Source organism: Mustela putorius, unplaced genomic scaffold (genome assembly GCF_011764305.1).
Source record: "Mustela putorius furo isolate JIRA1106 unplaced genomic scaffold, ASM1176430v1.1 tig00537227_pilon_pilon_pilon, whole genome shotgun sequence".
Lineage (NCBI taxonomy): Eukaryota > Metazoa > Chordata > Mammalia > Carnivora > Mustelidae > Mustela > Mustela putorius.
This window is the reverse complement of record NW_025422368.1, coordinates 26,967,641-27,089,536: the sequence shown is the minus strand read 5'-3', so window position 1 is coordinate 27,089,536 and position 121,896 is coordinate 26,967,641. Positions and strand designations below refer to the sequence as shown.

The 121,896-nt window shown below is 41.1% G+C and overlaps 2 protein-coding genes, 1 long non-coding RNA gene and 2 pseudogenes across 6 annotated transcripts; 1 reads left to right on the top strand and 4 right to left on the bottom strand.

Annotated features, from left to right (window-relative positions):
- Positions 1-969: 969 nt before the first annotated feature.
- LOC123389952 lies at positions 970-2,237 on the bottom strand. Its single transcript, XR_006604623.1, has 2 exons — positions 2,177-2,237; positions 970-1,140 (listed from the first exon to the last, which is right to left on the bottom strand). It is a non-coding gene; the product is annotated as an uncharacterized LOC123389952 (long non-coding RNA).
- A 17-nt stretch (positions 2,238-2,254) lies between these two features.
- LOC123390069 lies at positions 2,255-53,481 on the bottom strand. The gene is made up of 3 exons (XM_045073461.1): positions 53,176-53,481; positions 8,975-10,364; positions 2,255-2,314 (listed from the first exon to the last, which is right to left on the bottom strand). Exons 1-2 carry the CDS (start codon positions 53,479-53,481, stop codon positions 8,976-8,978), a joined length of 1,695 nt encoding a protein of 564 aa, XP_044929396.1. The 3' UTR covers positions 2,255-2,314; position 8,975.
- Positions 52,675-84,546, top strand: SINHCAF (SIN3-HDAC complex associated factor). Of its 4 annotated transcripts, none has more exons than XM_045072987.1 (6): positions 52,675-52,908; positions 67,018-67,165; positions 68,972-69,071; positions 70,781-70,907; positions 77,805-77,955; positions 82,462-84,546. In XM_045072987.1, exons 2-6 carry the CDS (start codon positions 67,038-67,040, stop codon positions 82,619-82,621), a joined length of 666 nt encoding a protein of 221 aa, XP_044928922.1. In that variant the 5' UTR covers positions 52,675-52,908; positions 67,018-67,037; the 3' UTR covers positions 82,622-84,546. The 4 variants fall into 4 exon arrangements, with proteins under 4 accessions (XP_044928922.1, XP_044928923.1, XP_044928925.1 ...); XM_045072988.1 differs by lacking the exon at positions 52,675-52,908 and adding an exon at positions 53,068-53,256; XM_045072990.1 differs by lacking the exon at positions 52,675-52,908 and adding an exon at positions 54,826-55,072.
- On the bottom strand, positions 53,251-54,693 carry LOC106006130 (annotated as a pseudogene).
- Positions 84,547-108,906: 24,360 nt separating the features above from the next.
- LOC106006129 lies at positions 108,907-114,055 on the bottom strand (annotated as a pseudogene).
- Positions 114,056-121,896: the final 7,841 nt, after the last annotated feature.

Here is a 121,896-nt window from a genome sequence, read left to right as displayed (position 1 = left end):
TAATAAAGATTAGAGCAGAAATCAATGAATTAGAAAACAGGAAAAGAAAAATCAATGAAGCCAGAAGGTGATTGAGAAAACAATAAAATTGATAAACCTGTAACCAGACTGAGTAGAGAAAAAAGAAAAAGAACACAAATTGCCAATATCAGGAATGATAGACTTGACATAAATACAGATCCTACAGATATTTTTTAAAAATCACAAGGGAAAAAAAATCATAAGGGATTAACATGAACAACTTTTGGGCTATAAATTCTACAATTTATATGAAATGGAAAAGTTTCTTAAAGACATCAACTACCAAAGCTCACTTGAGAAGAAATAGATAACCTGAATAGCCCATGTCTAATAAAGAAATTGAATTTGTTATTCCATTTGAATTGAATAGTTAGACTTCTCAACAAGACGATCCCAGGCCTAGATAACTTCAATGGTGAACTGTATTAAAAATTTAAGAAAGGGGCGCCTGGGTGGCTCAATGGGTTAAAGCCTCTGCCTTCGACTCAGGTCATGGTCCCAGGGTCCTGGAATTGAGCCCCGTATGAGGCTCTCTGCTCAGCAGGGAGCCTGCTTCCTCCTCTCTCTCTGCCTGCCTCTCTGCCTACTTGTGATCTCTCTCTCTGTGTCAAATAAATAAATAAAATCTTAAAAAAAAAAAAATTTAAGAAAAATGGGGTGCCTGGGTGGCTCAGTGGGTTAAAGCCTCTGCCTCCAGCTCGGGTCATGATCCTAGGGTTCTGGGATCGAGGCCCGCATTGGGCTCTCTGCTTAGCAGGGTGCCTGCTTCCCCTCCTCTCTCTGCCTGCCTCTCTGCCTACTTGTGATCTCTGTCTAATAAATAAATAAAATCTTTTAAAAAATGTTTTTAGAAAAAAATAATGAAAATACTACACAAACTCTTCCAGAAAATTGATGAAATATGTGTTAATTTGCTAAAGCTTCTGTAATAAAGTACGACAGACTAGGTGGCTTAAACAACAGAAATTTATTTTCTCACAATTCTGGAGGCTACAAATCTGAGATCAATGTGTTAGCAGTGGTTTCTCCTGAGGTCTCTCTCCTTAGCTTGTAGATGATCATCATCTGTGTCTTCACATTATCTTCTTTCTTCTGTGCATGTCTGTTACCTAATTTTCTCTTATAAAGACACCAGTTAATATTAGATTGAAGCCCACCCTAATGATCTCATTTTAACTTAATTACCTCTTTAAATACCTTATCTCCAAATATAATCACATTCCTAGGTACTAGGGGTCAGGGCTTCAATATATAAAATTTGAGAGGACACAATTCAACCCATAACTTCCCAACTAATCCCATGAGCCAGCATTATCCTAATACTTTTACCAACCAAAGAAATTACAAGAAAAGAAAAATATAGATCAACAACTGTCATGAACATAGATGTAAAAATTCTTTTTTTTTTTTTAAGATTTTTATTTATTTATTTGACAGAGAGAGATCACAAGTAGGCAGAGAGGCAGAGAGAGAGAGAGGAGGAAGCAGGCTCCCTGCCAAGCAGAGAGCCTGATGCGGGACTCGATCCTAGGACCCTGAGATCATGACCCGAGCCGAAGGCAGCGGCTTAACCCACTGAGCCACCCAGGCGCCCCAGATGTAAAAATTCTTAACAAAATGTTATCAATTCAAATCTGGTGATAAAAATGGGGCGCCTGGGTGGCTCAGTGGGTTAAAGCCTCTGCCTTCAGCTCAGGTCATGATCCCTGTGTCCTGAGATCGAGCCCCCGTCGGGCTCTCTGCTCAGCAGGGAGCCTGCTTCCTCCTTTCTGCCTGCCTCTCTGCCTACTTGTAATCTCTGTCTGTCAAATAAATAAATAAAATCTTTTAAAAAAAATCTGGTGATAAAAATATGTCTTAACTAATTGGGCTGTATCAAGGAAAGTAAGGTATTTGATATTCAAACATTAAAAATCAAGCAATGTAATTCACCACATTTACAGAGCAAAAAATAAAAGCAAATTATATGCACATCCCCACAGATATGAAAAAAATGTTTGACAAATTCTAGCATTTTTTTATGATTTAGGAAAAAAATAAACTCAGCAAATTTCTTCACCTTAGATATACTATGTTCATGGGTCAGAAAATGCTAATGGGCATCTATAAAACACCTATAGCTAAACACCTATAGCTAAAGGCAAAGATGGGGTACCTGGGTGGCTCAGTTGTTCAGTGTCTGCCTTCGGCTGGGGTCATGGTCCCCGGGTCTTGAGATCGAATCCCACATCGGCCTCTCTGCTCCGCGGGAAGCCTGCTTCTCCCTCTCCCACTTCCTCTGCTGTGTCTCTCTCTGTCAAATAAATAAATAAAATCTTTAAAAAAAAAAAAAAAAAAAAAACAAGGCAAAGATCTCCAGTCTTAACACTTCAACACTGTACTAGTTTCTAGCCAGTGCAATGAGAAAAAGAAAAAGCTTCAACTTTAGAAAGGAAGAAGTAAAACTGTCTATTTACAAATGACATGATTGCCCACGTAGAAAATCCTATGGATTTTACTAAAAAGTTACTAAAACTAAATGAATTCAGCAAGGTTGCAGGACACAACGTTAATGTACAAAAATCAGTTGTACTTCTATATGCAATAGTGTTACAAATCTGAAATACTTGGGAATAAGTCTGACCAAAAAATGTGTAAGATCTACTCACTGAAAACTACTGAGGGAAATTAAAGAGGCCCTAAATACATGGAAAGATATGGTGTGAAGGAAAAAAAAAAGATAATGGTGGGTTCATAGGTTAGAACAGTCAATATTATTAAGAAGTCAGTTCTCCTGAAATTGATCTATAGCGCCAAAGCAATCCCATCCAAAATCCTAAGTCTTTTTTGTGGAAATTAACAAATTAATTCTAAAATTTACTTTGAAGAAAAGAGACAAATTTGGAAGACTATATTAAACTGATTTCAATACTTATAATAAAACTACAGTAATTAATTCAGTGTGGGGGAAAATTGAGGTAGATGAATAGATCAATTGAACAGAATAGAAAGTTTGGTAACAGACCCACACATATATGGTCAATTGCTTCAGGGAAGTTGCAAGGGCAATTAAATGGCAAAAAGAATAGCCTTTTCAGTGAATGTTTACACGCAACAGAAATTAAGTTCAATCCACAATTACACCACATATAAAAATTAACTCAAATGCATCACAGAGGGTTCACAGCTCTTTGCTTTCCTGCTAGCGTGCCCCTTCAGAGTCATTGCTGATTCATAGAGCTTGAAGGGTACATTGGCTTTTTGTTTCAACAAAACTTAAAACTTAGAAACAAAACAATGTAACAGTATGGTTAAAGGTAATTTTGAAAAAGTTCTCAGCAAGGAGGTGACTAAGTTCAACCGGCCCCAGAACAAACAGAGATACTACTTTGTTAAACAGTTAGTGGGTCAGGTGCCTGGGTGGCTCTGTGGGTTAAGTCTCTGCCTGCAGCTCAGGTCATGATCTCAGGGTCCTGAGATCAAGTCCTGCATCAGGCTCTCTGCTCAGCAGGGGGCCTGCTTCTCCCCCATCTCTCTCTGCCTGCCTCTCTGTCTACTTCTGATCTCTGTCAAATAAATAAATAAAATCTTAAAAAATTAAAAAAAAAAAAGTTAGTTGGGGCACCTGGGTGGCTCAGTGGGTTAAGCCTCTGCCTTTGGCTCGGGTCATGATCTCAGGGTCCTGGGATCAAGCCCCACATCGGGCTCTCTGCTCAGCGGGGAGCCTGCTTCCCCTTCTCTCTCTACCTGCTTCTCTGCCTACTTGTGATCTCTGTCAAATAAATAAATAAAATCTTTAAGAAAAAAAAAAAGTTAGTGGATCAACATCAGCCTCAGAAGGTTGCAGATTTGGGCTTTAGGGTTTTAGTGATGCCACATTTAGATGGACACTAAAATTCCATTGTTGGATTGAACATGTTAGAGTTGATATTATTGCTGCCAATTCCCTACAAAGGGAAGGGACTAAATTGACTCCAACAATGGGGGAACAGTGGGGGATTATCTAGCTCCTCCAGACCTAGAGTTGACTATGATCGTGCATCGTTGCTCTGCTGTTCAGAAAGACTCGTTTGCTTAGATTTGACTTGATAACATATATTGAATTGATAGAACACTTAGATCCTGGATATCTGGCCAAGTTTCCTGAAGTCATATTTGGGTACTTTTCTCCAGGTATGGTTGTCAACAGCACACCAAACTCTGAATTCAATCCCATTTCCGCCTTCAACCTTTAGATATCCAGATGACAAATCTGAGTGGAACAGAATGCAGTTTCAGACATGGCCAGTCTCTACAGTGACTCTGTCAAGTTTACCAGTGTGGGCGCTCCACCAGCAAGAGCTGAGCATGCTGGATACTGTACCCAGTTAGGGGTCTTCCAGAAAAACAGCAAAGGCAACTGATTTGTGCATTTCAGAGCTCCAGGAACATGTTTATAAAGCTGTTTTTACAACCTCATACCCAAGTTTACAGCAAAAAGAGTACCTCCAGCTTGTTCTGAATGTTGACATGTTAAAAGAAGTCAACTTTATGAAACTCAGGTTTCTCCTGGATCCAAAGAAAAAGGAGAGTGGCCGAGTAGTACCAGAAAGCACAGATTAACCCTCACAGAAGCTCAAAGAGCCCATACAGAGCAGTCCCTCAAAACTTACAGTGTGGGAAAGAAGTTCTCTGTACCCCCTAAGAAAGACTCACTGGTTATCCAGAGGTGAACTGCCCAGTGGAAAGCATGGAAAAGCTGAGAACACTGCTTGCTGAAGCAATTCGACTGAATAGGTATCAGACCGCAGCACAGGCGGACTTGATTACCATACATGAAACCTCCTTGGGTCTTCATGATAGGCTCATGTAGACAACTTTGTGTAGTCTAAGTTAGGCAACTTAGTTTTGCACTTCTCTAACCTTGTTCTTATTTTTCATATGCTTTTGCGGGGTGATGGAGGGTTCATAATGTGCTTGTTCATGTTTCTGTTAGACCCATGTTGAATGTGACTTTAAAAAATTTTAAAGCAAATTGGACTATCAAAAATTGTTCCCAGGACGGGGGTGGGAGGGGAGTGAATAAAAGATATAAATGTAAATCTTATGTAAAATGTAAAACCTTAAAAGAAAACAAAGGTAAATGGCCTTGGGTAAGGCAAAGATTTCTTAGATATGACAATAAAAGATACAGTCCATAAAAGAAAAAACTGATAAACTGGACTTCATAAAAATTAATGTATGCTCTTCTTTTTTTCAAGTTTGAGATATTTTTTAAACAATGTAAAACTGCAACATAGCACATCAAGATGACTTTGAGCATTCAGACGGGAAATAGTTCTTGGTTAAGCAGGAAATTGTACAAATGACTTCTGGAAGACCTTCATTCTAAGCAGTTTTATAGTCAAACACTGCATTTAGAAGTCTGAACCCTTCTTTTTCAGTTTGCTGTAATTTACATTCACTGAGCAGAACTTGCATTGATCATTAGGACACACTTCATTCTGGGCTCTGGGTTACTATCTTCATTCCAACAGATACATGATTGAACAATGACAGACACAAGAGGTACACTGCTGCTCCAGTACCTCCAATAAATATGATGAGAGAAATCAAGCTTGAATGCCTTCTTGGCCTAATCAAGGACCTAGGACCTAGGGGAGCATATTTGTACCAAAGGCCTCAGGTGTGAAAGGAGAGGAAACTAAGGCCAGGCCTGGGACTAAGTAGTCTCTGTCAAAAAATAAACTCTTTGAAAGATACTATTAGGAGAATGCAAAGGTAAGTCACAGACTGGGAGAAAATACTAGCAAATCACATATCTGATGAAGAACTTGTATGCAGTGTACATAAAAAACCCTCAAAAAGCAGTAAGACAGGGATGCCTGGGTGGCTCAGTCAGTTAAGCATTTGCCTTTGGCTCAGGTCATGATCCCAGGGTCCCAGGATTGAGTCCCATGTCTTCAGTGGGGAGCCTGCTTTTCCCTCTGCCTGCCGCACCTGCTGCTTGTGTTCGCTCTCTGGCAAATAAATAAATAAAATCTTTAAAAAGAGAGAGAGAGAAGTCAATAAAATAAACAGTCCAACAACAACAAGAAGGGGAAAAGAATTTGAATGGACACTAACAAAGAAGATATGTGGATATCAAAAAGCACACAAAAAGATGCTTATCACCTTCAGTTATCTCAGAAATGCAAATTAAAACTAAAATGAGATACTAATATACACTTCTGAGAATGGCTAAAATTATAAAAGGTTGGTAAAGATGTAGAAAATTGAAAGGAGATTATACCAAAGATTGGTAAGTAAGGATGTAGAGCAGCTGGAATTCTCATATAATGCAGCTGGGAAGGTAAAATGGAACGACTTTGGAAAACAGTTTAGCAGTTTCTTAAAAAATGACATACACTTATCATATGACTAAGCCATTCTATTCCTAGGTAATTAATTAACAAAGAGAAGTAAAAGCATGTATCTGTATAAATATGTGTACATGAATGTTCATAACAGTCTTATTTGTAATAGACAAAAACTGGTATTAACCCAATCAGTATCAACAGATGAGTGGGTAAACAACCTATGATATATCCACACAATGGAATACTACTAGCAATAAAAAGGAAAAAAAACTACAGATACATGCAACACCAATGAATCTCAAAGTAATTATTCTGAGTAAAAAAGGCAAAAATGAATACATACTATAAGATTACATTTGTATAAAATCAAACAAAATGCAAAGAATCTGCAGTGACAGAAGACAAATGGGGTCGTTACTTGGAGATGGGGGCCACTGAGTGGTTGGGATGACAAAGAGGCACAATAATCTGGGGGTGACAGATATATTCATAATCCAGATTGTGGTGATAGTTTCACAGGTATATACATGTGTCAGAACTTACCAAAACTGCACACTTTTCAGTATGTGAAATTTGTTGAATGTCATTGATAGCTCAATAAAGTTCAATAAAGGCTTTTTAAATCTAAGTGAAAAGAATAGGGGTGCCCTTGTGGCTCTGTCTGCCTTTGGCTCAGGTCCTGGGATCTTTACTCTGTGGGAAGCCTGCTTCTTCCTCTCCCACTCCCCCAGCTTATGTTCCCTGTCAAATAAATAAGTAAAAAAATCAAGAAAGAAGAAAAGTAAGAGAGAGAGAAAGAAAGAGAGGGAGGGAGGTAGAGAGGGAAGAAGGGAGGAAGAGAAAAGAAAAGAAGGAAAAGGAAAGGGAGGGAAGAAATGAAGAAAGACTGATTGAAAACTCAGACATTGAAACTAAATTTAGAGGAAAAAAGAAAAGGTAGGGGGAACCCAGTAACTTGATTTATCCATCATTCCCTTCTACCTCATTCAGTGGGCTTCTTAGTTCGTCTCTTGTTTATTCACAAGCGCTTCAAACATCTTGAGATGTTGTACACTCTATGCCAAAGGCTGGAATCAGGTCAGGTTAAACCTGGACAAACCCAACAAGTGCCTAAAGAAACACACGTGAGGGGCGCCTGGGTGGCTCAGTGGGTTAAGCCTCTGCCTTCCGCTCAGGTCATGATCTCAGGGTCCTGGAAAGGAGTCCCTAGTCGAGCTCTCTGCTCAGTGGGGAGCCTGCTTCCCCCTTTCTCTCTCTGCCTGCCTCTCTGCCTACTTGTGATCTCTCTCTCTGTCAAATAAATAAATAGATGTCTTTAATAAATAAATAAATAAAATCTAAAAAAAAAAAAAAAGAAAGAAACACAGGTGACTGCAGTCACGGTCACACACTCCTTTAAAGAACGCCAAATGGCATTTTAGCTTCTAGGTTTCCACTTGTCATGCTGTTAGGACTCCTGAAACACCTCCCCTTTAACACCTCCCCTGCCCGGTTGTTCCTCAACTCTAAGGTATTTTATCAGGATCTCCCACCCCCACTGAAAGATCCACCTTAGACCAGGCTTCAAAAGCTCAGTAAATACCTAGACTTTGCCCTTTGCCCTCTGCCCTCTGATAGGCTGCGCAGGCTAGTCAAGGTAAGACTTCCTCACAGTGCAAGCAATAAACAGATTTTCTTAATGATAATTCAGGAAGCCAGGATTCACCATTATTGATCACTCATATTTTCTCTTCCAAATTATTTTAGTGATCTTTGCCCATTTCTTCCTTTTAAATGTAGACTTTCGGTTTCGATTTGTAGTTTGAAAACTATTTTCTCACTTTCCTTTTATCTTTTTGGTGGTTGGTTGTTGCTGTTGCACAGAAATTTTTAGTTTTCAAATGTTTAGAGTCATTATAAAAATAAATAAGTAAACAGCTTCCGGTGCTATACTGCCTAGGTTCAAATGTCTACCGCTTACTAGCTGAGGACCCTTGTGTAACTCTCTCTGAACCCAAGTTCCTCATCCGCCTCCCACCAGAATGTAAACTCTGAAAGGAGGTATTTTGGGCTGTTTTACTGCTGTTTCCCCACCTCTGGGGACAGTGCCTGATACATAATAAATGCTCAATAAGTGTTTACCGATGAGTGAATCTATGAAGTCAGAACAACATTATTTACCGCATGGGATTGTTACAAGAATTCATTCATTCTCATCAATTGTAGTCTAAAACAGTGCCCCGCACACAGTAAGAGTAGAGGGAATGTTCCCCTCCATCCCCCATCCCCCAAGTCCTGCCTCTCAGAGTAAGTTTCACCTGATCATCTTCCCTCCTGCCCCCCACCTGCCCCCAGTTAAGTCTCTCCCTTTCCTGCTCCCTCTCCTCCTCCCACAGGATTTGCACCATTGTCCCCCTTCAGTGTGGCTCACTTGTCACTGGAAGTTCTTAACCTCTGGGCAGCTGGGAGCCCCTTTGAGAAACCAAGGAAAGTTATGAACACTCTCCCTAGAAAAATGCACCTCTGCACATACACAGAGACCTCTCCGTACAATAGGACGGAGCTCACAGAATCCTGCCACTAAACTGCCATTTTAGATCCTCCGAATTCAGTGGACAGAAATGTCAAAGACTCCCTCCTGGGAGCGAGCAGCAAACCTTAACAGGTCACAGGAAATTCCCAAAGCAGATCTTTAGTACAGGGGTCAGAGTCCAAACCGGGAGTCCCGGCCTGAGCTCTACCGAGATGCAAATCGCTGTCCGCCTTTCGGGGGAGGGCGCCTATTGTTCCTCGCAGACTGCGCTTCAGAGCCGACCCCTCACCCTGGCGGGGGAGGGGCGCTGTGGGGCACCCGGGCGGGGAGAAAGGGAGTTTCTGAATGGAAGCAGGGGGGCTCCAGTAGAGTCTAAGGTCGCGTGTAAACTGCGGCGACCGTCCCCTAGTTGGGAGACAACAAACCCTCAGCACCATAACGACCCCGTTCCCGTGTTCCGCGATAGTGGGAGCCCGTCCCACTGCCTTTTCCGGAAGCGAGGAAGACGGTCCTGTGAGAAGGTGAAGAGCCGGGGCCCAGGGCGAGCCACGTGACTTCGTGTAACTGCCGTAACCGTCCCGAGCCCCAGCGGGCCGCCGCGCGGACCTGCTTTGCCCGCGGGAAAGGGAGCCGACTCGGTCGGTCGCCCGCACCGTGCGTGGCGCGGAGAAGCGCCCACAGTTGGGAGCGGTTATGCATGAATACTGAGGAGCACCACAGAGCGCGGGGGTCACGCGGGTCTGGCGTCGGCGGCGGGGGGGAGGGGAGAGCGGGGTGCGTGGAGCCGAGCCTCGACCCCCCGCGCCCCCCGCAGGCCCGGCTGTCTGCTCGCCGTCTGGGTGGTCCCTCGCCTTCTTTGTGTTCTGGAGCTCCCCCAAACAGACACGCACACACCCTCCGGGAGGCCACAGCCTCCCCTCCCCCCGCCCTCCCACGCGGGCTCGGCCTCCCTCACAGACGGAGGCCGCCGTCCCACATGGGAGTGCACGCCGAGAACCTGGAGGCTGCGTGCAGCCCTTCCTTTCACTCTTCTGATTAGAAACTGTCCCAGGGGCGATGGGATTTGCCCCAAGTCGGCAACTTCCTGGAACTGGAAACCAATCGGAAGACTTCCGCGTCGCGGCTCTTTCCGCGGTGATCAGGTTACTCAACGCCTCGGGACCCGCTTTTGAAAAAGGAAAGGAGAGGTCGACCCGGGAGCGCCCCTGAGGGGAATGCCCTTCGGACTCGGGAACTGCTCGTGGCAGGCGGTGAGAGAGTGGGGGCGACACATTGTGTAAGCTGCTTCCCCCCCAAAACAGAACGTCCGCAGTTTCAAATGGTTTTCCGAGATCCTGAGTTTTCGTGGGTACATCTAACAGGGGGCTGGGAGCCTCCGCGTCTAGTTTACCCGACCGAATGCCTGACGCAGAGTGGGCGCCTAATAAATATTTGCCGAGCGGAGGGAGGACCGCACGGCTGCAGGCGCCCGGTTGCTTCGGAGGGATGTGAGGGTTTGCGGAGCCCAGCCCCACCTGGGAGGCACGTCAGCCCTCGCCAGTTTTTCTCAATTATGGCTCTGCAACGAATATCCTCTGTGCGTAAATCCTTGACTGCATCTCTTGATTATTTCCTTAGGATATTTTCCTCGAAGAGGGATTACTGGGTTGAAGAGTAAGCGCATAGTTAAGTCCCTTGATTCAGAGTCCCTCCAGCAGCGCCAGAGTGACTCAGCTTACCAGCAAACTGGCCAAAACTCGGTATCACCAGGCTTCATTTTTATTTCTTGTTTGGTATTTTTTTGCCATCTTGATAGCCACGAAATGATAGCCCATTTTGTTTGCCTCTATTTGTGGGCTGATTAGGTGGAGATTGGGCTGATTTTAAAGACCTACTCTAAGGAGCCCAGAGAAATCCAGTGTGGTTTGAAAGGAGACCATTGACACCAGGCACACTGCCCAGCAAGGTGAAGCCAAAGGGCGCCGAATGTCTGGTATGATTTGACATGAAGATGTAAACATCTGAGCCTTCCTTGTTCCAGAGGCTTCCCCTGAGCAAGGGAGGGGGAGCTGAGACTTCCTTGCTTCCCTGTGGTTTTTATTTTCATTTCCTGAGAAGGAGAGAATGTTGTACAACAAATGAAAAAGCTGTATGCTTATCTTTAAGGACAGCAAGAAAAAGTAGAAATGGGTTAGCGATTTCAACTTAAGGTCATGGGAAGGCAGGGGTGAGTGGTGGAGTTTGAAGGCTGTGTGAAGGAGGTGGGAGGTTAAGTCCCTGAAGGTCTGAAGCCAGCCCGGTGGGGAGGGAGCGGGCAAGAGGCCTCGCAGGGCTCTGGAGACTCCCTGCTGGAAAGGCTGCTGTGTGTTTACCGCACTTACAAGGCCTGGGGTCTCTGGGGACCTGGAAGGGGCTTTTAATGCACTTGTGAGGATCAAACTTAAACTTCCAGGGACAAGGGAAAGTGGTGAGGAAGTGGAGGCTGAGGTGCAGCTCAGGCTGTGCTCTGGGAATGGGGAGGAGGTAACTGGCATTTTCCAAAGGGAGGTGGTGGTGGTGGTTCCAGAAGCTTTGGGGGCTAGGAAACCGTTGGGACTTCTAGCCCAGAGCCACACGCTGCTCCCCAGCCCTTCAGATAACCATTGGGTTCTTTTGCAAACCACACCCAAGAGGATAACCGACTTACCAGTGTTAACGGGCAGTTTCATTTACTAATCTAGCTCTCAGTTACTCTACTAAATTTATAGTCCTAATGACAGTCATCAGCATTTTCCTGATAATAAACAGAGGGATGTCTTTTATGGTTTGTTTTTTTAACTTTGTGGGGGAGTTTTTCTTGACTACTTTAAATTTCCTATTAAGAGTTCTGGGGTTGGGGCGCCTGGGTGGCTCAGTGGGTTAAAGCCTCTGCCTTCAGCTCGGGTCATGGCCCCAGGGTCCTGGGATCGAGCCCCGCGTCGTCGAGTCGGGCAGAGAGCCTGCTTCCTCCTCTCTCTCTGTCTGCTTCTCTGCCTGCCTCTCTGCCTACTTGTGATCTTTGTCTGTCAAATAAATAAATAAAATCTTTAAAAAAAAAAAAAAGAGTTCTCGGGTTTTTTGGTTGTTTTGTTTGTTTTAGAGGAGAGAGGTAGGAGGAGCAGAGGGGGAGAGAGAGACTCCTAAGTAGGCTCCACACACAGTGCAGAACCAGATGTGGGGCTCGAACTCATGACCCTGAGATGATGACCTGAGCTGAAATCAAGAATTAAGTTGCTTAACCAACTGACCACATAGGTACCCCCCTTTAATTTTTATATTTAAGGTCTTTTTTTTTTTTTTTTAAGATTTTATTTATTTATTTGAAAGAGATCACAAGCAGAGAGGCCGGCAGAGGGGGGGGTCAGCCGGCTCCCTGCTGAGCAGAGAGCCTGATGTGGGGGGCTCGGTCTCAGGACCCTGGGATCATGACCTCAGCCGAAGGCAGAGGCTTAACCCACTGAGCCACCCAGGTGCCCCTCTGAATTTTTCTTCCACTTGAATGTTTCTAAAAAGGCTCAAGCCAAATATGAACCAGGAATTCTTAGAGATTTCATTGAATGATTTCAAAACCTTGTCACACTTTAAAATTACTTGGTGGCTTTAAAAAAATTACACTTTTGGGGCACCTGGGTGACTCAGTGAGTTAAAGCCTCTGCCTTCGGCTCAGGTCATGATCCTGGTGGTGGTGTGGGATCAAGCTGCATCGGGCTCTCTGCTCAGCAGGGAGCCTACTTCCCCCTCTCTGCCTACTTGTGATCTCTGTCAAATAAATAAATAAAATCTTTATAAATAAATAAATTACACTTTTCCCTCTCTCCCTCTTAGGAGACTAATTTTTTAGGACTGGTATCTGAAGCTGGTCTTTTTGAAAAGCCTCCCTAGTGATTCTGAATCACTGCTATGAAGGGGACTGATGTTCAAATGCTTATCTATTTTGTTTGTCTTTTTTTTTTTGTCTTTTAATGAAATGATGAAATTTGGAAATGGCGGGGGGGGTTGTTTTTTGTTTTTTAAAGATTTTATTTATTTGACAGAGATAACAAAAGGGAATACAAGCAGGGGGAGTAGGAGAGGGAGAAGCAGGCTTCCCACTGAGGAGAGAGCTCGATGTGGGGCTCCATCCCAGGACCCTGGGACCATGACCCAAGCTGGAGGCAAATAACTGAGGAATGAGCCACCCAGGCACCCCTGGAAATGGCAGTTTTTTTTTTTTTTTAAAGATTTATTTATTTGACACAGATCACAAGTAGGCAGAGAGGCAGGAAGAGCGAGAGGGGGAAGCAGGCTCTGATGTGGGGCTCAATCCCAGGACCCCGAGATCATGACCTGAGCTGAAAGCAGAGGCTTAACCCACTGAGCCACCCAGGCGCCCCTATGGCAGTTTTAACTTCTAAAATGTTAAATAAAGCTTTGCATTTCTGGAAACATTCTTTTTGCCTTCCTCCCCACCCACTGGGGGCTTGAGCTTCCTTAGCTCTTCAGTCCTTCCTTACCTAATACTCCTGCTGGATGATGCCATTGCTGTCACCGCCCTGTGTCCTCTCTGGTTTTCCAAGATTCCTATTTTTATCCCTTAGGCAGCATGTTTTGAGCTTTCTTGCTATGCTGTCTTTCGAAACCCTCTGCTATATAGGGCCCTGGAAACTGGAGGTATCAGCCCCCAGGCCATACTGTCCACTCCCACAGCTCGCCTTAGGTGCTGTGACTTTCAGATCCTCAGCACTTACTGTTTTTCCAGGAAGCCTCCAGATGCCCACATTTCAACTGCCTACTGGACTTTTTTTTTTTTTTAAAGATTTATTTATTTATTTGACAGAGAGAGATCACAAGTAAGCAGAGAGGCAGGCAGAGAGAGAGAGAGGAGGAAGTAGGCTCCCCGCCGAGCAGAGAGCCCGATGTGGGACTCGATCCCAGGACCCTGAGATCATGACCTGAGCCGAAGGCAGCGGCTTAACCCACTGAGCCACCCAGGCGCCCCCCTACTGGACTTTTTTACTCTTAGGTATCCCATAAAGCACCTCAGACTCAGTGTTTCTCAAATATTACATTCCTAGCCGTGTTTGTTCTTTGTGGGTTTATCTTTTGTTTAGTTTTAGTAACCTCTACACTCAACGAAAACATGGGGCTCAAACCCACGACCCCAAGATCAAGAGTCACATGCTCTTCCTACTGAGCTGGCCAGGCATCCCTGTTCTTTGTGTTTTGTATCTCAGAGAAAGGCTCTACTATGTTAGTCAAGCCAGAAATGTGGGGATAACCCCATTCATTCATTTAAAGTCACTATTCTGGGAACTGGGAATACCAGAGACTACAAAAATCCCTGCCCTCTGACAACTGACATTCTAGAAGGGGAAGACAGACAATAATCAGTCCCTAGTTCTAATAGATCTCAACTTCTTCTTCTTCTTCTTCTTTTTTTTTTTTTTTTAATTTATTTATTCATGAGAGAATGAGTGAGAGAGAGCATGAGAGAGGAGAAAGTCAGAGGGAGAAGCTGACTCCCCAAAGAGCCGGAAGCCCGATGCAGGACTCGATCCTGGAAGTCCGGGATCATGACCTGAGCTGAAGGCAGTCGTTCAACCAACTGAGCCACCCAGGCACCCCCAGATCTCAACTTCTAATATCTCTAGGCAACACTTAGAATGTGGCAGAAGCTGCCATGTTGCACACTACGCTGTAAAGAGGTGAGGGCCATGTAACAAGGAACAGAGGGAGGCCTCCAGCCAAAAACCTGTGGGGAACTGAATCCTGTCAACAACCACATGAGTGAGCTTGGCATCTGCTCCTCCCCCAGCTGAGCCTTCAGATGAGCTGGTGGCCCAGGGGTCAGCGTTACCTGAGGAGTCCCCGAAGACCTTCTACCCTTGAGGCAGCCAGTTAAGCCACGCCTGGATTCCTGACCCAGAGAAACCATGAGATAATAAACGTTTGTTGTTTTAAGCAGCTACACTTTTGTTAATTTGTTACTCAGAAATAGATAACAAATACCATCTCTGGACCCCTGCCCCCCCCCCCAAATCCAGTGCCCTTCTGAGTTGTAAAGCCAATGGTATTTCCACCTGTCATCCCCAGTACTTAGCTCTTAGTATTGATTAATTGAGGATTTATCCACAGCTCTACCCCTAGATTAGGGGCTCAGTAAGGAAAAGGAGGAAGAGAGAGAAAAAAGTCATCATTTTCCTTCCAAGACTTGAATACCAGTTCTGCCTCGGCCCCACCATTTGTGCAGCCACAGTGTCCACAGTGATTGCCCCTGAGTGCAGCTGCAGCCACAGCCTGAGGAAGAGACTCCTGCCAGCTGTCTTCACCTTCCTGAGACACCCCCTCCAACACACATCCCCCCCCACACACACGTGCACCACATAGAAAGAAGAATGCACACTCAAACTTGGGCATGCTGCCCTTCACTCAGGAGGAGAGCAGGCGGAGTCTCTGCTTATTCCTTCCACACACACCCTGAGGCTGTACTTTGTGGGTTTTCTCAATGAAAGGTGGGAGGGAGAGCTGCCTTCTGCCTTTGAACTGCCCGGTTCCTCCACCTTTTTTGCAGCCAGCTGAACTGTTCCAGGAAGACTGTTGTGAGTCTCCTGAGGGAAACAAACAAACAAACAGAAAAAGAGCCCACATACTTGTTGCTGCTTTTATTTTCTGGTGTCTCAACCCACAGGCCACTCACTCTCTCTGACCTAACCCTGAGATCTGAACGAGGGGCCATCTCTCTGGGTTACCAGCGTCCTTGGTGGCACCTCCCTTGGGGCTGATAACAGCGCTGTCCTCTTGGCTCTGGTTCACTCTCCTGCCTTTTTTAGACAGAGGGCAGTGCCCTTGGCCTCCTGATGGCCCTCTGTTACCCAGTGCTGCCTTTACACCACAAGGGCGGCAACTTCCCCAGTCCCCCCGCAACCCCCCCCACTTCCTACTACCCTCCGCCACCCCCCCATCCCCTCAGCCAGTCTGCTGATGTGTCTGTTGTGTCCAAGCAGGATGAATGAATGAGTGGCATGCCTGGCTATGAACACACCTCTGTCTAGTTAAAAAAAGAAGCTTCTAATGACACTGCATCTATGACGTATGCATCTGTCCCATAGGCCCTACTCCTGCATTCAGGGGCAGACTTCCTCGTGGCCTTCCTTCTGTGATTGCCTTCTGCTCAGCTGCTCACTGTTGCTGAGAAGGTTATACCCATCAGCTGTGCTCTAGATGTGTTGTGGTGTGACAACAGGAAGGACATGGATTTGGGGGCGGCAGATCTGCCACTGACCGTATTTGATCCTGGCTGTGTCACCTGGCCCTCATCGGCCTCATCCAGTGGGGTCTGCTAATATGCTGTTTCCCCCATTCTGAGATTACATTAAATAAACTACATACATGACTGCTCATTGTGTAGTAGTAGAAGTGGTCAGTGTTCAGTAATTATTCTTGTGTGTTCTAAAAAACCCTTAACCATCTTTTAAGTTTTCCTCAGAAATGCAGAAAGCAAGAGATTGTTGACATCTAGTTGAGAAAGTGCCGCTTGGTTTTGTTTTTTTGGCAGGAAACTGAGTAGGGGAAGGTTGAGGGTGATGTTAGGGGACTGCTGATTTACTGGTTTTTAATCTCACTCTTTCATTTCTGCTGTTCCGGAGTCATGCTGTGGAAACCAACTGCTCAAATGCCCGAGGAAGGGATGTGCCTGGACCTGCCACTGACTCCCAGGTGGTAAGGTGTTTTTCATGCTCATATTCCAGTCTCTGGGCCTCTGCTCCGGCCCTGTCACAGTGGAGAGGGAAGCACCCTCGTTGCTAAGAGCCTGCCAGATGTAGCGGCCAATGTGCTGCCCAGTGTGGCCCCCCACATGCCACCCTATCAGTGCGGCTGACTCTTAGGACCCACAAATACCATTCAGTTTCCAGATCAACAAACACTTGTCTTCAAAATCAGATGTATCCAACTTTTCTTTCCATCACCCAGAGTACACAGTGGGTAGGATATCAAGTCATGCATTTCAGTGTTCTTTTCTTTCTTTCTTTTTTTTTTTTAAAGTAAATTAATGGATTTATTTATTTATTTATTTTTAAAGATTTATTTATTTATTTATTTGACAGCGAGAGACCACAAGTAGGCAGAGAGGCAGGCAGAGAGAGAGAGAGGGGAAAGCAGGCTCCCTGCCAAGCAGAGAGCCCAATGGAGGGCTCAAATCCCAGGACCCTGAGATCATGACCTGAGCCAGAGGCAGAGTCTTAACCCACTGAGCCACCAAGGCGCCCTCTTTTTCTTGTTTGTTTAAAGATTTTGTGTACTAATTTGAGAAAGAGAGAGCATGAAGCAGGAGTAGGGTGAGGGGCAACAGGAGAAGCAGACTCCCCGCTGAACAGAGAGCCTAGTTGGGGCTCTATCCCAGGACCCTGAGATCATGACCTGAACCAAACGCAGATGCCTAACCAACTGAGCCACCCAGGAACCATTCAGTGCTCTTTTCAAATCAATCATTTTATGATGTGGTGTGTACTAGACCTAGACTTTAAATGCTAATAAAAGAGGAGTCAAACACCTTGTTTTGAGATATTTCAATATTTAAGTCAACAATAGAAGGGTTTTTCTTTCTTTTAAAGATTTTATTTTTAATTAACCTCTACACCCAATATGAGGCTCAAACTCACAACCCTGAGATCAGGAGTCCCATGCCCAACTGACTGGCTCAGTCAGTTGGGCATGGGAAGGTGCCCCCCAAATAGAAGTTTCAATACCCACAGAATGTGCATCATTGTAACATTTCAACTTTTTCTCAAATGGAAAATTACCACAGTTTGGTAAACCAAGGTAGTCAAAAGCAGATCAAAATTTGAATTCTGAAGTGTACATCTATCTTCCTTGCTAAGATAAACAGAAGTATAAAAAGGTAGTTTGACAGTAGGAGTAATTTGGCATTTTGTATGACTAAAGTCAGTATTTCAAATACTACTCCAAAGGGACATTTACTTTCAACCAGTTTCTTCCAGCAACAATATCTGAACCTGCCCTCCACCAGAGCCGCTCAGAGTTGTTTGCTATTTTAAATAAGAAATACTACTCATCAAGTATGATAATTAAGGGCTTAAAGTAAAAATAGGGGCATCCAGGGGTGCCTGACTGGCTCAGTCAGAAGAGTGTGTCAGTCTGAGCCCCACACTGGGTATAGAGATTACTTAAAAATTAAAAAGGAAGGAAGGGAGGAAAGGGGGGGGGAGAAAGGGAGGGAGAGAAGGAGGAAGGAGGAAGGAAGGAAGGAAAGACGTAGGGAAAGAGGTTGACAGGGTTTGGTTGTTCAGATAGGACTGTGATATGTTATTAAGGTTATAATGCCCACGGTTCTCAGCTCTGAAGATCCCTAAGACCCCTATTTTGCTATTTTGGGGGTGACCACTCAGGCTCACAGTGGGAGCTACTGGTAACCAAACTCCTAAAAAACTGATGTGCCAACCAGCTGTCAATTTGTAGTTTCTCAGTAAGAAATACAATGCCAAGACCAGGTGGTCAGCAGAGTGTCCCTTAGGGGAAGAGCTATGAGGTGGTGGGAAGCACAAGTTAAACTAGGATAATAGAAGACAAGAGACCAAGAGTTCTGAGGTCAGAATCTTAGAAGTTGAGAAGCCCTTCATTATTATGATAAAGTGAAAATTCAGGTTATAAAACAGTGTGTACAATATAACCCCAGCTTTGTTTAAGGATCCAATTAAACCTGGAAAAACATATCATAATGGTGCCTGCAGTTATAATCTCTGGGTAATGGTATTATGATGAATTTTTATTTTTATTTCCACTTTAAAATTTTCCACAAAATAATTGTGAGTTACTTTTGAGGAAAGAAAATAAAGGATAAATTAATATCCACCATTAGAGACTTGGTTAAATAAATCATGGTAATCCATATGGAATGGTATGCACTCATTAAAACCATGTTACAGAAAAGTTTTCAATGCTTGGAGAAGGAATAGTTAATATTTATGAGGTACCTACTGTGTGTGAGGCACCATTTTAAGTGTTTTCTGTGTCTGAATTCATTTAATCTTGTACCAAGCCTGCAAGGTAGATGAGAAACCTGAGGTGGAGAAACGATAAGAAATTTGCCCAAGGTCACACAACTGATTCCAAGGTCAGTTTCATTTTCTGTAAAATGAGTTCCCTTCTTGACATATCATCAGGTTGATACGTGAATTAAAGGAGATAATGAATATAAAGAAAATTATCCAGTGTCCAGAACAGGGGTCAGCAAACTTCGTTTGGCCCCCATGCCAAATCCAGCCCTGCCACCTATTTTGTTTTGTTTTTAATTATTTCTCAATTGGAGTATAATTAACATACTGTGTTTTATTAGTTTCAGGTGATTCAACAATTCTGTCATTACTCAGTGCTCATGGCAGTATGTGTACTCTTAATTCTCTTTATCTATTTCACCCCTGCCCCCACCAGCCTCCCCTGCCAATTGTTTTTGTGTGATTCATGAGCTAAGAAATGTTTTCACATTTTTAGAAAGTTAAAAAATTTTGAAAGGAAGGGAGCCTGAGTATCTCAGTCTGTTAAGTGTTGGACTCTTGGTTTCCGCTCAGGTCATGATCTCAGGGTCAAGAGATTGAGCCCAAGTCAGGCTCTGTGGTCAGCTCCCCAGTCTGCTTGAGATTGTTTCCCGCTCCCCCCTGCTTCTCCTACCCCCCCCACTCCCATGTAAACTGTCTCTCTCTAAAATAATAAATAAAAATCTTTTAAAAATCTTTTTGACAGAATAATATTTCATGAATCATTGAAAATTATATGATATTCAAATGTAAGTGTCCAGAAAAAAGTTTTACTGGAACACTGTCAAGCCTATTTATTCACTGTCCGAATGCTTTTATGCTTTTCTGGGATGAGTAGTTGCAACAAGATATGAATTGTCAAGTTTAAAATATTTACTATCTGACCCTTTACAGAAAAAGTTTACCAAAAGCCCCAGTCAAGTTCCAGCAGTGATTATAACAGTTACATGAAGAAAGGCTTTTATTACTCAGTTCACATAGCAGTCTCCAAATTTGGCCACACCTCAGAACCTTCCTTAGGTGCCCCACTGCCCTTCCTAACAGTTCCCCTTCACACCTGCAGCTTAGCCTGTAGCAAAGCAGGTATGAGGTTTATATTTTCTAGTGCACACTGTGTCTCAAATCTTCCATTTTACATATATCTTATCTAATTTCCACTGCAGTCCAATGACGGTGGTATTATGACCCTCGTTTTACAGATGAGGAAACCAAGACCCATAAAATGTAGGTAATTTGTGGGGCACCTGGGTGGCTCAATGGGTTAGGCCTCTGCCTTTGGCTCGGGTCATGATCTCAGGGTCCTGGGATAGAGCCCCACGTTGGGCTCTCTGCTCAGCAGGGAGTCTGTTTCCTCCTCTCTCTGCCTGCCTCTCTGCCTACTTGTGATCTCTCTGTCAAATAAATAAATAAAATCTTTAAAAAAATAAAAAGGTAGGTAATTTGCTAAAAAATTATATAACTTAGGAAGCGGCAGTAATAACAGTTTTCTGAAGCAGACTCAATAAATAACCTCGCCATACATACTGCCTCTCTGTGACTCTCCTGCTTTGTTTATTCTACTCTATATGACTCTTGGTCACTTCCTGTTTGGGGTGTGCACCTCAGTCCCACATCTACCAAGATGAATGGCTAATTCTCTGGTCAACCGCAGTTCACCAAGCTCACCTCAGTGACTTCTTCCACTCCTTGGTAACATTTTAATCCCAGTATATTTCAACACCATTCTTCTGGAACCTACATTGCTATCTTTTGTGGAGAATCTCTGTTGGTGGACATTCTTTGTGGGAAGAGAGCACAATGGCAGGTTGATGGGAATTTCTATTTGGACAGGTGTGACTCCATCAGAATCACACTATGCAGACTTTCACATTTACACAGGGCCCTTGTGGTCATCGTGTGTGTTCATTTTTACGAAATAAAAAATGTTTCTTCCTTTGTACTTCTGCATTTGGGTGCCTCGTGCTGGCTGGTAATGCCAACTTATAGTGAGTGAAAGACCCATAGGTGATGTGAAATTCAATGGTACGGTGTTTACTTTACACCAAGCTTATTAGTAAACGTTGGTGCTATTTTTTTTTCTTTCTTCTAGCATCTAGACTTATTTTGTCTCTATTTTTGAAGTCCTTTTTTTTTTTTTAAGATTTTATTTATTTATTTATTTATTATTTTTTAAATTATTTTTTAAAAGATTTTTTTTATTTATCAGAGAGAGAGGGAGAGAGAGCGAGCACAGGCAGACAGAATGGCAGGCAGAGGCAGAGGGAGAAGCAGGCTCCCTGCCGAGCGAGGAGTCCCATGTGGGACTCGATCCCAGGACGCTGGGATCATGACCTGAGCCAAAGGCAGCTGCTTAACCAAGTGAGCCACCCAGGCGTCCCTTTTTAAAAAATTTTTTTTTAAGGATTTTATTTATTTATCAGAGAGAGAGGGAGAGAGAGCGAAGATTTTATTTATTTGACAGAGATCACAAGTAGGCAGAGAGGCAGGCAGAGAGAGAAGGAAGCAGGCTCCCTGCTGAGCAGAGAGCCTGATTGGGGGGGGGGGGGCTTGATCCCAGGACCCTGAGATCATGACCTGAGCCAAAAACAAGGCTTAACCCACTGAGCCACACAGGTGCCCCTTGAAATCCTTTTTAAACTATTACTTCAATTCTGTCTTTTCCCTTCTGGGCCCATTAATTTCTCCTCCATTGAGCCCATCCCTGTGTGGCCAGTCAGAAGCCAGGGCAGGCCAAGGGGAGAAGGGTCTTGGGCTCCTCTCTTGAACCAAAGACTTGCAGTGACTATAACTTTCAGGAAGGATGCTGTGATTCCTCAGGGTCCCAGATCTAGTCCAAGAGCCTGAGAGACCCAGTGGAAGGTGTCTTGCCAAGTTTCTGCTCTCCTGGAATAGCAAGTTTTAAATAGTAAATAATGTGAAAGAACCTCATTAGGCAAGGCGTATTTTACCTCCTTTTCTGTCATCGTTCTAATAGAGGATTCAATCAGGTTTAATTTATTCAGCCAGGTGCCTATGGAAGCTGCCTCGCTTGTTTGGCTTTGTTTTCACGAAATCCCTTGTCAGCTGTGTTCCCAGCATCAGCGAGCTAATCCTGCCCCTCTGTCAGATCCGAGGTAGACAAAGGCCACTAACACAAAGTCTCCACAATGAGAACGGCAGAGGATCTATTAATGTGTCAGTTGCCTGTGAATTATGGCCAAGATATTTGCCCAACATATGGCACAAGGTTATCACGTTGTAAAAGCAACTCATTTGAAGCCAAACATCCATGCATGCACACAGACGCTCACAACTACTTAGGGGTATAAAAACATTATGCTCAAGGACAAGTATTTGTAGGGATTTGAAGCAACCCCTGAATAACAGTGGAGTTGATCCATCGGGAGTATTTTATTTTCCATAGGATAAAAATAAAGTAGAGATAAAATAAAATCAGGGCAGCTTCTGGGGATAAAGTAGGAAAACCACCGCATTTAGTTCTAATCCTCAGGACTGAGGGGCGTGGCGCGTGGGCAGGAAAGAGTTCTTTATAACTGGAGTCCATTTTACCCATGAGGACACTTCAATGGAAAGGAACAATGTGAGGCCCTGGAGGAGTGTCACCTGGCCTTCTGTCAGACAGGGTCCAGGAAGTTTGGGTCTCACCTTTGCAGATTCAGAATCTTAAATTATTCAGTAGCCCGAACAGGACCCAAAAACTAACTCCCTAACAAAGCTCAAAGACAGGAATGTAAAAAACAGAATGCCAAATTGTTCGTTTCCCATGAAAAATAGAACGACCCAACGTCCAGGGTACTGAGACAGCCTAATCCAAGAGCTCCCGCCCCGCCCTCCGCCCCCCAGCCAGTAGAAGGAGCCCAGAGCTGTGAGCGAGGCTGGTGGAGCCGGAGCTCCCACTGCCCGAACCTGAGCCCCCCCCCCCCACCCCGAGCCTGAGGGGACCGTGGTTGCTGGGCAGAGGAGAGACGTGGGCACAGTGGAGCGGGTACAACGCCAATGGCGTCCGTGTCTCCTTCCGGACTTCTGGACTAGGTTTTGAAGGCCCACAGGGAGTCAGGTATGGTCCGAAGCCAGTCAAAAGGTATAGGGAGGTTTTGTGAGAAAGTCCATGTGATTCTGATGAAATCCTGTGTTAGTTCCCACGGCTGTTGTAACAAAGTCCCTCAAACTGGGTGGCTGACCGTAACAGAAAGTGATTCTCTCGGGATTCTGGAGGCCAAAACTTCCAACTCAAGGCCTCGGCGAGGTGGGTTCCTTCCCCGGACGCGGGGGAACAGTCTGTTCCGTGCCTCCGTCCTCGTCCTCGCTGCTGCGGACAACTGGCAATCCTTGGCGTCCCTCAGCCTACAGATATGACGCTCTCATCAATCTCCTTAGCGTGGTATCCTCCCTGGGAAAGATTCTCCCCTGACCACCTCCAGACTGGCTCTGAACTCTCCTCTCAACGAGGCCACGACGTTCCGAGTCCCGGGTACTTCTGTGCATCACCCAGTTTTAGCCACAGTCCCCCCATCCTCCATATCTGACTGGGTCCGTCATCCTCCACCACCCCCGGCTCACCCCGGCCTGCCTGTGGCAAGAATCTCCTTACCTGAGCCTGACAAAAAAATCCCTCCTTCCCTCTGATGTTCCCTCTGAGGAATTGGCCATCTCCTGACTCCCACCCTGCTTGCTCTGCTCCCTGGCTATACATTCTCAGTTTACCTTATTGTGTGTTTGACGTTCTGCTTAACCTCTCTCCCCCAACAATGCCATTGCAGTGGTCTCTACAGCTATTGCCATAGTACTCCTAAATGAAATCTGCCTTACTGTTGTTTAGCAAGTAGCACAAATAATATTTTCTTTTCTTTTTTAAAGATTTTATTTATTAGAGAGAGAGAGAATACAAGCAGGGGGAGACGTAGAGGGAGAAGCAGGCTTCCTGCTGAACAGGCAGCTGGATGCAGGGCTCCATCCCAGGACCCCAGGGAGCTGAAGGCAGACACTTACCCGACTGAGACACCCAAATAGCCCACAAATAATATTTCTTACAAAGTCAACAGGTTAGATTAGTGGTTCCTACTAGTCCACTGTGACCCCATCTTAACTAAGTACATCTGCAATGCTTTTATTCCCAAGTAAGATTGCATTCTGAGGTACTGGGGGATGAAGACGTCAATGTACCTTTTTCCTTTTCTTCCTTTTTTTTTTTTTTTAGGATTTTTATTTGACAGAGACAGTGAGAGGGGGAACACAAACAGGGGGAGTGGGAGAGGGAGAAGCAGGCTTCCCACCAAGCAGGGAGCCCAATGTGGGGCTCAATCCCAGGACCCTGGGACCATGACCTGAGCTGAAGGCAGATGCCCAATGACTGAGCCACCCAGGCGCCCCCTCTTTTCAATTCAACCCGTAACAAGCAGCCTCACTGCTACACATGAAACATAGTGTAGTAGACATTCTAATGTCACCTCATACACTTTTATCCCTTTTCTGGTAGTGCTCCTTGTTCTTTTCCTCCTATGGGAGAGTATTCCCCCACACTCCAAACCCAGGACTTCATACCTCTAAGCACACAGGACTTCGATGTCACTCAAGCAGGGCATATGGCTGGTCAACTGATATCCTTCATTCAGGTATTTCTAAGGAGAGCTAATAGCTAAAGAGAGCTAATAGGAGAAAGCTCTCCCTCTCTGGAATGGGGGGCCGGGGCACAGAACCCTGCACCTGCTACAGCTATTTCCCCAAATCCATAGAGAGAACTTGTCTGCATAAAGAGGAAATGAAGCCAGCAAGAGAGGAACTGAGATGAAAGGCAGAGAGCCAGAGCCAGATAGCTTAGGGGTTCCTGCTTCCAGCTCTTCCCTTCACTCAGCCCCGGCTCTTCCAGGCTCACAGAATGGATGAGGCCCCCTTTGTGCTTGGACTAGTTTGATTTCGGTTCTGTGACTTGGAAGGAAAGGAGTACTAGGAGATACATGCAGCATAGCACAAACAAAAGAGAAAGAGCATTATTAAGGTGACCCTTGAGGATTTTTACTGTGTGGGAACCTCCTGAGGAGAACTCCCAAGGAGGATGATGTCTTCCCAGAGGACTAGAGGGCCTGAGTGGAGAAGAGAGGTAGATTCTGAGAAATACTTGCTGGCACTTTGGGGGTGCTGAGGTGTGTGTCTCTACAGAGGAGACACCAAATCAGGAATTTTGGTGTTAAAGCTCAACTGACTTCATTATGCCCCCATGGGACCCCAAGATATTTGAATTAGAAATGAGAAGGACTACCAAAAGACTGGTTGGCGAGTCTAGAATCTTAGCCGGGGGGAATCTACACAAGCTGTATGATGTAAATATTTACTGATATCAGGCACTGATGTCTGTTTTCACAGTGTAACATGCCTGTCAGGAGGGTATTAATTTATTCATCATTCAACAAATATTTATTAAGGGCCTATTACATCTCAGGCGCACTGGTAAGGATGGGTCTACAGTGGTACACTGAAGACCCGTGGTTTCTGCTCCCATGGAGCTTTCAGTCCATGGGGGGAAAGATAGTCAACAAATAAATATACTAGTAAATATATAATTACAAGTTATAGTAAGTGTTATAAAGGAAAGTTATGAGAAGAAATTATGAGAGTCCTACTTTATTTTGTTAAGATTTTATTTATTTAGGGGCACCTGGGTAGCTCAGTGGGTTAAAGCCTCTACCTTCGGCCCAGGTCATGATCCTGGGGTCCTGGGATCGAGCCCCGCATCGGGCTCGCTGCTCAGCAGGGAGCCTGCTTCCTCCTCTGTCTCTGCCTGCCTCTCTGCCTACTTGGGATCTCTGTCTGTCAAATAAATAAATAAAATCTTATTTTATTTTATTTTAATTTATATTAAGCAGGCTCCCTGCTGAGCAGCGAGCCCGATGCGGGTCTCTATCCCAGGACCCTGGGATCATGACCTGAGTCGAAGGCAGAGGCTTAACTCACCAAGCCACCCTGGCGCCCCAAGATTTTATTTTTAAGTAACCTCTACACCCAACATGGGGCTCAAACTCACAACCCTAAGATGGAAAGTTGCATGCTCTACTGACTGAGCCAGCCAGACGCCCCCAGAAATCTATTTCAGATCAGAAGATTTAGAAAGGCCTCTCTGAGGAGGGAACATTGAGATTTGCAGGTGAGTAGAAATTAGTCAGGCAACAAATGTATGGGGGATAAATGAAAGTCATGGCAAGAGAAGGAAAAAGAATTCCATGCAAAGGAAATAGTGTATGCCAAGGTCCTATGGCTAGAAAGAGCTTGACTAGAAAGGAAGGTGAGGCAGGGCAGTAAGGGAGGGAAGAGAGAGGCTTGAAAAGAGCCCAGACAGATAGACAATGGCCCTATGTGAGGATTCCAGATTCTGTCCTAACTGCCACTACAGAACTTTCCATAATACAAAGCCACTGAATAATTTTTTTTAACAACTTTAATTAATGTTCCAAATTACCTCAAGAAGAAAAAGAATTAATTGAATCAGGACAAGAGAGAAAAGAGAGACCAGTTAGGAGGTGATTTGCAATAGTTCAGAGGAGAGAAGATGGAGCTTGGACTAGGTGGTGGCAGAGAAGCCTGGATTTGAGCTACATGTGGGAGGTATTGCTGACGGTGCCAGGCCTGGTATGGGTAAAGTAGGTGATGGAGAGGGAGCCATCAAGAATAACTTTCAGGTTACTGGCTTGAGCTTCTGGCAGTTGGGACTGCCATTAACTGAATTGAGAAATAATGAAGAAGAATGTTGCAAGGAGAAGGGCAAGGAAGATCAAAGAGTGATTTTGGTTTTAACATGTTAGGCAGAAGATGCCTGTAGCACTTCCAAGTGGAGATATTAAGTACCAGTTGGATATGTGAGTCTCTTATGTTCTATGAAAGATTTGAGCTGGTGATACAAATCTGTGAACCACCTGAAAAAAAAAAAAACAATAGGAATGTGTGAGACTGCCTAAGAAAGGGGCGTAGGGGCTGAGATCGGAGGAACTCGTTACACTTCGTTGCTGGTTACAAGTCAATGTGTTAACAATGGAAACTGAAAATGTACCACCAGGCAGTGGCAGAAAAAACAAGAGTGCGGTGTCACAGAGTCCAAAAAGAGAGTGTTAGAAGGAGCCACCCATCATATCTATCAGTGACTGAGAAGTCTAGTAGGATGAGGATGGAAATGTTTACTGGACTTAGCAAACAGAAGGGCTAATGATGACCTCATCGAGTTTCCCCAGTGGGACTTGAGGGCATCAGCTAGACTGGATGGGTTGAAGGGTGAATAGGAGGTGGCCATTGGAGACAGGATGGGCCCACAATGCTTTCAAAATCATATTTACAGGGCACCTGGGTGGTTCAGTTGGTTGGGTATCTGCCTTTGGCTCAGATCATGATCTCAGGGACCAGGGATTGACTCCCGAAACAAGCTCCCTGCTCAGCGGGGGTCTGTTTCTCCCTCTCCGTCTGCCCCCCTCCCTCCTACTTAATCACTTTCTCTCTCTCTCTCAGGTAAATAAATAAAATCTTAAAAGAAAAATCTGTATTTACTATGGGGAGCAGAGCAATGGGACAGTAACTCCAAAGGAAATGTGAGGTCGAGAAGGGCAGGATTTAAAGATGGGAGATACAGCCATATGTATGACTGCAAATGGGAATAATTCCAACTGAGCAAGGGGATAAAGATACGAGAGACCTAAGAGGACACACTCTCCTCTGCACAGGGCTCAGGTGAGCCACATCTGCCTCCAGTTTCACTCTGCTTTTCATTGCTGATCCACAACCTTCCCTCCTCACTGACTCCTTCAGCTTGACTTCAGAAAGCTTCACTCACATTAACATTTTTCATTTTCTTCATTTAAACTGTGAGCTGGGATCTTTATGGAGGGGAGCATATTTTGCGTTCATTCCACTGCATTTTGATTTCACACTTTAGCTCTTTGGAAAATATGTCCATCTTTTTTAGGCACTATACAGATGAGAAATCTTCTGTCCCAATGTACCAACTCTATTCCATAGGCAATTGCCTAAGTGGCATGATTGGAGTGACCTTGTAAAATTTATCCTTGCCCCAAAGTATCATTTAGTAAGAAATAATAATAATTAAAGTATAAGAGTTACCTTTAATATGCATCTTAAGTTCACAGTTTTTACCTCATTTAATCTTCCTAAGAGTTCTGTAAGGTAGGTTTTGTTATCTACATTTATTTTTTTATTTGAGAGAGAGAGAGAATGAGAGCATGAGCAGGGGAGCATATGGAGAGGGAGAGAGAACCCCAAGCCAACTCTCCCCTGAGCACAGAGCTGGATGCGGGGCTGATCTCATGACCCTGAAATGAGGACTCTAAGATCATGACCTGAGCTGAAACCAAGAGTTGGATGCTCAACCGACCGCACCGTCCAGGTGCCCCTTGTTACCTTGGTTTAGAAATGAAGAAACAGACACCAGGAGATGTTAAGTGATTCACAAGGTTTCATGGTTAATAAATGACAGATCTTGGGTAGTCTACATCCAAAGTTTTAAGAAAAGCTCTAGTTGGAGCTTTGTGTGTGTAGTTTCATGGACCTTGAGACTGATGTAGAAGATGAGATAATCACAGATGTTCTGGCCACATTCCTCAGCCCTGAGCCCTAGGAACAGGAATAGGGAGTGAGAGTGGAAGCAAAGAAGCACAAATACAAAGTACAGCTCCAGGAGCACCTGGCTGGCTCAGTCGGAAGAAGCAACACAACTCTTGATCTCGGGGTCATGAGTTCAAGCACCATGTAAGATGTAGATATTACTTAAGTAAAAATTAAAAGAAAAAAAAATAAAACAGCTCTGAAAGATACTCTCAAGGGCCCAGAATTAATCATTTGAGCATTTTTCATAGATTAATTGTCATTTCACATAATTCAGCTCATGTCCTCACAAGTCAAATGAGATTGAGAAACAACCTGTTTCCTGTGGACAATCAGACTGAAATCATGCATTTATTAACTGCAATTAACCAGGAACAGGCTAATGTTATTCCTCTTCTCGTTCCAGCACACAGACTGGAGGGTAGAATAAGAATTTCCTGCAACTTAATTTTCTGAGAATGGTGTTTGGAGTTGGGATGAGATCGTGAATATGAAATCCCCTTGAAAATGGCACTGCTGGGGCACCTGGCTGGCTCAGTGGGTTAATCCTCTGCCTTAGGCTCAGGTCATTATCTCAGGGTCCTGGGATAGAGCCCAAATGGGGCTCTCTGCTCAGTGGGGATCCTGCTTCCCCCTCCCCCTCTGCCTGCCTCTCTGCCTACTTGTGATCTCTCTCTCTCTCTTTCTCTGTGTGTGTGTGTGTGTCAAATAAATAAATAAAATCTTTAAAAAAAGAAAAAGAAAAAGAAAAAAATGGTACTGCTGGGGCACCTAGGTGGTTAAGCATCTGGCTTCGGCTCAGGTCATGAGCTCAGAGATCTGGGATCCAAGCCCTGCATGGGACTCCCTCCTCACCAGGGAGTCTGCTTGTCCCTCTCCCTCTGCCCCTCCTCCTCCCCCTGCTTATGATCTCTCTATCTCTCAAACAAATAAATAAAACCTTAAAAAAAATAAAGAAAGAAAGTGAAAACGGTACTGCCACTTTACTGTATGATGTATTCGTGGTTGTGTTGGAAGAGAACTGGCAGCTCATTCTATTATCTCAGAGCTCAGGACCTTGTGAGCCAGTGACTTGGACTCCTACAGAAGGTGATGGCTGCCTGGCTCCTGCGTCCCCCAGCTGTAGTGCCCCGCTTGCTGAATAGCCCCTTCCTCTTCTATCACACTAAGAAGATTCAAACAGAAGATGGACCATGTCCTTTGGAAGCGGTAAAAACAGTTCAGGGCCTAAATTGATTCTTCCTTGTTTGTACCAAGTAAACAGATGTTTGGGGGAATGTCTCCTGTAGGACTGTAGGACTACTCCACATCTATCACTTAGTGATAGATAAATGGAGAAGAGGCATCCCTTTCTCAGGAAATTATCCTGATAAACTGAGTAGGCAAAATGACAGTTTGTAATGCAGCTCGATCAAAGGATCAATATTTGGAATCAAAACGACCAGGGTAAAAATCCCATTTCCATTACTTATTAGCTGTGAGATTTCATTTCTCTCAAGTTCATTTTGCTCACTGATAAGATGGGTATGATAATAATAATGCTTAGCTCACAGGGTTAAGTAAAGAGATAAAGCAGATAAAATGGATAATGTAGATAAAAGGTATGTGGAGTCTTCCATCGCGGGGGCCCAAATCAAACCTTAATTCCCTCCCTCCTTGGCCTCTAGCTTAGACATTGGTCTACAGGTGCAATTTAGACATCCCCGAGGAAATGTGGAATCAGGCAAGGTGTTTAATAAATTTTTTTTTTTTAAAGATTTTTAATTTATTTATTTATTTGTCAGAGAGAGAGCGCGAGCGAAAGCTAGCACAGGCAGACAGAGTGGAAGGCAGAGTCAGAGGGAGAAGCAGGCTCCCTGCCGAGCAAGGAGCCCGATGTGGGACTCGATCCCAGGACGCTGGGATCATGACCTGAGCCGAAGGCAGCTGCTTAACCAACTGAGCCACCCAGGCGTCCCCAGGCAAGGTGTTTAAAACGTTTCTCCAGAGTGAATGAAGCACGATTCTGGAGAACTGAGGAGTTGTACATGTAGTGGAGAGGGGGACGGGGGGTGGGGGGTAGGCTTGGTGTCCTTGGGGCTGTAGAAAGCTGGCGTAGTAAGAATTTGGACTGGAGGCTATGAAGCTTGTGTCACCGATCATTTCCAACACATTAAATCAAGTCTGTCATACTGGCTTCTAAGTTCGAGGTTTTAATTCACCTTGGAAGGCAAAGCGTTTTGCAGCTAGATTCACTGCTTGGTTGTATTCTCTTTCGGGAGCTCCTATGCTTTTCACTTCTCAGAACCAGTTTATCAAGACTATAGACTGATGCCTGTGCTATTAGCTTGTCTGGAGAAAACAAAGCCATTAACGATACTTAACATATTAATTGCAGAAAGTGCTTCTTTAAGTTTCTGTTGGCAACAAGTTACCAGTCTAACAGAGTAAGTGAAGTGCATCCAAGGCTCACTTGAAAACCTGGCCAGGCAGGATTTTTAATCTTCATACTTCAGGTTTTCTTTATTACAGTTGCCAAAACGCCAAGCTTATAATTTACAAGTAGAACCCATGTGTCACTGGGAAAGAAACCCAAACCTAAAAATAGAAATGAAACTCAGGAAAACACCAACCCAGATAAATAAATCTTATGTCAAATGTAGAAAGCTCGTAAACCTGTGCTCAAGGTTACACCAATTGTTTAAATTTCAATGGCATTTACCAGTCAGCATGTCAATGCCCAGGGGAAAGTGACAGTTTTTTTCACATTTCAGAAAATCTTTTCACATCATTTCTTGCTCTTTTTTCTTCTGACTGATTATTCAATTCTTAGGTAACAGACTGCTTTTTCTGTAACGGTCAGGTTAGTATTTCCATTGGGATTACTTTTACCTAACGCATCACACCTATAGGGCCAAGGCCATTGGTCATTGCTATACAGACCTTTGTTACATTGCCCTGCACTGCATCCGGAACCCCATCCAGTCCTTGGAAACTTGTGTACCATTGTTAAGGATAGGACAGATGTAATATGGGTAGTTGCAAATCGTTGACTCCAAGCCTAAAACTGTGGACCTCCTTTTCACTTTTCCCCATACCCCAGCCAACCATCAAATCTTGCTAATATTTCCTTAATTTTTTTTCTTACATTATCCATCCTTTCTCTCTCTGGTATGATGTTTAGTTTTATGCGTGACCTGGGCTAGGCTATAGTATGCAGTTATTTAATCAAACAATCTGTGTTGCTGTGAAGATATTTCATAGATGTGGTTAGCATCTACAATCAGTAGACTTCAAGAAGATTATCTTTGATAATGTGGGTAGACTTCATCCAATCAGTTTAAGGTATAGCAGAGGAAAAATTTTTCCCTACCATCTGAAGTTAAGTGCACCGGAGCGGCAAATTAAACTGACAAAGGACAGATTAACAGGAGGGGGGAAAATGGAGTTTATTTACCCACACACTGTGCGTATAGTGGGAGACCCCAGTGATAAGTGTTTAGAATTGGGGGCTTATATACCATCTTAATGAATGAAGGAGATGGGGAGAAAGGCATTTATGGGAAACCAAAGACTTTTGGAAAGATAAATGAATTTTCAGGAGAATAAACAGCAGAGAAGAAAGTTTGTGATAATGTTTGTCTCTACAGGTAGGAGTAGTCTCTCTGTCTCCTTCAGAGCCATAGAAAACCTCCCTTGTACTAGAGATTTGGGGTAAGTTTTTAATTTACTTTCTCCCTTGTGGGAATAGAGCTGCCCTGAAGAGGAATTTATGGCAGCTTCATTTTCCCGGAAGTTGCTGTTCTTAGTCAGATAAGGGGAACTCTGAGAAAGCCTTTTTCTCTATCTGTTGAATCTCAAATATCTTCAGCTCATGATCACCTTTATACCAACTCTGGGGTTCCAAATGGGTCTCCACAGAAGACTGTTAGAGCAAAAACTCAAGTTTCCCAGAGAGGAAGTAATTCTCCCTCAAGACTGCAGAGTCAGTTTCTTAAGTTCTGAGTCTCCAACGTGCAGTACCAACTTTGAACCTGTCAGCCCCGGCAAGCATCTGAGCCAATTCCCTGAAATAAATCTCTGTCTGTCTCTGTCTTTCTCTATAGGTACATAGGTGATAGGTAGATTGATTGGTATATAGGTAGTTCTCTATCTCATCTATCTATCTATCATCTATCTTTTATTTCTTCTGTTTCTATGGAGAAGAACCTTGAAAGACGCACAGTGCCACTATCCTTAGTCAAAGATCATTGGAAACTTAACTAGTCTTTGTATTTGAAGTGTTTATCTGTTCCAAATCTTATAAATCAATTTTTTTAAAAAAGGGTTTCATTTATTTGTTTGACAGATAGAGAGACAGTGAGAGAGGGAACACAAGCAGGGGGAGTGAGAGAGGGAGAAGCAGGCTTCCTGCTAAGTGGGGACCCCAGTGACTTTGGGCTGGATCCCAGGACCCTGGGATCATTACCTGAGTCGAAGGCAGACGCTTAATGACTGAGCCACTCAGGCACTCCTTATAAATTAATTTTAAATTCATCTTCCTTCAGCTTCTCCACAAAGCCTGAAGCAGGACACAGCCTTAATCATTAAGGAGGCTATCCAGGTCCTCAGCATTTTGGCCCTCCCTACCAATCTAGCCTCGTTTCCCAGCATTATCTTGTGTTCTTGAAAGCAGGTTTCCTGGTTCCCGAGTATGCTGTGGACATTGTCATCTGCTGCCTATCTGCATTTTTCATTGCCCATTTTCTGATCCCCTCATCTGTGTTTATACATATCCTACCTTTCTTCCAAGGTCCAGATTTTCTGACAAGTCTTCTTTCACTCCTTATATTACTTTCCAATCTCTGCTGTAACAAATTACCACCAACAGAGCAGCTTAAAAGAACACAAATTTGTTCTGTTACAATTCTGGAAGTCAAAGTGAAAAAACCCATTTCACTGGGCTAGGATCCAGTTGTCAGGAAGGTATATTCTTTCTGGAGGCTGAAGGGGAATCTGTTAGCTTGTCTTTTTTCAGCTTTTAGTGACACCTATATTCCTTGGCTTGTGGCCCCTTTTTCCATCTCCAAAGTGCTTCACTCAGTGCTCTGCTTCTGTTATTGTCAAATGGCCTTCTCCATTGTCAAGAGGCCTTTTTCCCTCTCTATCCAAGAGTAAAATCTCCCTCTGCCTCCCTCTTGTAAGGACACGTGTGATATGGAGGGCCCACCAAGATAACCAGAATAATCTCTCTCTCTTTCTTTTTTAAGTAAACTCTATGCCTAATGTAGGGCTTGAACTCATGACCCCAAGATCAAGGGCCGCATGCTCTACAGACTGAACCAGTCAGGTGGCTAAACACCCCCCCACTCCCCCACCTCCCACCCCCCCACCCCGTCTTAAAGTCCTTAATGTAATCTCATCCATAAAGTCCCTTTTGTCCTGTAAGGGAACATTCACAGGTTCTGTGGATTAGGATATCTCTGAGGGCCATGATTCAGCCTATCATATTGCCTATCTTTTCTACCTCCTTAACTTCAACCAGCATAGTTGATTATTTAAATCACTCTCTCTGACATCCTCCCCACTTCTTTGTACCATGTCTTCTCTCTCCCACCTAGCCCAGTAACTTTTTATCTCTAGAACTCCTGATTCCTGCTAGGGAGGAAAAATTAGGCAACTACAGATCATCACCACTGCACATTTATGATGTCTAATCTCAGCTGAATCCCCAAACCCCTCAACAGTCCTTTGAAAGCCCTCTATCTCAGTCCACTCAGCAATGGTTCCTTCACAATTCTGCTCAATCTACTCAAGCACAGGACTTTGACTCTTAAACAGACTAACTGGCTTCCATTTCATAGAGAAAAATCAATGTCATTAAGCAACAGATAACTGATCTCTCCCATTCCTAAAAATGTGACTTTATTTTCTACCATGGCTACAACCTTCCCACAAATCTTAGAGGATGAGATAATCATTCTACTGTTTCAGACTCAGTCATCCACCTTTGCTCCTGATTCTCCTCTGTTGTTTCCCCCAGGACCTTATTTCATCAGACACGCTCTCTCTTTATCTCCAATTTCTTCCTCTCAACTCACTCATCCTTGGGCCTCAGCCTAGGAGCATGATCAAGTTATTCACACACCAATACAAGACAAAACAAAACAAAACAAAACAAAGCATATAAACAAAACACTTCCCTCAACCTTTCATTCCCTTCCAGCTTCTACTCTTTCTCCTTCCCCTTCTTAAATCAGATGGGATTATTTTCTGCTCTAGTTTTCTTAATCTCAGTTCTTGTGACCACCATCCAAATAAGAAACAAGGGGCTTATTCTAGACTCTGTGTTCTCCTTCATATACATCCAGTCAATAACAAAGTACTTGTTTTCCCTCCTTGAAATCTCCCAAATATGTCCTGTTTTGTTCATTGCCTTCCAGTTATGGTCCTTACTGATATTTTGCCTAAATTATAGCATCATAATCTTAAGTGATCAGCCTGCCTCTGGTCTTATTTCTCTTATTTCTTTTAATCCTTCTACCATACTACACCTAGAATTGGACACTTGAAAACATTAAATCTAATCATGTCACTCCCCTGTTTAAATGCTTTTAATGGCTCCCATTGCCTAGAGCCTAAGTCCAAACTCTTTATTAACAGGGCTCACAGGCCCTCAATAACCTGACCAGACTTATTCCCCATAAATCCCAATCATGCACTTGACACTGTAATAATTCTGCATGTTCCTTCACCATGGCATGCTTTTTCCCGCTTATGGGCTCTTGCTTGTGCTGTTTCTATGGGATGCAAAGCCCTGCCCATGTTTGCTCACCTGTCAACCTCATATCCATCCTCCCAGATCGACTCAAGCAACATTTTCTGCAAGCATTCTCTGAACACCAGATGGGACTAAATACTCCGACTTTGTGTGCCCTTAGTACCTTGCACATACTTTATTATGTTATGCTGAAATTATCTATTTACCTATCTGGTTTCCTTACAAACTCCTTAACTTCAGGGAACAGACCATCTGAACTCACATAGGAATAATGGTGAATTTATTTCATTTAATACAGAACTTGTTTTATTTTGAGTGTTTGGGTATTTAATTTTTATGTCACTATTATGTCTCCCTGATGGGTCTGGAAACCCATTAAGAGTAGGGAGTATAGGGTACCTGGGTGGCTCAGTTGGTTAAGCAACTGCCTTATGCTCAGGTCATGATCCTGGAGCCCCAGGACCAAGTCCCACATCGGGCTCCCTGCACAGCAGGGAGTCTGCTTCTCCCTCTGACCTTCTCCCCCTCATGCTCTCTCTCTCTCTCTCACATAAATAAATAAGATCTTTAAAGATAAAAAAAGAGCAGGGATTATATTTTATGACATATCCTTATCATATAGCAGGTTATGTACATAAAGATATTTATTAATGACTGTTATTGTGAACACTATGAAAAATAACTCGGGCATATACTTTACTAATAACTCTATATCATTCCTGTATGATAATAGCAGCCCATTTTTGGTCAAAGCTAATTACAACAAATTACAACAAGATCTCTAAATTCTTATACTGATAGTTAATATAATATGACACAGATTTTTTGTTGTTGTTTTTATTGTAAAAGTATCTGGCTAACAGGCAGATATATTAACAAAAATATTTTCCCTTAATAGGCAATACCTCAGGTAAGGAACAGTATATTTTATGAGGCATAGGTAGTCAGTCCTGTTTGACTACATTCCTGCTGTAGTCCCCTTAAGTCCTCTTTCCCATCCCAGATAAATGCATCCTTTTTCAAAGCACTTCCAGCACTAGCCAGTCCTCTTTTGCTATCTCATAAATTCAAGGGAATTTGGGGGGAGCCAAGGCAAACTCTTTTAATATTTCCACTATAGCACAGTCATTCTTATTCAAGTGTGATATGGATAAAATAAGGTTGGTTTTCAAAAGAAAAGAAAGAGCAGAGCCATCATTAAAGGCAGTGTATAACCTGAGGGAATGACCTAAACAGCCTGTTCTCCTCACTCCTTCTGGCTGTTTTTATGTTAACATCTGAGGTGTGTTTGAGTATACCTTTGTACCCCAATTGTTTTACCTGTTATCCACACAGCACACTACTTCCTTTGAGCTTGTGCCCCGCTGATCCTTACAGTGTTCCCCCCATCATCACCCAACCTCTCCGACTTTTCCTGTACAGGTAGCTCTGATTTACATTTGGATTTACAAAAATCATGAATGATTATTTGTACTTTGACAAATACTTATTGGACATCTGTTTTTCACATGAGGCACTATGAACACTCAAAGGTGAATCAGGTGTGGATAAGCTGAACAGTCCTCAACCCTTGGTGTGAACCAAAATGACCTCTGCAGGTTTTTAAATATTTGGTTAATCAGGCATTGACTGCAGAAATTCCAATTCCATCAGTTGAAGGTATGAACATTTTTTAAAAGTTCACAGGTATGTTGATACCAAAGTCAGGCAAAGGCACTATAAGTAAAGAAAACTATAGCACAGTATCCCTTATGAACATTGATGCAAAAATCCTCAACAAAATTATAGAAAACCGGGGCACCTGGGTGGCTCAGCGGGTTAAATCCTCTGCCTTCGGCTCAGGTAATGATCTCAGGGTGCTGGGATGGAGCCCTGCATCAGGCTTTCTGTTCAGCGGGGAGCCTGGTTCCCCCTCTCTCTCTGCCTGCCTCTCTGCCTACTTGTGATTTCTGTCTGTCAAATAAATAAATAAAATCTTTTTAAAAAATTATAGAAAACCAAATTCAGCAGCATATTAAAAAGTATTACACACCATGACCCAGGGGGAAGTTATTCCTGGAATTCAAAGATAGTTCAACATTTTAAAAAACAAAACAATATACATGATTATCTCAATTGATGCACCAAAAGCATCTGATAAAATTCAACACTTTTTTATGATAAAAACAATCAATTAACTAGGAATAGAAGGAAACTACCTCAACATAATAAAAGTCATATATGAAAAACCCACAGTAAACATCATACTCAATGGTGAAAGACCGAAAGTTTTTCTTCTAAGATCAGGAATAAGGCAAGGATGCCTACTTTGCAATTTCCATTCAACATAGCACTGGAAGGTCTAACCAGAACAAAGGGGCAAGAGAAAGCAATAAAAAGTATCCATACTGGAAAGGAAGAAGTACAATTATCTCTATCTGCAAGATACAGGGGAGAAAAAGATTTCCTTTTGGTCCTCTTAGGGTCCCTAGCGGCATCTGAAAATTAAAAGGACAAAGATTAAGGGGAGACAAATTTATTTAAGTCTTATGTAACATAAGAGTTTCATAAGAAGACTCAAACAGTTAAACCTGAGTATTTTTCTGCTAAAAAGTGTGAACAGTCTTGAAGATATAGGGTAGGTCAGAGAGTATGAAGTAAGTGTAATAAACTGAGGGAAACTTCTTATGGTCTGCTTGTTCAGATCCTTCTTAGCATCTCTTTATCTCTGAAAATAAGGGTGCTCCTTTCCTCTAGGTAAGGAAGGACATCTTTCACATGAGAGTTCTATGATCTGTTTCAGGGGAGAAGGATGAGAAGGTCAGAATAAACTTCCTGTTTCTGCCATTCTGTCAACCTCCTTTACCTTAAAATACTCAATATGCCAAAGTGCCATATTTGGGGTAGTATTCCTTAAATCTCATCATAGATGATATGAACTTTCAAGTAGAAAATTCTAAAGATTCCACGAAAAGAATTATTTGTTAGTTAGACTTAGGAAATGAACTTGGCAAAATAGCAGCATACAAAGTCAATGTGCAAAAATCAGTTGCATTTCTATACACTAACAATAAGCAATCTGAAAAGGAAATCATGAAAATAATTCTGTTTATAATAGCATCAAAAAGAATAAAATACTTATAAACTAAGTTAATCAGTGAAATGAAAAATCTGTACAATAAAAACTGTAGAATATTAGGGAAAAAAATTAAGGAAAATAAATAAATGGAAATACATCCCATGTACATGGATGTACGTTCATGGATATTCATGGATGGATAGTTGGTTGAGAGTCAAAGCCCTGGGTTTGGGCTCAGGTCATGATCTCATGGGCTGTGCGATCGAACCCCACCTCTGGCGCTCAGCAGGGAGATTGCTTGAGGATTCTATCCTTCTGCCACACCACCAACTCGTATGTGCATGTGTGTGCATGTGTGAGTGCACATTCTTTCTCTCTCTCAAATAAATCTTAAAAAAGATGCCAATACTATCCAAAGTGATCTACAAATTCAATAAATCCCTATTAAAATCCCAATTTTTCAGATATAGAAAACTTCATCCTAAAAATCATATGAAATCATAAAGGACACTGAATAGCTAAAATAATCTTGAAACAAAGCTGAAGGACTCATATTCCTTGATTCAAAAATTTACTACAAAACTCCAGTAATCAAAACAGTGCAACACTGGCATAAAAACAGACATATAGGGGCGCCTGGGTGGCTCAGTGGGTTAAGCCGCTGCCTTCGGCTCAGGTCATGATCTCAGGGTCCTGGGATCGAGTCCCGCATCGGGCTCTCTGCTCAGCAGGGAGCCTGTTTCCTCCTCTCTCTCTCTCTGCCTACTTGTGATCTCTCTCTGTTAAATAAATAAATAAAATCTTAAAAAAAAAAAAAAAAAAAACAGACATATAGACCAGTGAAATAGAACTGACAGCCCAGAAAATAAACCCTCACATATTTGGTCAAACGATTTTTGACAGCAGTGCCAAGACTATTCAAGGGAAAAGGACAATCTTTGTAACAAATGGTGCTTGGAAGACTCTGTATCCACATGCAAGAGAATGAAGTTGGTTCCTTTCCTAACAACATATGCAAAAAGTTAACTCAAAATGAATCAAGGACTTAAATGTAAGACTTAACACTTATAGAACTCTTGCAATAAAACCAAGGACAAATCTTCACGATATTTGGTTTAGTAGTGATTTCTTGGATATGACAACAAAGACATAGTTAATAGAAGAAGACAGGCAAATTGGACTTCATAAAAATTTAAACACTTTCTATATCAAAAGACAATTTTTTAAAAAAAGATTTTATTTATTTATTTGACAGACAGAGATCACAAGTAGGCAGAGAGGCAGGCAGTGAGAGAGGAGGAAGCAGGATCCCTGCCAAGCAGAGAGTCTGATGCAGGGCTCGATCCCAGGGCCCTGGGATCATGACAGGAGCTGAAGGCAGAGGCTTTAACCCACTGAGCCACCCAGGCGCCCCTCAAAAGACAATTTCAACAGCAAAAGGCAACCTAAAGAATGGGAGAAAATATTTGCAAATCATATATCTAATAAAGAGTAATATCTATAATATATTAAGAATTTCTAAAACTCAGTAACAAACACCAAACAACCTGATTCAAAAATGGGTAAAGAACTTAAACAGTTATTTTTCCAAAGAAGATACACAAATGGCCAATAAGCACATGAAAAGATGCTTAGTCTTACAATTTTCAGGGAAATGCAAATCAAAACTACAATGAGATACCAGTTCACACCCATTACAATGGCTACTATCAAAAGACAGAAAATAGGGTGCCTGGGTGGCTCAGTTCATTGCCTGCCTTGGGCTCAGGTCATGATCCCAGGGTCCTGGGATCCAGCCCCAGTTGGGCCCCTACTCAATAAGGAGCCCTCTTCTCCCTCTCCTCCTGGCTCATTCTCTCTGTGGCTATCTCTGTCTCTCTCAAATAAATAAATAAATAAATAAATAAATAAATAAAATCTTTAAAAATAAAAAAAATTTAAAAACTGGATAATTAAAAAAGAAAGACAGAAGACAACAAATGTTGGTGAGGATGTAGAGAAATTGGAACCCTTGTGCACTGTTGTTGAGAATGCAAAATAATATAGTTCCTGTGGCTAACAGTATGGTAGTTCCTCAAAAAAATTAAAAATAGAATTACCACATGATCTAGCAATTCTACTTTTGAGTATATACCCCCCCAAAATTGAAAACAGTTTTTTTTAAAGATAGATTTATTTATTTATTTGACATATATATAGAGAGAGAGACAGGGAAAGAGGGAACACAAGCAGGGGGAGTGGGAGAGGGAGAAGCAGGCTTTCTGCTGAGCAGGAAGTGGGATGTAGGGCTGGATCCTAGGACTCTGGGATCATCACCTGAGCCAAAGGCAGATGCTTAATGACTAAGCCACCCAGGCACCCCCAAAAACAGGTTCTTTTTTTTTTTAATTTATTTTTAAAGATTTTATTTATTTATTTGACAGAGAGAGATCACAAGTAGGCAGAGAGAGAGAGGAGGAAACAGGCTCCCTGCTGAGCAGAGAGCCCGATGCGGGACTCTATCCCAGGACCCTGAGATCATGACCTGAGCCGAAGGCAGCGGCTTAACCCACTGAGCCACGCAGGCGCCCCTGAAAACAGGTTCTTGAAGAGAGATTTGTATATCAGGCATCCATTATTCCCAATTACTAAAACATTGAAGTAATATGAATGTCAACTGATAAGCTAAATGTGGAATATACTACAATGGAATATTATTTGGCCTTAAAAAGGAAGAAAAACTTCATATATTCTATGACATGAATGAACCATGAGGATATTATGCATGTCAAATAAGCCAGCTGCAAAAAAAAAAAAAAACTTCATGATTCCACTTATATGAGGTGGTTAGAGTAGTCAATATAGTAGAAACAGAAAATAGAATGGTGGTTGCCACGGCTGGGAGGAGGGGAGAATAGAATGTTATTTTTTTAATGGGTAGAGTGTTAGTTTTACAAGATGAAAAGAATTATGGAGATACATGGTGATAATTTGCATAACATTATAAATGTATTTAACATCACTGAATTTTACACTTAAAATCATTAGGATGATAAATTTTTTATGTCATATGTATTTTACCACACTAAAAAAGGTTGGAAAAAAGAAGTTCACAGATGATTTTCATGTCCTTCAAGGATTGAAACTATTAGGTTCTCATTGTCATATAGAGATACAAGGCTGCATATGAATAATTGAAATAAACTGAAACAAAGCAGAAATTGATGGGTGTCTTAAGATACACTGACAACATGTTAGAAGGGTTTGAGGGGAAGGAAACACTACTTTCTGTTTGAGAAGTCAGTGCAAAGTCCGTGTAAGAGTAAGGAGAATGAATCTGGAATTTGAACTCAAGAGACCTGGTTTCCCTGCACCTCTACCACTTCCTATGATACTGATTAAGCCCCATTAGGGCTAAGGACTATTATTTCTTATGTAAATGAGAAGGACTCACATCTATGTCACAGGATTATCACTAGGATTTTAAACAATGAAGAGAAGAAATAAAACATGCACATAGCATAATGCTATATCCAGAGCTGGAAATCAATAAATGATAAATATGTCTAAATCTGAACTGGCATTTGAGTCAAGCCTTGAAGCATGAGTAGGATTTAAACATTCAGGGATGAAGGGAAAGAGAATTCAGGTAGAAGAAAGGAGTGTTTATAGGTTGTATGGTTTTATACCTATTTATATGCACACATCATACAAAGTATTTTGGAAACTTTAAAGCCAAATTGGATATAGATCTTGGGTTCAAGAAGCTAATAGTTACCTCAGTGATTTGTCAAACTAATACAGACACTTTTCTTTTTTGTATTCCTAATATGCTCCGTGTGTTTTATTTATTTATTTTTTTTTTAAAGATTTTATTCGGGGTGCCTGGGTGGCTCAGTGGGTTAAAGCCTCTGCCTTCGGCTCATGTCATGATCCCAGGGTCCTGGGATCGAGTCCCGCATCGGGCTCTCTGCTCAGCAGGGAGCCTGTTTCCTCCTCTCTCTCTCTCTGCCTGCCTCTCTGCCTGCCTCTCTGCCTACTTGTGATCTCTCTATCAAATAAATAAATAAAATCTTTTTTAAAAATTTAAAAAATAAAAAGATTTTATTCATTTATTCGACAGAGAGAGAGCGATCACAAATAGACAGAGAGGCAGGCAGAGAGAGAGGGGGAAGCAGGCTCCCTGCCGAGCAGAGAGCCCGATGTGAGGCTCAATCCCAGGACCCCGAGATCATGACCTGTGTGGAAGGTAGAGGCTTAAACCACTGAGCCACCCAGGCACCTCTTTCCATGTGTTTTATTTTTTATTTATTTTTTTAAGATTTTATTTATTTATTTGACAGAGAGATCACAGGTAGGTAGAGAGGCTGGCAGAGAGAGAGAGAGAGAGAGAGAGAGAGAAGCAGGCTTTCCGCCAAGCAGAGAGCCCGATGCGGGACTCGATCCCAGGACCCTGAGATCATGACCTGAGCCGAAGGCAGCGGCTTAACCCACTGAGCCACCCAGGCGCCCCCTTCCATGTGTTTTAATAGATGTTTTTCTACTTTAACCTTTTATATTATAAAACTAATTGATGCTCATAAAAGTTCAAAGAGGAAAAATTATATAAAAATTATTTAAGGGGCACCTGGGTGGTTCAGTGGGTTGAGCTGCTGCCTTCGGCTCAGGTCATGATCTCAGGGTCCTGGGATCGAGTCCCGCATCGGGCTCTCTGCTCAGCAGGGAGCATGCTTCCTCCTCTCTCTGCCTGCCTCTCTGCCTACTTGTGATCTCTCTCTGTCAAATAAATAAATAAAATCTTAATACAAAAACAAAAACACCTGTTAAAAAAAAATTATTTAAAATAAAAATCACTACTCCCACTTGCTTTCTGACTTCTATCCTCAGAGGTAATTGTGATTAACATAGTAGTAAGTCTCCTTGCAATCACTTTTTATGCACACACAAAAACATGTGAGATATATATATATACGTATATATATACATAAATATGTACACTTTCTCCATATATTTTTCTTTTCTCCTCAAATGAAATCATACTTTACCTACTATTTTGAAAAGTTTCTTTTTCTCCACAAACCTGTGTGTCCTGTGTGAATATGTCTTAGGGAAAGTTCCTAGGAATGGAACCAAACAAAAGGTTTTATGTTTCAATAGATAATGTTTAAACTGGTGTCTTATTTTTATTTTATTTATTTATTTATTTTCTTTAAACTGGTGTCTTAATGGAATGAATATTTTATAGTCCCAATAAAAGAGTATGAAATTATTTTTTCCTACACAGTCATCAACCCTGGATATTATCAAACAAATTTGTTTACAGTCAAATCTAGATAAAAAATGGTAGATTCCATTTACATTAAAATTATTAATAAAGTTTTTATTATAAAATTTATTTTTAAAATAGTTTATTTATCTGAGAGAGAGAGAGAGAGCATGCACCAGAATGAGGGAGAGGTAGACGGAGAAGGAGAAGCAGGCTCCCCGCTGAGCAGGGAGACCTATATGGGGCTTCTCCCTCTCCCTTTGTTCCTCCCTGCCCTGCTCTTTCTCTCTCTCAAATAAATAAATAAAATCCTCCTTTTTAAAAGATATTATTTATTTATTTGAGAGAGAGAAGGAAATAGTAAGAGAGAGCATGAGTTCATGGCCTGAGCCTAAGGCAGATGCTTAACCAACTGAGCCACCCAGGCGTTCCATTGATACAAATTTTTAATTCCATCTTTTATTTGCAATATTCTTTCTTTTCTTCTTTTCTTTTTCTTTCTTTTTTTTTTTTAGATTTTATTTAATTGATAGGGACACAGTAAGAGAGGGAACACAAGCAGCGTAAGTAGGAGAGGGAGAAGCAGGCTTCCTGCAGAGCAGGGAGCCTGATGCAGGGTTCAATCCCAGGACCCTGGGATCATGACCTGAGCTGAAGGCAGACACTTAACGACTAAGCCACCCAGGTGCCCTCCTCCTTTTTAAAGATTCTATTTATTAGCTTGAGAGAGAGACAGAGAGAATGAGCTGGGTGCAGGGGAGAAGGAGAAGCAGACTCCCCACAGAGCAAGGAGCCCGATGTGGAGCTTGATTCCAGGACCCCGAGATCATGACCCAAGCCGAAGGCAGATGCCCAACTGTCTGAGCCACCTGCAATATTCTTTTTTTTTTTTTTTTTTTTTCGTCAGAGAGAGAGGGAGAGAGGGCGAGCACAGGCAGACAGAATGGCAGGCAGAGGCAGAGGGAGAAGCAGGCTCCCTGCCGAGCAAGGAGCCCGATGTGGGACTCGATCCCAGGATGCTGGGATCATGACCTGAGCAGAAGGCAGCTGCTTAACCAACTGAGCCACCCAGACGTCCCTGCAATATCCTTTTAAAGTAATATTTATGACATGCCCAAAAGAGAAAAATGTTTATAAATTTTCTCTTTTGACATTATATCAGTGTAGAAGTTAATAGGAATACTTTTATTTTTAAGATTTTATTTACTCGACAGAGAGAGACCTAGCTAGGGAGGGAACACAGGAGGAGGGGTTGCGGAAGAGGGAGAAGCAGGCTTCCCAGTGTGGAGCAGGGAGTCCGATGCAGAGCTCAATTCCAGGACCCTGGGATCATGACCTGAGCTAAGGCAGATGCTTAAGGACTGAGCCACCCAGGGGCCCCACTGGATACTTGTGATGAGCACTGGGTGTGGCATGTAAATGATAAATCACAAAATTCTACTACTGAAACTAATATAACACTATTAGCTAATATAACACTGTTAGCTAACTGGAATTTAAATAAAAACTTAAAAAAGAAAAAAGTTCATAAGAATGTTTTGTTTATGTTCAGTTTTCCAAATCAAGAATTTGAATAAAAATTAATTAATTAATACCTGAAACTCATTCTAGCATAACTGGCCAATGTTCTGATTTGAAGAAATGAGAGGGGGCACTTGGGTGGCTTAGTCATTAAGTGTCTGCCTTCAGCTCAGGTCATGATCCCAGGGTCCTGGGATGGAGCCCTGCAAGGGGCTCCCTGCTCTGCAGGAAGCCTGCTTCTCCCTCTACCACTTCCCTTGCTTGTGTTCCCTCTCTCACCATGTCTCTGTCAAATAAATAAAATCTAAAAAAAAAAAAAAAAGAATATTGCAAATAAAAGATGGGATTAAAAATTTGTATCAATGGACCCCTGGGCTCCCTGCTCCGTGGGAAGCCTGCTCCCTCTCGTACTGTCCCTGCTTGTATTCCCTCTCTTGCTGTGTCTCTGACAAATGAACAAAATCTTAAAAAAAAAAAAAAAAAAAAAAGAGGAAGGAAAGAAAAGAAAGAAGGAATGAGAGAAGGTAAAATTTTTAAAAATGAATTTTTTCAGAAAAAAATTTTTTTTAAAGTGGGCTCCACATGGAGCCCAGCATGTGCTTGAACTCACAACCCTGAGATCAAGAACTGGGCTGAAATAAACAGCTGCCCACTTAACCAACTGAGCCACCCAGGTCCCCCCAGCAATTACTTTATTTTTTATTTTTTAAAGTGTGTGGGTTTTTTTTTTTTTTTTTTTTTTAGTCAGAGAGAGAGTGAGAGAGCACAGGCAGGGTGAGCTACAAGCTGAGGGAGAAGCATTCTCCCTGCTGAGCAAGGAGCCTGATCTGGGGACTGGACACCAGGACTCCAGGATCATGACATGAGCGAAGGCCAAAGCTTCACTGACTGAGCCACCCAGGTGTCCAAATGGCTTTAAATATCTTAGAATTCTCTATTCTCCTCCATAAAATCTTATTTTTGTAAATTATTAGTTTAAGTGTAAATTACATTATTGACATTATATTAGCACTTAAGTTTTCAACAAACTGAGTACCAGTACCCTTCCCTATTTTTAACACACCCAAGGATGTTTCCCAATTTTATTCCTTAAAAAAATTTAAATTATGTTCATATACTAAATTTTGCCTGCTAAGAAGATAGTATGCAGTATGTTTTACTCTCTGATGATGCCATCTTCTCTAATCACTGCCATAAGTGCAGTGTGGTACATTAATTACTTATTTCATCTGCTTTGTATTTCCATTTCTGGAACACTACAGCACTACTAAATTAACAATATATCTAGATAAACTATTTTTTAAGTTTGTTTTTTTTTTAGTAATCTCTATACCCAACATGGGGCTTGAACTCACAACCCTGAGATCAAGAGTGATATGCTCTCACCGCTGAGCCAGCCAGGAACCTCTAGATAAACTATTAATGTTTGTACCATCTAAGCTATGAGATTGCATTCTATTTTTTTAATTAATGTATAAGCATTCAAATTCTTAAAATATAGATTTATACATTTTTTAAAATAACTAGAAACAAAATATTAAATTCTTCTATATTCCTGGATATTTTATTCCCAAGGCTCTTAGAAATGGCAATCCAGCATGTTTCTTTGACTTTCTGCATCATGCGTCTGCTTGTTCACTTGTTTATCTGTTGATGGTGTGGAATGCTAACCTTCAGGAATGATTTGAATAATTAGAACAAGGATTCTTCCAGGAAATGGACTCTATGGGGGGGGATCAATATCTTATTGACATTTAGAAAAATAAATTTTCATAGAAGAAAAATACAGTGATTAAACCAACTGTAATCCAATCATACAGGGTTTGATTCTAGAATACTTTTGCACGTATCTACTTCTGACTCAATGTACATACTTCCAAATGCAGAGGGCTTAAATCCTGATTTCTCTGGGTCTGCAACACCTGACACCAATTTTTCCCTGAAACAGGATTCATATATGACTTTTATCAATCACAGACATGAGTCTTCTTCTAGTCATATCTTTCCCACCACCCCAAGTACCATGGCTAAGAATTTGTTCTTGATGTTGCCACTTCAAATTCTCCATCTGCTCCTGCTAATAATTCAACTTTACTTTCTCTAAGATGATTTTTCTTACTTCCAATTTAGATCAGATTCCCTTGCTATCCATAATTAGGCTCACAGTACTTTTTTCCCCTTCTATTCTCACAGTTCATAATTATATTTGCATGGTGATTTGGAATGCCTGCGTCCCACAGTCCATAAGAGACTGTTTCTGTATTTCATATCATTTTATTGTCAGAGACTGGCAATTAGTAGAAACTCAGGAAGTATTTATTTAATGAATTAGTGAATGAATGAATGAAGTTCAAGCTCAAATCCCATCCTCTCTAAAAAGACATTCCTAACCTCTTCAGCCACAGTGATAAATCCCTCTCTTGAACTTTAGGCACTTATTGATGGTACCACTCGTTTATCCCATGGAATCATAGATCCATAGACTTCTATAGGAGTTTAGAGATAGCAGGCTTTATTTTGTAAATAATGTATGTAATTCACTGAAATAAAATTTTTGCTTTTACTTCTGTGAATACTGTCATTAGTGCTGGGGAGTTAGCCTATGAAGTATTTTGAACAATCTTTGGACTATTTGTATGTGTGGAGATTTTTCTGATGTTTCATAGAAGTCTACATTCTTACGATTTTCAAAACAATTTGGTTCCTGGGCATAAAAGAATAAGCCTATTGGTTCTACTAATGATGGTCCCTCAGATTGTCAGATTATTCTCTTGCACAATCAAAACACAGTCCCTCCTTCAATTACTGCCTTTATGATGTGGTTTTCAGCTCTTTCATCATCCTGATTCATTCTCTTGTGAACTGACTCTAGTTTGCCAATGTTATTTTTAAAAAAATATTTTATTTATGTATTTGACAGAAAGAGAGAACACAAGCGGGGGGAGCTGGAGAGGGAGAAACAGGCTCCCCACTGAGCAGGGAGCCCCCCACTTGATCCCAGCATCCTGGGATCATGACCTGAGCCAAAGGCAGATGCTTACTGACTGAGCCACCCAGGCACCCCTGTCAATGTCCTTCTTAAAATAAAATTACTTTTGTAACCAGTAATTTTATTTTTTAAATTATGCTATTCAAATGTCACAAGATAGTATAAGACTTAAAATTTCTATAAATTTAGAGGTTCCTCTAAGAATAAATTTGTGACAATTCTTCAAATATTTAAGTTCAAAAAATTTAAAAAGCTAACTTTAAGTAATAGCTATCTTTTTCTGGTAGCTGTCTAACCGTTGTTGGAGGATTGCTTAGATTACAAAGCCAATTCTATTCATTATATCTTAAAATTTTCTGGCTTGCTCTGACCACTTGCTATTTGAACTTCAAAAGGATTTGAACAAATAAGTAACAAAATACCATGCTTGTTTTGGTGTGAGAAAAAATTTTAGTTCTATGGCTATTACCTGCTAGGAACTAAACCAAATGTTTAATAATAATAATCAGCCCTTTCCTGGGCTCAACAAATTGTTTTGATGTGGTTGGTACCAGCGTCTGATGAGAGTATTAGCCTTCATTTAAAAAATGATCACTGGGGCGCCTGGGTGGCTCAGATGGTTAAGCGTCTGCCTTGGACTCAGGTCATGATCCCAGGGTCCTAGGATTGAGCCCTGTGTTGGGCTCCCTGCTTAATAAAGAGGCTGCTTCTCCTTCTCCCTCTGCCATTCTTTCCACTTGGGCTCTCTGGCTCTATCTCTCTCTCGAATAAATAAATAAGATTTTAAGAAATAACAAAAATAGCGGCGCCTGGGTGGCTCAGTGGGTTAAAGCCTCTGCCTTCGGCTCAGGTCATGATCCCAGGGTCCTGGGATAGAGCCCAGGGTCCTGGGATCCAGCCCCGCATCAGGTTCTCTGCTCAGCAGGGAGCCTGCTTCCTCCTCTCTCTTCTCTGCCTGCCTCTCTGCCTACTTGTGATGTCTGTCAAATAAATAAATAAATAAATTGTAAAAAAAAAACCCCAATAATAAAATAAATAAAAAATGATCATTAGTTTGAGTTGATATTACAAACATTACTAAATTGCTAATAATATAATATCCTTCATTACCAGGCAAGAATTGTCCTTTTCAGTCCTCTATATATAATTTACCATCCATGCCAAGAATGTTATAAGAAATTGTAAAGTAGTTTAATCGTTCAGTCTTAAAAGAAGGCAATGAATGCTACAGAAGAAAAAGTTAACAAATAAAATAGAATTATATAGAAATAAGTTAGAAGATGTAAGGAGGGCTTGAGCTCCTCTACTTCTGAAATAGTTTTACTATCTGACACATAGTTATGACCATTAAACGTTTGCTAAATGAATAAAAATGTTTAAGCACTAGGGATAATTCTACAGTGGGGAAAACAAATTATAAGAAGGTAGTTGGCTTAACCAGAATATCTTGTAATTTATTTTCAATTTCAATTTCTGTATTTTTTATTTTTTGCTGTATTTTTACACTTTATCTTTAACTTCAATATTTTTGAGAACTCAGTATGAGTTCAACATAGTATTATAGTCATTAAAAATACTCAAATAGTTTTTTTTTTTTTAAGATTTTATTTATTTATTTGACAGAGAGAGACACAGAGAGGGAGCACAAGCAGGGAGAGTGGGAGAGGGAGAAGAAGGCTTCCCACCAAGCAGGGAGCCAGACGTGGGGCTCCATCCCAGGACCCTAGGATCATGACTGGAGCCTAAGGCAGATGCCTAATGACTGAGCCACCCAGGTGCCCCAAAATACTCAAATAGTTTAAACATTGTGTAATTCAATCTCCTATTATCCAAATTTATGTATTATAAATTACTTCTTTCTTTCCCTTTCTTTCTTTCTCTTTCCCTTTCCTTTTCTCTCTCTCCCTTTCTCTCTCCCTCTCTCTTTCTCTTCCTTCCTCCTTCCTTCCTTCCTTCCTTCCTTCCTTCCTTCCTCTCTCTCTCCCCTCCTCCCTTCTCCTTCCCTCCCTCCTTCCCTTCCTTCCTTCCATGAAAAATTCACTTGGGATATTTAGGTAATAGTATTTTAAAGTAGCCCGTAAATGAGCTATAGCACCTGAATAGAGACGGCCATACAACATGTTAAAGAAACAGAATAAACAAAAGAACCTTTGGCATGCATCTAGTTGTTCAAAACTAGGAGGGTTTTTTTTTTTGTTGTTGTTTTTTGCTGGTTTTTTTTTTTTTTAATGACTCTAAGAAACTCAAATTCCTCTTTAAGGATTTTGTTGCTACCTTTCCTACAAAAATTACCCAGATTACTTCTTGACTTCTACTTTGAGAGCACAGGAAGTCTTGCCATGCAATATTAGGTAACTCTAGCTCTGAAGCTTACAGGTACTTTTTTATCTGAACAGTATATCCTAAATACTATATGTAATTTCTACATAGCTTGTTCGTTGAACCTATTCCATCCTTGGATTACATTATATATATATTCTTTATATAAACTTTCTAGAGAAAAGGCATTCAAGGCACATTTTTATTTTTATATAATATATAATATGTAGATAGATAGATCCTGTAAGCAATAATTGAAGTTTGAAAAATATTATCACACTTGCAACTTTCATATTTGTAAAAGTATATGTCAATTTGAAATTATTTTTGGAAGATCTGTCATAAACCAAATAAGTACATGAGACAATCCAGGACAACTTATAAAAATTTTCTTCAAAAAGAAGGTAGGGGCGCCTGGGTGGCTCAGTGGGTTAAAGCCTCTGCTTTCCACTCAGGTCATGATCCCAGGGTCCTGGGATCTAGCCCCACATCGGGCTCTCTGCTTAGCAGGGAGCCTGCTTCCTCCTCTCTCTCTGCCTGCCTCTCTGCCTACTTGTGATTTCTGTCTGTCAAATAAATAAATAAAATCTTAAAAAAAAACCCCAAAAACCAAAAAGAAGGTAGGTGTTTGTTACCAATGAAAGTCCAGAAACAGCTAGGAAGCCTACTCCATCCACTTTATTATGCTAAGAACTGTTTGAGCATCATAGGCATCATATTAATTGAGGTGATCACTATAACTTCCAAAATCATTTTAGGTTACATACAAAAATTCTACACTAAAGTAAAGCTGCTGACTTGAGGTAAGTCTTATAAATAACTTTGAAAATGTCCATCAATTTATTATTTTACAAGCAATTTTTCAATTTTTCTGCTATGTACTATTTTAGGCACTGAAGTACAAAAATGAATACAATATAAAATTCTTGCCCTGAGGGAGTTCACATTTTAGTGAGAGGTGTCTTTTTTTTTCTCTTTTTTTGCGGGTATTTAATATGTGGTTTTCATATACAGTTAGGGAAACAGTATGTTATAGGATCCAAAGAAAAAAAGAAACATTACTTGAAAGAGGTTGGAAGTGGGTTTGTCTTGACTGTACTATGAATTGTTTGTTGAATTAAATTAGTGTTTCAGAAGTATCTATTTAATTCCATATTGTTGACATTACAGTGAAAGCAGTGAAACTTGTCAGCAGATGATTAAGTTTTATGGTTGATGTCCACACTTTTGTAGCTTGGGAACAATATCAAGTTTCTGGGAAAAACATCCTTCCTCTCTCCCCACCCTCCCTCTATCATTTCATCAGGGGCTCAATCTGCTGGTGTTAGGTGTGTTCTGCAAACAAAGGTGTATCACAGTTCTTCTTTTTTCATTTTTTACTTAACATGAGAAGAGTTACTGCAATTTTTCAGTTGTTTTTTTTCTTTCTTTCCTCCTGGGACAGGAAGCTTTTAAATTGTTGGTTTATTATACATTAGGGAAAGTCTGCACTTGATGGCTACTTTTTCCATTACCAGGACCACCAGTTAGTGGTATTAGTTCTGGGTGAGTCGAACACCATTTACAAGCAGCTGGAGGAGGTATGCATGTTTCTAGATTACTGACTTCCACCGACTAGTCGTTTAGGAAAGCTACACTGTTCCCACGGAAGTTAACTATTCAATCAGACAGGGTTGAAATCTTAAGGTCGAAGTGGGGGAAAAATTGGATAGTTATTGGTTGGGTTACTGCTTGAGGAAGGCGGGCGGGAGTTAATGAATGGATAGAGTGTCAAAATGGGACTTTATTAAACGACTCATTAAAACTGCACGAAAAACGAAAACGAATCTCTCCTGGTTCCAGAGGACTAAAAAAAACAAAACAAAACAAAAAACCTTCAAAAACCCAACTCCAAACAAAGTTTAGGAAATATAGGAGGGATAAGTCCAGTCTGGTTGTCTGGAAGACCACCCCTCCTGTCGCGTCCGGTCTGAACGTGGGCACAGGTGTGACAATTTTGCAAAAACATCTTCCAAAACTATCTTTCCACGAGAGAAGGTGCGCCCCAAGAACTTCAAGGTGGAAAGCACGTCACGCAGTCGAACGTCCGCCCTCCCTCGCTAACCTTTCCGCCTTTCCCACCCAGCCACTCCCTCTCCGCTGCAGCCTCCAGCCAGGGGGCGTTTGTTTACGTGACGTCAGCCGTAGTAAGCAGTCCCCGCCCCCGTTTCCCTCTGGCCGCCTCGTTTCCCGCGCCGCGGAGCTTCTCCCCTTAAAAGGACAATAGAGGCCTCGGGAGCGCGCGCGGCCGCCAGGCCTTCTCCCCTCCCAGCCCTCGACGCGCGCGCGCCCGTATGCAAATAAGTTCGATTCAGGAGAATTTTGTACCGGGAGACGCGCGTGCGCAGAGGGAAAGCGGAATCTACACCTTCCCGGCCAGCGGTAGCAACTGCAGAACTGCAGGAGACAATCTTTCTAGACAAGGCAGTTGAGGAGGAGGGAGCGATCGGAAGGGGGGGTTGCCTTGGCGTGCACTCCGCACCTCGGGAACGTTATTGCGCGTGGAACGGCTGCCTTTGGAAGGTGAGTGACTCTGACCATTACTCTGGTGCAAAACTCTCTCACGAGGCTTTGATTTCAGAGTGGGGTTTTTTTTTTTCCTCTTTTCACCTCCCCCACCTCCCCCGGTCCATCCACACAAATACGCACACACTGAAGCACGCACAGGAAGTTTTGTCTTGGAGATGGCATTGCTGGGAGCAGTGTTCTCGTAATCTTCAAGCCCCGGGCTCTTTTGTATACACATGTTTAGTGTGTCTTTTTTAATTGGGGAGGGTACTGGAGGCAAACCGAAAGTCTTGGGGTTGGGGGAAGTGAGTGGAGGCTGCAGACGACTGAGGAGTCGCCGGAGTTGAGGGATCCACGTTGAAGGTGACAATGACTTTTCTCAGCCGTAGTGTTGTGTGGCGGAAAGGAGCTGGTGGCTGGAAGGCCCGAGAGAAAAACGACTTGCTGGCAACTGCGGAGGGGCCCCGGGCTGGTGCATCCGCGTGGGCGCGCGCCCCGGGAGTGGTCGGGCGCCGCGGTTGAACCTCGTGGTTTAGTTTCGTTGCAGCCCCCGGCGAGTGTTTGAGAAGGGTGGACAATAAACGCCATTCGCTCGGAAACTTAAGTTGCCGTCTGCTTGCGAGCTGGCGGGCGTGAGGGGGTTTAAATCGGCCTTTTGGGTCAGCGCCCGGTGGCCGGAGTGCACGCGGCGTGGCGTTGTTTGCCGAACTCTGGAGGGATGCGGATGCGACAATGAGAGCAACACGCGGCCGCTTGAAGCAGCCCGGCTCCCCAACGCCTCTTCCCCCCGACCGCGCCCAGGCAGCGCGGGGGGCCATGTGTCTGTGGAGCCTCAAGTTTTGCTCGCAATTTATTCACCTGTAGCGTAGATGTGGGCGCCACGGCGAGGGCTTTCTGGGGCAGCCGAGTGCGGCTTAAGATGGCTAGTCAGAGCCAAGTTGACTTGGGGATGGAGGCAGCGGCGTTGTGTGCGCCGAAGGAGTGAGGGAACTCCGGAGGGCACTGCTTTTTGTGCTGAACATGACAGACCACGTGCTTGGGGCTGCGACCCCGATTTTCGCCGGAGGTCGGTGTGAGTGTCCGGCTCCGGGCCGGCAGTGAGATGCGGGTGCTGTTGGGGCCGGCCGGCCGGCAGGACAATGTGATTTGCTGATGATGGCGTCTTGCCAGTTTAAAAAGCAGAGTGAAAGTCGCCAAGTCTCCGCTGGTGCGGGGCGGGTAATCGGGCGTTTCTCATCAAGGGCACTGAAAAACTTTGATTAAATGGGCTTGCTGCTGAGGGGAGGACGGGGGGTACAGGCTCCGAGCTCTCGGGGCGCGGGGTCCGGACCCTAACTCGGGGTGATCGTCAAGTGTCTCGTCTCTGAGAAACAATCCGACATCTCTGATGCTGCACGTAGGCAGCGCCCGGCTGGACAGAAAACAAAGAGCTGCATGTGCCCGTGCGGGCCCCGCCGGCGCTGGGGCGGCCGCCCGGCGAAGGGCCGTGCGGGCCCGGCCCCCCGAACTTTGGGCGAGTTTCGAGAGGGGCTTTTGTCCCTCAGCTCCTCGCTGGGAAACTTTGGCGGCGCTGCTGGCGTGAGGTGCCATGCTGGTGCGCGGGGAGGCGGCGTGCTCCGCGCTCCGGGCGGGCAGAGAGGCGGCGGTCTCGGGGCCCCGGCACTTCAGCACGGGCGCCGAGTGCCGCGACGGCCGAGGGGCCGGGAGAGCGTGGCCCCGAGTTCTTGGCCCGTTACCCGTGGCCCGGAGTCTGTGTCTGGGAGGTCTGTGGATTCGCCTTTGAAGTCGAACTGTTGCCATGTTTGAATTACGTCAGGGCAAAGCCATGAGGAGGAACAAGCCCCGGCAGCGCGGCGTGCGGGAGGCGCGGCCTGCGGGAGGCGCCGGGCGGGCGGGCGTGCGTGGGGGCCCGTTGTTCCGGCGCAGGTGAGGGAGGAGGCGGCAAGGGACGCGGGTCACCTCCTGCCGCCCTCGCCCCGGCGAGCAGCTTTCCGCAGGAACTTTCTTCCCGACCCAAGTTGTTCTATTTACCAACAAACCCACCGGGGAGCGTTTCTATTTGCTGCCCCGGTGCCTCTCTCTCGGCCGTCACCGCGTGCCCGAGGGGGAAGCGCGTTTGGAGGGGTGCCGAGGGCCACAGGAGGACTGGGGAGGCATCTTGCTGCTTTCTGGGAAGCGGGTACGTTGCGGCGAGCACCCCAACCCCCCCGCAGTCGAGTCGTGGCCCGCATGTTGAGGGCGCCCAGCCCCGACGACACCCGAAAAAACCACCGTGGGGAAGTTTCGGGGCTCCCCGTTGTCTTACAAAGGGAAGTGAGGACTGTGGCTGAATTGTGCGTGCCGCTGTTTTCTTTGTGTGTTTACGTGTGGGAGGGGGCTCCGGGAGGGGCGAGGTTTGTTTTGGTTGCGGGTGGGGTTGGTTTCTTGGGGTGGCAGGGCGGTGCAGTTTGTTCTGGTAACTAGACCTAGTAGGTTTCTTTGTTTTTATTTTCTTCGTCTAACCTTGGCTAACTACAGACACTGGGAAGACTAGGAACTACTGATTACGCCAATACTGACCCTGTGTGAGGGAGTTTTACCCAAGCAGTACTCCCCCAGTTCCCACGCCTCACGTAGTCCTGAGGAAGGTTAAAAAAAACCCTTTATTCTTCTAGTAATTAAAAATATGAATTTGACCTTGTCATTAAAAGTACCTTGAAAGCACCTGTTTTTGAGCTGGAGTTTGCCAGACTTGGAAAGCCTTTTAATAATGTAGGTCGCAAAACCGAACACGTTTATTTAGGTGGTCAATCTAAATTAAATTAAAGTCTAGGAGTTTGTTTCTGATGGAATTGGAGAAAAGCCTGATGGCATCTAAAGTATTTATATAACGATTTGGGGAAGGGGGAAAGTCTCTCTTAGCCCTAAAGGTATGCGTGGCTCAATGTTTGGTGATTGTTCATTGCGTTATCTTAGGATGACCTTGAAGAAGCTAGCTCCTGGTGAGTTGGGCCTTTCTTGGAGATTTTATGTGGTGGTTGGGGAGGAAGCTGCTAAGGGGGTTGACAGGGTAAAAGGCTATAGCTATCCCTGCTAGCTGCTTCCTAGTTCCCGTGAACTGGGTTTGACCTTTTGGTTACCCCTCTTAGATTTTCTTTTGGAGCCAACTTTTTTTTTTTTTTTTTTGTTATGTGGCCCCAGGCATAGCTCAAAAATTATGCTGGTTTGACACATGGATGCTTCTTTGGTATTTGGGGTTTGCCTGCAGTCTAGACAACCGATAAGCAGCACCGGATCTGCAGCTTCTTTCCTGATTTCTCCCACATTTGGATAATGTTTAAGGGTTAGGATCTAAAAGTGGTTGTTACCAAAAAATAATATCCTTAGATGCCACGCCCAAACAAAAAACCTACAAATTGCTCTTTTCATTGTTCTGATATTAAATAGACCTGTTTCTCCCAGGTTTTGGTTGACCAAACTACAAATACTTAAGGGCAGCCAATTAAGTAACAATACATTTCTGAAGTGGGTAGAAGGAACATGTCAAGAATATGAAAAACTTTGTATTTAGTAACTTTATGAGTTTCTTTTGTGCAGTTACTTCTTTGGGCTATTATTAAAATGTGTAAGATGTTTTTTAAGTACACTAAGATTCTTTGATTTGTTTATCTTCATTAGTATTTTATACCTGGGATGAAGCCAGAATTTCAGAGTTCTTGGAGATTTCAAGTACAATAGAGCTTAATAGTTTCTGTTTTAAGTATCACATCATATGTGCAGCAGATTTGATTTATCAAGGTGAATGAATGGAGAATGGGAAAGACCGCCTTCCTTTTTGCATAACTTTTTTCAGGAGTTTGGAAATGAAAAGTTCAATAGGTTGTGTATTCTGGAACTTTGGTGGGCAGCAGGCCTTAAAGCTGCTGTCCCACAGTATTCTTAACTGGATGGTGAGTTTATTTTCCCACTTGTAATCAGGGCCTGGAAAAATCTGGCTCTTGCGGCTCAGACTCCTGCAGATTTATGTCAGAAAAGCAATTTGAGAATGATTTTCTATGTAAAATCAGTTTTTCACTGGGGCAAGTTAAGCTTATTTGAAATCTAGACCAACTTTGTATGCTGTGATGAGGACAAATTAATTTAACATGCTAACACGTAGTAGGTTGCTTTAAAAATGCAACATTTTTTTTTTCCACTTAAAGGGAATGTAATTGGCCGAGAGAGAAGGGAACCCATTTGTTGAGGCATTAGGTTTGTTGTTTGGAAGTCTCAGGTTAAAATGCCTAGGTTTCAAAGCTGTGCTCGTGTTAAATAAGTCACTTGGTTGTCCCAATTTTCTCCTCTGCAAAACAGTAATAATAATACCTACTACTTCACAAGACTGTAAATAATTAAGCTAGTGATATGCTTGGTAAATACTGGCTGTTCTCACATATTTGGGAAGTAGACATTTTACAGGAGACAAAACTGAGGCCTGGGGCCAGTTACATTGCTGGAGGAAATAATTCAGTAAATGTTGAGTGGAAAGTATGAGTGTCTTTGGCCCTCTCCCCTACTTTCAGAAACTGGTTCTGGGAAGACACTGTCTTCTACACCAGGTTGCCTGTCCAATTTTGATTGAACCATTTTACAGCAAAAACTTGTGGGAATCGAGAAAACGCCATTCTCTTTCTTCCTGATTTCTCTTGTCCACAGAGTCTTGGATTTTCCACACTTAGTTTTGACTCTGGGAGGTTACAGATTGAAAACGTTTTGTTGTCTTTTGGCTCTTCAGTTTCTCTTTTAATTGAGTCTGTAACTAAGGTTTTCTGTATTATGGAAATGATCTGGAAATGCATCTAGTCTAAGAGAAGGCAGTTTGTTTTCACGGAAGGTTTTCTTTTTGCACCAGAAGTATGAGAGTTGCAACTGAACTAAAATAATTCATTTCTAGCTTTATATTGAGTTGTTTCCACCTATTACATAAGTTCGATTTGTCTTAATGTAATTTTAGTTTGGTTCATGTTAATATATGCTGAGTTTAAATAGCTCTCGTTTTGAGATTTCATTTTGTTCCACACTATTCTCCTAACCTTTCCTTCCTCCCCCATGCCTGCTTCAAATATGCAAGAAATATTTTTCTGATTATTATGAAAGCATTGAATTATTTTCTATTAGTCTTTTCTAATTAAAGTGATTCACTTGGTTTACATTCCCTGAAAATCTTTGAACCTTTTTTTCTACAAAAGTCTACAGACTAAATGTTAAAAATGACTCCATTCAAAGTATCAGTTTTTCAATACACCTTTTTGTTGTGGACCCCTTTCCCATTCTGTGCGCCTAAGTATACTGTTCAGATCTGTTTTGCCTATCCCATTCTTTAGGTGTTAGCAAATTCTGCATGTATCTGTGTATCATGTACAGGTAGCACCTGGTTGTAATATAAGACTGACAGTTCCTGCTCTGCAACAGTTTACTATTGAGAGGAGGAGGTATAGAGCAAACAAGTGTGTAAAAATCCCGTGTTAGGTATTACAATACAGGTATAGACAGCTTTTGTTTAAAAAAAAAAAAAAATCATTCCCCGAGTTTAGAGGGTGGAGGTAAAACCATCCCAAGACAGAGAGAACAACTTGGGTAGAGATGTAGCTGTTATTAAAGTTGGTTTGACACTCCTGGAATATCAGGATTCCAAGTTGGGAGCAGCTGGTAAGCAGGACCAGATCGTGAAAAGCTTTGCATTTCTTGCCAGGGAGTTTAGATATTATCCTGAAGTGCATATTGATACCTTGAAAGAGATGATTAATGTTTGAGCTTTAGGAAGGGACCACCTGTTTGAAGATTCTAAGGAAATTATTTACAAGGCTCCAGCACCATAATGAGGAACAAATAGGCAGTGAGGACAGAAGGGACATGAACCAGACAAGTGAAGGAAGAAATAGAATCTTTAAGGACTTAATAGTAGAAACATGTTGGGGTCCATGCAGAGCCTGAGAAGGGAGAGCCCGGTTGACTTCCAGACTTTTTATGTGACTATATAGGTGATAACTAAGGTAGGTGAATACCAGAAGAACATGTTTGGAAGAGATTATAGAATTAGTGTAGAGTATTTAAAGGTTAGGGCTTTCCAGCCCTTGGTTGATGCTTTATAGGTACCATTCAGAAATGGAAGGATCAGAGAGCTCAAAAAATTTTCCCAGGTTTGGGTCAGACCAGACATATGTTACCATATCCCATTTCTTAACATTTTTCATAAGTTTGGAAACACAACAGCTTCACAGAAAAGAATATGGTTTAGTTTCATGACTTAAAATCTCCCTGAAATGACCAGATTCCTCTTTTCCCACACACCTGGCCTTAAAACCGTCAGAAATCAGGGTTCTGTCCTCAGTTTAATCTGTTGTATATGTCCTGGGATAAATAGAGTTTATATTTCTATAATATGCAAGTCTTTTTTTTTTTTTTAAGATTTTATTTATTTGACAGATCACAAGCAGGCAGAGAGAGAGAGAGAAGGAGGAGGAAGCAGGCTCCCTGCTGAGCAGAGAGCCCGATGTGGGGCTCCATCCCAGGACCCTGAGATCATGACCTGAGCTGAAGGCAGAGGCTTTAACCCACTGAGCCACCCAGGCGCCCCTAATATGCAAGTCTTATAAATTTAAGGAAATAAATGGTATACAGACACTGGTATTTTCATACTCTTGCTTCCCCAGCATCCCTGGAAAGTAGAAAAAAGATTTCAGTCTAATATTGCTGAGGGCAAATGAAGTTAGAAGTGACTTCCCATTCAGTTGTAAAGAGAAAAGCAGAAATAGACTCCAACTTGACTATTACAGTGCCTTTTTTTTTTTTTAAGCAGACTCAACGGTAGTTACATTTCTTAAATGATGATAATCACCCCTTAGAAGCAGATAAATCCTATCTCCCTAACCTTTATAATTTTCTCATCCACTGGAGTCAGTCCTAATCTAGAATTGGGATACCCAGTGTTTTTTCACACTGTTAAAAATGGGAGGACCTAGTATTTTTTTTTTTTAATACTGTCTAAAACTCAGAGACCTGGATTTTTGATTTTTATTTTTAACTTAGGCTATTTCAGTTGAAGATTTTATTTCTGAGTTTGACCTCTTTCCTGTATGATGAGTTCTAGGTTCTTCTGCTAAGTGTGAATTTCACAGGCAACCATAATAAATACTTTACCACATAATTCAGAGACTGGGTACATGTGTGAAGAAGCCATTGGCAAAGAAGTGGGGTCCATAACCCTTCCTCAGTTTTTTTTCAGCCAAGTTAAAATTCGTCCCTTAAAAGTGAACAGGTAAAGTAAATTCAAAATTTTTGGTGTTGTTGCGATATGGATTGGTAACAAGGGGATAAGAGGGAATAATGTTCAATGGCTCCATGGCTTTCCTTAATCAAGGCTGATGAAACAGGTCTCATTGTGGGGGAACATTGCAACCAAGTGGCCTGGCAGCATGAGAACACAAAACACTCTTAGTCCTGTTTGACTCTGAAGTGTTGCTCCAGTTACGCTGTTAGTGTTTACTGGATCCTGTACTTAGGTGATTAAAGATAGCATACCACTGACTAAAAATGGTGTCGAGGGTGACATTAACAATTAATTACAGCAACTAAAGGTTGCTCATAACTTTTGGTCACGGGTATTTTTTCAGTGTTTATATCTCTTCCTTTCCCATCATCCTGTCATTTTAAAGTTCAACTCTAAAGAAGTGCCATCTCCTTCACTTCAAAGTTGTCTTTGGTTGCTGGGTTCCCTTTGTCTTTATTCAACACTGCTTCCTTCCCACTTTACAAATCTTTTGCTTGTCTCTTCTCTGCAGCTTCCTTCCCATCCTGCTCCATGTCTGTTCTGTACTCTCTTTTCTGTGGAGTGTATTTCCTAATGTGTATCTCTCCATCTTGTGTCTTTGAGGAAGTTTGTTTAAGCTCTCTGGGCTCTCTCAGATCCCTCTTTAGTTAAGTCAAGGTGTATGATGAGAACTGAGGTTTTGGGGGCGTGGTGCTGGAAAGAGGAAAGTGAAAGTAAGCTTCCTTCATCCCTGCTCCCCTCAGAGGCACTAGTTTTTAGTTTTTAGAAAACGATTTTAAAAAGCCAGTTAAGGTCCCATTTCAAAAACACACAATGGGATTGTACTGTGTAACTGTTACTCAGTTTGTTTATTTTACAGAACAAGGTATCCTGGATAGTTCCACGCTGTACATGTCACAAATCTGCATTCTTTTTAGGGGCTAGAACTGTATCCTGTAGTATGAAGACATCATAATTTAACCAATCTAAGAATCCATGGGCATATAGGATGCTTCTAGTGTCTTGTGTATTTTTTTTTTAGGTCCGTGTCCATTGGTTTTTAATAAAAGTGGTGATTAGAAGCTGTAGAATTTTGGTCTTTTGGAAATGAAAAACACGTTAGGAATATTTTTTTGGGAGGTTGCATTTGTAATTATAATTACATGTTGCAATTGTAATTGTAATCAGAATTTCATCTCCCAAAGTGGCATGGACAAATTGTAACATTAACTATAAAGCTGACTTATCACCTTGGCATACATACTTCTCTTTTAGTTTTCTTCTATCCAGTCCATCCAGTGGCATTTTGTAGTTCTGAAAGGTATTTTTGGAAATTAAAAAAACCCTTTACTTCCTAAAAGGAATTTAGAAAGTGGAATTGGGGAAGTTATATTTAGAGGAACTGTTGGTGTTCTTCAAAGTGTACCAAAAAAAGTGATCCTATTAGATGTTGCATTTATCATAAGAAGATAAATCTCTTTTCCTAAATGTTAAATTAATACCCTTGCAAGAGATAAAAGACAAGAATACTCTGTAGAATTAAGTTCTTCACCTCACTGTCTCCAATTCCATATTAAAAAGCATACTAAAAGCTTTGAAATTTGCATTTCACTATTCTTCATACTGTTTCCTGATTAAAGTCAAGTTTAAAATGAGTTTAGTATTGTTAAAAGACCCTCTTTAAGGCTTGAATTATTTATCAGAAAACTTTTTCTTAAATAGCATCCCTTCAGTATTAGCTGTTGTTGTAAAGCTTCCTTTTCTTTCCCATTTATATTGTGTTGTACTCAGTGTACTTACCTTCTGCATGTTGAATTAAGTACAAAATAGATACCATCCCTGCTCTTTGGCTTTGTAATCATGTTAGATTAGATTATAATTGGTCCTTTTGATGGGGCTCCAGGCTGACTCAGTCAGTTAGTTGAGTATTGGACTCCTGCTCTCTGGGTTGACTTTGGGCCCCATGTAGGGCACAGAGATTACTTGATAAATAAAGAAAGAATAGAATTGGTTCTTTTGTATTCTTGACATGCAGCATTGACCCCGCCCTTTCCTTGTGTTAACACTAAGGTTACATTCCCCATCTTTTAATTAATTTGATCATTAGATTTATATGAATTGTGCAGCTTTAAAGTGGAAAAAAAACCCCAGAAATTAATCAGATGTTTAGAATTAATTGTTGCATTTTTAAAAATTCACTTTTTGTTGCCCATGATATTTTGCCTACATAGTTACACTTATTTCTCTTACGGTTTTTGCTGACTTAACTGATAACTTTAATCTTTTTAACTTTGGGAGATTGAATTAAGTTGGACAGAACAGTAAAAATTTGTGGCTGTTTGGCTGACAGCAGCCAAAGAAATAATGTTTATGAAAGTGCCTTATAAAACATGAGATGCTGTATAAACAACAACTTTAAAAAGAAACACTACAACTTGTTAAAAAAGTTTAATCACATTTATTGAGTACCTATTAAGTGACGGGGATTATTTAATGGCTGAGGTTACAAAGATATACAAAGACAGAATTCCTAACCCAGTCTGTTTTCATTTTTAAAAAAAGCTTTTTGAGATATAATTCACACACCATAAAATTCACTCTTTAAAAGTGAACAAGTCAGTGGTTTTTAGTATGTTTACAGAGTTCTGCAACCATCACCACTGTTCTAATTTTAGAAGACAAATGGCAGCTTTTAATAAGCATTTTAAATCTTTCCTGATTTTTGGCTTTATCTCAAAGCTTAATTTTCTTCTGCTTTCCCCACACACTTAAGAGCAAGATTGTATGGTGTCCACTCTCTCCTGTAATTATTCATCAATTAGGAAGCAGATGGTATTAGCTTCTGTCTGTGAAAACAGTGTGGAATGATGTGACTCCTGTGAGAATAGATGCAAAAGTCACAAATAGTTTAATAGCTTACAGTGTCATTTGAACAAATAAAATAAATTGTTCTGGAGGAATCATTTAATATTGATTGCCCAAATGTGGGACTAGGAAAGAATATCCTAGGAAATTTCTAGGAATATTCTAGGAAATAAATACTCTAAAGAACCACCAGGTTTGTTGAAATAACAGAAATTCCAGGTTTAAAATCTGGTTGTGTTACACCTACCTATCACCTTCTCTATAAATACAAAAAATAAGTTGGTTTTAGAGCCATTTTGTGTCCTCTTCCTCCAGACAGTGGGTAGGTTTTATAGGATTGTTTTTTTGTTTTGTTTTTTTAAAAAAATTTTTTAATTAATTAATTATTTTTAAAATATTTTATTTATTTATTTGACAGAGATCACAAGTAGGCAGAGAGGAAGGGAAGCAGGCTCCCTGCTGAGCAGAGAGCCCGATGTGGGGCTCGATCCCATGACCCTGGGATCATGACCTGAGCTGAAGGCAGGGGCTTTAACCCACTGAGCCACCCAGTCGCCCTGTTTTGTTTTTTAAAACATTAGTGGGTCTCTAGATTCTGTGAAAATGCTTTCATTAATTTTTGGGCTCCCCAAAGCGCAAAATGGTTAAACACCAACCACTGCTTAACTGAGTTGCTGTAAACAAAGCCCAAAATGAAACCCCTGTGTATTTGCTGCAGATTCCAGGTGCCTCCCAAGTGCAGGAATAAGCTCAGAAAAGGTTTAATAAGTTTAAGTAATCCATTAAAAGGTTCACACCTCTTGTGTGTTGCGGCAGGCGGGTACCTTGCACCTTACTGCATTTAGCGCTGCCCAGAAAAGCAGGGACACCCCTCTCACACACTGAAGCAGAATTTTATCAGGATGAACATAAGATCTCAGAGCTGTGTAAAGGATTGTCAGTCAGAAGATATCAGGCTATTTCATTTTCCCCAATTCCTAAAAAAATTACTCAGTCTGAAGAATGGGATGTCTGTGGGGACTGTTGGGTAAGTTTTGTGGAGATCCCCACCAACAAAAAAATCATATTGAAGATGAACACTTGATTCACAATAGCTGCTTATAAAACGGAAGGCCTCAGTATTTAGCTATAACCCTAACATTCCTTAAAAGCTTGCCCATGCAGTAACTGGCACAAACTGTGTTTCTTGGTTAAATCCAGCCTTGGTGAAGGTAGTTGCTATCTTGGAGATGATCCAAATGCTATATGGTTTTGATGGCATGTTTATTTGTGGAGAGGGAAGGGGATTGTGAGTGGAGAGATAGGAATCTGTCTGTTGTAATAGGATTTGGTCTGTGTATTAAGGGAATGAACTGGCCTTTCTTGCTGTACTTCCTTTGTCCTTGCTGAGAAGGGAGGCTGAAGTTTCCTAGAGCTATTGATGAAGCTGGCCACTGTAAGAGGAAGTGTGGACTTTTGACCTTCTTGATGGTAATGGAGAATGTTAGGGGAGTTTGGAGAGCCCCACAGGTTAGTTGTGAGAACTGGAAAGAGTCACGTAACATTTTTGTCTCAGAACCGAGGAATATACCATAATTTTCTTTAGGACATTTTATTTATTCATTTATTCTTTCTTTTCTTCTCTCTCTCTCTGTCTTTCCTTTTTTTTTTTTTAAGAAAGATTTTTATTTATTTACAGATCACAAGTAGGCAGAGAGGCAGACAGAGAGAGAGGAGGGAGCAGGCTCCCCGCTGTGCAGAGAGCCCGATGAGGGGCTCGATCCCAGGACCCTGAGATCATGACCTGAGCCAAAGGCAGAGGCTCCAACCTGCTGAACCACCCAGGCGCCCCTTTCTCTTTCTTTTGACGGTTTTATTTATTTGACAGAGCAAGAGAGCACAAGCATGGGGAGTAAGAGAGGGAGAAAAAGGCTCTCCTCTGAGCTGAGCAGAGCAGAGAGCCCAATGCTGGGCTCAATCCCAGGACCCTGGGAGGTGAAGGCAGAGCCTAACTGACAGCCACCCAGACACCCCTCAGGACATTTCTTTTCATTTATCATTTGGGCTTGTTATTTGGAGAAAAATCTGTATCTCATTTCACAGGCCTTACTACATACACTTCTTCCTACTGTGTAGAGTATTTTCCTCTAAAAAAAAAATTCCCAAGTGCTTCATTTAACAAAAATAATCAACTAAGAATATTTTGTTTTCTTGTTTTAATAATTCTTAAATTGAAATAATTGTGTTTTTTTTTCCCCCAAAGATTTTATTTATTTATTTGATAGAGATCACAAGTAGGCAGAGAGGCAGGCAGAGAGAGGGGAGGAAGCAGGCTTTCTGCTGAGCAGAGAGCTCGATGTGGGGCTCGATCCCAGGACCCTGGGATCAGGACCCGAGCTGAAGGCAGAGGCTTTAACCCACTGAGCTACCCAGCCACCCTGAAATAACTCTTCAGGCTTAATTATTGAAGTGCATCAGTGGCCTTCCACCTGGCCTCCATCTCTCTTCTTTGCCTGCCTCCCCCACCAACAAAAACATTTCAGAAGAACACTTGATAAATGATAGACCCTTTTTAAAAGGAAAGCTTGAGTGTTTAGTTGTTTGCTAATAAAACTTTTTAAAAAAATAAATCCTAAATCCTCGGTCCATATTTCAGAATCCCTCAATCTCAGACACATAACACAGCTTGGGTATTTGGTTATTTCTGTGAATTGCTTTTGTAACTAACCAGAATTGAGATGGAATGGGGATCAGACAGATCATCCAAAGACATACCAAAGTTTTTGTTTACTCCTATTTATTTCAGTGTGTATCTAAAAGAGCTTTAAAAGGAGCTGGTTATGTGGTTATGACTCCTAAAACTATGGGTACCAGTCTACTTGGTATTAATAATGTTTTTCTTATTGATACTGTTTGTGATGCTTTTGTGATGATTTGTAGTTGGATTCTTAACACTTGCCCATTGGGATTTAGTTTCTATATTCATTGACTTTTTAGTCTCTCTCTAATGGGACACCATAAAAGAATACCAGATGTTCTGGTGAAACTGTCTCTTGGTTTGGATATTTTAAATTTCTTCTAAGGTGGGTATTTACTGCCAGCTACATTTTTGCTACATGTAAGCTCTAGAACTGTTCCTTTATTGAGATGTTTTTCATCATGAGAATCAAAATTTATCTCACCTGCATTTATTGGACTTCTGCCTCTCAGTATTTATTACTGCTCTCAGGGATGGGTCTTCATAGAAGAGCTGTCAGGAAATATGAGCTTGTTTTTAATTAATCTTAATGATTTACAAAATTATTATTCTTGAATCCTGACCCTGGATTTTTGTGAAATTTACATCTTCTTTGCAGTAGTTTGAATTCAAAGTCAACTTGCTGGCTTAGAACTTCCCATTTATCACAGAAGAAATCCCCTTTAACTTCCCATAGGGCAGAGTATTGTGGGTTGATGCATATTGAGCTACTTGTGTTCTTAGTATCAAATAGTGGTCATGGTAAATGCTCGAAACTTCCCCAGCAGGGAAACATATACATGCAAAGGCACAAAACAGAAGGGCGGGTGCCTTACCTTAAATTTTAGGATGTGTCCTTCATTGTGTAGGATTCCATCATTTTATAGTGGGGAGAGTTTGTTATATTTTCTACTTAAAAGTTGATTTAAAAAAAATGCTTCCCTCCCCTCAATTTTGGAATGAGTGTTGCCAAGAGGGTAAAAGGAGGTGTTGTAGAGGCCTTGTTAAATAACTGAGCTATTTTGTGTGTGTTTTTTTTTTTTCCATTTTCTTTTTTCTAATTAACATATAATGTATTCTATGTGTTTTTTACACTTGAAATGCATGCTAGTGCCAAGAATGGAGGTAGATCGAGGAGGTCTTCCCCAGAGCCCTCCTGTCTGGCTTGATCATGTACTATCAAGTTGTTGGGGGTGGGGTGGAGCAGAGAATTCTGTTTTAATGGTTCCTTGTTACAGCCCTAAACAAAGCTGTGTCAATTCCCTTGGCTTTACAGACTATTGCCCAGAAGAAAAGATGTTTGGTTTTCACAAGCCAAAGATGTACCGAAGTATAGAGGGCTGCTGTATTTGCAGAGCGAAGTCCTCCAGTTCTCGATTCACTGACAGTAAACGCTATGAAAAGGACTTCCAGAGCTGTTTTGGGTAAGATCATCTGATGTTTTTACCATTCTTAAGTTGAAAAAGATAACAGCTTACGAAATATTTCCAAGCAAGGCAGGCAGTTGGAGTAATGTGCTAATAAATTAAATCATTGCATTCTCATCTAGGCTGTTTTAAGGTTCTTGCTTTGAAAACGGATCAAACAATACCACTTACTCTTTTCCAGATTATAAGGAACTACTAAATTGGAAGCCCCTTAGTTATACCAAACTAACTCTTGTATTTAACTTCAATATATAGAGAGAGACTTTAGTCTTATTTTCTCTTATTAGTGGTTGTTCTCTGAGTTTTCTGTTCTTTGCGTTGTTTTTCTAAATTATGGAAATGGATTTTAACTCAGCCTCCTGAGGATAATAATAGGACTTAATGTTCTGCCCTGAAGTCTGTCAGGGTATGTTTCATTTTATGATTCTGTTCTTCATTTATCTTTTTTTTTTTTTTTTTTTTTTTAAGATTTCTTCATTTATTTTGAGGGAGGGTAAGAGAGGATCTCTCTAGGAGACTCCCCACTGAGCGCACGCAGTTGGTGGGACTCCCATCTTGCAGCCCTGAGATCATGACCTGAGCTGAAATTAAGAGTTGGATTTCAGGGGCGTCTGGATGGCTTAGTCATTAGGTATCTGCCTTCTGCTCAGGTCATGGTCCTGAGGTCCTGGGATTGAGCCCTGCATCAGGCTCGGCTCTCTGCTCAGCATGGAGCCTGCTTCTCCCTCTCCTGTTCCCCCTGCCTGTATTCCCTCTCCCTCTCTCACTCCATCAAATAAATAAATAAAATCTTTAAAAAAAAAAAAAAAGAAGAGTTTGGATTTCAACTGACTGAGCCATTGGGGTGCCCCTCATTTATCTCTTGAAAATAAACCTCTGGTTAATAAAATGGAATTTACTTTCTGACAAGTGCTTGGATAAAATACTCACTGTTGAACCATTTCCCACGTTAGAAGTTATTTTTACCACTTCTCTTTTTTTATCAAAATATTTACTGAATTTTTATTTGTTAATCCTGAATTTTGTAATATTTTCAAGGTTGTCAAAGAGTTTCTCCTGACCTTGCCTTTTTAAATTACATTTTTCTCCTAATGTTTCTAACGGTATACAAGATAAACGTTACCGGTATTTTTTGGGTATGTATTTATAATAGTGCACTAAATGAAAGTTGTTCAAAGACAGAATTTTAAAAGAGCTTGGTGGCTAGTCCTATAGATTCCGCCCCCCTCATGCAGATACAGTCATTTTTGAAAAAATTACAGTGCCTCCAGTTATGTGTCTAAAACTAGAATATCGTGATACATTAGTTTACTTAAAAGGTGGCATTTTGTTTTTTCTGGAAGTACCTACACACTTGAAAAAGATTAATTGGACTACATTGTTTGAAGCCATGGTGACCAGGATCTCCTCTAGGTCTTAAATTTTACTATTACTTAACTATTAAAATGTTATTTTAGAATGACTAAATTGCAGTACATAGAATGAATGGTTCCTTGGATCAAGGAGTTAATTATATTTATACAATGTAACAATGGAATTGGATCACCCAGGACAATTAGAAATTACATCTGTAAAGTATAATTTGGTGTATTTTTTTCTAAAAGAAGTGTAATTGCATGAATTCTTCCTTCCCTCCCCAACATTTTGTTTTTTAAGTAATCTCTCTACCCATTGTGGGGCTCGAACTTATAACCTTGAGAGCAAAAGTTCTGTGCTCTACCAACTGAGCCAGCCAGGTGCTCCTGCATGACTTCTTTAATGTAAATGATGAAATTAACAAAGGTTTGGTTGTTTTCTTATCAGGTTGCATGAGACTCGTTCAGGAGACATCTGTAATGCCTGTGTCCTGCTTGTGAAAAGATGGAAGAAATTGCCAGCAGGATCAAAAAAAAACTGGAATCATGTTAGTTCATCTTTTCTCTTTCTGTTATACCTTTAAAGTAACATTAGTTTTTCCCCAATTTAGGAAATAGTATGTCCCTCAGATGGAAAGTGGAAAAACTAAAGAAAAACACCAGTTACTGCTCAGATATAATTACTTAACATTTTGTCATTTTTAGAAGCAGAATAGCTTGGTGTAACATTTCTCTAAGGCTATATCCAGTATCCTCATTTTGGACATTCGCTGTGTACGTTCTCGTGTTTTAGATTTAATACATTCCTCCAGTTAATTAGACACAGGTTGTTTTTTAAACTCTTAGGATAACATTTATCCTAACTCACTGTGGTACCATCATGAGCACAGTAGGGTTTAGAATTACTGGATTTGAATCCTGCCATTACCACTTACTAATTGTGAACTCTGGGCAAGTTACATTTACTTATAAAGTGCAAGGATAATAGCTATCTTATAGCTCTTGTGAGAACCGAATGAGATTATATGTATAAAGTCTAACACATAGTGATTAATTATGGGGAAGCTGTTATTCTCTGTACTTAGATCTAGTTGAGATCATACTGGTATGTAAATGTGTGTTGTATTTGCTCATTGTCACTGGTTTTCAATGACCAGAACGACACTGTTAAGTCTTATTTAATTCTCTCTCTTTTTAAAAAAATATTTTATCTATTTATTTGACACAGAGAGAGAGAGATCACAAGTAGGCAGAGAGGCGCAGGCAGTGGGATGGGGAGAAGCAGGCTCCTCGCTGAGCAGAGAGCCCGATGTGGGGCTTCATTCCAGGACCCTGAGACCATGATCTGAGCTGAAGGCAAAGGCTTAACCCACTGAGCCACCCAGGTGCCCCTAATTCTTCTATATGCTAGCTTTCAGAACATTTATGGCATTTATACAAAATCTTTTTTTAAGGAGGCGTTTATTTATCTTTTTTCCTGACACTAGCCTTACATTGTCGTTTGGTGACCATGTTACATTATTAGGTTTTTGTGAGTCTTAAATTTTATAAAAAAGGGAGTTTTCTTTAGCTTTATTTAGAGATGATCCAAATTGTGATTTTGAAGGTGATGGCAAACTTTTTAAGGGTAGAAATGTGCAAATAGCAAGTGTGACTCAATTCATGAGAAGTGATACCATGCAGGGCTGAACCAGCGACCGTGCTAGGTGGTGTAAGAATATACCATTGCCATCCTGTAAGTGACCTCAGGGATTAAAGCATGTAATGGAAAAAAGGATAAAGCATAGGTGTGAAAACCTTGATTTGAGTCTTGTACCCCTCCTTACCCATTTTTTTCCCATTTACTTACTAGCTTAGTGAAATATAAGAAAAGATAATTTCTCCTGTTTTCCTTCACCCTAAATTGGAGTAACAAAAATAGTCCCCTTACTACTATGTAGTGAGGGTAAAATCAAAAGTGTATGAAAGTTTTTTAAACCGTAAAACACTGTCTCATAGGAATGTTAGTTGTTACTAGGCTTGATTTTCTTTAACCTCCTAGGTCATTCTTGCTGTATATAAATCTATTTCAATTTTTTGTACATGGTATTTTTTAATACCATGTGATGATTAAAAGTCCATGTGGACTCTCAAATACTCTGACTAGAAAGCTGGTTCTCAATTTTGGCTCCTTCAAATAGGCATTTATCTGAACTGAAGGAATAAAAGAGGTATCGTTTTTTTTTAATGGTATTAAATATTCAGTATTTTCTTCCAGGTGGTAGATGCAAGGGCAGGACCCAGTCTGAAGACTACATTGAAACCAAAGAAAGTGAAAACTCTATCTGGAAACAGGATAAAAAGCAACCAGATCAGTAAACTACAGAAGGAATTTAAACGTCACAGTAAGTTTGATATTGAAATATAGGTACTTATGAATCGTTTTTTATTTTTGTCTGGGGGTGGCATATGGTATGTATAGGTTTGCTAAATTTATTTTAAAAACGTGTTTGAGGGTGTTGTGTACTATAGAGCTATTTCTGTGGACTTGTGGAACTCTAATTTTGATGTCATCAAAGTACTTTGACCAGCTACTTCTTCAGAATGTGTGGAGACCCCTCTGACCACTCAGATCTCATTATTACTATCTGACACTTTCTAGAAAGTGGTTTTTCAAGCTTGTTCGCTTGTTTTTTATGCATAAAGAAATTGAGTTCTAGAGATGTGCAGAAAAGGTATGTAAATAATTAGTGGACGATATGACACTAAGGCCCAGGTTTTAGGAAGGTAACTTCAGAAATCATAACTCACAGATTGCAGTAAAGCTAGCCTTAGGACTTGAGGTTTCTGGGGCAGTGTGTGTTATGTGTGATGGAATAGGAAAGGAATGACAAACTAATATGGGCTTATACACTTTTTTTTTTTTAAGAGATAGGGAGACAGCAAGAGAGGGAACACAAGCAGGGAGAGTAGGAGAGGGAAAAGCAGGGTCCCTGCTGAGCAAGAATCTCCATGTGGGACTCTGTCCCAAGGCCCCAGGATCATGACCTCAGCTGAAGACATGCTTAACTGACTGAGCCACCCAGGTGCTCCAGTGCTTGTTCTAGAATAATGGTAAAAGATAGTTAAATATACTGATAAGGTAGAGTAAGGAAAAGAGAACTGTCATCTCTTGGACATTTTGGTGTATGTACCAAGCATTTTACATACATAGCCATCTCAATGATTTGTTTTAGAGATTAGAATATGAAGTAGAGTGGTGATTTAACCTTAACCCAGGTCACTTAGTAACAATGATAGAGATGAATTCAACCTCTGGTTTGTCTTGACTTCAAAGCCCTGTGATCTTTGAGTAATACCACCCTGCTCTCTAGGGTGGTATAATCAATACTCACAACGTTGAAGTCTTTGCAGTTCTTCTGCTGACTCTCTGCTTTTTTTAAGTAGGTGTTACTAGCCTATAGTTACTCTGATGATAGATTTATTTAATCTTCAACTAAAATATTGTAATACTTTGTAGTAAAATATTTAGGTATTATCAGATATGTGTATATTTAAATTATCTGTGTTCTTTTCTTTTATTTAAAACATTTTTTCCTCTAAGTTTTGACTTAAATTCCAGTTAACATACAGTGTAATATTCGTTTCAGGAGTAGAATTTTGTGATTTATTACTTACATATGATACATACGTACATATGATAAAGAACAATGCTCTGTCCAATACCTGCCCTCCTGAATACCCATCTCCCATTTAGCCCATTCTCCCCCCCCAACCACCACCCTTAAGTAATGCCTAGTTTGTTACTTAGGTTAAGAGTTAAGAGTCTTTTTTCTGGTTTGCCTCACTCCCACCCCCATGTTCATCTCTTTTATTTCTTAAGTTCCACATATAAGTGAAATCATATGGTATTTGTCTTTCTCTGACTAACCTATTTTGGTTAGCATAATGCTCTACTATAGCTCTATCCACATGATTGCAAACCTTCTTTTGAAAGTCTCGTTCTTTAGGGTTGTGTAATATTCCTGCACATTTTGAGTGCACGCACATACACGCACACCCACCACCCCCCATCTTTATTCATTTATTTATATAGATGGACACTTGGGTTGCTTCCGTATCTTGGCCATTGTGTATAATGCTACAGTAAACATAGGGATGCGTACATCTTTTCAAATTAGTGTTTTCATTTTCATTTGGTAAAAACGCAGTAGTGGAATTACTAGATCACATATTTCTATTTTTAAATTTTTGAGGGAACCTCCATACTGTTTTCTGCAGTGGTTGTACCAGTTTGCATTCCCATGTATGTTCCCTTCTTAATCAGCTATCACCTGGGGAAAAGCAAAAGACTGACTCTACCCTCCATTCTTACTAAGTTTTAATGAACATTTGGGAAATAGCTATTTTCTTCTACCACTTGAAGGTTAAAGGAATTGATTATTCATATGTATATTCTTAGCTCCTCCCTTTAATTATGGGGAAAGTGATACCTGACTCAGTTTTGCCTTACCTAAGGGAATATGTCCGTTGTAATTTTAGATTTATATTATAAAGCTGTGTTGTGGAGGGAGGGATTGAAGACTGAAAATAAGTCCCTTTGAAAAAGGTGTGTGGGCTTTGTAGGCTTAGACTGAAATGGAGTTTTCCCATGTGCATTGTGAATTGTCAGCACCTGTGTGCAACATCACAGTTTTGAGTTACTTGAATTTATATACATCACCCACTAAATGGTGTTCCCACCTCTGGTTATATATTGCTTCCATGCATCTTGCATGTGCCTGACCTTTATTTTTCTTTCTGAGATAGGCTTTCTTTTGTGTGGTATACTGGAAAGACATTAGACCTAGAGCTTGAAGATCTGGATTTGAGTTACTATTCTTGAAACTTAACAAATATGTGACCCTTGTGGTACTTAACATTGAACTATATTGTTCTAATCTGAGAAATGGGGATAATCAAGTTAAAAGGGGTTTTATAAAACAAAACAAATTCCTATATAATTGTTATTCCTTTTTTTTTTTTTAAATCCTTAAAATCTACAGTGAATTCTGGTTGCTGTGGAATAGAGTTGAAAATCCCTAGTGAGCCTCTTGGAAGTCTTATTTTAGGCAAAGAATATTTGGGCTGAATCAGTTCCCTTTCTGTGCATAGTGTGTTCTGCTTCTACTACTTTGCTCATCATCCCTATCTACCCCATGCTAACTAATTACTCCTTTGGGCCTTTTCAAATCCCACAATTTTTAAGATTTTAAAAATTGTAATTTCTTTGAAGAATTTCCAGCCCTGCATTCTAGAAGAGAATTTTCTTCCTTACAGCATTTTTATATAGTTAGTTGTATCCTAGTATCCCAAGTGGTAGATTAAACCATATGAAATTGCCATTTTTATGGGTAGAAAATGATCTAATAAACTGCAGCTTCAAATGTTTGTTAGATATTAAGTACTTCCTAGGATGTGAGTTTTCTTCGCCAGCGTTGAGCTGATTGCTGCTGCTAATTGTTTGGGAAGCCTTTTAAAAACATTCCAGGAGACTTATTTCTTAAAGCCTGCTGTTCTTGAGGATTTTGTAGGTAAACTTTTGTTAATACAAAGCACCGTAAGCTCTAGTCATAGGTTTTTTTTCAGTCTTTCTTGCCATGTAGGAAACAACATGGGGTTTGATATGTAATATATACATCCTTAATAAATATTGATTGGGTAGGGCACCTGGGTGGTGCAGTGGGATATGTGTCAGACTCTTGGTTTTTCCTTGGGTTGTGATCTCAGGGTCAGGAGATGGAGGCTCCAGTTGGAGTCTGCTTGAGACCCTTTCTCCCTCCCCCCATCCCCCATCCCCTACTTGCATGCTCTCATTCTCTCACATAAATAAATAAATCTTTAAAAACGATTAATTTGAAATGAAACAAGATGGGATCGGGAGGGAGACAAACCATAAGAGACTCTTAATCTCACAAAACAAACTGAGGGTTGCCTGGTGGAGGGGGGTAGGGAGAGGGTGGTGGGGTTATGGACACTGGGGAGGGTATTTGCTATGATGAGTGCTGTGAAATGTATAAACTTGGCAATTCACAAACCTGTACCCCTGGGGCTAATAATACATTATATGTTAATAAAAAAATTTAAGAAATTAAAAAAAAAGATTTATTTGGTTCTTTGAATTAGATGAGTGCTCTATCCACCTTTATGGGGAGTGGGGAATGTGGTAAGCTCAACCCTTATTTGTGAAATTGTTGTCACTGGAGAATAGCAATATGAAAGCCTTAGAGCATGGTGATCATCAATCAAAAGGTTTACTTTCTGGCTTGTAAATTTGACTTGTCTTTTAAGGGCAAAAATAATAAGTCATGTTTAGCTTGTATCTGATGAATTGCCTTTTGAAATTAAGATCTGTTGTTTTTCCTTTATAGGTAAGGTATTTTCCTTTGGTTGCTTTTAAGATTTTTTTCCTCTGTCTTAAACTTTAAGAAATTAAATTCTTGGGGCGCCTGGGTGGCTCAGTAGGTTAAAGCCTCTGCTTTCCCCTCAGGTCATGATCCCAGGGTCCTGGGATCGAGCCCCGCATTGGGCTCTCTGCTCCGCAGGGAGCCTGCTTCCTCCTCTCTCTCTCTGTCTGCCTCTCTGCCTACATGTGATTTCTGTCAAATAAATAAATAAAATCTTAAAAAAAAAAGAGAAATTAAATTCTTAGTATTGATTGCTTTGAGTACATCCTGTTTGGAGTTTTTTTCAGCTTCTTGGAATATATTGGTTTATGTCTCTTGCCAAATTTGGCAAATTCTCAGCCTTTATATATCTTTGAGTACATTTTCACCTCCGCCCTCTCTCTCTTTCCAGGACTACAGTGACACAAATGCAGATTTTTGGTTATAGTCCCAGAGGTCTCTAAGTCTCTATTCAGTTTTGTCTGTGTTGTTCAGGTTGGGTAATTTCTGGTGTTCTTTCTTCCAGTTCATTGATTGTTTCCTCTCTCCCCTCCATTCTGCTGTTAAGCACATCCACTGAGTTTTTTATTTCATTTGTTGCCCCCCCCCCAGGTCAAATTTCAGTTCCACTTCATTCTTCTTTGTAGCTTTTGTTTATTTTATAAACTGAGATCTATTCACAGAGACTCTTTTTTCATTTGTTTCAGTCATGTTCATGATGGCTTACTGAAGCATTTTTGTCAATAGTTGTTAAAATCTTGGTTAGTTAATTCTAACATCTCTGTCATTTTGGTGCTAGTATATGCTTACCTTTTCTTTAAGTTTGAGATCTTGGTTCTAGATATGGGGGCTTTTAAAGATTTTATTTATTTATTTGAGACAGAAATCACAAGTAGAGAGGCAAGCAGAGAGAGAGAGGGGAAGCAGGCTCCCCGCTGAGCAGAGAGCCTGATGCGGGGCTCGATCCATGACCCGAGCTGAAGGCAGAGGCTTTAACCCACTGAGCCACCTAGGTGCCCCTGGGGGCTTTTAAATTACTAAATTATTTCATTCATTCTTTCTTTTTTTCTTAATTAATTAATTATTATTTTTTATTTTTTAAAGTAAACTGTGCCGTGGGTATAGAACTTAGAAGTCATGACCCCAGGATCAAGAATAGAGTGCTCTACTAACTAAGCTCTACCAAAGGTGCCCCTGTAAGGGATTTTTTTTTTTTTTAAGATTTATTTATTTGAGAGAGAGAGAGAGTGCACACAAGCAGGGGAAAGGGCAGAGAGAAAGAGAGAGAGAAATCCTCACGTAGACTGCCTGCTGAGCACAAAGCCTGACATGGGGCTTGATCGCAGGACCCTGAAATCATGACCTGAGCTGGAATCAAGAGACACTTAACTGATTGAGCCACCTGATGTCCCTCTTTTTTTCTCTTTCTTTTCTTTTCTTTCCTTTTCATTTCCTTTTCTTTCTTTCTTTTTTTCCTTCTTTCTTCCTTTCTTTCTCTCTTTCTCTCTTTCTCTCGTAGTTTCCATGCCTGGGATGGAGCCCAAAATGGGATCCAGACCCATGGCCCTGAGATCAAGACCTGAGCAGAAATCATAAGTTGGGCACTTAACCGGCAGAGCTGCCCAGGCACCCCTGAGACATTTTTTAAAAATTGAAACCTGTGGAATTTAAGAAACAAAACAGAGAACATAGAGGAAGGAAAGGAAAAATAAAATCAGATGAAAATAGAGAGTGAGGCAAACCATTAATAGACTTTTAACTCTAGGGAACAAACTTGTGGGGGAAGGTGGGGAGGTGGGTGGGAGGATGGGTAACTGGGTGATGGGGCATTAATAAGGAGGGCACTTAAATGAGCACTGGGTGTTATATTCACCTGATAAATCACTGAATTCTACCTCAGAAACTAATAATACAGTATATGTTAATTGAATTTAAATAAAAATAAATTGAAACCTGGACATTTAAAAATTATGTTATGGATCTTCTTATTTAAACCTTTGATTTTACTGGCTTTTTTGGACACCCCTATAGCAGAAGTGTTAAAAGTTACTGCCTAGTGGTGTTAAAAGCCAGCCCCCCCGCCCCCAGCTCCACTGACACCTGAGGTGGAAGGAGTTCCTTATTGCAATGGGATGGGGGTGGAAGTTAAAGCTCCCAAATGGTAGGGGTATTCATTCCTGGTGGGCCATGGTGAAAGTCCTGACTCTTAACATGCTTCCCTTTGACAGTGCGGTAGAGTTGTAGGTTTCATACCAATCTTAATGAAGATAGAAATTTTAGGCTTCCTACTTGGCCTGTGCTGGGGTGGGTGCAATTGGGCCTCTTTTTTCTGTGGTGCTTGAATAGAGTGATTATTGTCTAATAAAAGTTTCCTGTCTTTATTAGGCTGCCACTTCCTCCTGACCTTTTGTTTAAAGAGCAGGGTTTTGTTGGCACTTTTTTTTGAGGGGGGTAGTCTATACCTATTGGCATTCCTGGGTTGCTGGCTTTTCTGTCTTCAAGACTGTGATTTATGAGGCAAAAAGAAAACCCATGAAAACTAGGGAACTCACTACTACATCTTTCCTTGGGTTAAGCTCTCTAACTGTTGTCAGCTTTCAGAGTCTTTAGGTTTGTTTTGTATGTAATATCCAGGGTTTTTAGTTGTACTTTATTAGTAGGAAGAATGGGGCAAGGTGTCTATTCTTATCTTCCTGGAGGCTTATGTCCTCATTTTCTTTCAAAAACACTTTAGTACAAATGTCTTCAAATACTAGTAGTAAATAGAAAATAAATTCTGTTTTTCTTTTTTACTAATTCATTCACAGTTTTTATGCTGAACCTTAGTTGCATATAATGAAATTATACTTTTTTTTTTTTTTTTTGTCTTTATTACAGATTCTGATGCTCACAGTACCACCTCAAGTGCCTCCCCAGCTCAGTCTCCTTGCTATAGTAACCAGTCAGATGATGGCTCAGATACAGAGATGGCCTCTGGCTCTAACAGAACGCCAGTTTTTTCCTTTTTAGATCTCACATACTGGAAAAGGTAAAAGCAACAAAATATCTCTATAACCAGCATACCTTCTTAATTACAGGCAATGGTTTCCCACTTCCTTAGCAATTAAATGGCATTTGGCAAACAGCTGGTAGCACACATGGTTGGAGGTGGATTAAGCAAGAATTGAGCTGAGAGTTGGGATTTTGTGTGCTTTCCTATTAAAATTGATGTAAAATAAAAATCACATTAGGGAACCTAAATTTCCTATAATGGAATAGACTAGTGTGACTGCTCTCTGACTAGTTCTCTCACTGAAAAAAGTAAAAGCTAGAAACACATGTTCTTTTTAAGTCTTTAAAAATAGCATTCATAAGTAAATTAATAGGAATAATCAGAGACCAAACTGCTAAGTGTATGTGGGACCCCCAAAGTCAAGGAAGAGAGAATAGACCAGGAAAGAATAGTCAAAGAGAAAGTGATTAAGGATTTTTCTTTTTCACAGATTTGGGAAGACTAACGAAAGTGAGATAATAAGCGTTTATCTCATGATAGAGAAAATTCTCGCATAGATGGCTTATTATTACAGTGAAACTATGGAACATACAAAACATCTTTAAGCAGTGAGGGGAAAAAAGACATTATTTTCAAAGGAACAGCAAACATGCAAAGCTGAGTTCTCAGCATGAACAAAGGAAATAAAAAAAACAATAGATTAATATCCTTAATGGACCAAGGGTTAGTAACTCTCAACCTAGAATTATATGTATCAAAAGTTTCCTTTGTGTGGGGCACCTGGATGGTTCAGTTGGAAGAGCATGGGACTCTTGATCTTGAGGGTATGAGTTTGAGCCCTATGTTGGATATGGAGATTACTTAAAATAAATGAACTTTTAAAAAAAACTATCTTATATGAATAAGGGCATAAGACTTTTTTTTTTTTTTTTAAAGATTTTATTTATTTATTTGACAGAGATCACAGGTAGGTAGAGAGGCAGGCAGGTGGGGATGGGAAGCAGGCTCCCCACCTAGCAGAGAGCCCGATGTGGGCCAGGACCCTGAGATCATGACCTGAGCTGAAGGGAGAGGTTCAACCCACTGAGTTACCCAGGTGCTCCAAGACTTTTTGGCTGGGAAAAAAAATTTGAGAATTAGCTGCCAAGTTGACCTTAAACATGGGAGTTCTACAGGTAGAAAAAGATCCAAGATTAAAATTCTGAGGGTAGGGGCGCCTGGGTGGCTCAGTGGGTTGAGCCGCTGCCTTCAGCTCAGGTCATGATCTCAGGGTCCTGGGATCGAGTCCCGCATCGGGCTCTCTGCTCAGCAGGGAGCCTGCTTCCCTCTCTCTCTCTCTCTCTGCCTCTCCATCTACTTGTGATTTCTCTCTGTCAAAGAAATAAATAAAATCTGTAAAAAAAAATAAATAAATAAAGCAAATAGCTCATCTGTTTAAAAAAAAAAATAAAATAAAATTCTGAGGGTAGATAAAGTAGCAAACATTTAGGTAGATTTAAACAAACACTGACTGCTTGAAATAAGAGTAGTTGTGGGAGTGAAAAGAGAGAAAGAATTACAAGACAACTGTATCATTTAAGTCTAGACAATAAAAGTGATAGGAGTTAAGGTATCCTAGCATCCTTTGCAATGTTAAGAATAAATACATTGAATAACTTTGTGACTAGATGAACCATGTCACCACTAAAAGAATAGGTAGAGTGAAAACCTCCATAGTCAAAAAGGGGAGGGCAGAATGCTTAAAAATTACTGAAATATACCTAACAAAACAAGATGAAAGTAGGAAACCTCTATATATTTGTAAATTAAGAAACCATGAGTCCAAAGGAGAAAGTATGATATAAATGAGAAAATTTTTATAAATAAAGAGTAACTGAAAAATAACACGAATCAGAACATAATGGTATGAAGTTTAAAAGAGTTGGAGGGAAAGTTAATGCCTTTATTTATTTATTTATTTATTTAAGATTTTATTTATTTATTTGACAGAGACCTTGTGTAAGAGAGCACAGAGCACGTGCACAAGCAGGGAGAGCAGGAGGGGGAGAAGCAGGTCTTCCTCCTGAGCTGGGACCCTGACGTGGGGCTGGATCCCAGGACCCTAGGATCATGACGTGAGCTGAAGATGCTTAGCTGACTGAGCCACCCAGGCGCCCCAAGTTAATGTCTTTAATGCTTAGAAAAGAAAGACTAAAAATAAATGAAATGATATGTATCCAGTTTAAAGATTAATGAAGCCCACTACAAAGAAAAATAAAAGCAAGGAGGTCTTGAAGATAAGAGTAGAAACAGGGAATAGAAAACCAGTATGCAGTGAATAGGATCAGTAAGGATAAGAGTTGGATCTTGAAAAAGACTTGACCAAAAAAAAACTGCTAGAGATGAAACACATAAAGAAGAGAAAGATAATACACATAAGTATCTTGGATAAAAAAAGGGAGATTAGCTATAAATAAAACAAATTTTAGGGACTCTTGGGTAGTTCAGTCTGTTAAGCATCTGCCTTCAGCTCAGGTCCCAGGGTCCTGGGATCAAGTCCCCACATTGGGCTCCTTGCTCAGCAGGGAGCCTGCTTCTCCCTCTTCCTGCTGTTCCCCCTGCTTGTGTTCTCTCTCTGTTCCTCACTCTGACAAATAAATTAAAAAAAAAATCTAAAAGTCAGTAGGACATTACAAATATCTGTATGCCATTAAATTGAACATATAGGTGAAGTGGATACATTAATAGAAAAAGTATACCTAAATTGTCTCAAGAAAAAAATAGAAAACCTGTATAGTCTTAAAATAAGTTGATTGATTGGTCAGTCTTCCCTCCATAAACCCCAGGTACATTTAGGCAAGTTCTGCCAGACATTCTAGAAACAAATGATTCTGATCTTGCATTGGCTTTTTTAGATTATGAGTAAAAGAGAGCATAGGCTCCAAGCATTCTGTGAAGCTGACATAACTTCAAAACCAAAAGAGTATATCATGACCAGAGTAGATTTATTCTAGGGATATAAGATTTAAACATTAAAAATCAACTGATAGGGGCGCCTGGGTGGCTCAGTGGTTAAGCCGCTGCCTTCGGCTCAGGTCATGATCTCAGGGTCCTGGGATCGAGTCCCGCATCGGGCTCTCTGCTCAGCAGGGAGCCTGCTTCCTCCTCTCTCTCTCTCTGCCTGCCTCTCTGCCTACTTGTAATTTCTCTCTGTCAAATAAATAAATAAAATCTTTAAAAAAAAAAAAAAAAAAAAAAAAAAAAAAAAAAAAAAAAAAAAAAAAAAAAAATAAAAATCAACTGATAGAAATTTGTCACATTGACAGTTTATAAAGGAGGGGGAAAATGCTTATCATCTTAGCAGTACTTTGAAGATGCTTGATAAATTTGAATGTTTCTTCAAAGTTTAGAAGAAAACCCTAAGTAAATAGGAATACAAGGGAACCACATGGATAGATAATTGTCATTTACAGGTCAACATGAACATGTTTCCATTTCTGTATCCCAGTAGCATAATATAGAAAACATTTAGGTACGCATTGATGCGTGTAGCATATTTGTAGTAGAGGAAGTTACAGAAAAGCAGAGTGGATAAATAAGTTGTGGTATGTTTAACTGGTAGAATACTATACATAAAATACAATAAAAGCTATAACAATAGGTATGAACCTCAATGTTGAGCAAAAAAAATTGTGTCATAGAGCGTGATTCCATATATGTGTTTCTTTTAAATAGGAGATAACCGAGCAGTATATGTTGAGATGCAGTTGTGGTAAAACTGTGAAGTGTAAAGGAAAAAGGCAGTGATAAGCTTAAAATGAGGGCGGAGAGAATGAGATGGGGTAGGGTGGGATTGGAGAGGGACATACAGGGGTACGTCATTATTTTTTTCCATAGATTATGTGATCCATGGATGTTTTGTTGTACTGTCTTTTTTTTTTTTAAGATTTTATTTACTTATTTGACAGACAGAGATCACAAGTAGGCAGAGAGGCAGGCAGAGAGAGAGAGAGGAGAAAGCAGGCTCCCTGCTGAGCAGAGAGCCTGATGTGGGGCTCGATCCCAGGCCCCTGGGATCATGACCTGAGCCGAAGGCGGGGGCTTTAACCCACTGAGCCACCCAGGCGCCCCTGTACTGTCATTTTTTTATGGTTTATGTATATTTGATTATATTTACCAGTTGTATTTTGATTATATTTACCAGTTGTATCCGCCTGTTTATGATGGCTGTTTGTTTTTTTTCCCCTCCAAGAGTCAGTGATTTTTAAAGGAAACAGTTCGTAATGTTAGGAGCAGCTTCTGAACCTGACTGCTGTCTCTAAGAATGACTCCCGACCCCCTTAATATTTAATAAGCTTCCAGTGTGACATTTAAGGGGCCTGGGTAATTCACATAACTTAGCTAATGGGGGGGGTCTCTCTAGGAGCCTTTCAGTTGGAAAGTTCGCTCTCATCCTGTACTTATAAGGATGTTATAAGGATGTAGATTTTTTTCCCCTTTGTTTTCTTGTACTAATAGTTTTCTACCTTATTAATCTATTTCTCTCCCATTTTTTTCTTTTAGACAGAAAATATGTTGTGGGATTATCTATAAAGGCCGTTTTGGGGAAGTCCTCATCGACACGCACCTATTCAAGCCTTGCTGCAGCAATAAGAAAACAGCTGCTGAGAAGCCGGAGGAGCAGGGGCCAGAGCCTCTGCCCATCTCCACTCAGGAGTGGTGACTGAGGATTAGGTAGAAGGGGAACAAAAGTGATTTAAATTTTGCAAAGAAAACAAAGCAACAAAACCCTCCTATTTTTAACTTGGATACCTGCTATTCTGCCAAAAGACAATTTCTAGAGTAGTTTTGAATGGGTTGTTACTTCTCCAGTTCCACAAACTCTGAAGCCAGTGTCTAGCTTACTAAAAGAAAAAAAAAGTGTACATAATATTTAAGATGCTGAGTATCTCATAGGAAAGCTGAATGCTGCTGTAAAGTGCTCTTTAAGTCTTTTTTTTTTTTTTCTTAATCCCCTTCTAATGAATGAAACTAGGGGAATTTCAGGGGACAGAGATGGGATTTGTTGTATGATAAACGTATGTAGTTTTAGTCTTTCTATATTGAGAAGCAGTGGTTGGGGCATTTTTTAAGATGGCTGGCTATACTTGTTTCCTACATGATAATAAATTTGTCATAACTCAGTAACATGGACTTGCCCCTAGAGGTAGTTGTTAATAATTTTGCAATAATAAGGTCTTGCCAAGGTTCTGATGATTCAAACCTGTACTACTGAATATGAAGCAGGACAGACTGAGCTCTCTGGTGCAAATACCTTGAAGGAGTAATTTCTAAATATACAGAGAGGTAATTTGACTGTATATGTTGCATCCTCTGTCACCTCCCTCCATATTGATATTTGATAAAGATTTTAATCTATACTGAAACTTCTAAAACAGAATCAAAGCTCCTCTGGGGAAATGTCAAGTTTTAGGATGAGCAATCCTAAAGGAATAGTACCAAAGCATTACCACATGGTAGAGATCACATTCTATTAAAAAGGTTAAATTATCTGAAAAAATGTGCAAGTCTTCAGGATGGCACACACAAATAAACAAAGGTTAATGCTTCTTGGGGCACATTTCTTAGAGGGCTTGCCTAGTGTGTAAATAATTGACTTTTGTTTGTGTTACATGACTGGTGACTTCATTGAAAATCTGCACAATTCAGTTTTAGCTCTGGATTACTTCAGTTGACCTTTGTGAAGGTTTTATCTGTGTAGAGTGGTTGTTTGACTTGTTTTAATCTATTAGGGTTTTGGGTTTCTTTTCACTATATTAAAGTAAAATTCTACTAAAAGAAAAGAGGTGTGTGTTAATGCTGAGTGGGTTGGTTTAGGTTTGGCTTCTTGTAGTCAGGCATTGTGAACCTTGAGATACTCAATGATAAATCCTGAACATGGAGCTCTTCAGTTCTAAAGTCTTCTTTTGAAAGCCTTTTATTTGAACCCAAACCAAAGTACTCTCATTGCCTCTTTTCTAAATGTTCAGGAAGAACATACCACCAGTTCAGACTTTTCATCATAAGGGAGGATCATTTGCCTGCCTTATAGTAACATAACTCAGTGCTTATTTTTAAAACTGGATTTTTAAAATTGGATAGTATAAATAACAGTAAGGAGTGAGCCACTTTTTATGGGCACCCTATAGTTTTATAGTTCTTAATCTAAACTTAAAATTTTATATTTCTTCCTTATGGCAAAAACTACAAGCCACCATATGCACAGACTACACAGTGAGTTGGGTTGGCTCTCCCACAGCCTTTGAGGTGTATTACAAGAGTCCCAGCCATTATCATCTTCCTCCTGTTATTTTGAAATGGTTTTTTTTTTTTTTTGTACATTTTGGCTACAGTGTTGGTGGTAGAATATACTATAATATGGATCATCTCTACTTCTGTATTTATTTATTTATTACTAGACCTCAACCACAGTCTTCTTTTTCCCCTTCCACCTCTTTGCCTGTAGGATGTACTGTATGTAGTCATGCACTTTGTATTAATATATTAGAAATCTACAAATCTGTTTTGTACTTTTTATACTGTTGGATACTTATAATCAAAACTTTTACTTAGGGTATTGAATAAATCTAGTCTTACTAGAAAATAAAAGAAGCTGTTTCGTGGCTTTGTTCTTAGTTAAGAAAAACTAATGTTTTTGGCCTTCCCAGATACTCAGTTTAACTCTGTAAGTTTTTATAATAAGCCATGAAGAAAAAACTCCTCTTTACTGAGAGATACTTTAAAATACAAGACATTGTAACTGACATGATCAATAATTAACTTTAGTAGGTAAGATGATTTTAATAATGAAGAACGAAATTTCTCCAGTGGTTGGTTTATTCCTTTTTTTTCCTTATTTCTTTTCTGCGCTTCTGTTTTGTATTTTATTTTTACTTTGTCATACTATTTTTTTTTAAATGTCTCCAATGTTTTAATGTCTATGATGTGGTTTTACTGTTAACTGTCTGTTGGCATAGTGGGAATCCTCATTGAGACTTTAAAGAAATTATAACAACTCATTATAGGGAAAGGTGGATTTTGGCATTGGAGTCAGATAATGGTCTCTAATTTCTGGCTTTGCCTCTTTATTAGCCATTTGAGTCACTTGGCCTTTGTGAGCCTCCAGACTTCCTGTAAAATAATTTACAGAATTATTTACTTAACAGAATTAATGAGGGATCTAAGGGTTGTGATACATATCAACTTTTTTTTTTTTTAAATGATTTTATTTATTTGAGGGGCACCTAGGTGGCTCAGTGGGTTAAGCCTCTGCCTTCAGCTCAGGTCATGATCTCAGGGTCCTGGGATCGAGCCCCGCATCTTGTTTCTGCTCAGCGGAAACGAGCCTGCTTCCTCCTCTCTCTCTGCTTGCCGCTCTGCCTACTTGTGATCTCTCTCTGTCAAATAGATAAATCTTTTAAAAAATAGATTTTATTTACTTGAGAGAGCAGGGGTATGGCGGGGGTGCAGAGGGAGAGGGGGAAGCAGACTCCTGCTGAGCAGGGAACCCTATGCGGGGGCTCTCCATGGGACCCGATCCAAGAATCCTGAGGTCATGAAGCCGAAGGCAGGTGCTCAACTAACTTGAGCCACTCAGGTGCTGCCATATCAAAGTTTTAAGAACAGGTGATTAGTTGGGAAAGATGAATCCTGTGGGCCAAACTTTCTAAGCTACAGTTAAGGGTTTTTTTGTTTTGTTTTGTTTTGTTTTTAAGATTTTATGTGCTCATTTGAGAGGGGGAGAGAGAGAGAGAGCACGCAGAATGGAGAGGGAGAAATTGACTCCCTGCTGAGCCGGGAGCTCGACTGTGGGGTTTAAGTCCAGGACTCTGAGATCACAACCCCAGTGGAAGGCAGACACCTGACCATCGGAGCCATCTAGGCACCCCGTACAGTTAAGGTTTAAATTTGATTTAGAGTGGTCCAGATGATTTGCCAACACCTAATCTAATACTGTGATGTTACCAAGTTAACCTGAAATTAAACTCGAGTTGTTGGCAGAAATCATTTCCTGTGACTTCAGGATGGAGAATCCAGATTCCTTAACTGGCTGCAGGGCTTCTGGGTTCCTTGCCATCCAGTTCTTGTGATGTGGCTGCTTGCTGCATCAAGCCCACAGGTCTCCAGAGCCAGTTTGTTAGTGAGTCCAAGTCTCCTCGGGTCCTGCCAACATTCAGATGAAGATGACACAATGAACACCACGAGGTGGGGTGTGGGGCTCATGTGGGACATCTTAGAAGTGTTTGCCGTGGCACCTCATTTTCTTTTCTGACTGAATCACTTGAAATTAGGCCTCTTTGCCCTACATTACAAGTGCTTTCTGTAGCAAGTTAAAAAAGTTCCCCTACTGTGGGTCAGGCACTTTTAAACATTGTTTAAACAACTTTGCAAAGTTAAACAACAACAACAACAAAAACCTGTTCACAGGTGAGTGGAGGTGCCAGGAGGTCTTTTGTAACTTAAATGAAACCAACTTTGCTGATTCCAAAGTCTTTCCTCACTGAATTGGCCCCATCCCTGCTATAGCAATGGTATTGTCTTAACCTGTCTTTGGAGGTGGTCACCTTGTTCTGTTTTGAAGGCTGAAATGAGAGGCAAGTGTTACCCTTGCTGAGAGGTTGGCTGATGCAGTCTAAATCAGTTGATCAAGTTTTGTTTCTCAGTTGTGGTGTACCTATTCATATACTGTCTTTCTGTGTAGTGAAACAACTGGATATTCTAAAAATAAATGAAGGTAGCAAGAGCCCATGGCTTGCTCTGCAGTGAAGGATGGAAGATGTCTGGGGATCCTCTTGACTCAGCGTTCCTGTAACAGTTTCCTACTGCTCCAGATTAGCATTGGGGTACTCTGGCAATCATTTCTGTGTGATGTTCAGTGAACTGAGAAGGGAGGAAAATGCCAAATTGGATCAAAGATAATTTCACAGGCTTATATTCTCAAAGAAAGGGATCTGAGGGTTCTAACAATTTCTCGAACTGTAGAGTTTGGTTACTCATTGTGATCATGAGAATGCTTTAGGTTTCAGATATCTTGCACCCTAGTTAGAAGCTGCTTTTTATTGTATGTCGAGTTAGGGGGTCTTGGACATACTTAGTTGCAGGCTTCAGTGTAAAAGAGCTTAATCTTGTAGTTTAGAGAACTGGAAAGATTTTGGCAAAGCCTGTCCTTTGTTTCAGTCTTGAAAGGGGGGGGGGAATAATTTGCTCCATTTTAGAACTTCAGTTGTCTAAGCTCAGCTTACATTAGCTTTAACATTGCCTGGGGTTTTTGTTTTTGCTTTTTTATAGTTATAAGAAAGAGCAGTTGTTTTAAATATCAAAAATTAAGACTCAAAATTCTCAAGATTATTCAGCAAGTCATCGATCAGTAGGATTAAAATAGGAACCTGAACAATTATGTCTTCCCCACACATAACCTTTTTAAGATAACAAGTGTATTCTTTGCCTCCAACCACCTTTACGATCCACCCCGATGTTGATTCTGTGCCTATCCAGGGACCACTGATAGCTTTCTCATGGGGCATTCCAAAGCCCTCAGTTTTTTCATTCAGCCCCTCAGTTGCACTTGATACAATGGATAGTATCTTCAAATATTCTTGGCTGATAACACTGCAACTTCTAGGTTTTCCCGCCTCAGATGCCCTCTGGTCCAGGGTCATCTTCGGCCCTCTTCCTGGGCCATCTCCACTTCCCACCACCCCAGATACTATCTAAAAATATGTTGGCATCTCTCAAGTCTATCTCCAGAGCTTTTTATCAGGGTGCTGGCAGGAAGTAGATGACTTACTGAAAATGTATAATTTGAGGAAAACTTAATAAAGGGACTTAAGTGGTGCACAGGGTGTAGGGAAACCTGAGTAGAATGCAGTTCTCAGGCCCGGTAACACTAGGACTAGTAATCTTGGGGTGCTGTTACCACCTTTAGGTCTGAAAGTTTGAAGGGAGGAAGTGGTTAATGGAACCAGGAGGCCCACTGTAGAAAGGGTGGGAGATTGCGGGAAACAGCAGGAATATACATTCCTGTCACTCTCCAGATTGACCAACTCCATCATTAGTGCCTTAACACATACTGTTTGTCCCCTGACCCATTTCTCCACCACCTTCCAGCTAGGCATCACCTACTCTCACTTCAGGTTTTCGCTCAGGCACTACATGGAGAAGCCTTCGAGTCCAGCCACCGTACCGCCGCATCACTCATAATTAAATGCTGAGTAGGTTCTGTGAAAGCTGGAACTATGGCTTTTCTCACCACTATCGCTTCCAGAGTCTAGCACAGTGATTACTATTGTGTCAATATCACAATACATATTTATATTATAATTGTGTATTTTCAGAAGTTCATAGGAGAGTTGAATATATGCTAATGGTCTGTATTTAAAAAATATTTTAGGGGTGCCTGGGTGGCTCAGTGGGTTGGGCCTCTGCCTTTAGCTCGTGGCATGATCTTCGGGTCTTGGGAACGAGCCCTGCTTCAGGCTCTCTGCTCAGCGGGGAGCCTCCTTCCTCCTCTCTCTCTGCCTGCCTCTCTGCCTACTTGTGATCTCTCTCTGTGTCAAATAAATAAAATCTTAAAAAAAAAAATTTATTTTAGACCCTAAGTGGGGAAGGGGGAGGGATGGAAGGTGAGGGAGAAACAGACCGAATAGGGAGGCTGATGCCTGATGCAGGGCTGGATCCTAGCACCTGGAAATCATGACCCGAGTCCAAGGCAGAGGCCCAACCCACTGAGCCACCCAGGTGCTCTTATGCTAATGATCTTGATGAATTTCAAGAATTTAAAATACATTTGGGTGTCTGGGTGGCTCACTGGGTTGGACCTCTGCCTTCAGCTTGGGTCATGATCCCAGGGTCCGGGGATTGAGTTCCGTATCTGGCTCTCTGCTCAGCAGGGAACCTGCTTCATCCTCTGCCTGCTTCTCTGCCTACTTGTGATCTCTGTCTGTCAAATAAATAAATAAAATCTTAAAAAAAAAAAAGAATTTAAAATACATTTAAAAGTGGAAGGAAAGGACGCCTGGGTGGCTCAGTGGGTTAAAGCCTCTGCTTTCGGCTCAGGTCATCATCTCAGGATCCTGGGATCGAGCCCCGCATCGGGCTCTCTGCTGAGCAGAGAGCCTGCTTCCTCCTCTCTCTCTCTCTGCCTGCCTCTCTGCCTACTTGTGATCTGTCTGTCAAATAAATAAATAAAATCTTTAAAAAAAAAAAAAAGTGGAAGGAAAAGAGGCGCCTGGGTGGCTCAGTGGGTTAAGCCACTGCCTTTGGCTCAGGTCATGATCTCAGGGTCCTGGGATCAAGTCCCGCATCGGGCTCTCTGCTCAGCAGGGAGCCTGCTTCCCCCTCTCTCTCCCTGCCTGCCTCTCCGTCTACTTGTGATTTCTCTCTGTCAAATAAGTAAATAAAATCTAAAAAAAAAAAAATGGAAGGAAAGTACAACCACTTTTCCCTAGATCTACCAACTGTTAACGTTTCCCTAGATCTACCAACTGTTAAAGTTTTACCACATGTACTTTGTCTAATTTTTTTTGGTGAATCATTTGAAAGTCAGTTTTTTAAGATTTTATTTATTTGTCGGAGAGAGAGCATGCTTACGAGGAGGGGGAGAGAGGAGAGGCAGGCAGTGGGATCATGACAGGAACCAAAGGCAGCTGCTTAACCAACTGAGCCACCCAGGCATCCCACCACACATGAGATAATTAAGAATAACTCAATAACATCTAATACAATCTGCACGGGAAAATTTGCCCTATTATCCCAAAATGTCTTTTATTTATTTATTTATTTTTAAAGATTTTGTTTATTTGACAGCAACAGAGAGAGAGAGAGAGAGAGAGGGAAATACAGGGGAAGAGGGAGGAGCAGGCTTCCCACTGAGCAGGGAGCTGGATTTGGGGCTTGATCCAGGACCCTGGGATCATGACCTGAGCTGAAGGGATACGCTTAGCGACTAAGCCACCCAAGCGCCTCCCAAAATGTTTTTAAAAATCTTTTCCTGTGGGCGCCTGAGTGGCTCAGTTGGTTAAGTGTCTGACCAGATTTCAACTCAGTCATGATCCTAGGATCCTCGATCAAGTCCTGTGTTGGGCTCCACTCAGTGGGGTATCTGCTTGAGATTTTCTCTCACCCCTCCCTCTGTCCACTATCCTCCCAGGTTTTCTCTCTCTCTCAAATAAAAAATCTTAGAACTTTCTCCTCATCCAGGATGTAATCAAGGTTTTTGCATACATTTTATTCTGGAGTAGTCCTCCCTGCCTTTTTTCCCCCCATGATGTTGAGTTTTGAAGTGTCCCAGTCAGTTGTACAATGTCCCACATACTGGATTTTTTCTGGTTTTCTTAGTAGATTTGGAGTATACTTTTTGGTAAGAATATAACAAGCTATGTGGTTCATCTCTTATTGTATCACATCAAGATGCACACAATGTCAAGTTGCCCCACTGGCTAATGCTAGGATTGATAAGTTGGTTAAGATGCTGGCGGCCTTTCCTTTCCATTTTAAAGGACATTTTTTCCTTTTATAAATGAATAATCTGTGGGGTGGTAAGTACTGTGAGTCATTTTGAACTTCCAAGTATTCATTGAGCATCTGTGTCCAACACCCTATTACATGTTCTAAATAGTCCCTTACACTTGAGAAATTGTGTCATTGTTGACTCCTTTGAGGATCTTGGCTCACTTAGGGTGTTGTACTTATTATTCTTGTCCTTTCTTGGCCCTTGACTCATAATGAAGATTTCCGCATTGGGCATCAGAAGTAAGGTGGTTGTGGATAAGGTGTAGGAGTTACGTTTGGCACATGAGCTTGTGAGTAAATATCGCCAGGGCAAAGATGAATAAACAATGGAATTAGAGTCAGAAGACTTGAGTTCAAATCTTAATTTTGGTACTTTCTGGCTTTATGATCTCTGGTAATTTCTCTGAGCTCATTTCCCCCTCTGTAAATAGGAGGAACTATAGCAGAGCTGTAGTAAGAAGAAAATGACGTGCCTGGGTGGCTCAGTCGGTTCAGCATCTGCCTTCGGCTCAGGTCCTGATTCCAGGGTCCTGAGCAGAGAACTCTCTTCTCTCCTGCTCCCCATGCTTCTACTCTCTCTCTCTCTGTCAAATAAATAAATAAAATCTAAAAAGCAAAAAAAACCAAAAAGAATAAATGAGAGAATGCATCATAAAGGGCCTGGCCTAAAATAGGTGTGCACTGAAAGGTGTGTGCCGTCATTTGTTCTCGTCTTCATGAGGTCTAAGTGGTTACAATAGGAATGAAAACTTTTATTATCTGTAGTTAGGGTGAACACAGGAAAGGTCTTCAGTATCGCACATCAAGTCACCTACCCCCTCAAAAAAGAGCTCTACAGCTTAAGTTTCCGAGCCTAAAGGAGAAAATGTTTTCACTACAAAATGATTGTGCTTTGGCAACACATGAATCCCAGGATTGGGAAAGTGTATAAAGGGCATGAGGCGGTGCCAGATATACTGTAATTAAGCTGCACAAAAGTGTCCTGAAATGCAGGGAGTGGCCAAGATAGGCTCTTGGGATGGTTTTTGAAGGGTAAAATTTGGGTGTGTTGTAACAGTGGAATCAATTCATCAAACATGCCGAAATAGTACAGAATACCTTTTAGCCTCCAGGTCCAAATCTCTGAACATTTTAAGCCCGGCCCACTTCCACCAGCCTGGCCTCCTGGAATAGCTCCAAGGGAGCACCGTTCATGGTGTAACCAAAATGCTGCCCCCTTCTCCCCATTGGGCTGGTGCCAAAGACAGTGACACTGGAGTGCAGAGTTTCAGAGGTGTTTTGGCCCTTGTAGCTTATTCTTAAACTCTCCATTAGACAGATTTCAGGTTTCTTTGTGATGTTTTTTTCTTTTCCAAATAAGCCAGGGATGAGGGAGGAGTGCGGTAGGGATAGATTTGGCTATTTCTAGAGCATCCTGGGTATGTCTGTCTGTCAGGTGTTATGAGGAAGAAATGTCATAGTTCTTTTCTTTTCTTTTTTCTGAAAAAACGAAAACCATTTTGCATGTTCCCAGTGAACTATGGATTATTGAGGCGGCTGCCAGAAAGACCTGAGCGACTGAGACCTTTACTGCTCTTTTAATCAGCAGCTTTTCTACCCTGGCCATTAACTTCCCTTAACATGTCTTTTTTTCTTTCTTCCTTTGTTTGTTTGTTTGTTAGTTTCTTTCTTTCTTTCAGATTTTATTCATTTGACAGAGAGAGAGAGAGATCACAAGTAGGCAGAGAAGCAGGGGGAGGGGGCAGCAGGCTCCCCGCTGAGCAGAGAGCCCCATGCGGTGCTTGATCTGAGGACTCTGAGATCATGACCTGAGCTGAAGGCAGAGGCTTAAACCCGCTGAGCCACTCGGGTGGCCCAGCATGTGTTTCTAAAGGAATGTCCACAAGGTGGTGCTAGTCACGCATCACACTCTTGAGAAGCTTTGGGCCTCATCCAGGTGAGCATGCCCATTTTACAAATGAAATTTACCTAGCCGTTACATAGGTAGGTACATGTAGAGCTAAAATGAGCTAATCCATTGCTTCATTCATAGCTAAGTAGTCATTTAGCTTAAATGTTAGCCTTGGAAACATTTAAAATGTTTGGAGAGTTTAGTTCCTTTTGGAAAAAACATTTTTACTGATACTGCTTCTTGGCCTTTTGGCTAAGATCAAGTGTGGAAAAAACAGTTTTACTCTTTAAAAAGAACTAAAAACCAGCCCTTAACTATTTTCTGGGATTAACTTTAAATTATTACAAAGGAGAAAGAAGGTGTTCTCTTAATGGCCTTATCCCAGAAGATATTTTTTTCTCATTCTTTTTTCTCCTTTTTTATTGAGGTATAGTTGACATGTAATATATTCAGGTATACAACACAGTGATTTGATATCTGTATATATTGCAAAGTGATCACCACAGTAAGTCTAGGGTAACATCTTTCCTCATACATAGTTCCAAAAATTTTATCTTATGATACATTTTAAGATCTTCTTACACATTATTTTATGTTTTATAGTGTATATAATATAAGCACAGTGCTACAATTGCATAATATGTAAAAAAATGGGTACATATTCATTTTTTTCTTAATGAAAAGTAGAGAAGGGCACCTAGGTGGCTCAGTTGGTTAAGTGTCTGCCTTTGTCTCGGGTCATGATCCCAGGGTCCTGGGATAGAGCCCCACATCGGGCTCCCTGCCCAGTGGAGAGCCTGCTTCTCCCTCTCCCTCTGACATTCACTCTGCTTGTGCTCACTGGCTCTGTCAAATAAATAAATAAAATGTTAAAAAAAATAAAGTAAGGAGAGATCAGAAAGGTTTGGAGAGTTTTGTACCTCTCTTATGTGTGTATGAGATGTCAATAAGATGAAAAGTATTTGAAAGAAACCATAGAGCCATGGAAGGCTGGGGGTGGGAGCTGTCTAATTTCAAGCCCAAGAGATGATTTTGATGAAAGTAGGTTTATGAACCTCCTAGATTTGAGGGAGAAGGAGTGACAGCAGCCAGAACTGTTTTATATTATATGTTTACCAAGCAGTTGTTTCCTCTCCCTTGCCTTGATCACATAGTGTGCTTTTCGGAATGGGATATCCTCCCTCAGGAGTAAAGTTATTAAGCATGTCATGTCATCCGTGGAAAGCAAACAAAAAACTGGCTTTAGTTGGGGATTTCTGGTTTCTTCCTTTATCTTCCATTCAGTTGGATAACCACGGTTCTTAGCCCCAGATTATTTTCTCTTAATCATGTTGAAATGTTGTAGAAATTATAACATTTGGAATGGCCAAACCAGTTTATTTATCAAAAATAAGTCTGTACATTTGGCCCAGAGTGGAAAAATTATGACTTGAAAGGCTTTTTAAAGAAGGTTGAGTGGGGGGTAGAAATGAAGTTATTTAGATTTAGCAGTTGTAAAATTGAAGTTCTACAGCTGCCCTAACAAGACAAGTAATGAAGAATATGAGGGGAGGGTAGAAAGGATATTTGGGGGGAAATTATTAATGGATGAAAGAAACCAAGAAAACTTGTTTCAGGGAAAATGAATGCGATTACATAATTTAGCAATAAAATATACTGCAAACTTACTTATTCAGTCATCTACTTAATAAATACCAAGTTCTTATTCTATGCCGGATGCTGAACTAGACTCTGGGAATATTGTATACTACACACTCTCAGCTGTCCAGTGCCTCACAGTCTTGGAAAATCGTCAGTAAGAAATGCTAAGACAGGGGTTAGTGCAGGATGCTATATGAGCCACATGGGAAGTCCCATAGGTTTAGAGAAAAGCATTAAATTATCACTGAACATTTGTGCCAAGCAACGTGCTAAGCACTTTAAAAAAATCACACTGGCTTTTATTTCCTTTTTTAAGTTTACTTACCTGTTTTAGTAATCTCTACATACAACATGGGGCGTGAGTTTACAGCCCCAGGATCCAGTGTTGCATCTTCTGGCTGAGTCAGCCAGGAACCCCTAAAAATCACACTGACTTTTAAATTCTACTGTTGTCCTCATTTCACAGATGAGAAAACAGAGGTTCAGAAAGGCCAACTGGTAAGAAACAATTTGATGCTAGTACCAAAAATTCCATAAGTAGAAATCTGAAAAACTAAATAATTTGAAAAGTATTTGCAGATAAGAGAAACATTTAGCCACTAAAAATTTAAGCTTCCCTGGGTACATTTATTTTCAAACTTTTCATCAAAGTGTAAAACATAAAAAGAAGGACATTATTGGGGCTCTTGGCTGGCTCCGTCAGTAGAGCATGTGACTCTTGATCTCCAGATCTTAAGTTCAAGCCTCACACTGGGTGTGGAGCCTACTTGAAAAAAAAAAAGGGCATTATCATAAATGTATAGCTCAATGACTTTTGCTAACAGCATGCCCATGTAACTTGCATCCAGTTCAAGAAATGCAACATTACTAGTTTTTTTCAGAAGCTCCCCCCACCCATGTTCCTTTCCAGTCACTACCTTTTCCCTGACTTCCAATAATGTAGATTAATTTTGCCTGTGTTTATACTTTATATAAATGGAATTGGATAGCATGTATTCTTTTCTATCCTTTTCTTTTTTTTTTGCTATACCATGTTTTAAGATTCATCTGTATTATTGTATATGGCTCTAGAGCACTCCTTTTCCTTACAATATAACTTTCATCATTTGAGTGTCCCATAATTTTTTCATAGATATTTTGGTGGCTTTGATGAACCTTATAGTACATGTCTTCTGGTGAACATATGGATACATTTTTGTTGGGTATATATAGTAGGGGTAGAATTATTGTATCATAGAATAATGCATATGTTCACTTTTTAGAGATATTGGCAAATGATTTTCCTAAGTGTTTGTACCACTTTGTACTCTACCGGTAGTGTATGAGAGTTCTATTTGTTCCATATCCTTGCCAATAATTGGTATTCAGGATTTTTTCATTTTAGTCATTCTGGTCACATTTTTAGCTTTAATCCACATATCCTTAATGACTGATAAGTTGAGCACATTTTCAGGTGCTTATTGGCCTTTTGTGAAATGTCTGGAGTCTTGTATTTTCCTACTTGACTCTCTTTTTTTTCTTACCGATTCATAAGCGTTTTATACGTATTCTGGATATGAATCCTTTGAGGGCTGTGAGTGTGTGTATGTGTGTGCATAATATATGTGTACATAAATGTATTGCAAATATCTATTCCCACCCTGTAGGTTACCTTGTAGATCTCTTTTTTTTTTTGCCTTTTAGATCTCTTAGTGTGATCTTTCAAATGTTCTTAATTTAATTTAATTTGTGTAGGGAGGTGTGCCTGGTGTGTTCAATTCCAGGTTTGAAGGAATATTTGATAATATTTAGTAATTTATTATTAAATAATAATTATTAAGTATTTAATCATATTAAGTAAACAAATATTTAAAATATAAATACATGAAATATAAATAATAATAAAATCCAAATACTTTAAAATAGATAATTATTGTTGTTTTTTCCCCCAGCTTTGAGGTATAATTGACAAGTAACATTGTAAGATATTTATAGCAAACAATGTTATTTTATATTTATACACACACATACTGGAAGTATTTCCCAGTCAATTAATTAACATAAATGCTCTTCATTTTAATACAGACTGATTTATCATCTTTTTCTTGCTTTTTTTTTTTTTTAAGATTTTATTTATTTAGGGGTTCCTGGATGGCTCAATTGGTTAAGCATCTACCTTTGGCTCAGGTCTTGGTCCCAAGGTCCTGGAATCAAGCACCGAGTTGGGCTCCCTGCTCCTCCTCTCCCTCTGCTGCTCCCCCTGCTTGTGCTCTCTCTCTCTCTCTGTGTCAAATAAATAAATAAATAAATAAGATATTTTATTTTATTTTAGAGTTTATTTGAGAGAGAGTGAGAGAAAGAGAGTGAGCATGAGAGGGGGAAGGGCAGAGGGAGAAGCAGACCCCCTGCTGAGCAGGGACCTGATGCAGGACTCCAAGTTTATGACCCTAGGGGAAGGCAGTCACTCAACCAACTGAGCCCACCCAGGCACCCTGTTTTATTCTATTTTTTTTTTTTTAAAGATTATTTATTTATTTATTTATTTGACAGAGAGACACAGTGAGAGAGAGAACATAAGCAGGGGGAGTGGGAGAGGGAGAAGCAGGCTCCCTGGGAACAGGGATCCCCATGTGGGGCTCGACTCCAGTGAGATTGTGACCCGAGCTGAATGCAGACACTCAACGAGTGAGCCACCCAGATGCCCCAAGATATTTTATTTATTTATTTGAATGAGAGGGAGAGAGAGAAGCAGGGAGGAGCAGAGGGAGAGGGACAAACAGACTCTATGCTGAGTGCGGAGCGCGGAGCCCTATATGGAGCTCTACTTCACTACATGGAGACCCATGACCTGAGGCCTGATCGAGAGGTGGAAGCTTAACTGACTGAGCCATCAGGTGCCCGCATGGTTATGTTTTTATATCTTCTCTAAGAAATCTTTACTGCAAGGTATCTAGTGAAATGGACATTGTATGAAATGGAAAAGGAGACTTAATGTTGATAGGAAGCATGGGAAAAATAGCATTGTATGGAATGGTCTCTCTCCAATCAAAGGAGCTCAGAAAACAGCATTGCTAGGGATTTAAGTATGAAGTGAAACTGCACAGTGTGCTCTGTGCAGAAAATACCACCAACTTGAGCTTATTGTGGTGCATATTCCTTGAATCAGCTATGCCAGACAGCTTAGAGGACCAGGCTGCCAGATTCTTTACTCACCTGAAGGAGAGAACTTTTAGACCTTAACTATGTTTAAAGCCCACATTTTAGTTATTTTTTCACATTGTGAGAGAACTCACTACTTGGCTCAATATAGGATTCTTCTTTTTCTGATTAAAAAAAAAAATACACACACACACACACACACATATACATACATTAGGGGAGCAAGTTCACGCAGTTTTCCTTGGCTGCAGATCCCTCATGGTACATAGGGTGTAATGGGCACATTAAACACGGTCATCTTTGCGTCAGAACAATAACCATAGCCATTAAGCCAAGCTGTCTGGCTTTAGAAAAATGTATTCTCATTGTAAAGATAATGGAGCAACATTGTTTTAAAAAAAGATTTTATTTATTTATTTGCCAGAAAGAGAGAGAGAGTGCACAAGCCAGGGAGTGGCAGTTACAGGCAGAAGCAGGCTCTTAGGAGCCTGATGCAGGACTTGATCCCAGAACTCTAGGATCATGATCTGAGCCAAAGGCAGATGCTTAACCAACAGAGCTACCCAGGCACCCAATGGAACAACATTTTTAAGAACAAAGCAAAAAAATCACTTGTAAATCCAAGTTTCCTTTCCCCACCCCCAGTGTACTAATAGCCTTGTCTTTGTCCTTGGCTGTGGAGCTCACTCTCTAGCCCTGCTCTTTCCTAGGGGCTGTTCCTGCGCCTCTGCCATATAAGCAGGTTTCCACGTCAGCATATGGCAGAAGAGTCACAGAGATGGTTCCCTAGTTGTTTCTGTTTTTAAGAATTTTATTCATTTATTTGAGAGAGAGTTGGAGACAGTGCATACAAGCTGGGAAAGGGGCAAAGGGAGAGGGTGAAGCAGACTCTTTGCTGAGTAAAGAACCCCCCCCCCACTGCGGGATTGATCCCAGCACCCTGAAACCATGACCTGAGCAGAAGGTAGACGCTTAACTGACTGAGCCACCCAGGCGCCCGTTTCCCTAGTTTTGTCAGCACAACCCAAACATCAGCCAAATATTCAGCCGTTAAAAGGAATGAGGCACTGATTCCTGTGGCACCAAAGTGCCACAACATGGATGAATCTTGAAACATGTTAAGTGAAAGAAGCCAGGCATAAAAAGCTAGACATAGTATCCTTCTATTCGTATGAAACATCCAGGAGAGGTAAACCCATAGGCCAGAAAGTAGATAAGTGGTTGCCAGGGGGTTGAGAAGAGAGAACTTGGGTGTGATTGCTAATAGTATGGGGAGTCTTTTGAGGGTGATGGAAATGCTCTGGAGCTAGATGGCAGTGATGGTTGCCCAATCTTGTGACTATACAAGCAACTTCTGAATTGTACATTTTAACACTGTTAAAATGGTAAATTTTGTTTTGTGAATTTTATTTTAAAAACTTACAAAAATATTTGGCTTACATGGATGTTCACTATATATATATATATATTTTTTTACTTTTTAAAAAGGATTATTTTGAGAGAGAGAGCACACTCGTATGTGAGATAGAGTACACATGACTGGGGGGAGGAGCGGAGGGGAGAGAATCTTTCACATAAAGACTCCCTGCTGAGCACAGGCCCAAGGTGGAGCTCAGTCTCACAACCCTGAGATCATGATGTGAGCTGAAACCCAAAAGTCGGTCGCTTAACTGATGGAGCCACCCAGATGCCCCTAATGGTTATTTTTAATTTAAAAAAAGAAGAAAAAGAAAAAATTTTACATGTTCCATGATGAGATAGTCTTCGAATACATTGTGTTACAGACATGTACAAATTTATAGAAATTAATTTACTGACATAAAAAGAAGTTTATGATGGGTAAAGAAGAACTGGTTACAAAATACTAGTTAAGGAGTAACAACAAAATAACACCGGAGTGAGAGACTGGAAGGACATGCACCAACCTGTCAGGGAGCTCTGGGTGGCGATTTTCTTCCTTTCTTCCTGTCCCCTCCCTCCTTCCCTCCCTCCTTCCCTCTCTTCCTTCTTTCCTTCCTTTCCTCTCTCCTTCCTTCTGGTGCTTCATTTCCTTCCCTCCCTCCCTCCCTCCCTCTTTCTTTCCTTCTTTCTCTCTTTCTCCTCTCTGATTGTTCTACAATAAACTTAGGCTGTGTTCTTCAAAAGTTATGTTAAATACAAAGCTAAAGGAGCACCTGGGTGGCTCAGTGGGTTAAGCCGCTGCCTTCGGCTCAGGTCATGATCTCAGGGTCCTGGGATCGAGCCCCGCATTGGGCTCTCTTCTCAGCAGGGAGCCTGCTCCCCCCACCCCTCTGCCTGCCTCTCTGCCAACTTGTGATCTCTGTCAAAAAAATAAATAAAATCTTAAAAAAAACAAAACAAAGCTAAAGAGCCAGAAGAATTACATTTCATGCAAAGGTGATCCCAACTCTGGCTCTAAAATTTTCTCCCCTAGGTTTCCCTCTGCTTGTTTCCCTTGACAGATTATGGTGAAAGAATTAGCAAGAATGGAGGAGTCTAGAGTTCTTAAGGCCTAGGCCACCTGGGCTCTCAGGCTTGCCCAAAGCAGTGTTTTCCTCAGAGTCAGGAAAACATGACAACTGAAGAGGAAGGAGAAGGAGAAGGGTCTCTAGGTAATAAAGAAATTGATTTAGAAAATGTCATTAGGCAAACGGTGTCTCTAACCGCTGGACTGCCTGCTGCTTGACGGTTTCCTCTGGCCCTTCATACCTCCCTAGTGTAGGAGGTAAAAGAGAGCAGTGTGTTGGCAATAAAATTGTTATAGCAACACCTGGGAGTGCTCCTGTAATTATGGGTCTCTGAGCACTTTCCTGCGATTCCAGTTTTCAGATGTTTAGAACTACGGTTGTAAACTCTTCATCCGCCTTGAAACCTAGCACCTTTGACTGAAGCCCAGAGATTTAATTGTTAAAAACAACACCACCTTTTGCCTGGAAGGAAAAGACAAGTAGGACTGAACATTGCTGGAGCTTGGAATAGATTCTCCCACATCATTTTGCTTTTCGAAAATGAAAACTTTCACACAGTCGTCTTTAATTATTTGTTTGTTTTTGGCATGGTTGTCTTTTTGTATGCTTGGCAGATTTAAAAACAACATGAAACAGTTGATGTTTTAAAGAAGGCATTTTTAAATGACTTATTGATAAACGTTGAGCATTTCTAAAAACTCCAATAAATTATAGAATAAGTTTTACTATCGACCACAAGGAACAGAGGAGACATTTATTAGCTCTTTTACTGGCTGTGTAACGTCAGGAAATTTACATAACCTCTGTGCTTCATTTTACTTTCTGAAAAGCCGGGATCATCATAAAACCTTTTTCACTGTGGCGGCCATAAGGTATACCGTGCAGAGCTCCCTGCAGGAAGGAACTAGCTAGCTCTTTGGCTCTGAGGAGTGCTTTTGCTCTTAGGACCTTCAGGAGTCATCCCAGATTTTGAGGCGAGATCATGATCCTCCTAGTAGCCCCCCAGCTAGTGACTGAGCTCAGGGGGGTGTGGGCATAGTCATTTCAGCCCAAGACGACACTCCTCCATGGGCAAATGTTCTCCAGTGTTCCTGATGGCCAAGGCTTTGTCGGACAGCAGTGAGGTCTCAGTGAGACTCTCCCTGTCCAACCTGACATTTAATCAATGTCAAACCTTCAGTGTGTTCTGAAGATGTCCTGCCCAATCCTACTTTTTCCACCCTTTTATCTTTCACAGGCATTGTCCCCCAGGAAAGCTCCATCTGCTTTCCAGAGGATCCAGCTGACACAGTCAGATTGGTTGTAAACAGTGGGATTGTATATGACAAATGGTAGATGTTGTCTGGCACATAGTAGGCCCTCTCAATAAAGGTTTAATATTACTGGCACTGTGTGATTGATTTTAAAAATGGGTTTTTATTTTTGGTCTCTACTGTTTTCTCATTCCTGATTTGGTTTTCTCCATCCTTTTCTACTGGTATATAAATGTGATTGCATATACATTGATTATGATTTAAAAAAAATTTTTTTTAATTTTATTTTTAAAAAAATCTTTTTTACTTATTTATTTGGGAGAGAGAGACAGATAGACACATGGAGAGCACAGAGGGAGAAGCACACTCCCCGCCAAGCAGAGCCTGATGCGGGACTTGATGCCAGGACCCTGAGATGACCTGAGAGTGGAACGCAGATGCTCAACTTACTGAGCCACCCAGGCTCACCCTTGTTGTTGTTGTTGCTGTTTTTAAATAATAGTTCTTTGTGCTTTCTTCTATGAAGAAAGAATTTAAATACTGGCTACCATTTGGCAAAGAAGTTAAAGACAATAGAACAAAGAGGAGAATAAATTGTGCATGAAGTGAATATAATAGATTCTGTGAAGGCAAAAAATTTTATTTGATATTTTTAAAATGTTACATGTTGTATTCTCTCAACCACTCACTTGCTTCCTCCGCTCTCTCCATAAGAATTCTTCGTCAGTGAGATTCTTGGGTCCGTAGCTTAAATCTATCATCATCTTTTGCTAAGCTAGGCATTTTTATTTCCCAAAAGATTTTCCAGAATTATTGCCTTCATTAGTTTGTCCAATTCAAATTTAGGCTTCTTCAGCTTTTTTATCTTTTTCTAGTAGATTTAGATCAGTAAGATTTTTCTATGTCATTCCCAAGGTTATTGAGCATTTATTTGAAGTCATTTTAAAAATATCTTCTAACATGATTTCCATCATTTTCCGTATGGAAACACCTACTGGATACTGATGAGTGCAGCTGGCCTTCAGAGATTTTAGAAATCTTGTGTGGTTTTTGGTAAACCCAATATGCAAATCCAACATCTAAAGAAGGTAAATACCAACTGCTTGTTTAACATGAATGTGTGCATCAGAGTTTGTCCCTTTTTTTTTTAAATAATTTTTTTTAAAGATTTCATTTATTTATTTGACAAGAGATCACAAGTAGGCAGAGAGGCAGGCAGAGAGAAGAGGAAGCAGGCTCCCTGCCAAGCAGAGAGCTCGATGCGGGGCTCAATCCCAGGGCCCTGAGATCATGACCTGAGCTGAAGGCACAAGCTCCAACCCACGGAGCCACCCAAACGCCCTGAGTTTGTCCCTTTTGATGGTAGTATACACTTTATGAATAAGATCTACCATATAAGTTGGTCAGGCAGGTTTTTGCCCTGAACATCCTTGGTAATTCTTTGGAACATCAGTAATGTAACTTTGTCAGAAATAGTCTCTCCAAAAATATAACTGTAAAGGCCATCAGATAGAATTTTGGCTCCTTGAGCTTTCGTGACCAATATTAAACGTGGCTAGCATTTCCACAATATTTGTCAATCTAAAAAGAGTGTTGACTGTTTTATTGTTTTATTATTTATTTTTAAAAAAAGATTTATTTGAGAGAGAGGGAGAGAGTATATATGCATGTGGGGGTGCTCTAGCAGGGAGAGAGGGAGAGAGAGAGAATCTCAAGCAGACTCCCTACTGACCATGGAGCCCATTTTGAGACTTGATCCCACAGCCCGAGATCACCACCTGAGCCAAAATCAAGAGTTGAGTGTTCAACCAACTGAGCCACCAAGTACCCCTCTATGATCTTAAACATAGTAAACTCCTGGCTCTTTTGGTATTATGTGGTTCATAATTTTTATGAAATCTCCAGTCTTGTTAACCAAGTGTTTTCCAAGCTATTAGAATGTTGCCTTTGGCAACTAGCATCATTAAAGATGGCACCATTTGCCTTACAGAGAAGTGAACACCCATTCCTTCAGGTCTTCTTACATAAGAAACTGGAAGATATATATAATATGTGCTACAGTCGTTGTTCCCTGCACCCCCCCCCCCCGCCCCATGGAGAATTACTTAGTTCCTGCAATAAAACATGCATGCTTAAAAATTTGGCTAGAAATAATGAAAATATACCCTTCCACAAAATTCTGCTGGGGACACCCGAAGAGCAGTGGTTAAGATACTTAGCTATGAAAATTCAACCATTAACTTTCTAATTCAGCTGTGCACATCTTGCAATGTGACCCTACTGACCTGAAAGAATGAGTGATGAGTGCATCTTTAAAGAATGAGATTACTTGCTTCCCATCAGCAGACTTAAAAGCTCAGTATTTTCATGGCTGTGTAATAAAGCTTTCAAAGGAGCACAGTTAAAGTAACCATTTAGCCAGAGGAGGAAAAATTCAACTCAAACATACTTCAGTTCTCTTGAACGAATTCAGCCTGTGGTGTGCACACATACAGTTGCTTGCTTTCCTCAGTGAAGGTTGTACAACCACGTGTCCTAGAACAATCTGGCTGTGTTCAGTTCTGATGAACAAAGCGCATTTTTCAAACACCTCAGGAGTGGTCTAAGCTGTTGGGAAGGGTGTTAATTGCAGAAGTAAGCTGGCTTATCAAGTGAAGATGTAAATGAGCTTTGTAAACTCCACAAAACGCTCTAAAAATACCTGTGGTCATTCTTTCTGTATTTGTGTACACAATACACTCACATAGGCTAATACAATCCACCTTCCACAAAATGATTTTGCAGTGTGTTGGGCTGAAAATGAAATCGTTTTGGTAACGCTCTTCCAAAATCAATGAGTTTTTAAAAATTGTGCTTTCTTGCTTCTAGAATCTAGGCACAGTGTCCCAGCAGTATTTGTAGGTCCTTGGAAGTGTTATTTCTGGTAATCTGTGTAGTAGACACCCATGTTAGAAAATTTTGAAAATGGGGGTGCCTGGGTGGCTCAGTGGGTTAAAGCCTCTGTCTTCGGCTTGGGTCATGATCGCGGAGTCCTGGGATCGAGCCCCACATGGGGACCCTGCTTCCTCTTCTCTCTCTGCCTGCTTCTCTGTCTACTTGTGATCTCCATCTGTCAAGTAAATAAATAAAATCTTAAAAAAATTTTTTTTTGAAAATGATGGGGCACCTGGGTGGCTCAGTGGGTTAAAGCCTCCACCTTTGGCTCAGGTCACGATCCTAGCATCCTGGGATCGAGCCCCACATCAGGCTCTCTGCTCAGCAGGGAGCCTGCTTCCCCCTCTCTCTCTGCCTGCCTCTCTGCCTACTTGTGATCTCTGTCTGTCAAATAAATAAATAAAATCTTAAAAAAAAAATTTTGAAAATGAAGTACAAAAGATAAAGTAAATAATCACTCACAATCCCATCATCCAGAGGTAGTAAGCATTAATATTTTGGGGTGTTTTCTTCTTGTCCTTTTGCTATACAAATAAGTATATACAGAAATATGAAAATGATATATTTTATATGATACTATGATACTTTATATAAGTTAATATAGTATAGTGGTTAACAGTGTCAGATAACTTAGGTTTGAATTCTGGCTTTTCCACTTTCTACTTACGGTAATCTGGGCAATTTACTTACTATCAGTGGTAACTGAGTTTCCTTAGCTATAATATGGAATGAGGTAGTGATCTACTTTGTAGAGCTATAGTGAGGATTAAGTTAATACATGTTAACACTGTTCTTAGCACATCATAAACACTCAGTATTATATGTAAGGTTTAAATAATTTTTGCCACAAAACACCAGAGAGTAGCATTTTCCAAAAACAATTTAAAACCTTTATTTAATGAATGTATGACCAAATATAATATTCCATTGGATAACTATGCCATAATTTATTTGAACAGCTCTGTTGCTGAATATTGTGATTCCAAATTGTTACTATGATCAATGTTATTTTGATGACTTTTTTTTTAGATTTTATTTATTTATTTGACAGAGAGAGAGAGATCACAAGTAGGCAGAAAGGCAGACAGTGAAAGAGCGGGAAGCAGGCTAGGGAGCCCAGCAGAGAGCCCAATGTGGGGTTCGATCCCAGGACCCTAAGATCATGACCTGAGCCAAAGGCAGAGGCTTAATGCACTGAGCCACCCAGGTGCCCCTATTTTGATGACTACCTTAATGCCTAAAGTCTTCTCTGCATTTTAGATTATTTGATTAAAGTAGATTAAGTAGATTCCTGCAAGTAGACTGTGGTGATGAGCCTCCAATAGGGCTCCCAATGATCTGCTTCTTCTGGTATTCTTGCCCTTGTCTAAGTCTCCCTACCTCCAACCCACACTAAATAGAGTTTTTTTGTTTAACCAATAGGATATTGGTTAAGGGTGAAGGGTGACTTCTGAGGCTAGGTCATGAAAGTCATTGTGGCCTCTTTTCTCTCTCTGTGGGATCACTCACACTGGCAGCAGAAAGCTGACATGTTGTGAAGACGCTTGAGCATCTCTATGAGGGGCCCTTGTGGTAAAGAACTGAGGCACCTGCCAACAGCTATGTGAATGAAATGTCCTGGGAGCAGATCATTTGGCCTCAGTCAGGCCTTCAGATAACTGCAGACCTGGCCAACAGCTTGAAAAATCCTGGCCAGAACCATCTAGCCCAAACTCCTCCCAGATTCCTGACCTGTGGAAACTGTGTAAGATAAATGTTATTGTCTATAGTGAATATAGACAACAATATTGTATTATAATCCTCAAACCTGTAAGACTAGAATTTAGTTATTCCAACCACTAAAAAGAAATGATGATTATGGAACGTGATACAGGAGCTAATTATCACCGCAATGGTAATCACATTACAATGTATAAATGTCAAATTTACATGTTGAACACCTTAGATTTACGCAATATTATATGTTAAATATATCTCAATAGAAAATGTGCTATAAGATGCTAAATTTGGGAGTACTTTGTTATTCACAGTAGATTAGTAATAGATAGACAAACTGGATTAAAAGGTGGAACATTTAAACATGGTTGATAGTGTTAAATGACTTTCAAGAAATGTTAGATTGATTAATTCTCATCAGAAGTATGAGTGCTTATATTATTATAACTTCATCACTAGTGACTGTTCAATTTTGTAATCTTTGTTAATTTCATAGAAAAAAGTGAGCATTTTGCCACTTAAAATTTTAGCTTTTATTTGATCTCTAGTGAGGTTAATTTTTTTTTTATAGTCTTTCTTTAGCCTTCTTTTTTTAAAAAGATTTTCTTTATTTATTTGACAGAGAGAGATCACAAGTAGGCAGAGAGGCAGGCAGAGAGGAAGGGAAGCAGGCGCCCCCTGAGCAGAGAGCCCAATGCTGGGCTGGATCGCAGGACCCTGAGATCATGACCTGAGCTGAAGGCAGAGGCTTAACCCACTGAGCCACCCAGGCGCCCCAATTTGCTGTTTGGTTTTATGTTTAATGACACCCTGAGGTTTAAAATTTTTATGCAGTCAAATGGAATGTGATGTTTTCTTTTGTGTGTAAGTTTAGAAAGTCTTTTCCTATTCAAGGTAAAGGTAAATATTCATGTTATAGTATAGTTTTTGTTTTTATTATGCTTGGATCTCCAAATCATTGAAATTTATAATTTTTTGTATCACCAAATAGCTAGCTATCTTTACGACACTATTGCAACACTATTTTATGCAATAAATAGAACAATTTCCCCAAGTTTCCTGTTGATAGTGATTTTTACATATTAAGTTCTGTTAAAGTCTAGTGTCTGTTTCTGTGCTCTCTATTTTGTTTCAGTGAAAAACTCTTCTTGTATCAGTATCACTCTGCTTTAATTATTGTGGTTTAGAATGTTTTAGTAAATGGAGGGACTAGTCAGTAGGATGTCTTTAAGAAGTATGATCTCATGGTCTCACAAAGCTGCAGAGCTTTCCAAATGCTATCAGATACCATTCAAAAATGTTGAAGAGTTTCTGTTATAAGTTTCAGGTTTTCAACTTTTGAGTCAATTCTGGCCATCACAATTTTTCCATTAATCATTCAATGGGTATTCTGTCAATACTGAGATTTCTGTTTATCTCCGTATACTGATGTTCATCATTTTGTAATAAAACATTCCTAGTATATTGCCCATTTCTTATTTTATTTATGTTTTTCTTTCCTTTGTGTGTGCCTATCAAATTTGACATGTTTATTTTGTTTGTTTTCTTTTTCCCCAAAAAACACCTGTTGGAGGGGCGCCTGGGTGGCTCAGTGGGTTAAAGCCTCTGCCTTCAGCTCAGGTCATGATCCCAGGGTTCTGGGATTGAGCCCTGCATCGGGCTCTCTGCTCAGCGGGGAGCCTGCTTCCTCCTCTCTCTCTCTGCCTGCCTCTCTGCTTACTTGTGATTTCTGTCTGTCAAATAAATGAATAAAATCTTTAAAAAACAAAACAAAACAAAACAAAAAACACCTGTTGGATATATTTGTTTTATTGGTTACATTTTCTTTTGATTTAATTCTATTTTCTTTCTTAATATATTAACTACTCTAATTTTGTGAGTTGAATAGTTTGAATTTTCTTTTTAAAGATTTTATTTATTTATTTGACAGAGAGAAATCACAAATAGATGGAGAGGCAGGCAGAGAGAGAGAGAGAGAGAGGGAAGCAGGCTCCCTGGTGAGCAGAGAGCCCGATGCGGGACTCGATCCCAGGACCCTGAGATCATGACCTGAGCTGAAGGCAGCGGCTTAACCCACTGAGCCACCCAGGCGCCCAATAGTTTGAATTTTTAAAAAATATTTTATTTATTTATTGATTTGAGAGAGAATGAATGAGAGCGAGAGTACAAGAGAGGTGGACAGGCAAAGGGAGAGAGAAGCAAACTCCTCGCTGAGCAGGGAACCCTGAGATCATGACCATACCAAAGGCAAATGCTTAACCGACCGAGCCACCCAGGCAACCCCCAATTTTTTTTTTTTATTTTTAAGAAAGAAAGCATTTCAAGTTTAAGGTCATTTACCACTCAGTACAGATTGGTTACATCTCCTAAACTAAGTCTTCTATATATTATTCTTATTTTCATTATTTTGCAAATAATTTAATATTATATTTGTTTTTCTCTTTGCCTCAATATTATTTTACTAAAAAAATGAAGCCCTGACTAAGCATATCACTTCTCTCTCTTTACATTCTTAAAAAGTGGAACAACTCTTTTCGTTCCATTCTTCTCTAAAAATAGTTTCTCAAAATTATGCCAGAGAAGAATGTTGGGAAAACCAGTAGATGTCATTGCATTTGAGTCATTTCGTTCCCTTATTTGATGCTATTTCCATATGTCGCAGATTAAAACAACTGATTTTGAGGATATGCATTTTATAATGTTTAATGTTGAACCAGAGTGTAAAGTAAAAGACTCAGGAAAAAGGGTATTTTTGACATCAGCTAATTTGTGCCATAGCTTATGTCTTGATTCCAGGATTCCAAGGCAGAAATGTGACTAAAACAGCAGTTTCATTTGCCCAGAGCACACAGATGATAGAAAGATGCAGGTGAAGGTGATGGAATGCCCAGCCCGTGGGAAGGAGGAGCCACGTGATTATCACCACCTGGAGAGAAGCCGCTCTGACGCAGTCGCTGAACCCTCAGGCCTTCCCCTTGGCCATCCTGGGGCGTGAACACCCCTTCTTGCTGCCCAGGGCTTTTCCTCCTGATGACAACAACTAGTCACTGTAGCAACCTGGGAGAGTCTCTGGGGATCACAGGAGCTTGGGGCCCCTTGAGATTGAGGCATAGCCTAAAGCATTCATGGGTGCTCTGCTGCTTTTTCTGGATGACTGGGAAAGATTACAGCCCTATTAAGGGAAAACCGAGCAAACACAACAAAACATCTCTGCGCTTAAGTACTTCGTCATTGTATCCTGGCCTCTGAGCCCCATCCCGATCCCACTGAGTCCTTGATACAAATCCAAAGGAAGATGAGCACCAAAGAAATCACCATGGAAAAAGAGTGATGGGCTAGCCTCGTGAGAGCTTCTCAAGCCTTTGCAGTTTCCAGGGAAAGTCCCACCCTCCTCTGGCGATCTGTGTATTCCTGAGCCCTAGCCTGGTGCCCTCTTCATCGAGGTCTGGGTCATGGACTCAAAGCCCCTGACAAAGCAATGGAACAAGGAGCCAGGAAGCCTCAGATCTATCACTGGCTGTCTCTTGGACAGATTATGGTGAGAAGTTTTTTTGGTTTTTTGTTTTTTTGAACAAGCCCTTGTCAGTTTTACTGAAGAATTCTGTGTGATTAACTTTTCACCAGTCTGTTCTGGCATGCTTCTAATGATATCAGAATCTCTTGGATCAATGATTGCCCATGTGCATACTCTGTAGTGTTTCCCACCTGCTGTGCCCAGTTCAGTGTTACTGCCACTGTACTGGTGGACGCCAGTCTGGGTCAGCATGGCATAGTATTCTATTTCAGGTTTCCTCAAGGCTGGGCAGTGGTTGGCAAGGGTGACCGGTTTCACTTTGCCCTATCTGGACATTTTCAGAGTTTACATATACCCTAACAAGTACTTTCCATTTTTTTATAGAGTTGGAGCCTATGGTCGATCGACTCCAGAGACTTTCTACAAAGCAAACATTTAACATGGACCTGAAGCCCTTTTTAAAAAAAACCATCTCAAAACCAGATCCAGCTTTCTGCAAGCTCAACCCTTTAGTAATAAAACCTTAGAAATCTAGGGTCTGAGTCACTGAGAGGACCTCTCAGTTTCCTCTGCCATCCCTCTGTGCCGTGGGATGCTGTGTCCCTTGTTGTGAGTACTTTTGAAAACCACATTGCCTCTCTGGTCCTGGTTTGCATCATTTAAAAAGGAAAAAAGAGTATTGGGATGGCTGATCTCTGAAGTCTCTTCCTGATCCCTAGTCCCTGGCTTGATTTTCAGGAGTTTGGTCGAAGAACACATGCTGGGATCCTGTCATGCCCACGCCCCTGTAATTGTCTTTCTATTACAATGGCCAACACGTACCAAAAGCCTTTTTCCCTTGTGAGGCACTATGTGGACTGCTTAGCACGCTCACATGTACTGAAGGTTTGCAAGAATCTTACGATGTCTCCCTTTGACACAGGAGAACCAGGAAGCTACCAGAGGTTGTGGCATTTATCCAGCGCATACAGCTAACGAGCAGTGCAACTGAATTCAGATTCTGGGTGATCTCACTTTAGAGCCAAAGTCGTTGTCTTTGCAACACATTACAATGGACTCTATTTCCTGCTTCCTTCTGGATTATTTTGTCCTAGTCTTTACAAGACAAGAAACTAAAATGAGAAAGAGTAGAACATGTTCAGATTTTAGAAGTCAATGAAGTTTTTTAAAAATATATTATTTATTTATTTGACAGAGCACAAGCAGGGTTAGTGGCAGGAAGAGGCAGAGGGAGAAGCAGACTTCCCACTGAACAGGAAGCCTGACGTGGAGCTCGATCCCGGGACCCTGAGATCATGACCTGAACTGAAGACAGACACTTAACTGAGTCACCCAAGCGTCCCAAGACGTCAATGAAGTTTTTAAAAAGGAGGAGGAGGAAAAGGAGCAGAAATTCAACACTTGTAACTCTGTTTGGGATAGTTAAGAAAAACAGCAATAATTGAGAATTCCAGATGCCAAATTTTGGATATTTCTCTCCTCCCCAATCCCTCATTTCCAATTTCTTTTTTAAGCAAGGGCTTTCTATGGTTAATGACACTTTAGAGGGAACTGAATCAATGGGATAAATCATGTTTAAACATGGTGTAGGTAAAGTGTTTTCTATTCTCAAGTTATTGCCTTGCTTTAATAAATGAAATCAAATCAACACATGATAAATTTCTTATAGTTCATTGTGCTGTAGCTCCATTCATTACAAAAACATTTAAAAGTAACTCTAATGTATTTCTAAATATTGCCTCTATAAATCATGCCTCGAGGTCAAACAAGATTGAAGTTGGAGGGAAATTTCCAGATCATAGAGCTGATATTCTCTCCTCAAATACAAATGTGACATTGTATCTACGAATGCTTTGGAATTACTGCACATACATTTCAATTGTTCTAAAATGTTTTAGAGTGCCTGACTGGCTCAGTGAGAAGAGTTTGTGATTCCTGATCTTGCAGTTGTGAGTTCTAGCCCCACATTGGGTGTAGAGATTACTTAAATAAATGTAAAATAAATAAATAAATAAAATGTTTGGAAAGAGGTAAGAAGATTTGTTAAGTTCTATGTTAGGATTTTGTGTAAGGTCTAATCTTCTATCTTCAATTGAAATTATCTTTGAGTTTTAAAAATATGCTCATATGGACCAGATTTAGTGTACATATGTCTGAAATTAGTTTACACATGTCTGAAATATGTTTAAGCTCAAACTGAGGCTACATATACGAGGATTTATTTGTAAATAGCCCCCTCTAGTGAGAATTATTTAAAATTGAATGGTTCATTTCTGAACCGTTGAACTGGTTTTTGAAGTTTTTCAATTTTTAAGAACTACAAATTCTTGAATTGTATTCTTTGTAGAGTTCCAGATAATAGAATAATTAATTTTTTAATTACTGTAAGGCCTATTGTGGAAATAATTTACAGTGAAAAACAATCTGAAGACACGCATAATAAATTAGCTATGTGTCAACACCATAACAGCAACTTTTTAGAGAAGTAATAAAATTGACTTGAAAGAGAAATCTTGGCAGCGATGTAAAATGTCAACTATTCTAGAGATGGGAATTGAGTGTTTGGGTTAACAGCAGGATGGTATTGAGACTGCTACAGAATTCAGGCTGAAAAGAATAACCTTGTTAGCAGCTTACAAATTGCTTGCACTTGTGTTTTCATTTGCTTCTTTGGATATCCTGTGAGGTCGGATATTTTATTCTGTTATTTTGCAGGTCAGGGAACAGTCTCAGCAAGGTGAGTGACATCCCCAGTGTTGCCCAGCATTGTGGATGCTGTGGTTTGCTAGCCAAATTCCCCTTCAGGACTGAGGGGGTGTGGTCATTCTCTCATTCCTCCAGTTCTGGGGTTGGGGGGGGGGGCAGGGGAGCAGTCATGGGCAGATGCCTCTCAGCTGGACTGCTTTCTGCAACTGTCCTCAGCCAAAGTGTCTTTTTTCCAAGGTTATGTGATACCTACTCTGAGCCCCCAACCCCCACCCCTGGGACCATGCAGATCTGATGACTGGTTCATGTGTGCACAAAGACTTGTCCACCCTGCCTTGATGTGGGATATCCTGTTAGAGCTATGCCAATTTCAGGATCCCCATGGGATCTGCTGAGACCTCCCCTTAGCTATGCTACAGTTCAGCCCTTTTGTCTGCTGGGTCTTTCTTTCTTCACCACCCACAGGTTCTATTTCTGCAAGGACACTCCGATAACCTCTGCACAGAAACCTCAATGTCTCAGAGTTTGTTTCTCAGTAAATCCATCCTGTGACAGCTGATCCTGGATGGGGTCCTAAGGAACTGTCTCTGAAACGGGATCCTGTTTCTGGACCTGGCTGAATGGAATAAAGATGCCCTTGCTGGTTGTAGAGGGAAGCCAGGCGTACAGTTCCAGTGCGATTGTGAAAATCTGTACAGGTGAGAACTGGGATAGGCTTTTTTGATGGAAGGCCACGAATGCATTGGTAGGTGCAATGTCCTAGGGGTTGGAGGGTTTCGGGGGGGGGGGGGAAGATTAAGTAAGAATTGTGGAATTAGATGGTTGCTTGGAGCCAGGAATGCGCTGGAGAGGGACAAGGAAAGGCTGGGATGATTACTCAGCAGTACAATGGGAAAAGTGAAGCCAGAGTGCTGCTTTGGCTCTTTGACAACTGAGCCACTCTGGCGCCCCACACTCCTACTTCAATGACTAGTGCCAGGACCTCTGGGTGGTTCAGTCCTGCAAGCGTCAGACTTTTAATTTCTACTCAGGTCCTGATCTCAGGCTCAAGAGTTCGAGCCCCCTGTGGGCTCTGTGCTGAGCACAGAGCCTGCTTAAGATTATCTCTCCCTCTGCTCCTCCCTCTGTCTTCCCTCTCGAAGACTAGTGCCTTTTGTTTATATGTAGATGATGCAGAAGGTCTTGCTTTGCAAGAACACCATGCCTTTCTCAGGAGGCTTCTCTGTCTCCTTACTCTTGGCCATTAGGCCCCTAACTAGGATCCAATCACAACACAACTTGGTTGAGAAGTGCTGGGCCTGATAAGGGAGAGCGGGACTTCGCCCTGAAGCAGGACCTGGTCAGCACGAGGCATCAGAAGGTGGGAGGGTTCACCGGGGATCCGCTCCCGAGGGTGCACAGAATATAACATCCGAAGACGCAGCGTTTGTTTACTGGAGAGCCTTCCCTCCTTGGCACAGCATTTACGCCTCAACAAGGAGCCCAGGAGATGGCGCTAATATACTGTCAGTTTGCCTCTTCGAAACCGGAAAAAAGTGCCACCCCCATTAAGTGAGGCAGAGGTGGAAGAAGGGCCGTGACAAATGGCGGTGCATGGAATCGGAAGTGTCAGAGAAGTGAGGATGCGAGATTGAATACACTATGTAGACTAGAAAACCCACGAGTAACTGTGTTCTGGGGGCGGGCCCAGAGGATGCTCCGTTTGCCCCAGGATAAAGCCTGGCCTGGCAAGAAGGTAACAGGTTCACTGAGAAACTCTTTTTTAAAAGAAAAATATTTATTTACTTAATTATTTAAAAATTTAAAAAATATATTTTATTTATTTATTTGACAGAGAGACAGTGAGAGAGGGAACACAAGCAGGGGGAGAAGCAGGCTCCCCACTGAGCCTGGAGCCTGATGCGGGGCTTGATCCCAGGACCCTGGGATCATGACCTGAGCCAAAGGCAGTGGCTTAACAATTAAGACACCCAGGCACTCCAGAATTTTTGTTTTTTTATTGAACAAATTCGACATATAATACGTGCACGTTTAAGGAAGACAGCGTGTTATGCCAATGCATTTTTGTGTTGTGTTGCTGTTGTGGCAATATTTATCACATTACATAATTATAGTACGGGGTACCATTATCTATATTCATGACCTTCTGGCCCAGTGACTACTTCTTCTGCATTTGTACCCTTACATACCAGCAATCTTACCCACCGAAAAGCTCTTGGAGCTACTCTCCAGAGCTCTGAAGGCCAGGGCTGATGGTGGGAGATGCTGTTCCGGAACTGGGCTCACTGATGGCAATGGGCTGGCAGGGTCCGGAAATAACAGAGACCAGGTGCCCCAGCTCAGCCATCATTAACAAGGTGCATGTAGTTACCATGATAAGCCCCAGGGAGCACATGGGCGGTAAACACAGACTTACAGGATGTCAGAGTCAGGAATGGCTTTCCCACCCCGTCTCCAGATCAGACCACTTTGGCTCCACGAGGCTTGAAACTCCACTAGGTGAGCTCTCCATTTTTAAGTGTTCAGTTCTAACTTTTGTTTTCTGTTAGTGTGACTGTCTTTTGAGCCTTTCTCAACAATGAAGCCCCAGGGCCCCATGGCATCTGTTGCATGACATTCTTTAACTTCTTCCTGATGCCTCTGAACAGGGCCACCCATCCCAGATTCTAGAATTACTGCTCTTGTGAGAATCAGGGAACAGTCACTCCAATGGTGCTATGGGTTCAGATGAGGAACTCCAACTGAGAAAATCTGTAGTCTACCAACATCCTTAACTTTTTCTTAACCTTTTCCAACAGTGAGTAAATTATTTCTTTCCTCTAAAAGACCCAGTGTCTCCGAAATTTTCGGGGGGACCGTTGTCAACATACCTCTCTTTTTCAAGCTTTTAATTAGGCTGTCAAACTTAATTAGCTTTCATGTCTGTTCTCATCCTTCGGCCCCAAATTCCTCGTCCCTTTGGGATCGCTAGAAATCATGCTTTTGAGTTACTTTCTTTTATGGAAGGCATCTCAAGTAAGCATGCCTCCTCTTTCCTAGACCTTTCTTTGACTTCAGAACACTAATTATTTTGTAACATTTACATAAACACATATAAATAATCTAGTTAATTACGTAAATATGAAATTGCATGTAATCACTTTATTGGTAGTGAGTAGGAATCTCACTCCCTAAACTCCAATACACAAGAAGGATAACTTAAAGATTTTACTCTAACAGGAAAATTTCTGACTCTAAGCCTTCATTCAGTCCTGGTGCGAGGCCTAATCTCAGTCCTGTCTAGGGTTCTCTACTGGCCCCAGACCCAGGGTTTATTCAAGTTCAGGTGGTTCTGCAGAGTTCCCTGGGTGACCGTCACCCCTCTGGTTTCTCTGGTCCCTGCTTCTCAGCCCCCCCCCAGCTTCTGGTAGATCCCTAGATTTTGGGGGTAGCCCAGGGCTCACGGATGGTTCTGAGTTCAGCTACCCTTTCCGTAGATTGCAGATCTTAGATCTTTTGAGTCTACACTGCCCACTGCCACAGGGCCTGACCTGGAGGTATCAAGTAAAACGAACTGGATGTCTTGGGAGAGGATTGGGCTGGGAAAAGAAATTTGAAGGTAGAATTAATTCATCCTAGGACAAGAGTCACAGCTGAGTCCAGATCGTTACTCTCTAGCCCCCAGCCTTCTCCAGTGCCCAGGCGATAAGAGAAAATAGATTTTTTTAAAAAAAGATTTTATTTATTTGAGAGAGAATGAGTGAGAGAGAGCATGAGCGAAGAGAAGGTCAGAGGGAGAAGCAGACTCCCCAAGGAGCTGGGAGCCTGATGCGGGACTCGATCCTGGAAGTCCGGGATCATAACCTGAGCCCAAGGCAGTCGCTCAACCAACTGAGCCACCCAGGTGCCCAAGAGAAAATAGATTTAAAGCTGTTCCCCTGGTATTGATTTCTTCCTTCCCCACTCTCTCCTCTCCCTTCCTGCCTACTTTTCTTCCTTCCACAAATACTTACTGGCTGCCACCTGTGTGCCGGAGAAAAGGTCTAGATCCTGGGGAACGTATTTTTTAGCTCTCTGGATACAGAAGATGTATCATTTAGAGAAGTTTTTGAACAACTTGTAGTCTTCCCTGAAATCATCCACTTAACTGTCACCTATTTCACCATGAACTGTCTTCCTATTAAGGAAGTAACGGTACCATTAAGTATTGTGATGGTACTAGAAAATAAGTAATTTGTAAAGCATTTGTACAAATGCTAACCAGGCTTACTTCTTTGGTTTTCTCTATTATCTACTTAGCAATCAGAGCAACTCCTTAATTTAACATATGATGTTGAAAATAATTTTACAATATTTCCAATTAAGTTAATTTTCACATTGCTTCTGTGTTCTTTGTCATCACATGTAGAATGATAAAATTCTGTTTTGCATATTATTAATGAATATAGGATGTGTTTTTCCATTTGGGCCAATAAGAGCTCATTATTACCTCATTTCAGAAATGAGTTCAATGCTCAATCTACAAATTACACAGTAACCACCTCCTCCGAATTAACCACAATTCAGAGTTAGGCTCACAAACCACTTTTCCTACATTTGTGCCAATGTGGAAGAAACCAACACTTAATGATCTACTTCAGCTAAATAGGCTGGACAGAATTTAAATGTTCATTAGCAAGAAGTCTGACCCAGAACCAAGATAGGTCATCACAGAAACGAAGAAATTAGGAAATTACACTTGCGCCAACATTATCCAATCTCTGATTTGTGGTTGGAGAAGACCATTGAGGTGACACCCTACTTCTTATTCAATAAAGGACTTTAAAAATGGGAATGATACTTGTTTCATTTTCAAGTTCTGCTAAATATTTAGACTATTACCAAGAAAAAAAAGTTGTAAAAACCAATCTCTGGAGAATATCAGGAAAAGAAAGGAATATTGCATGGGAACATCTAACCTACTGAATTTTGATTTGTGTATGAGCTACTAATTTGGTTATACTGTTAGGCTATTCTGATAAAAGACAATTTTATTATTTTTCTTTTCTTTTTAAAGATTTATTTGTTTATTTCTTTATTTGAGAAAGAAATAAAGCCCAAATATTTGGGCTCCTGTGCGAGATGCGGGGAGGGGACAGCAGCAGGGGAGAGGGAGAATCTCAAGCCAATTCCTGGCTGACACCCAGGCTGGGTCCCAGGACCCTGAGATCACAACTGGAGCTGAAATCAAGGGTTGGATGCTTAACTGATTGTGTTACCCAGGCACCCCAAAAGACAACTATTTTTAAAGGATAAGTCCGAGAGAATCTCACAGTAGCTTCATTTGGGCATTTTAAAAAGTCATGCTGTTGCCATGGAAATATTCTGATGATTTACCAGGCTGTGCCAGAGCTTTTTTATTTGCCTATTAGAAGAGATAAATTTGTCTATTCGAATAGACTTCCTTTACAAAAGAGTTAATTTTTATGTGGCTAATAGGCCAATAGATATATTCTCCAAAGAATATCATCATCACGAATCAAATAAAATTAGCATACTAAAGAATTCCTATTTAAGTGCTGAAAGTGTTTTTGGGTCTAAATCAATCCATCAGGAAGGCTTTATTAAACACTGACTAAGTGCTTAACATACTTCTGGGTACTCAGGGGCTATGAAACACCACACCGACTGATCACCAGAATTTAATGGAGAGCTTTATGAAATAAACCCACACATGCCTGCAATCCCAATTCTGGAGATTCTAATTGGTAGGTTCTGGCCTAAGGCTCCTGGGGATCCTTTTTTTTTTTTCCCTAAACTTCCCAGGTGATTCTGATACTCAGTCAAGACCCAATCCAGGTCTGCAGTAGTCGTCCAGGTCTGGTCCCTGAACCCTCGTCATCAGCACCACGAGGGAACTTGTGAGAAAGGCATTCTCGAGTCCCATCTTACTAAATCATAGACCCTGGAGAGAACAGTCTGTGTTTTTAACAAGCTCTCCAGGCAATTTACTGCCTGGTAAAGTGAGAGAATCATGGCCTTTTCCTTGGACTGAGACAGATGCCTTAGGTTCTCTCTTTGCAGCAGAGCTAAAGGAACGGGACTTCCTTTTTCTCCCTGGGTAGGTAGCCGGCCATTCTTCATGCTTAGCACAACTGAGGACTTGGGGGAGGGGAAATATACCCCTCAGCTTTCTACTTCCTTGCTGCTTAGGGAGAGGGTCCTTTTTGTCTTCAAGTAAAACAGGAAGGGGATAGAAATAATAACCACTCTGGGGAACCGGCAGAAATTCTGGGTTTTAGAAAAGTCTGTCCTGGTCCCTGGACTTTTATCCTTTGTTTTTATTCCTGAACAGGGGAACCTCACACCCTCCTGGTTTTCTCACTTTACCTTTAGCAAAGCCATAACTCTACAAAAACTCAAGGCCTAAAAATAAAATAAAGCCAAGACCCTTCAGCATAAGTTTTCCTTTTACATTTTAATGGAAACCATTCTAAAACAACTTTTATTTAGCACATTCTGGATTTTTCTTGATTATCTCATGTAATTATAATAAAAATTAACTGTCCTATCCTACAACAAACAATAATTATCATGGACTGTTGAAGACTGAAGACATGTTTGTTAAATAATTCTAGATGTCGGGGCGCCTGGGTGGCTCAGTGGGTTAAAGCCTCTGCCTTTGGCTCAGGTCATGATCCCAGGGTCCTGGGATCAAGCCCCACATTGGGCTCTCTGCTCTGCAGAGAGCCTGCTTCCCTTCCTCTCTCTCTGTCTGCCTCTCTACCTACTTGTGATCTCTCTCTGTCGAATAAATAAATAAAATCTTTAAAAAAAATAGTAAGTAAAAATAATAAACATACCTCTCTTAAAAAGAATAATAATTCTAGATGTCTAGGATTTTTTTCTTATATTTTTTGTTTTTGTTTTTGTCTTTCCTCTCACCCTCAAGCTATCAGCAAACATGCCAAGTATTTTAATTTAATTTAATTTAATTTTTTCAGTGTTCCAAGAGTCACTGTTTATGTACTACACCCAGTGCTCCATGCAATACGTGTGCTCCTTAATACCCACCACCAGGCTCACCCAGCTACCCAGCCCCTCCCCTCCAAAACCCTCAGTTTGTTTCTCAGAGTCCACAGTTTCTCATGGTTCGTCTCCCCCTCTGATTTCCCCCAATTCACTTTCCTTTCCTTCTCCTAATGTCCTCCATGTTATTCCTTACACTCCACAAGTAAGTGAAACCATATGATAATTGACTCTCTCTGCTTGACTTATCTCACTCAGCATAATCTCCTCCAGTCCCAGCCATGCTGGTACAAATGTTGGGTATTCATCCTTTCTGATGGAGGCATAATATTCCATTGAATATATGGACCATGTCTTCTTTATCCGTTCATCTGTTGAAGGGCATCTTGGCTCTTGGCGATTATGGCCATTGCTGCTATGAACATTGGGGTGCAGATGGCCTTCTGTTCACTACATCTGTATCTTTGGGGTAAATACCCAGTAATCATGCCCAGTATCTTTTTCATTATTCTTCCCTCTCTAATTTTTTGCATTCAATTTCAGAGGGCTGGGAAACTAGAAAACAAGTTGGTCAGAATGATGTTTTAAGTGGGTATAATAAATAGGTAAATTTTATTTTTTACTGTTAATACTCAATGTTAGTGGGGTTGTATTAAAGTTAATTTTTCATGGGGTTCCTGGCTGGATCAGTGGGTAGAGCTGGTGACTCCCAAGTTCAAGCCCCACGTTGGGAATAGAGTTTACTTAAAAAAAAAAAAAAAGGGGAAACAGAAATCCTTTAAAGTGCATATTCAGTATTCCACAGGTCTTGAAGGGAAAAAAGTGATTAAAATTCTTAGAAATAAGGTTAGGGGTGCCTCAGTGGCTCAGTTGTTAAGTGTCTGCCTTCGGCTTGGGTCATGATCCCAAGGTCCTGGGATTAAGCCCGAGTCAGGCTCCCTGCTCAGCAGGAATCCTGCTTCTCCCTCTCTCACACCCCCTGCTTGTGTTCCCTTTCTTGTTGTGTCTCTCTCTGTCAAATAAATAAAATCTTTAAAGAAAAAAAAAAAGAAAGATAAGGTTAATATTTCCTGATACTGTCGAGAAAACATTAATTAACATGATCCTGTGGGAAAGCAACTTGACAATATAAGCCAAGCTCCTTAAAATATTCATACTCTTTGTGGCGCCTGGGTGGCTCAGTCAGTTCAGCATCCAACTTTTGATTTTGGCTCAGTTCATGGTCTCAGGGTCTTGAGATCAAGCCCAATGACTGGCTCAGGAGTCTGCTTGAGATTCTCTTCCTCTGCCCCTCCCCCTGTTTGTGCCCTCTGTCTCTCTCTCAAATAAATCTCTTTTTAAAAAAAGAAAGAAAAATATGCATATTCTTTAATATAATGTTTTTACTTCTAGAACTCATGTAAAGAAATAATTTATTACAAAAAAAATTTTTCCACAATGAAGTTTATTGTTTTATCCTTTGTAATAGAGAAAAGCTGGAAATGGCCTAAGTACTTGATAACAGTAGAGTTTTTAGGGAAATTATGGAGCCTTTAATCAATGAAATTATAAATACCCACTGAAACTGATAAATACAAAGATTCTGAAATAACTTCAGCATATGTGCTTACAATATAATATTAACTAAAGAAAGCATTTCCCCCATCCACTGCACAGCTTCAAAATAATATAACAATAATGGATAAATATTTTATGTAAGTTACTTCATTCAAACCTCACAAAAGTCCCTGTTACGTGAGCACTGTAATAATTTCTATTTAATAGACAAAGAAAGCGTTTCTAAGAGTTTAAGTAACTGCCAAACGCTTGCTGGGCCTGGTATTCAAACCCAAGCGCTGTGGATCCAAGAGCCTCTGCTTCTAACCCCTGAGAGGCTCAAAGTCTCCACCGCCCAACTGGGGCTGTTGTGGTAGCGTGATTATCCAGGAGGACTCCTGCATCCTCACAAGGCCTGACTGAGGTGATGAGTCCTATGGTTATGTTAGCTCTAGGCGGCCACAACCATGCCCAAAAATGAGAAAGAGGGATGTCTGGGTGGCTCAGTGGGCTAAAGCCTCTGCCTTTGGCTCAGGTCATGATCCCAGGGTCCTGGGATCGAGCCCCTCATCAGGCATTCTGCTCAGCGGGGAGCCTGTTTCCTCCTCTCTCTCTCTCTGCCTGCCTCTCTGCCTACTTGTGATCTCTGTCAAATAAATAAATAAAATATTTTTTAAAAATGAGAAAGAAATTTTCCGAGGATGATAAACTGAGGGTGTTCTGGGACTGAAGATACAAAGAATCGGAGGTAACAGGGAACTAGAGTATGACCCAGAGTATGACTGAGGTAAGAAAGAGTGGGATCACAAGGATCAGTGACCAAGTGGGCCTCATGCCTGGACACTGTCAGGCCAGGATGGGGTCTAGGGGAAACCAGCATGGGAAATAATGGGTTACTAGAGCAGGAAGAATGACTTCAGGTGCGACAGATTGCAAAAATGGTCACAATACATCTCCTACCAAAAGGTGGTATCTATTTCTCCACTCCTTGAGTCCAGGCTGTTCTTTTGATTTCTTTTGACCAAAAGAATGTGAGGGATGACAAAAAGAATGGAGGGATGCCTGAGTGGCTCAGTAGGTTAAGCATCTGCCTTCAGCGCAGGTCATGATCCCAGGGTCGTGGGATTGAGTCCTGCATCAGGCTCCCTGCTGAGCTCCCCCTGCTTATGTTCTCTCTCTCTCTAACAAATAAATTTTTAAAAATGTGATGGAATGGACACTGTTTGAGTTCTAAACACTGCTACCATGTGAACCAGCCTTGGCTAGCCTGATGGAAGATGAGGGATCACACAGAGAAGGACCAAGGTGTCATAGTTGATAAGCCAGCCACCTGTCAGACATGCAAGCAAGCGAGGCCATTTAGGACCAGCCAGCTGACTGCATATCCAGCCCCTGACTACAAATGCACGAACATGACCGTAGAAGAACTGCCCAGTCCAAACTGCTGACCCACAGAGTCATGAGCTGAATAAACCGGGTGTTATTTTAAGCCTCTGAGCTTTGGGATGATTTGGGATGCAGCAAAGCTAACTAATATACCAGGAAATCCTTGCAAATATCCCAACTTCCACTCGTCAAAGGTCTAGGCAGTGTTTCTTTTGGGGTGTCTGGGCTAGGTAAGAGCAATGCTTGGGATAGAAGGGCAGTGACTGTGTATCTAAAATC

Coding starts and splice junctions, on each gene's coding strand:
- SINHCAF (XM_045072987.1), top strand. CDS start 67,038: ATGTTTGGTTTTCACAAGCCAAAGATGTACCGAAGTATAGAGGGCTGC. Junction 70,908..77,804: donor GAAGGAATTTAAACGTCACA/GTAAGTTTGATA, acceptor TCTTTATTACAG/ATTCTGATGCTCACAGTACC. Junction 77,956..82,461: donor GATCTCACATACTGGAAAAG/GTAAAAGCAACA, acceptor TTTTTCTTTTAG/ACAGAAAATATGTTGTGGGA.
- LOC123390069 (XM_045073461.1), bottom strand. CDS start 53,481: ATGGCGTTTATTGTCCACCCTTCTCAAACACTCGCCGGGGGCTGCAAC. Junction 10,365..53,175: donor CCCCAACCCCAAGACTTTCG/GTTTGCCTCCAG, acceptor CGTGCCTCCCAG/GTGGGGCTGGGCTCCGCAAA.